Genomic DNA, 144179 nt, shown 5'->3' with positions numbered 1-144179 from the left:
ATATTGAGCTTCCTGGGCCTGTCAAAAAATGATATTCTTGACTTACCACAAGGCCGAGAACCCTGTAATCATGTAGACAAGGTATCAGGTCAGTCTTTCCAAGGGACTTTTTATTGGCTCCAGAAAAAGTCAATCTCAATTCCTTAAAGTCATCTGATCATATCTGAAACATGACATTCCAATCAAAGCCTTGGTACAATAACCAGTGTATCCAATTTTGTCCTGATACAAAAGAAAACAGATTCTTATTGAACTTATGCACATATGTACATGGCCATAAAATAATAATACTCATGAATAGTTTTAAAATCCTGATGGAATCAAGTGGAGAGAAAAGTAGATGCTTCGTGTTTCAATTTTGCTCACAAAAGTATACTTTACCAAATAGCCCGAAAGAGAGAAAAAAATCCTTAAAATCTGGAAAACAAAACATAAAAGGAATTAGCATTGTTTTAAACTAAAAAGTCAAAAAAATTATTTTAGTCCTTAATCAGTTCAGCCCCAAGTAATTAATTCTTGTTTTGCTTGATATTAGGTTAGCGATTTTATGAGTCCAGTTTTTCCATTGGAGTTCTGGAGTATTTACCCAGTCCAATTGAATGATCTCAAAGTCATCAGCAGAAGTCTGTATTTCACAGTTCCTATCAGAGTCTTTTTATCCTTTTCATGAACTCGTATGAAGAAATAATCACTTTAGGATTTGCAAAGGCCTTTTAAAAACGTTATCAAAATAAAGCAATTCACTGTGGCATGGTTAAAGGCACAATTGACAAAGAAATTTGGTTATTTCAACGGCTACAATAATTTTTCGTCATAGCCCTAACTATTTCTGATAACATACACCAAGACATATCAGAATTTCAAAAATTTTATACAATTTTGGAACACATGTTAATAACACAGTTATATAAATATAAAGTTAAATATTGAGGGAAAAAAACTTAAAATTTTAACTCAGTTTTCCTAGTAATCAAAAGACCAAATAAGGGAACACAGGGAATAATCGCAATTTGTGGTAATGGGCACACTGACAGTATTGATCTGACCATCACGTCTTGGGCACAGGTGGTGACAGACAGCTTTGTACTTCATGAATATGCATAATCAATAAAAAAAGTAAAAAAGATTTTTCAAAAAGGACCTAATAAAAACACAAAATCTGTTTTCACTCTTTTTTTTGCAGTTTACTCAAAAGGTAAACACAAATATTTTCCCATCTTGTATTAATACTACATGAAAACCTTGTTTAAAAGAGAAAAGCAAATTTTACTTTTGTACCAGTGTACTATTAATACTAAAGCTAATCTTTAATAAAACCTTATAAACAAATTTATCCAATTTTAGTTAGTTTTGAGCACATGAGACAAGACTTTCACAAACCCTTTATAACCTCCCATAATTTTTCCTTCTCAGCTGTATCCATTCAGTTCTGTCTATAAAATTTTCTTATTCCTTTAACTCAAAGCAACCTTTAAATACCCTTTAAGACAAATTTCTTTTTCATTAACAAAAATCACATCCTCACATCTTTCTTATAACCTTTTTTACCAAAAAAATACATTCTACTTTTTAAAACACTATGTGTACAGAATTGTTTCTCTCATACCTAGCAGTTTTGGTGTTTATTTTTTTTTTATCTTTTGTTTTTCTTTTTTTTTTTAGTTGAAGCATAATTGATTATACATATTTTGGGGGTACAGTGTTGACCACCATTATTTGTATACAATATGTGATTATCAAATCAATATTATTAGCATATTCATTATTACAAACCGTAATTATTCTTTGTGCCCCTTACCTAATAGTTTTAATTATATATATAACTATAATTTCAACTCTTAGCAACCCTAATTTCCAGTGAAAAACCTAGGAATCAAACAATTTGGAACTGTTTTATCTCAATATTTGTAGATGAAAACCATTTTCTAATTTCCAAAGAGACATGTTTTTAATGTTTTTTCTTTGAAAAAGCAGAACCAAGCTATCCCTGTATTAACAAGTCTTAACTAAGATCTTTGAGATATTGGACATAGGTACTCTTTTCAAAGTCCCCTCCAATCATCCTGAGTCTGCGCGGCACCCAGGGCAGCCATGAAGAGCAGGGACCCATCTGGATTTATATCAGGAGCAGAGCCCAAGACACAGAACAGAGCTGCAATGATAATGTCTGAAAGATATGACCCCTTTCAGCATGGCCAGGAGGCAGGGCTGGGACAGGGAGGATGAGACCATTGGGGACGTGGCTTTGTCCTGTAGCTGGTGACCCACATGCTACGGACACATATGCCTCCAGGCTTCACCGTGGCTACTTGCCTAGACCCCAGAATTCAAAGGCTTAGTACCAGAGACATGAGCTCACAGCATGATGTGTGCAAGGCACTGGGTAAGTGGGGAGCCCAACAGCCAGTCCTCACAGCTTTTAACCCACAGACATATTAAGCAATTATCAGAAATATCATAGAAGCAACCATTTTACAACCTTGTAACATCTGTCAGAGACATTATAAACATGTTGGACCTAGGTTAAAAGTTTAAATTAAATTTTGAAAACATTTCTATTTTACCTGCAATTTTAAAAATTAGCTTTATTTGCCAAAGATTATTAAAGTCATGTGAACTTGAAAAGCATTGAGGCTTATTTTCTTAACTTACATTATTTATAAGCCAATTTGGTACCATGTAGACAAATACAAACACATGCATAGACATAAACATACGTGTTGACACAACATACAGCTTACATGTGTATACATGCATACATAAAAAACACAGAAACAAATAAAAAACCTTATAGCTTTCATTTCAAATTTTCACCATGAGACAGATACAATATAAAGCTCACTAGTTTAAAAAGGACGGTTGGATTTAAATCTTGCATCTGTAAATAAAACAAGTTAAAGCTTATCTGCCACACGTGGCTGAAACCTCCACTGAGTTTCAGAGAAACCAAGGTAGCAAATTTACATCTCAAAGCACAGCGAAAGAATGAAAGGTTTTTCCAAGAAGTTTGGGCGTGTCAGAGGAGACACAGAAAGATTTTTTTAAAACATGCCAAGACAAAATAAAATCATAGAATGTCACCATGGGATTTTACAAGAAGATATATAAGATGAACTAGAAGAAAATATACTCAAACAAATCCAAAGAGTTGCAAAGAAGCCTGATGGATCTTGGACGTGGCCAGTGCCATTGTGCACACAATAAGCACAAAATAGCCGCGGGGCCTTGTCTTCCACTCCAGCACCAACCCCCCCCCCCCCCTTCCCTTTAGGAGAAGCCTCGTGACTTAAACAGAAACCCTTTTACTTCTCCAAGGGCTCAATTCACCATCCTGGTGGCATAGCTTCCACGTTAGCATAATGCCCCTCCTTGATGGTATCAGCCAGCCCTTGGTGCACCATATAAGCTCTCCTACGCCCACACCTGGTGCTGTCCCCCATTTTGAGGGCAGCCCCAGGCTGCCCTCCACTTTGAGCGCAGCCCAGCAGATTCTTTTCCTTTAATAAAGCTTGAATGGTACCCGGAGTCTCTGCTCACTTTCTTTCAAAGGCCTCTCAGGATGCAGAGTTAGTTGGTACGGTATCAAATGTGCCTGTTCATTTAGCTCAGGAGAGGTTAGACAAGCAACAGAAGCTCCTAACACTTTATAAACCAGTGTTTCAAATCAAAAGTAAACCTGAACAAATGACTCAAAATCTGAACAAATAAGCACAATAAGACTAAAGTCTCCAAAGAGGGAGCAAAAATGCATCCCCCCACCAAGGTCCAGACCGTTCCCACTGACAACTCAAAGAAGGAAATCAAAGCCTGTTTACGGGGGTGGAAGAATCACACATGTGTGCTGGAAAAGATCAAGAGCACTCATATGAATAATTTAAAACAAACAATTTAAACTAATTTTTATAAATACTTCTCTGCTGAGTTAAAGGAATTTTGCCATGAGTTTAAACTCTCAAGTCCAATCTTTGCTGGAATGTTGTTAGCTAGTTTTCTGGACATTAACATTTCAAAGGAATTTACACCTTCAAGGGACTGGTTCCCTGACTAGGAATCAAACCCAGGCTGTGGTGGTGAGAGTACCAAATCCCAACCACTACACTACAGGGAGAGGGTTTTTTTTTTTTCACAGCTCAAGCAGCAACTTGAGCTTATAAAGGAATTTAAAACAAACTAATTACCGCTCTTTAATCTTGCCAAGAAAGTTTTTAGGGCTAGTTGTTGTATTAATCTTTTTATAGACACTGATAAGACAGATGTTTAAGACAAGAGCTCTCAAAAAAGTCTTCTTTTGAACATACCCAATTAAAAGGATCCATTGTCTGGCCAGGGAAAATTCAGGATCCCCAGTGATGTTATAGCTGGTGTGCAAATATCTGACAAGTTTCAAGAAACCAAAACTAAAACAGCCTTTCAAGGTTACTTCCAGTTGACCCCAAAATAAGAAAGATCCCTTATACCAAAAAGCAAAAGCTTACAGCAAAAGGATCAGTTCCTTGACATCATCACACGCAAGGCTGTGAGTTACCAAGAATCTCTCCCAACCCAGTGCCAATTTTCCTTACTGCAAATGAAACCAGCACTGCAGGCTCTCAGCACTCAGTTAGTCGTGGAGGTCTCAGATCCATCCCCGAACAGAACGCTTCTGGCAGCTGCCAGGACTAAGTCAAAGAATCTGCTGTGAGCAGAGGGCTGAGGTATACAGGTGAGACACCTGGTGGGGCCTGTATCCCTGTAGGGATCACCAAATTTGTTATGGAACCGAAGGGGGTTCATTGCCTGCTGGACAACCCAGCCAATAAGGCTGCACACTGAGATGTGCAGTGGTATCAGCATTTGTCATTGAGTAGCACTGGTCGAGGAGCATGGGCCAGCTCATGCTGTAAACACCCAATCTCCTAGATGGCTTAAAATCACAAGCATTTATAGAGCAAAATCATGAGTATGGGGGTATCCCAGGAGTCACGTGGGAGTCTGATTGGTTCAGGGTAAAGTCAGCACAATTATTTCTTTTGTCTTGGTTATGTCCTCCTTGCCTCCTACAAGTGCAGAGGGTGCCTGCTTCTAATCAGGCTTGCGGTTGATAGTAGTCTGCAAAACGGTTCAGGATTGTCATCACTGATACTATTTTAAGCCATTTATTGAGGAACAAACATCTGGTGGCTCTGAGATCAAGTTTAGCCTTAGAGAGGAATATGTTTAACTAACTCTTGTTCTTATCTTGTTATCTTATTATTAACCAAGCTTTACAGTTACTCCCAGGAATTCAGCCCATCATGTTTGGTCAAGCAGGTTTTTCTTTAGTTCCTCCCTGCAGTCCAGCTGGGGCCTTCTCTGGCTGGGGTTATAGGGATAGCTACGGAGAGTATTGGGATGTGTCCCATTTCACCTGAGTGGCCTTGGGCAAGTCACTTCCCCTCTCTGGGCCTTGATGCCCTATGTACAAAATGAGGACCTTGAACTGGATGGTGTTGGAAGCACAGGACGCAAGCCTGCTTTTTACACAAAGCAGAGAATCTGCTGAAGCCTTCGTTGGTGTGTGACCCATGAGAACTCAATTTGTGTTCGGTTTTAGTTTTTACTGCTCTAGCAAGTAATTCTTCTCTGCATCACATGGACAAATGGAAAGCATTTTCACTTTCCCCCCAAGAGGGGAGGATGGGCCTTTATGTCTCTAAGAGCTGGGCCTTTCTTTCCCTGGGAATTGGGAAAGCAGGTCTTGTTTAGGGACTAGGGGTCAGGGTCCTTTGGGTTGGACTCACTAATCCTATCATGGGAGAAAAGCTAGAAGCTGCAGGCACTTGTGGGTTGGGCCTAAAGAAAAGTGGGATAGAAACATGATGGGGGACATGGAGGAAGGAACTGAGAGAAGGAGCTCTGGCCTGGGTTTGGACCCCTGAGCCCCATCCCCCAAAGTGCTCCAGAACGGCCTGTGGCCCAGAAAATGCCAGGTCTGGTAGATGCAGACTAGTGGTACTAGAGGAACATCATCCAAGCACCTCAGCTTGGCATGGGGATAGAGAACCTGGCCCAGCCCCAATCTGGGCTCACCTGGGCAGGCAGCCTCACAGTGGCTGGGACCTGTTTTGTGAAGAACCACAGACCTCACCCACCAAGCTTCAGGCTGTTGCTCAAGGATGCTTCTCTGTGACACACAGGGCACTCACAGGTCACCTCTGCATGCGGGCGACTTGGGTTCATGCTGACTTGGGTTCATGCTGGGCCCTAGCCTCGAGCATAAACGCCCCACCATCACCTGAAAGCATCCTTTCTCTACCTCAGCCCTGTTGACATTTTGGACCAGATCATTATTTGTTGTGGAGGGCTGTCCTGTGCACTCTAGGATATTTAGCAGTTTTCCTGGCCTCTACCCACTAGCTGCTGATAGCAATCCTCCAGCTGTGACACCAGAACTGTCTTCAAAAACTGATAAATGTCCCCTGGGAGGAAAAATCTCCCTTAGTTCAGAGCTAGTGCCTTACTGATTCAGAAAGCACAGGGTCCAGAAGAGAAGTAGGTTGTGCTCCTGACCACAAGACAGGTCCAGATATACCTGTTGTTGCAGGTTTTCTGTCCACCAACCTTCCCAGTCCCACCTAATCTGAGAGCAGGCCATCTGATGAATTTTTGAGGGATTATTAAATCATGCTTCTCCCATGAAACACCATCACTCACTGCAGAGAAGCTTGAACCTCATGATAGAATCAGCTGGTAAAACCCAGGAGCAACAGAAGCAAGACCTGCTGTCATCATATCAGTGGGCCAGCAGGGAGGGGGAAATATAGCGTCTCAGGGAAAGGACTACAACATAGAGCTGCCCCCACTCTACTCCTGGGCCCTAATCAAGCTACTATTGATGTCCATGAGTCCGGTGTATATGGTCTCCCAGCAGGAGTCCTTGTTGATTTTGCAGAAGTCTGTCTAGGTCTAAGCCAGTGCCTGGAGGTGCACAAAGCAGCCCTGGCTTCTATAAGAGCTAACAAAAGTTAGCCAGAGAGGCAGAGAGAGCTCCAATCAACAAGGCTAGGATTTGGGAGGGCTTCGCCCCACTGAGGAGCTGAACTGCAAGCCAAGAACTGGACCAGTTATGCCCAGCAGAGCCTGGACAGAGGCCAGAGCTCATGGGCCCCCAGGGACACCAGTACTCACCTAGGACACACATGCTGGCAGTGGAGAAGCTACTGATGTTGTTGGCTGCCCCCGATTCAGCTGCTGGACCCAGTTGGCAGGACAAGGCCTGACTCCTGGCCATCAGTGGTGACACAGCAGCCTGAGAGATTTCCTGGCTGGTAAACTGCCCATCTCCCCAAATGTGGAATTCACAGTGAAGCCTTCCATTGTTGTCTCTGAACCAAATCAAGCTTAACATTGACGGGGCCCAAGGAAAGCTTCCAGTTGGGGGGGCAGCGAGATGCAGCACAGCATGGGCAGCAGGAAGGACCTGGGCTTTGGGCTTAGCTGAGCCTGCATTCGGGTTCCAGTCAGCCATGAACAAGTTGCTTGGCCTACAGCAAGTAACATGGCCTCTCTGGACCCCAAGGACTTTGGGATTAAATGGGGAGGTGTACACAAAGCTTTGGCACATGCTCAGCACACAGAGTTCTCAGTGCATACGCTTTGTTCTCATACAACCCCATCTCTCAGACACTGCAGAAGTGGCCTCTGCCATCCCCATGACACAGTTCTCAGAGAGCGTCTGCTGGCACTGACAGCAGGGCCCAGGAGTGCCTGCTCTGAGTGTCTACATCTACGTTCAAAGATGACAACCCAGTCAGGGCACACCAACACTCACCTTTTAGCTTCGGAAGCTAAGAGGGCAGATGCCTCCTGAGCGTGGTCAATTCTAAGAGCACCCACTGCTCAGACCCCATCAGGGAAGCCCAGGCCTACAGGCATAGCCCACACCAGGAGGCATCCCGAGGTCTTTATTTCTCCCTGCAGGGGAGCCATTGGGCAGCTTGCGCAGCATTTCCAGCAGTGTGGCTCCCAAGAGGTCATCAGCTGGGCCCCGGCTCCTCAAGAATCAACAAGCACGCCCTCCCAGGGCACTCCCCACCATGCTTTGGCAAAGGCCAGAGTGCACATTCTGAACTGCAGTGCCCAAGGTGCTTCTGTGGCCGGTAACAACCTCAGACCTGCAGGGTGACCCCCCTCTGGGACAAGCCACACAGGCCCAGCTAAAGCTTCTTAGGAAGGAATCAGAGGCTTAGGTTTGACTTAAAACAGCCCGACCAGAGGACAGCAGATTCCCTCAAATGAACTCAGACAGGTGGATGTTTGGAAGGAAAGTTAGCACCAAAGCTACCCTGCAATAGCACCCATTGTCTGTCTTCCTTTAGTCTCATAAGCCTCATCACCTGTCTCCACCACTCAACCGTGAGCTCCGTGAGGGTGGGGACCGTGTCTGACTTGTTCTGTGCTGTGTCCCCAGAACCTACCTCCAACATCTGATGAATGAATAAATAAATATCTTGAGAACACAGAATGTTAAAGTGGCTTTGAAAAGACTGAGCAGGGAATATCATTAAATCTGGTGATCTGGAAACATTCCATAAACCCAATGAGTTCTGTTGATGCTGATGCCTAGTGGTTTGCTAAGGCTTTGTGGAGACCACAGAGCCCTGTGATTAAGGCATTTAATCTAATATAACGTTATTTATAATGTTTGTGGAGATCCGTGGTCTCCACAAAATCTATCTATCTATAGATAGATAAATAGATGATAGATATAAAGATAGATTGATTTATATCTATAAAGATAGATATAAAGGTAGATTTACGTATAAAGATAGATAGATAATATTGATATATATATCTATATATAGAGATATATATATACATAAAACCAGCAATGAATCAACTCTGCCCTCATGCTGGACCTTGCCCACGGTTATTAAGAGTCAATCTGCAGAAATACTGCTGAGGACCCTCAAATAATTGTCACTTATTGAGGGACATCCAGAGCTGAGCACCTTAAAATGTAGGACATGTGCTGCCCTAGAATTTCCCCATGCATCCAGAACTCCAGGTGGGGAACTAGTTTGATATCGCCCTGATCTTGAAGTCAACAGAAGAGAAATCACAAGAGACCTTCAGGAAATCTAATACCATTTGCACGCATCAGGGGTCCTGAGCAAAGAGGAGAGAAACGTGGGACTGGACCTCATTGCTGCCTCCTTAGACTACCACAGCTTGCTGCTCTAATTAGCCACCCTTTCCCCTTCCACCACAAGACAGGGTCTATACCACCCATGATGAGTTTGTTCTCCAAACAATAGTTGCCAGCCTTGTGAGGCAGCTTAGTTTCTACAATATGTTTCTTCCTCGAAAAGCAACAATGTAAAACCAACTCAACTCCTACTAGGAAAATGTCCCACAGAGTTGGACTCCCATCCTAAGGTCACTTTCAGGAATGTCAAGCCATTATGGACTTCTAAGTCTGCACCAGGATGCTATAAGAAACATAATCCATCTCTGACCAGTGACACTTCACCCTGGGGTTGAGCACAGCCACAAGATGCCAGACAGTTCTGGCAAGCCAATTGCTTTCGACATGAGAGAAACATCATCTGGCCGTAAATTGATAAAGAATCCCTAGAGATGATCACAAAAGTCAAGAAGCCTTAAAACTAATTCTATGTCCATACAACTACAAACCCGTTTTTGCAAATCTTTTCCAAGGACAGGCCTTCCCTCTTAATTATGCCACAATGTATGCATCCCTGAAATTAGAGGCTTCTGCTCGGCCTTTACGACTGTACACTTATCTTCAAGCTTGAACATGCACTTCAACTTGCTGATGTACTGAATCATCTACTATGCCAGATTCCAGAAAACTGCCCCTGCAAGCAGCCTAGAGAAGGGAGAGATGACCACAAAAATAGAGGCATACATTAGACATGGTAAGGAGAGCAGTGATCATCATTTGCCACAGAGAGAAATGATTAAAATAGGAACCTACTCACCTGAAGGAAAAAGACCCCGTTCGCCAACTCAAACAGCAGAATGGACATGGGAAATATTTAGTATGGGGGCAAGTTATACTCTTTGCAAGATAGTGGCAGAGAAGTGTAATGCATGTCCCTATTTTTGAGGCCCTTACAAGCTAATTAGGGAGGCGATGAACACAAGCCCACAAGTTAAATGTCCAAGTAAGCAATGTAGAGGGAATGCTTTAGAAACTCAGGGGAGAGTTGACTATAAGCCAGGGGGGCCAAGAGGGGGCTTGTGTAGCGTAGGATTTGGACGGGAGGAGACTTGACTCTCTGAAAGTAGTTCTCCCATGGAGAGAGGTGATGTTAAGGCACTGGGGTGGCTGTAAAGGGGCCCCAAAGCCCTCCAGGGCAGTAGAAAGAAGGGGAGCACAGAGGTGGGGTGGAGACTGGCAGAAACCAGCAGAGGGGGACTGATCATAAGGGCTAGGGATGCCAACTCCAGAAGCAGGATGTCCTCATGTCTGGTCTGCCCGAGACAGTCCCAGTTTACTTCTGTTGTCCCAATATAATTATTAATAGTTTCCCCTTGCACTCTCAAAAGTGTCCCAGTTTGGATGAAAAATGATATGGTCACTCTAGTCAGCAGGACTTTTGAGCAGCCACCAGCTCTACCCACAGGCCTCTAACAGACCCAAAGGGTCTGAGATCACGCAATTCCCCAGATCTACCCACGTCCTCATTCCTGCCAGATGCTTCCCTTTCTCCAGGCACCAGCTCCTTTCTCTCTCCCATCATCATCTCTTAGAAGTCCTTGACTTTTCTAGAAAAACAAAAATGGTTCATTGAAATTTTAAGAAAAAAGATTTATGCGGATCAAGAGATACCATGAACACATGCAAAGATAAGCCACAGACTGGGAAAAGGCAGCTGCAACAGAAAATGGATTTGTAGTCAGAACATATAAGAAATCCCTACATACCTATAAGAAAAAGACAGCCCAAAGGGGAAATGGGTGAAGAACAGGGATAGACTATTCACAGAAGAAGAAGCACAAATATCAGTAATCATGAAAAGGTGTTCAACTTCACTAATAACGTTGAAATGCAAACTAAAACAAGGTGCTGTTTTATGCTCATCAGATCAAGACAATTTCTAAGTCTGACAATGTCAAGTGATGACGGAAAAACAGAAGAAATCTAAATGTCTATTAAGCAGAAGAATGGACAAATGAGTTGAGTATAGTCATACAATGAATATCATGCAGCAGTTGAAATGAATGAACTAGAATTACAAGAATCACATGGATGTCTCAATAACGTTGAGGGGGGAGAGCGAGTTGCAGATTTACATAGCATAATACTGTCTATACGTGCTTTAAAATATGCAAAACTTTAAATGTACATGCACATGTATGTGTGTACATGTGTGTGTATGTGTGTGTGCATGTGTGTGTGTGTCTATATATAGCTTTTGGAAACATGTAGGTAGCAGAAGTATAAAATTATGAGTGGGAATATAAACTCCAAAGTCAGAAGAGTGGTTACCTCAGGGGAAGAAAGCAAGACTATGGGTTTGGAGAAGGGTACTCAGGGGCCTTCTATTGAATCTACAATATTTTATTTTTAAAAAATCTGAAGCAAATATAGTGAAATGTTAAAATCTGACAAAACCAACTAATAGGTAAATAGATGTTTCTTATATTATTGGCCCTTCCATTTTTTGTATTCTTGAAATATTTCACTATAACAACAAAATAAGAGGGTGCATGCATGAGCGTGGGGTAGCATAGAAGTCTTCAGGAACAGAGGTTAAGGAGCTGAGGCCACAGTCTGGGACAAGATTGGTTGCAACTCCCAAGCCCTGCACATGGGAACACCTCTCCTACAAGCCTGATGGGGTAGGGGTGGGGTCTGGAGGTGCTCAAGCATCTGGCTGAATGAGGACAGGACTGGCAGGTGGGGAGTGTGATTCCCCTCAGTTCTCCTTTTCATGTTCTGTCTTTGGCAAGCCCTTTTGGAACCTTTTTCCAGTTGGCTTTTGTCACCTCAAAATATCTACTTGGACAAATTTCCCATCCCCTTGGTTGTCTCAGGAAAAAACGCAGTTTTACCTACCAGACTGAAAAAGATTGAAATGCTTGATATAGCCCAATATAACAGGTATATAAATTTGTTCTGCAACACTCCGGTGCAAGAAATGTCACATTATCATTTGTCTAAATCAAACTAAATTTGGTACAAGCCCCACTCTCCAGGATCGGCAAGAAATTCAATCTTAGTCATGATTTGGAGGGTTCCAGTCCCCCTTAAAGACCACACTAAAGTGCTGGGAGGATTATACATTCTGAATTCAGTCCAATATGGGCATCATTGGGATGCCCATGGTCCCAGTTGCCATGGTCAAAGGCACTGGCTCCTCTCCCTCCATGCCAGACTTAGAGAGGGCTCTCAAGATCTCATTGCTTAGCACTCTGTCTCCTGGAATCTAGAAGCCACCCTATCAGAGGTCCAGCCACCTTCCAAGGGTGTAGGTAAGTTGAGTGGTGTCCCTGGACTCACAGCAACCTGGCATCCCAACCTTACTGTAGGAAGCCACCTCCAAGGTTGAGTCCTTCACCCATGTCGAATGTTAAAGCAACATGAGAGACTAGGGCTAGCAGCCCCTGGGGACATTGTCAAGCTTTGGGTAAAACAGCTAAGGTTGTGTTCACACTAACAGAGATGCAATCCCAGAATCCAGTCCAAGGACATCCTGCAGCCTGTGCAGTGGCTTTCAAGTTTTCTGTCTGCTTGACTTTTGGACCAGGTTGATCTCTTCAGTCTGAGTAAGTCCCCAGGATGAAAGGAGGGAGAGGCTCAAGGTGCAGATACTAGATTTACTAATATAAGAGGGAGGTTAATGTGATGACATTTTGACCCCAAATTCAAAAATGTTATCAATGATTATGAGTGGGCAGTGCATGATGACCTCACTGGTCCCCAGGAAGCAGCCCTGCCTGCCCAGCCTGCCTGACTGATAGCACCAGTGTGTCTGTGACCTCACCAGCAGCAGCACTCTCTGCTGCTGCTGTAGACACCAATGCTGAGTGAGTGACCCACAACAGCCACTGCCACACCAACTGCAGCCACAAGGGCAGCTCACTGCCACACCAGCAGCCACCACAGCCTTACAGGTGGTCCACTGTCCACTCCTTGGCATAGACAGAAGGAGAATCACCAGCAGAGCCCAGGGAAAGCGGTGAGAGAGCAGAGACCCATGTCCCAGTTGCCTGAACCACAGGGAGAATCACGCTGCCCCCAGTGGTAGCACACCTGCAGATGGGAGGTACTTGTGCAGCCTTTGCAACTGCCTTGATCCAGGGAAAGACACACATGGAACCCCTGCAGAGTGCAGAAACCCAGGGTGGCCAAATAGAACAAGGAAGAAAATTCCCAGCCACCACAAACTCATCCCCAACTGGGGGAAGCAAGGACCCAGGAGGAGCCTCTGACTGCAGAAAAGAGGAAAGAAAAACCCTGCTCAGGGTCACCCACTCAGACTGAGGAGCTCCAATATACCCCAGTGCACTCATCAGGGTCATAGGATGCTAGCCAGGGTGCCAACAAACCCACCCAGGGTCACCCACCCCAGCCACAGGGCAACACAGCACCCAAACACTTCTCCCAAGAACTTGAGAGCATGCTCATGTCCTTGATAACTTAACACAGTGTTACTAACTTCAGCAAGGAATTGCTAAGTTCCCCAGTGCCCAAGCCACAGAGGAACTCACACACAAGTCCAACATTGAACACAGCCAAAACACCCACAAGGAGACTACACTAAGGTGTCTACCTGGAACTAATACTAAAACACTCTACTCAGTGGTCAATATAAAACACATCCACAGGAGGAAGTCTCTCTTCTCAAAGCCCCCTCCAGAGTAATAGAAGAAACAACTATTCTATCAAATGACCAGACATCAATGTAGAGATACCAGAAATATGAAAAAACAAGAGAATATGACACCACCAAAGGAATACAATAATTTTCAAGTACCAGACCCCTCAGATCAGGAAACCCTTGAAATAACTGAAAAGGAATTCCAAGCAACAATCTTAAGGAGACTCAACGAGATACAAGAAGACTCAGTTAGATGACACAATGAAATGAGAAAAACTATCTGGGATATGAAGGAGGAAATTTACAAAGAGATGAATACCATAAAAAAGAATATAGCAGAACTCCTGGAACTGAAGGATTTTCAACAAAATAAAAAACACAACTGAGAGCCTAAGCAGAAGAAAGAATTTCTGATCTTGAAGACAGTCTTTTCAAAACAACCCAGACCGACAAAAAGAAGAAAAGAGAATTTTTAAAAATGAGGAAAATCTAAGAGAGCTAGCAGACAACTGTAAGTGCACAAACATTTGAATCATGGGTGTTCTGGAAGGGGAGGAGAAAGGAAAAGGCATTGAAAACATATTCAGAGAAATAATAGCAAAAAACTTCCAGATAAAGGGAGAGACATGGACCTTCAGATCCAGGTGACTCAAAGATCCCCAAACACATTCAATTCAAAAAGGTCCTCTCCAAGACACATTATAGTCAAACTGGCAAAGCTCAAAGACAAAGAGAGAATCCTAAAAACAGCAAGAGAAAAGCAATAAGTCACCTATAAGAGAGCCCCTATCAGACTAACAGTAGACTTCTCAACAGAAACTCTACAGGCCAGAAGAGAATGAGAAGATATATTCAAAATACTAAAAGAAAAAAACAGCTAGCCAAGAATACTATACCCAGCAAGGCTATTCTTCAGAAATGAGAGAGAAATAGTATATTTCCCAGACAAAGAGAAACTGCAGGAGTTCATCACCACACAACCCACACTACAAGAAATGTTCAAGGTTGTCCTGCATCTGGAACCCACAAACTGATAATCACTACCATGAATACACAAGAAAGAATAAAACCCACATAGAACAAAAATGCAAATGAGAAAGAGAAAGAAACTACATCTTACCATCTCAAAAAACCAACAAACACTGAACACAGACAATAAAAGGGGAAGAAAGAAACAAAAGATATTTAAAACATCCAAACAAAAGTCAATAAAATGCCAGGAGTAAGTCAATACCTTTCAATAACAACCCCCAGTGTAAATGGATTAAACTCCCTTCTCAAAAGACAGACAGCCTGATTGGATTAAAAATCTAGACCCAACTACAAAAAGCTATTAACTTCAAATTTTGCTAAACATTTTTAAAATAATCATTCTTCTGCGCCCAAATTGGAAGCCACTTTCTCCAGGTGCCACTCTCCCCCCAGCTGAGCATGTGAGCTCCTTCTACTCCACACCCCTATAGGAGTCAGATGTTCCCCTCTGCCCCTCTGTCTGGACTGCAGTTGTGCACGCACATGGTTTTGCTCTATGACTGAACACCACCTCCTTGCAGCCCTAAGGTAGCACTTGCCCACCTTTGTTGTCACCACAGAGCTCAGGTGCACCTACCCCATACTATTAGGCACTTTCCTGCTGTGATTCCTTTGACTTCTACGACAAAACCGGACAGTATCTATTACTTTCCCTATTTTGTAGATTAGGAAAGTGAAGCTCAGAGGTGGACTCGCCATGAGCAGGAGGAGGATCCGAGGCCAGGGAATGACTCCAGGTGTTCACAGCAGAACCACACACGTCACACGGGGGCAGACTCAGGCAGGAGAGACCCCCAGCCAGCATCTTTAGGTGGGGCTTCAATTTTACCTCACCCGAGTCCACTGACATTTGTGGTGAAGAAGCATTTATCAGAGTGGGGACAGAAAGTGGTGTCCATGGCTCACAGTGGGGAACGTCTGTTCTTCTCTCTCCCCAAACAGAAGCCTGTGTTTTCAAGGGAGATGAATCGATTCAATTCAGGGGTGTAGAATTAGCCATCTCCCTCAGATAAGAGACTAAAGCTCTGTTCTCCAATAGTTTTCTCAGAAATAAAGGAGGTCTTTTGATCTCCTTCTGCCTGATTCATGATTCAGAACCTGCGCAGGAAGACAGGATGCCATATAAGAAACCCCTCAAACCCCGGCAAGAATTCAACTTGCCACAGGAACCCCAGCGTCTCTCCTTCTATTAAATGTGTCAGGTTAACTCCAGGGCACTATTGATACCTCGGACTTGATAATTTTTTGTTGTAAGGGACTGTCCTGTGCATTGCAGAATGTTTAGCAGCACCCCTGACCTGCCAGTGGACTCCAGTAGTCTCCCCTCAGTCGTGACAACAAAAGATGTCTCCAGACATTGCCAAAAGTCCCCTGGGAGTCCCCCAGTTGAAAACCCCTGCTATAGAGGTTTGTGCTCCCAGACTTCTCGCCCAGCACAGTGTCAGGATGTGAGCAGAAGTATCAGTCTGGACCCATGAGAACCAGACACAAGGGGAGTGCAGACAATGTAACAGCCATAGGAGATTTGTCACCAGGTCAAAACTCATTCCTGAGCAGTCACAGACACACAGATTCCTAGTAGAGAATGGTTCAAAGCGATAAAGAGGAATTCACTCAATCAATCAACAAACATTCATCTATTTATTGACCAATTATTATGCATTGGGGGCTGTGCTAGAAGTTGGAGACACAATGATCAAGCAGAGTGTTCGCTCTCACATAGCTTTTCCCCCAGCAGAAAAGCAGATATTACACAATGATCACAATAAAATATGGTAAGGGTGAGGATGGAGAAGTGCAGGGACTCTAAATGAATTTACACAAAAAGAACTCAGGGGCTAGAAAAGAATCCTTTGTATCATCTTGCACCATAAAATATTGGCCTACCCAACAAGTTGCCCTTTTCCTACCCCAGCCCCCTCCTCACCAGCCTCATAAGTCCCCCTTCAGACTGGAAGTGTGGTTCTGACAGCAGTCACCTGGTGCCAGGTAGGCACTGAAGGACTGAGGGTGTGTCAGGATTCAGTTGACTTTTCTTCCAGTCGTAACCTGTGATTCCATTTTGAGCCAGCTGAGGCCGTGCAGTAATCGAATTAAGCAAATATTATGGGGAAGAAAATGGGCCTGTAAGTAGCTTAAAGTGATGGAAATGACCTGAAGGTGGCAATGCAAATGGTCTGTATAATATCCTGTAATATCCCTGTCCAGGCAGCCTGAGGAGGCAGCTTCCAATAATGAGGTGTCTGATTAGAATAATGTTCAGTGGGAGAATGCACGAGTGTCCGCATAAATCAGGCCCAGAGAGCTTCCCCAATTAGGCGGGAAGGAGACAGGCAAGGTGGACGCCAACTCTGCACCAGGAAGCTTTGGGCAAGCTGCAGAACTAGGGGAGGAAAACTAATCATTCTCATTGCAATCCCTGACATTTTATAGCACTTTACAGTTTATAAACCCTTTTCCTGTGCAATATTTCATTTGGCCCTCACACCATTGTTTTAAGAACTAAATGAGATAACTTCTCTTGGGAGATAATGTTCAGTTTGGGTCGTGATTTTAGCCCAGCACCCAGCATGGTGCCTGGCACATAGTAGTTGTTCAATAAACGGAAGCTATTAAGGACCACGTAGCAGAGAGGTGACTTTTCTGATCATCTGATTTTCTTCCCTATCAGCACTGGGGACCCTAGGCGGCTCACATGCACCCTTGGAGAGCTTACTTTTCTGTCCTCTGCTCCCCAAAGAATGGGGAAGAGATTAGCTTTGTTCTCAGCAGGCACCTGTTCGAGAAATGTTTATTTCCTTCTTTATCCTCCCATCTTTGCTCCAGCTAATAAGAACAGGGCCTAGGTAGAACGCATCAATGGGCATGCAGTGATTCAGTAATTGGCTATTGAATGTGTATAATGTGCCATTCATACATTTATGTATTCAAAAATAACTATTGAACACCCAGTATGGGCCAGGGTCAGGCACATGGGGGAAGAGGAGGAAAACAACACTCACGGGAACCCAAGCCTGGCAGAGGACACCCACTAGTGGTCACGCCTCCCCTCTGGGAACTAGAATGAACAAGCCACAGGGCAGAGGATTATCAGTGGGCAGGACCAAACCACACAGCCTCAGGGGGGGAAGAGCGTCTGGAATCCTCACATCTGTGGGCAGCTGTATCATCTACAAGGGTTTCCAGCTGATTCTCATGTAATCCTCAAAGCTCACCTATGAGAAACATTTCCATCCTCACTGTTTCACTGATAGAAAGAAACCAAGGCCCAAAGAAATTAAGTATCTTGCCTAAGATAACATAGCCGAAAAGCAAACCATGAGTTTCGACCCAGGGTTTCAGATTCCAAATCTAGTCTTTTGGTCTTTTGTATGTAAACAAATGCATGTGGGAATCACACTCGTGGGCACACCCACAGCCTCACTTTGTTGATTCCTATGTGACTGTTTCCTTACATGAACACTTAGTGTCAGTGTATACCAACCCACACACAGATGGGGCTTCACATCCACGTGTGCCCCCAAGCAGCTTCCCAGAATGGCACCTGACCTCCTGGGCTTTTTCACTTTTGATGCCAAGAATAGTAATTTGGGGGAACAGTTAAAGTGCCAAAATAGGGAAGGAAGGACTGTCTCCTGAAATTCTGATCTAGATACAAGACTTCTGGGGAAGTGTGGACCAAGATGGGAAAAACTTGACCCACAACGACTTTGATGTGATCACCCAAAGTCCAGACAGCTTTAAAGACTACTTACAGGTAATTCATATGTATAAATGTTCTACCTGCTTGAGTGAATGAATGAATTAGTATTCTCTCCTGTCTTATTTAGCTCAGGCTGACATTTATTTTCTTATAGTTCTGGAGACAAGTCTGTGATCAAGGTTCCGGTTTCTAGAGAGGACTCTCTTCCTGACTTGTAGACAGCTGCCTTCTCACTGTGCTGTTCATGGTCCTTCCTCAGTGTTTGTGCACAGAGAGAAACTCCTCTGCTGTCTCTCTCTTCTTATATGGACACTAATCCTATCAGATTAAGGCCCCACTCATGACCTCATCTAATCTTAATTACCTCCCTAAAAGCCCTGTCTCCAAATACAGTCACATTGGGGGTTAAAGCTTCAACATATGAATTGGGGAAGGGGGGTCATAATTTAGTCTATAACACCTCCATACTGTGAGCTGGAGGCAAGCTGTGGGGCACAGGAACATAGAAACACATAGAAAGATGCGTCACGTTCACCCCTTGAGCAGCCCCCACAGGATCTTGGTTGATGCATATCTGGGACACAGCTTCCTTCTGCACCAGAGCCTGTGGCACATGCCCCTGGAGGAGAAGGGCTGTCAGAATGCAGGAAGGCTAAGACACAGACTCTTTCCTGTGCACTCAGAAGCCTTCCCTTTTTGCCCTTTCCTAGCTTCAGAAGACAGGGCTGGAATTAATCTCCTGAGCCCCTGGGTGAGAGCTACAGCCTCAACTGAGGAGTGAACTTGAGAGGAGGAGAAATGAATAACCCTAACAGGGGACCAATTTAACCACAGGTGGAGCTATTGAACTTTAGCTCTCAGAGATGAGCCTATCCAAATCCCTCCTTTTACAGATGAGGAAACTGAGGAAAGGGATTTGCCCAAGCTGCAGCTAGTCTCCATGCTATGTGCTACTCATACTCAAAACTTCCTTCAGCAGCCTCCAAAGTTGTGTTTCTCAAAGGGCAAGCTAAGGACCCCTGTGTCAGAAGTACCTATGGGCTGCTTGTTTGAAAGGCAGAGTCCTAAGCTCCACACCCGGAGGGTGTGTTTCATTATGCTTGGGATGGACCCCAGAAATCTGCATGTTAATAAGCTCCCTAGGTGGAACTGGCACACTTCAAAACATGAGAATGATGCCCCAGAGGGCTCTGATCTGCTGTAGCAACTCAGAAACTTCCAAGTGACACAAAGACAGGGAAAGGAAGAGGACTCAGAAGCAGCCTCTAACAATGACATGGGTAGGAAGAGGCACCTCCCTACCTCCACCTGAAACCAGCACAGAGTCTCATCTGGAACAGTGAGCATGGAGGGAGACCCCCATCTGTTCATCAAGGTAAGCCAGATCCACCCTAGTGATCAAGGGGTCACCAGTACCACAGCCAAATTGCCTTATATCAGAAATATAGGAACACCCTTTTGAGGGGAACCCCAGATTTTGGTTCAGAGAATAGCAATAACCAGCCTAGCAAGGAAATCCTGACTCTTAACTTGGAAACTTCATGTGCATAGAAGTCCTGAACATTTGCATACTGCCTCTCCCAGCCACCTAGAAAGCACTCCAAGCAGCAACCAAGCTGTGCTGGGGCTGTGAGGCCACCTGATGGCCATGAGGGGAACTGTCTGACCTGACCTTCCTGATTTTCTGTGATAATGCCCATCTCACCTCTCTTTTCTCTTTCTATCTATTATTTCTTTTGGCTGACTCCCTTTCAGATCATTTCTTTCATGCAATCACTCTTTCAGATCATTTCTTTCATGCATTCACATTCTTTTTCATTGCTTTTTCTTATTAAATGGTGTCACTTGGGGTTTTCAAACTCAAATGCCTACAGGGGCAGAAGAGGAAATATTTTCATTAAATAAAGTAGGCCTGGTCAGATAAGCAGCTTCAAGGGAAACTTTGTTCAGCACCAGTCTGTCGTTGACAACAACAGGGGGTTAACTTTGGTTAATTTTTAATCAAAATCAACATGTGCCATCAGCCTGAGTCTAAATCCCTTGGGAGGGCTGGCCTGTGGCTTACTTGGAGAGTGTGGTGCTGATAACACCGAGTCAAGGGTTAAGATCCCCTTACTAGTCATCTTTTTAAAATAAATAAATAAATAAATCCCTTGAGAGAGCCCAGAAGAAACATGGCAGACTCTCACCTCTTACTATTATTTCCATAGACCTCTTTCTCTTCTAAATTAACCTGCTTCTGTCAAGCACCAGGATTCTAGAAAAGTGAAAAATGAGTTCTTATTCAGTGGAATTGTTTTTCTGTTTTGTTTAATTACCAGTATTGTCACAGTGTTATTTCCTACCACTTCCAATGCAAATGTGCAGCATTTCTGCTTCATTGTGGATTAAGAGGGGGATTCTATGAGCTAGCCCTGGAAAGCTAATGACCACTTAGAAGATTACTCCTATGGGGATATATATGCCAAATTCCAAAGATCCAGCCTTAACAGATCAGCTCTGGGGAGACAGTCTATTATACACTGAGGTCTGCCTGGAAAAATGCTGTTTTGAGGGGTACATTCTGCTTTTCACACCACTCTTACTAGAATCAAGACTATGCAGGTGAGAAGTATCCTTTGAAATCAATTAGTCCACCCCTTCCTTTTACAGATGAGGATGTCTACATGTGAGAAAAGAGCAAGATGAAGTGGCATGCCTCAATTTGCACAGCCAGACAGTGACCCAGGTCCCCAGACATCCCATGCAGAGACTGCAGCCTTTTTCAGTTGAAGGGAAACGTGATGACCATGGGGCAGCTAAAGAAGAAAAGAAATAAAACTGTAGCAGCCAACATTTACTGAATACTTGGCATATGTCAGGCACTGCGCTAGGCACTTAAGCTAATGTAATCTTCCAAAAGCTCCATCAGGTTGTGCAGTATTACCTCCACTATACAGATGAGGCTTCGGAGGGTAAGCTTTCAGCCCAAAGTCACACAGTAAGTGTCAGACAGGATGGGACTTCAGGCCGCCACACTCATGATCAAGGTGTTGCTAACAGATTGCCCAATTTACTCCCCTGCCCCACAAAACCCCCAGAGGAAGACCTTTGCCACCCAGTTATCCAGCGGAACTAGTGCATCTTTCTTTCCCTGTTGTAGGAGAGATGGCCTCCAGGGCATAGGATTTCTCTGTTGAGAAGAACCAGTAGGACTTTTCATATTCAGGTCATAGGATAGTGTAGGTATCCAGAAAATCCTCTCAGTAAAGAACTCCAAATATACGATGGATAAAAATAAATTAATTTCATAAATGCACAGCTGAGCTTGTGAAAAAGTAATAAAAATCCTCAAAGTTCAAACATCATCAGAAAGCCCAATCCCAAGAATTAAGTGCCCACTGAAGCCTGGGGCAGGGTAAGAAGAGAAAGGATGATCCCTGTTACCCTGGAGCTTGGGTTTGAATGGATCAATATGAAGGGAAGGGGTTCAGGAAATAAAAACTGGGGAGACAGATGAAAGACAGGTGAGAGAGTTTTTGATGTCACAATCAAAAATTACAGGACACAGCAAGAAATGAGAAGTACCTGTAGGGAAAGCCAAAGGGGAAGAAATAAAGTGGGCTCCAAGCTGCAGGAGCCAATCCCAGGTATGAGAGTAAAAGTAACAATTAATAGTCACAGGACACTTAGTATGAGCTGGACCCTGTGCTGAGGGCTTTACATGGACATATCCCTGTAACCTTTAATTGTGCATTAAACCAATCAACCGATAATTAGCTTAGTAATCAGCCTAAAATATCAGAATTGGAAAGAGTGTTATCAACCATCTAAACTCATATTTTTCAAACTGCAAGTCTTGCAATTTTTGATTTGGATAGATATAGAGGAATAGAGATACGTAAATGATAGATGGATGATACGCACACAAATATATATACATAAATGTATGTGTGTATATGTATATATACACATACATACACATACAAATATGCATACGTGTACTGGGTCTCCATATAAAATGTTCTTACTGCAGATCAAGGCAGAAAACAAAGTCTAGAAAACACCAATAAATCCCCAAGGTATCAATTGCTTTTGTGGGAAACTGAGGCCCAGAGAGGGTGCAACCACAGGTGCTTGCCTGGCTAGGCAAATCCAGATGAATGCCGGGTCATTCTGCTGCTCCCCATGTCAGCAAGGGTAGCACTGGGGGCCTTCACCATGCACAGCCCTGGGCCCTCTTGTGCCCCTTGGCAAGGGAACCACAGAGCAAGTCTGGCTCTGCACAAAACTGAGCATTAGGTGGTTTGTCCTCAGTGCCACCAATTTGTTGGTGAAGCCTCCTCCTTCCCCACCCCTTTGCAAACACACCCACAGCCCTCTGCGGTCTCTACTCTCCCACTATCAAAAGCTGGCCTCAGGAAAGGATTTAGTAACCTTCTGCACACAAAGCTGTAAATTACTCCCATGCTATCTTCTCCCTGATTATTTGCTCTTGTCCTGAAGGATTGAAAGTTTACGTCAAAGACAAAAATTTCTCATTGCAGTGTTTTTCCCTGGCATCAGCATTTCAGCAGAGAAGGCATCGCGGGTGGCCGTTGGGGAGGGGAGAACACATTCGGCCTCTTTGGTACCTGGTAACCCACCATGTCTAGTGTGGGGTTACTAGGTGCCACCCGCATATATGGGTGGCCCTAAGGGGTGACTTAGGGGCTGGCATTATTCTTCTCCCCACGATCTCCTTCCACTGCTCTTTGACAGGGAATCCTCTAGTCCTCCTACTTGCAAGGTTGATAAAGAGAATAACTGATAAGATAATAAAGTTATGAATCTGCTTTTTTTAAACACACTTAGCAAAATTTCTAATTCTAGAAAGTCTGTCCCTTTAAAGCTATCACCTTGGGAGACATGTCACTTATTTCAATAATGTTTCCATTCATTTCCACATCCCTGTTTTAGGAATATTGATAATCACCAGTGATGACACGCCTGCTTTGGATCAAAAATGATGCCAGGCACTTTACACACTACACCTTATAAAATCCTATGAAAGAGCTACTGTCCTCTTTTAAACAAGACAAAGCTAGTCTCATTCTGTCTGTATCAAACCTCATCAGTGGCCGTGAAAACTCTAATTTTTAATTTTAGTCATCACATTTGGCTCTAAATGACTTTAGGCTGTTTCTGGAAATCAAAGCTACCCTAGAAATGCAGAGAGTGACCCCCACAGAGAACAGTCAAGAGAGTATGTCACATGCTCTGTTGGATTTCCCAAAAAGGAGTTCCAGGAATATTTTATTCCATGGCAACATCTTTGCAAAAAGTTCATGGCCTCCCAAGGTGACTACTTTGATATGTGAACTTGAACTCGTGTGTGCGTGTGTGCGTGTGCGTGTGCGCATGTGTGTGCATGTGTGTGTTTAATCAGCCAAAGTACTTTAGAGACACAGGCTATACCCTTAGATCTGCCTAATGTCTGCCCTGGTACTTTGAGAGGGGAGGGGGCAGGAAGAAGGAGTCACAGATGTTTCTTTCCTGATGGGTGAGGGTCACAGCTGCCATGTCCCCTGGTGCCCTCCCACCTGGTTCTGCACTTTCCTGCATCCCTCCAGCTGCAGTTCTGGTGACTGTGCACAGCTATGGACAGAGGGGATGCTTGGTTCTCACTGGAGGGTCACCCCACTTGGAAGGCCCTCGATGCCCTGCTCCCTACTTATGTAAGACCTACCCTGTTGGGGTCCTAAGAGGCAACTTCAGGGTTGGTTATTCTACTCCCACTTGAGCTCCACAACTGAAGTGTTCTTGACCTTATGCCTGTGTTGTGCAAGTTCATTGTCAAGCTCCCCTTCCATCCCCCCCAGTCCCTCAATTATAGAAATTCTGGAGTTGTCACTGATCAAATGAGCCCTTAGCACTGCTCAACAGTCACCACATTTCCTGAAACCGCTTCCTCTCCTCTCTCTTCAAATTCCCAGCACCTCCGCACTACCCCTCACCCTCAGCCTATGATTCTTATTTCAAGGAGAAAAGAGAAGTTTCCACCACTGTTTCCATCGTCTCACCTGCCTCTGGGCCCCACCTCTGCCTTCCCTCCTGTTGCGATGACCTAGCGGCAACGTTCAATCAGCAGGGGATCACACCTCCTCCTCAGACACCTTCTTCTCAGGACAGCACACCCTGGTGGCTCTTCTCCCACATCCCCAGCCACCTCCCCTCTGCTGTCCTCATAGCCCTGCTGGTTGGAGTGCCCCAGGGATCAGACCTTTGGCTTTTTACATTTTCCATAAGCACTCACTTTCAAAGTGAGTTCATTCTGTCTCATGGCTTTCAAATGCCATCTAAACACTACTAACTCACTCATAAATGTATATTTCTGCCCAGACTCACACACGCAACTGTCCACCCCCTGTATTCCCTCGGAAGTCACCTCTTCACCTTAAGCAACCCCACTGGGACCTTGATCTTCCCTCAGAGCTCACCAATGAAAGAGACTTCAGGGATGACATCTGAGGTTTTTGGCCTGAGTCAAAAGAGGAATGGAACAGTCATTTACTGAGCTGAGGCAGGTGCAGGAGGAGCAGGTCTGGAGGGAAGATCAAGGCTTCTGAGACCAGACACTCCAGAGGGCAGACATGGGGTCTCAGTAAATGTTGGCTGCTTGTAAAGTCCCTGCAGTGCTGATTTTGTGGTCCAAAGTGGGGCTGTGTGCTTTTGGGGGAGTGCGTCCACCCTCACCCCAAGCATCCACTGACCCCAGAGCTGACTTGTGAATGGCCCGTTCAGGCCTCACAAACAACACCTCTGGGAAGTAAGCGGATACCAGGAGGGACCTCATAGCCTTCTCACACCCCCTTAATGCAATATTTACCCAAGAGATTTCATGGCATTGTCCACACAATGAAAAGATCTCCCTTTTCAATTCTCTTTCAAAGATATTGTCTTGGGTTGACTTGTGTCTCCCCCAAAAGACAGGTTGAAGTCTTAACCCCCAGTACCTCAGAACATGGCCTTATTTGGAAATAGGGTTATTGCAGATGTAATTGGTTAAGATGAGGTCATATTGGAGTAGGTGAGCCTCTAACCCAATATGACTGATGTCCTTACAAGATGACAGCCACGTGAAAACAGACATATGGGGAGAGTGTCATGTGTCGAGGAAGGGAGAGACTGGACTGCTGCAGCGTAAGCCAAGGAACACTAATGACAGCCAACCAACCACTGCAGTTACAAGAGCCAAGGAAGGATTCTCCCCTACAGTTTTCAGAGAGATGGCCTTGCTGACACCTTGATTTTGGACTTCTGGTCTCCAGAACTGTGCAACAAATTTCTGTTGTTTTAAGCCACAGAGTTTATAGCTGCCCCAGGAAACTAACACAGACCATTATGAACTCAAGGAGAAAGGCCTATTTGTGGGCTAGCAGGGTTTTAGTGCCTTTCCAACATCTGCTGATTTTCCTCTTTACAAAGAGAAAACAGTCCTCAGGCTAAGAGCTTTCCACAGGAAAGGCACCTAACTAAATTTTAATAACATTGTTCTGATTTCATTATATTTATTTTTATGATTACCATCTATTTCTGGCAAGTGATAACCAGCTTTTCTTGCACAACAGTAAAACAAAATTTCCTTTTCAGATAAATTAAGTTAAAAAATGAGTTAACTTAAAGAAAAATATTAAGTCACATTAATAGAAGTGGTATAAAAATATGGCAAAAATAGGAAAGGTGGGGATGGTAACCAAGGTTTGGCATACACCATCTTAAGGAAAACTGATACGAGAGAGCCACTATTTATCTTCCTTTGATGTCTCAAATCATAAATGCAGAATAGATAAAGAGGAAAATGACAACATGTTATGATTAGAAAAATTATGACGTAGCAAAGTCGTCTTCACATTGGTCCTTTTCACACCTCGTCCCCCAGTCTGCCTTCCCTCACTTGGGGGCCCAGGCCCTACAAATGGCCAGGCTCCCTCTTGTCACTGAAGAAAACCTATCTGATAAATTAGATGCCACTGAGCTTGGAGTCAGAGGACCTGAGTGACAGCCACATCACTGTCACTAACGTGATGAGTGACTTTGGGCAAATCCCTTAGTCTCCGTAGACTTCAGTTTCCTCTCTGTGAGAGAAGACAATCATCAGGGTCTCTTCTCGCTCTGAATTCTATGCTTCAGGGATGTTAGTGATTTAATGTTTTCCCCTCTTAGGGACTCACATTTCACCTCAGGAAAGGGATGAATACATTCATAGGAATGAGTCCCCAGCAGTGGGATTCCAGGTGTGGTAGCATATGGTGGGGGGAGGGGAACCTTCTAAAATCACACAGTGGGCAACCTCTGTCTCTCCATGGAGCTGGCTTCACCCCCAGATTATAGGCTACCATGATCTCAGACCCCCGTCTCCCTTGCAGGGCCTGCCCTGCCCCCTGGTCACTGCCTTCCACTCTACCAGGAGTCAGGCATCCAGATCTCTGAAAGGGCTGAAGACTGAATTTTTAATTTCTGAAAAGCAAAATATAGGTATTTATTTACATGCATGTGCGTGCACACACATACACACACACACACAGTTAGGGGCAGGAAAGGGCCAGGAAGAAAAATCAGTTTTGACAACCTAATAAATGTCAATTTCTGAGAGGGGCTGAGTTAGAAGATGAATCCTCAGAACTTTAATTGGAGACATGATGCTCTCACTTTGCCAGGCAGCCCCGCCTTTCACGCAGATCCCTCCACAGATAGCAAGGCCCCTGCCTTGCTCTAATTGACAAGAGGCCTCTGTCTGCTGCGATTTGTTTCTGAGATGTCAAGATGCAAGGGGGTGGGTTGGGTTGGGGGGTGGGCTAGTGCCCCTCAGAGAGGAGAGAAGAAGCAGCAGGACTTGGGCCCCAAAGACAGAAAGCCCAATGGAGCTGAGCATCACCCAGTGGTACCCACACTGCACCTGCCCTATGTGAGACCCAGCAGAGACAAAGGGGTCCCACCTGACCAGTGATGTTTACTTCCCACCTGCCAGCAAGTCAGATGGCTCCTTTCTGATCTAGTGATGGTATCCTTATCCAGACACAATGGGAGAAGGGAGAGAGGGGGCTGGAGGGAGGGATAACACACAAGAAGAGACAGGTAACCAAGTATCACAGTGTCACATGGTGGTTTCCCAACCTGGGTCACTCTGGAGCCAGGCTGCCTGGAATCATAGCCCAGTGCCACCACTGCTGGACCTTGGATCAAGTGCTGTGCCTCCATGTCATCATCTGTAAAATGGAGATGATCATAGTACCTGCCTCCATGCATCGTGAGAGGATTAGATGGTCTGGCACAGGTGGAGTGCTCACCCTCATGCCCAGCACATGGTAAGCCTCAACAGTGAGAATCCTTCTTCAGCCCTGCACACCTCTCTCTGCCAGATCCCTGCAGCTGGCACTCCTGAGCATACTGTGGAGTCCTGGCACCATCACCCAGACAAACTTCATGTCATGCATGAGATAGCTCAGCTATGCTGGACAACTACCACAGGGTCAAGCTGGGCAGGAAAAGCGGTCATTGCAGCCAAGGCCTGGCTGCTGTGGTGCACTGACCAACCACTTTTTAATAAAACAACCAGGAAAACTTTTCCTTCAAGACCCCCTCTTCGACTTCTCCTGCCCCCTCCAGAATCCCCAAGCATTCTCTTTTTGGCTTCCTACAGACCCTGGTCCTAGCCATCCCATTTAGTTCATTTTTGCACTAGTAGTAATCCAGGTAAACAGCATCGTCACGGTGCTTTACAGTTTACAAAGCAATTTTTAATTTATATTTTTGAATTGTCAATATACTCACATGATCCAAAATTTTTAAAAATCTATATTAAAAGGAAAACCGGGAAAAATCTTCCTGTTATCCCTGTTCTTCTTCCCTTCCAGATCCCAGCCTTGTCCCCCACAGGTAGCCACTGTTGTGAGGTCCTCAGAAATCCTTCCAGAGCTTCATTCCGTATGCACTGGCAAGTGTTCCTATTCCCCCTTTTTCAAACACAAAATGTAGCACGCTTCTGTACCTTGCTTTTCTTCACTTGATTTGTCTTATATCTCACTACAAAGCTCTCTTTCCTTTTTACAGTTGCATAATACTCCACCATACAGGTGAAACAAAGTCTCTCAAAGAGAATCCTTTTGATGGACATCCACATTGTTTCAAATATTTTCCCATCACAAACATCACTGTAACAAGTAGCTATAAACAGATCCTTTGCACTTATCCTTGCAAATGTATTCATATGATAAATTCCCGGAAGTGAGACTGCTACATCAGAAGAAATGTGTATTTAAAATGTTGACGGATATTGCCAAATTACCCTTGCTAGAGGCTAGACACGCTCATCTTCCCATGAGAAACATGAGAGTATCGGTTTCCTTACAACTTCACTATCACAGTGTGTTATCAACTTTCTGGACTTTTGCCAATCTGAGAGGTAAAAAAATTGTTGACCAGTGTGATGTTAATTGACATTTCTCTTATTTTGAATGAGGTTGAGCATCGTTGTATGTATGTAAGAGACATTTGTATTTCCCTACCTTAGATGTACACTCCTACCCATTTTCTCCTCTGGGCTTCCCAATCCCCCTGTGAGAGAGGGAGGCAAGTATTAAAATCTGCATTTTTAAATGACAAAGCTAAGATTCAGCACATTTAAGACACTGGCTCAAAGCCCTAAGCTGTTGCAGCAGAGCCAAAACACCATGTTCTGGTTTTTTCTGCTTGTTATGTGTTTTACTCTTATCTTCCCAGCTGAGTGGTGCCCTTCTTATCTGCTTTTTAGTCACCACCATGAACCTAGGATGGTGCTGAGATGTGGCCACCAGGAGTCCCCAGCCCTGCTTTCTGGCTGTGGCTTCGTGAGTTACTGGCTATGAGCCTCTGGGCAAGTCCCCTGACTCTCAGGGTGGATTTTCCAAATCTGTAAAACCAAGATTTGAACTAAATCACCAAGGTCCCTTCCAGGAAATGATTACAGTGGGAAGCACTCCATGAATCTTTTATTATTTCTTTTTGAGCAGAGGAAATAAAACAGTTTTCTGACCTCCCAAGATGAGAACTTTCAAATACCCATTTATGTGAAGCTAGTTACATCAGAAGCGGTTAGTGAGGTGGCAGGGAAAGGGATTGGGGGGTTTCAGTCAGTGTTGGGGGATAGGGGTCTTTGCAGTGGTATGCAGGGGTCAGCCCACACTGAGAGCCGATTGTGAGATTTTTCAGGAGTTATGCAAGCCGATTGATGTCCAGTTGATAGCTTTTATGGACTGTGATGGGAATATTTACATCATGGAAATCTGCAAATGCTACAAATGATATTGTGCCCATCTCCCATGACCAGAGCCGGTTACTCACTGGTATTCATCTGCCACCGCGTCTCTCTCTGAGGGTCTGCAAAAAATCAGAAGCAACGAGGACACTCAGCAAGACTTTCAGGGAATGTGAAGGGTTTTAGGACTGAGGAGCTTTCACCCATGCCAGAGCTCTGAGCAGACAGGGGATGCCGGGCCACGCCCCCCCCAACCAGCCAGGAAATCGATTGATCCCAACCCTCCACACCACCTCCCCGCTAAGAACACGGACCCTAGAGCAAACTGCAGGGTTCAGATAGTATGTGCTCCCCCATACTAGCTGTGTGATCTTGAACGAGTTGCTGAACTGCTATGCCTCAGGCTTCATATCTGAAAAATGGGGAAGTAATAACCATTGTACCTACCTCAAGGTCAGGAGGGTTGTGAAGATTAATGGGTTAACATATAGAAAGCATCTGGAAGAAAGAGTCTGGAATGATTAAATGCTCGGTAATTGCTATTGTTATTCTTTTACCATCACTGCAGGGCACGAACGCTGGACTGAGAGTCCTGGGGGGCAAGGTTTTAGGTCCTCGTTCTCAGTGCCCCTCTAGGCCTGTTTCTGTAGCTGTAAAGAAAGGGATTGGAGCGGATAATCACCAGGATCCTTTCAGCCCTTCCCTTCTCTAGTGCCAGAGTCCCTCAATCCTATTGGGTTCTCCCTGTGATGAAAAATGTCTTCTCCTGGCCACCTCTCTGTGCCCGTGCACTGTAACCTGCTGTGCCCTCTTCTTGTTTCCTTCTCGATGGAGATGTCCTTTAGGCTCCGAGCCCATCCTTTACTCCCACACTCACAATACATTCTCAAATGACCAAACCCTCCTGGCTCTTGGCCATTTTCTCCTCCCCAGTGCAAGGCCACTACTGTGTCCAGCCGGGGGAAGCTCTGCCTCTGGGCTCCTGCACCCCAGCGCTATGTCTGTAGGTCCCATGGCACTTAACACCAACCTTCCCCCTAGACCCCCTGTGGCAGGGACATACCACTTCTTTCTCTTACCTGGCCAGAGAAGACCCTCAAGGGTGGAATGACGGAGGGAGATCAGGCACCTTCCAAAAGGTGTCATCTAGCCTTTCTCCTCCTCACTGTGGAATCCCTCTACTCCCCTCACACCACCATCCCAAGCTTTGACTTTCTGCTGCAGAGACGCCGGCCACGCCATGAGGTCTTACTGTGCCCTCCAAGTCTCAGTGTGAAAAAGAGAGAAACCACCCACATTAGGGCTGGTGATGGGCCTCCTATGCAGAGCCAGACCTATCCCCCACTGGTCCGGGCTGGTCCAGAGCTGGCCAGCTCCACCCACCCCCTCCTTCTGCCAGCCCAGGGAACATTTCCAGCTGGTGGTCTGTCAGGGGCTGGCTTCCTACGTCCCTTCCACTGTGACCCGAGAGATCTCTGGCTCTTAAAGCACTGTGTGGAGGAAGGGGATGGCTGAAGGCAGAGGGCAGGCCCCCTGAGAGTGAGCACGGTATGGTGTCCCAGGCTTCTGGCTTGCCTCACCCTCGGCCCAGGCTTCCCCCACAGCCCAGCCCCGGCCAAGAGGTTTGTCTCCCCTCCAGCCACAATCCTGTCCCTCTCCTGCTGTATTTTTCTCCATAGCACTATTGCCATCTGACATATCATAAATTTTGTTTGGGGGGGGGGTTTGTCTTTTTTTGTGTGACCAGCCACACCGCGCTCAGCCAGTGAGTGCACCGGCCATCCCTATATAGGATCCGAACCTGCGGCGGGCTGCACTCTCCTAAGTGTGCCACGGGGTCGGCCCATAAGTTTTGTTTTTTGTTTATCGCCCTCCTCCCACAAAAGAAGGTGAACTCCGCGAGGGTAAAGGCTCTTGTCTTTTTTGCTTTCTCTTCCTGGGACCAAGAACACTGTTCACCATATCATTAGTGATTGATCAGTATTTGATGAATGAATAAAAAAATACGCGCGCGCGCACACACACACACACACACACACACACACACACACACACACACACACACACACACACACACACACACACACACACTGATACTTCTATCCAGATCCAATTTCTAGCTGTCATCTATTTCCTGCTAAAATGGTAATAACTGAGGTGTTGGCTGATAATGAACTTAAGGCATGAACACTTTATAGAGGTATTTGCATTTTATAAGAGAGGCTTTAGAAATGATAAAATTTTTCATGAGCCAATGGAGTGAAGCTATCGTGGGTGAGTTATACCGGGGGGGGGGTATTTGGGGGCCTCCCGCAACCTATTCAAGTTTCTCAAAGTACATCAGCATATAGGAGCCAAGCCCCCGAATCATACAGCCACCAGCCTCAGCCCCTCAGAAGCCCAGTTCAGCTCTGCCTGATTCCTAAGGAAGAAATATCAGCTGTCTTGACTGCTGAAATCCCTGCCCACTCCCCTTCCCCAGCCCAGCCCCTCCACGTAGGGGCTTTGTCCAGAAAGTCACATGGAGCTGCCAGGCCTGGAGTTTGAGTGCAGGGAAGCATAGCTTTCTAAAGCCGGAGTTTTTAACCAGGGCCAGGGGTGGCCCAGTCCTCAGTTCCCAGAGGCCTCCTGGCATTTCAGTGAGGTGTCACAGGCCAGGAACCTCAGGTGCCCAGAAGAGCCGGCAGGCTGGCATTCTGTCATCAGACCCCATGATAAAGGCCAGTATGAGTTTGGATGAACCAGGAGACCCTACAGAGTGAAAGCGGTCAGTGAGTCGATCAATGAAGCCATCCATACTGAGCATACATATGTGGTTGGGCTCCAGGCAGAGGTATACTCGTGCCCCAGGTCACTGTCTCCTACTCCCCAGCCCTCGTCACTCTGATGTGGCCAGGGCATGGGCTGCTTCAAGAGAGCCAATCAAGAGGGGAATCCTCCAGGGCATCCATCCACTTAGGAAGAGCACAGTGCAGGTGGTGTCTGAGCTATCCCATCAGGGGACCCCAGGCTGCTGAACCAATCCTATTCCCCTTCTTGGGGGCATTCTGAACACAGCTTGGCCCTGAGTCCAGACCTCCTGGAGGAGGAGTCGATGGCATAGCAGGGCTGTGCGTCCTGCAGCCCCACCTCCTACAGGGACAGGAGAGGCCCTGGAAGCCCAGGCCAGCAGTGACGTAAGGGTGCCCACAGACACCAGCAATGACCCACCAGGGGACATGCAGAATGTGGCCACATCCAGACACTGCAGCAGGAGTGTCAACACCACCTGCTCAGTGTTATCAGGGCACACTTTGAAATGCCAGCACACTCACTCACTCAGATCACAACACCCCCAAGGTCTTGGACAGAGCCTAGCCTGAGCTAGGGTCAGCAGGAGGGCTTCTGCATTCCCACCAAACTGCTCTCTTCTGTGGGGGCAGAGCGGCACATAACAGACTTCAGGGAACCCAGGCACTCACTGCCTGGCCCCTAACGGCAGCCCCACCATCCAGATGGTCTCCATTGATCTGCTGGAGATTTTGCCAGCTGGTCAGTTCTCCATCCCATTCCTCTTCTGGCCCCAACCTGCTCCTCCCCAGGCCATCCATCATCTGTCTGCCTGCCTGGATCAGCAGGAAGAAACAGCCTCTTAAAGGAGCCGGGCTCAACCCTCAGGTGCCTCGTCAGCGTCCACAGGTACCAAAGCCTCCCTCTACCCTGGGACTTTTACACTGGGTCTGGCTGTTTGTGCAGCCTCTGGCAACCCCCAGAGGGAGCTGGCCAAGCTAAGAACAGGTGGATCTATGGGTTCTCTATTTCCTGTCTCCTCCATGAGCCCATCCTGTGTTGCTCTCAGTCTGATGCCTCCTGGAAGCTCAGATGATGCCTGAAATATGAGCTGAGAAAAATGTAGGCATGTGCTTGCTGGAGGAAACTCTGGAAGATGGCAATGACTTGTGATCAAATAGAGGTACACAATTTCCACTCACCTTCCCATGATCTTACTAAAGCTACTGACAACCCCATGAAGTCAACTAACCCTGTCTTACAGATGAGGAAACCAAGTCTCAGAGAAATGAAGGAACTTGCCTGAGGTTGCACAGTTGTCAGGGGCATAGTCTCTGGAGCTCTCTTTCTGCTCTGCTACACTGCCTGATGGAAGTCTTCAAGTCACAGGGGAATGAATCGCCTATAGAGACTATAACAAGCAGCATTGGCAGGCATGCTGTCTGGTGTGCTGGAAAGAGCTTGGCTGAGTCCCAGAATGGCCACTTATGAGCCTGGGTGGCCAGAGGCAAGTCATCCAGTCTCTTTGAACTTCAGTTTTCTCATCTGTAAAATACAAATAACATGCACTGTCTTGAAAAGAACAAAGGAGAATGTGGGATGCTCTGAACCCAAGGAGCCCCATGCCCTGGAAGGGGCCACAACCACCACTCTCCCAGATGGCCCCAATGTCCCAAGTGTTTGAGATGACATGATATGCTGTGACAAAGCAGCCTCTGCAGCTAATTGTAACTTTCATAAACAAAGGCTCCTGTCTCACTCTTTCCTGGAAGAGAGACCTCTGTCCACAACTCCCTTTGTAAAGGAACAGAGAGAACCAGGCTAAGAAGAGAAACAGTAGAAAAGCTACATGCGGCAGGATAAGGTTCAAGTCAGGGGGATTTGCACTTGGGAGACAGGTGTTCCTGGTAGCTGAAGAAAGATAAGCCCAGCTGGCATCAGTCAGCTGGCCTGAGGGACGGCTCTAAGACCAGCTTCCAAGGAAGGGTGAAGCAGATTTTACAGCCACTTGCAGGCACCTGCTAATGAAGAACCTAGTTCATGAAAAGGGCCTCCCAGGTATGTGTAACTGTCTCCAGGGGCTGGCTCTCTGTCTTCTGGCTCTGGTGCCACCTCCACCAAGACCACTGCTTCTGCACTTCTGTGTCCACTGGGCACCACAAACTCCCAAACTCTGGAGGCTGACAGTGCTTGGCACCCTGTAGCAAAGTGAGGAAACAATCCCTTGCCATTGCCTGTCTCAGCCTCAACTAGAGGAATGCACAAATGTGCAGAGGGTGCCCAGAGGCCTGAAGAGCTCTAAGTGAGAGAGGGGTGCTGAGAGACAAATCCTGCTGAGAGATACCCAGACGTGGCTCCACTGTGGTGTAATGGTGCCCCTGGACTTGTGCAGTGCACAGCCTCTGCAGCTGGACATGGCCCTGTGGATACTACATCGTTCTCAAAGCACCTCATTTCCCTGACAACTTGCTCTTTATTCTTCAATCAATTTTGTCATGCTTGCCTGAGCCCTCATTGCAAACGGCATCACCTAAGGTTGTTCATTGCTCAACCTGCACAGCTGTGCACAGAGATCAATGCTGTCTCCTTGCTCTAGGATGAGTTCTCTCCCAGGGAGCTCCTCTGTCCCTAACACTATTAGACCCACCCTATCATTTCTCCAGACATGTCTGAATCCCAGCAGTGGGCCCCACTATATGTTTAAATTAAAACTTTCAACCTATATTTTCCATATTCCCTCTTGGTAAAGTCATTTCTGCTGCCTTGCTATCCTGGAAACTTCCCCCAAACAAAGGACCATAGTTAGTGTGGACTTTGAAGGTTTTCTGATCCAGGACTGCCATTTTGCAGATGGAAGAAAATGAGGCCTAGGGAGGGGGAGAGACTTACCCAACATCCCACATCCAGTTTGTGGCAGAGGGGGATTAGAGCTCCTACACTAGTCCCCTGTCTAGCATCCCCTATCGTCCCTCCTCACAGACACGCAGAGATAGAGGCACAGGACTATGCTGGTCTCGCCTGCCTTCACCATCAAAGGAATCAAAGGGGCCTGTTTTTTCAAGAGGCAGCTCTGTTTTGTGTCCTTGTGCTGGGCCAGCCACGCCAGAAGTCAGGACCCTGGAGAGCACAGGTTAGCTGTCAGGAAGGTCTGACAAAAAGGCTGGGAGTCTGAATGTCCCACCGGGAACTGGCCCAGTCTCTGTTGTAGGTACAGACTGGGTTTGCTGAGCTTGGCAGGTCGGTTTGACTCGAGTGTCCAAGAGAGCCCAGACCCTGGACGTCTGGCTCTGAGTGCGTTCTTACTTCCCACGGGGCTCATCTCCAGCCTGCCTGGCCTTAGCCGCTAAAGCCCCTGAGTACCCTGGCTGGCCATGCTCCCCTGAGCCATTCAACCTATGCTCCTGCCCCACCTCCTCCCCAGAGTGGGCCAGGTTCCCACTCCCTCTCAGCTAATACTTTTCAGGCAAAACCCCCAGGTTTGGACAAACTAACCTCCCAGGCAGCTTGGCAGCCCTGGACACTGGCTACAGTAACCACTCTGCTTCTCACAAGCAGCCACCTCTTGAGGTTTCCCCTCCCATTCCCTCTCCATCAGCCCGAGCCTGCATTCCCCATTACACACTCATAGACCAAGTCGTCCCTGTCTGTAGGTGGAAGCAGGAATCAAGCCAGGATCTGGCCGCTGCAACCCGCCCCTCAGGGATTAGGATCAAAGACCACATGGGGAGTAGTTATCAGAGGAAAAGGGATAGGGAATAGGTCCACACAGCTTTTCTTCCAGGATGGATCGAGAGGTGACCAGCAGGAAATGCACAGCCTCGGCATCAGCTGCCCTTAATTTACCTGAGCCTCGCTCTCCCCCAGGCATCTGCTCAGGGACTCGCAGTGCTGGGGTTCAAGAGGGGGAGAAGCCCTTGCTCAGGACAACAGCCCTTGCAGGAAGGGAGAGTAGGGGGACCAGGAATCCCCTTTCCTTTTGCCCCTCCCCATCTGCACAAAAGGTCAGAATGATCTCCCTGTGAATGTAGAAAGCCTCAACATGAGTGATTTTTGTCCTTTTCATCAAGCACAACTGAAAACAAATTCTCATAAAATGTAAACACTTCTGGGAGGGATAAAAACATTAATTTGGCCTCAGTTTCCTTAAGTGGAAAATAAGGACTTAGGCTGGAATGTAGCTAAGTCCTCTTCTGGTTCAGACATCTTGTTCCTTGAAAGCTCAGTGGTAAGGTGGGCCCTGGCCTGTGCAGGAGTGGGGCTGAGGGGAGGAGGTGGGCACAGAGAGATGGGCATCAACAGGGGGAAACGTGCCTGTGCCCATGGTCCTGTACGTGCCCTTCCATCTGCAGGCCTGGCTGCCAGGTGTTTAGGGTACATTGGAGGCACAGCACCCACAGCCCCTAACTCCAGGCTCTGGTCAGGGACATTCTCACCTTCAGCCCCTCCCTAGGGGCCCTGAGGACCCCATTTACTCCAAGGATTAGCCCCTCCAGTGACCCCACCCCAGGGCTTTTGTATTTAGGAAGAGGCCTGCAAGGAGAGGGCAGAGTGGGCCACAAATGCAAATAGTGGGATTATCAGCATCAGTGGGGGAGAAGTTTCTGAATGGGGGGTCCTCCAGAGACCCAAAACTCATTACACATTGGAAAACACCTATGTCCTCCCCAAGCAAATTGAGTTTTGCTTATTCTTTCAGTCAAGAAATCGTCATTTGTGACTACCTTGTGCCAGGCATTGGGTTATATGTCGGGAATATAATGATGAATTAGGCAAAGAATGAATCCTACCCTTTGAACAGTTGAAGTCTGGTGGGAGAGATGGAAGACCTCCTTCAGACTGTTCTCTTGGCTCCTTTTGCCCACTTCCTCCCCAGCTTCCTCCTCTCAGAACTGCTGATATTCCCAGAGCTCCTCTTGCTGGCTGCAGGACAGTGGCCCCAGGAGTCTGCATCGATCACACCCCTTGGCAAGCAGGCACTCCTACCCAGCAAGGAGCCCGCCTCTGTGCCCCAATGTGCCAGCCGCCAGGCTGTGAGTGCACGCAGCAGCTCAGATGAAAGGAGAAAATCTCCCCTGTGGCTGCCTGTTCTCCAGCCTTGGCTCAAGCCAAAGGTCTTCTAGTTTATGAAGCAGCTTCTTTTCCAAGCTCTCCCATTCCTGGGCATAACAGCCCACGCGAGCTCTGCTCTGTACAAGTGTGCAAATTTGCTCCAGCTATGTACCCGTCTCCCCGCCAGCTGCTGAAAGGCCAATGGTTTCTCTCTTTGCCTCTCCTAGATTACTCTTCTGCTTTTCTTTCTTCCTATCAAAATTCTACCTCTCCTTCCCACCAAGTCCTTCCACCTCTGCAAAGCCTATGTTCACTCTCCATATAAGAAGGGACTCTGCTTCTCTACGCCTCCATTGCCTGGTTGGTAAATGGGATGTCTTGCCCCGCCTGCCTCATGGAGCTATTGGGAGGTAAAATGAGGTCATGGATAATACTGGAGCTCTGTGCGTGCCAGGCACCTTCTAGGAGCTTCTCTTTATTCACTCAATGCATCTTCACCACAAGCCTCTGAGAAGCACATTATCATCATCTTCGTTTTGAACATGTGGAAACAGACGCACATGCCCAAAGACACACAGCTAGCAAGGAGCAGTATCCGGATTTGAACCCAGATAGTCAAGCGACAGCCAGCATGCCTGAGGACACTCGCCTGCCCCCAAAGCAGTTTATAGACAGTGAAATGCTGTACAAATCCAGGGACATTCTTATTGTCCTAATCGCTGCTGCCCCCTCAGGCACACTTCTCACTCCACCTCCTCTCACCCCTGTCTCATCAGATAGCTGGAAGCACACCTAATCAGACCCTGGCGTGTAGGTCCCAGATTACTTAGCCCAGCGCTGACTCCAGCTTCACCACAAATCCATCAGAGCCCGGTGCCCCCCACGTCCACTCCCTCTCCTGCCTCTACCAGGATCTAGGACCTAGTGTCAAGAAGAGGGCTTCAAGGGTGGTAGGGAGTCAGAGGAGAGAGGCAGTCCTGGCCAGAGCCTGGAGATTGATGAGCTCTGCTCTGTGCTGACCAGCATCAGACCCACCTGGGAGTTGAGGATTGGAGGCAGGTGGTGATGTACAGCGCCTGCTGTGGGAAGCCAGCCTGATTCCTAATTGGACCAGATACCCCCTCCCAGATCTCTCATTCTTCTACCTCCTCCTCCCAGCTCCCTGACCAACCCCCTTGCTTCCCAGCCCCGCCCTGCCTTGAGGTCGCCAGCTGCCTCCATTGATGTTATAAATGGCCCTTGCAGGAGGTGGGCACCTTAGCTAATTGAATCAGCGCCCAGGAGGCAGGAGGCTGGTTAGCATCGTGGATGAAAGGTGGTGGCAGCAACAGCTTGAGTGGAGTCATCAGGGAGGAGCCTGAGCCAGCAGAGAGGCCCAAGCAGTCTGGGTCTTTATATGTTCTGAAGCTCCATGCTGGGAATTCACTGGGGGCCCTGGCCAGCCCCAACGTAAGCCCGTGAGCAAGCATATGTGGTGGACCACAGGTGTGCATACACACACACACACACACACACACACACACACACACACACACACACACACACACACCACTTATACGCTCTGGGAAAAGAAAATACAAAGGGAGGCAAGAGAGACAGAGAAGAAAAGAAACAGGAAGAATGATAAAGTATGTTTGTGTGTGCACATCCGCAGTCTATGAATCTGTGTGCACATCTCTATGCTGCGTGCCCATCATGATGCCGTAATTACCTGCCCTGATGTCCTCTCTGCATAATAATTAGCACATAAAACCGGTCGATACATGTCCTAGTCACACCAAAGCTTCTCATGGTATCAACCACTACCAAGAAGCAGACCCTGGAGACAAGAGAAACTGTCTCCATGGAACTGTCACTTGGTCTTACATTGCCCTGTATCTTTCGAGGCTGGTCTGTTTCCTTAACTATGAATTTGCTGCTTGACAGCCTGAGTGGTACAGAAACACTTCAGGAAGGGCTTCACTTCTGTTTCTGTTTGAGGAGGTCAATCCTTCAAGCTAACCCCTTCATTAATCCATTCAGTAAACCTCCCCTGCACACCCACTCTGCACTGTGGGCTCCATGGAGGGGTAGGGTGTCTGCATTGCTCCCTGTGGCACCCCAGCTCCTGGGTGGGACTGGGGCATGGGAGATGCTCTGCAGCATTTATTGGACAAAGGAATGATGAGCCTATTGTAGGAGATAGTATGCAGTCGAGGCTGGCTGTGGTGACACAGACACAGCTCTCTGCAGGATGACCCCCTATCCCCGCTGGATCACGTGTTCTGAGAGGGACCCTGATGGTATGGTCAGTGTTTACTCAACAATGGTGTCAAGGATTTTCGTTACCCCTGCCAACTTCCCCAAATGCTCTACTTCCCCTGCCTACCAGCCCTCACCCCACCTTTCCCGAGGGCCCCAATTGACCACTTCCCCTTATGAGGCAAAGCCGGGGCTGGGTTGGAAGACTCAGAAGTCCCTGGATCTGGAAGGGGATGGACGGGAGGAAAGGGGCAATTTTCAGCTCAGGACCCCACACCTCTTGAAGGCAGGGTCCATGCATCTCCAAGTAGGATTCTGAGAGTCCAAAGGGACAGGATCTGAAAGGCAGGTTCTTCACATCATCCCCAAGCCCTTCAGGTAGTAAATTCCTTCCTTTAGGGCCAAGCCCCCAAGCCTGGCAACTGCTAAGCCCCCAGTGGCCTTTTCCACAAGCTAATACTGCCCCCTGCTGGGATGATCCAGAATGGTCACCTCAAGTGCCATTCCAGGAAATTTGAAACGAGGCTCCTCTTTCCAGTGCAAGGACTCCTCTAGGTGCAAATGCTACAGCCCTTGACACCTCAGCTTGTCAGAAACCAACTTCATCTTGTTCTCAAAACCCAAGGCTCTCTAGAAACCCTCTTTCTCTGTGTTGCACATTCCATATGACTCCAAGTGCTGCAAATGCTAGCTCTGTGACATCTCTTGAGTTCAGTCTTTATGAATTTCCTTTCAATTCATCCCCTAATCTAGTCCATCCCCCCTCAAGTTCACAATAGAGCAATAACCCTTCACAGGGCTGTCAGAGTTATTGCCCCTAAGCTCAGCTCCTGTGGGTTTCCTTGTTCAAAGCCTTAAGTCATTCTTCCTTCCCCTCTAATTAGGTACAAATTCCCCCATTACACAGCCGGAATCTGCCTTCCCAACTAGACTGCTGCATGTCCCCTTGGCCCTGAGCGTACACGCCTTCCTGAACACATGTGCGTGTCCCCCCAGAGTTCCACTTGCCCTCTTATTTCTTCTCAGGATGCTCTCTTCACACTCTCTTTACCTTCCCCCAAATACCTTCCCACTCTTAAAGGTCCACCTAACCCGCCACCTTTGTTATGAAGACTTTCTTGGTTCCCTCTGAAGCCCAGCGCCCCGTGTCACCTCTTGTGGCACCTGTATCCCCTCTCATGACAGACATCTGTGCCTCAGCTCATCCTCTTCTGGGCCAGGCACACGCTGAGGCCAGGGCAGGAGTCAGCCTCCATGATGTGGACTGACTGGGCTGATATCAGAAATGTGGGGACACCCCTTTCCATGGACACAGACTTTGATGGGAGGAGAGAGAACAAGGACATGGAGTCTGACCTTGGGCAAATGGGGTATGGGGGCACCAGGTCCCCAAGGGCCTATGGAGAATCGCAGAGCCAGAAAGGTTCCCAGCATCCACATGAGGCAGCCCCTCATTGTACAGACAAGGGGGCAAGTCTCAGGGAAGGGAAAGGAGTGGCCCAGGGCCATGCAGCTAGTCAGTCCCATTCCCAGTGTGTAAGAGGATCAATTCATTCCAGTTCTTTCCTTTCTTGCAGCCCAGCTTTCTCACCACTCCCCCGTGCTCCCCCAGTGATTTTTCTGGTGTTGACACTATGCTGGCAAAGGGCAGACATGCTCGAACAGCTTTCCCAGGGAGCGCTGATTTCCATGGGCCTCCAATTCTGTGGACAGATGCTTAGGATCCAGCCCAGGCCCAGGGAGGACCTGCAGCAGGGGGAGGAGGTGTTCAACATTGGTCACTGGAGGGTTGTGGTTGTCCCATCCCCACCCCCACAGCACTCGTGCAACACAAAAATATTTCAGAAATGTTTTAATGCCACAGAGAAATCCAAAACCTGTGGAAAGCAGCAGTCGTCCCAGGTGTCTGGAACCAGGGCTGTCCCCTGGAGGGGACATCAGCAGGCAGGAGGCCTGCACTAGCCTAGGGACCTGGGCAATTTTCTGACATCCTTTGTCCTCTGTCCTAAATGCCCCAGGTTCCCTCTAGGACCAGGGAAGAAAGAGGAGGAAGTAGAAAAAGAGTAGGAGGAGGGCGGGTCTCCCCAGGGCTCTTCCTGCTTTGGGACAGTGACTCACCCAGCAGGCCCTGGCAGGGACGAGCCCTAGACCAGTCTAAGGCAGGTGAAGCCCAGGGCTCCGGAAGGAGCAGAGGGAGGTTCTTTAGATGCAGTGGCCAAGAGTAGTCACCCGCAGAAGCTCGAAGGCAAGGCGAGCCTGCTCCCTACCCCCTCTGCCCCAGCCTCTAACCCCTCCCTGGTGTGCACTTCAACATAGCCTGCATCTCCTGTCACTTGGGGCCTTTCTTAAGTATGACATTGTCGTACTCGGTTCCCTGCGGCCAGCCAGAGGCAGAGAAGTCCTGCCCAGCTGGGTGGATATGCTGGAGGCTGCTGGAGTCCCCGTCAGCTGTGGCCTGCCTTCTCCACGCCTCATGCTGGGGCTCCTGTGGGCTGTCATACAGGGACAGGGAAGCCACCCCCTCAGGCTCATCATATATATGGTCAGGCCGAGGGGGCAGGGGCTCCTGGATGCTGTCATACAGAGGGTCAGCCGGGAGCTGGGGAGGGACTGCCAGGATGCCCCTGAAGCTCTTCTCCAAGGAGCGGGCCACTGCATCAAAGGGCACTGCGTAGTCCCCCTCTAGACCCCGAGGGCATGGGGTGGGTGCCATTGTGGTGGGTGAAGGTGGTGGCAGTGAGTCATGGGGCCGGGAGTAGGGGCTCTCCGGCCGGGGCAGCACCACAGGGGCTGTGGCTGGCTTGGGCTGGAGCCCACGAGGGACAGCATTCTTCTGGGCAGAGATAGCCTCTTCCAGGGCCAAGAAGATCTCATTGGCCTGCCGGGTTTCGAACTCAAAGCTGCCCTCTCCAGAAACACAGCGCCGGCCTGCCTCAAACGAAAAGGTCACCTGGGCCAAAGTGAAAAGGGAGGCTGTTGGCCTGGCCACAAGGCAGAGCTGCTTTTCCCAGACACCACCCCAGCCATAAACCCTCTACCTCCAGCTTTCCTCCACCAGAAACTGTCTCTTCTCATCCCTCCCTGCCTCCAAGTTTTTTCCTTTCCAGAAAAGACTTCCCTCTCCTCTCCCTTCCTCCCCCTCCTTCCTCCCATCACCGAGCACGGAGCTTGGAATCTGCAGCAGCTCGTCCTTGTGAAACATCGGCTGCTCCTCAGCCCTCTGGCTTCTACCTCCTTTCCTTCCTCCTCCTCCTCCTCACACCGATTCTCTCTTCCTTTGACGGTCCCCTCTGCCTCTCCTTGACCATCTCTCTCCTTTCATAGCTCATCCTTTCTCCCCACCTGTCCCGCTTCAGCTCCTGACTCACTTTGTCCCGCCCAAAGCGCCGGAGGAATCTGTAGGGCCAGTTGTATAGCTGGGTGCCTGGCTCAGGCCCACCCCACAGCTCCAGGGTGCTCTCCCCAGCGCGGAGGGTATAGGATCCTTGGAGCTGGCACCTCTCACTGGCTTCTGTGGGTCTTATGATCACAGTAAATTCCTTGCAGGGGACCACTGTGGAGGAGAGGAGAGAAAAGGAGAAGGCTGTTAGTGGGAAACAGCTGGCCCACCTCAACCCTGCCCTGTTCCAGAAAAGTACTACCCATGTAGCCTTGACCCCTGCCTGGATGTTGAAGGCTCAGCTGCTCTGTACCAGGTCACACTCCCCAGGACACCGGGTATCTCCAACTCCTCCCCTAGGAGACATCATGCCCTAGCCACATCCACCCCAACCCAGTGCCCACATCCTTCCTGCTGCTGTTGCCAGATCCACAGCCTGTCTTCTCCACCCCATCTCTCACCCCTAGCCAGCTGCTTCCCCAGTCCCTACTATTGCAGCTACAGGTGAAGCCCAGCCCTGCCCTCCCACTGCAGACGCCAACCAGTGCCCTCCGTGGGTGGCGTTTACATGGAAGGCAGATGAACAGCTTCTCCTGTGTCCACCAGCTCCCCACACATCCCCAACGCAGAGGTCAGAGACAGCAAGAATAGGGACTGCCTTGCCAGCAAAAAGCTCCCTCACCACAGGACACTGTGCACAGCTACGCCCAGAAAGAAAGCAATTCTTTCCCCAGACAATGGCTCGGGCCCCAGCGAGAGAGGATTCGAAAGTGACAGCCTTACCTGGGCCCCTCAGCCTTGCCCTCTCCTACCAGCAGGGACCAAGTGAGATGGGGTGAGCCAAAAGTGACACTGAGGTGGACTCCCCCACCTTGGGCCACAGCGGAAGCAAGCGAGGGGCAGAGAGAGGCAATAAGGGAGCTGGCTGGGGCTGGGGGCAACCACAAAGCAGGAAGACGCAGCTGCCGGCCCACACCTCCTCCCACCATGCCCCAGGAGGGTACCCCAAGAGCAGAGGGCAGCCCCTCACCTGCAGCCGCGCTGCTGTATAGCTCGTTTTCCTCCATGCAGGGCTGGCTGCTCTTCCCTGCCAGACCCGAGAGCTCTTTCCTCTGCCCCTGGGGAGGAGGACACAGTTCTCACACCATCACCAATCCCAAGGCCCACCTCTGGCCTGGGCACACCCAGCCTGCTGGCCCTGTGTGCACCCTGAATTGGGGTTCCCCAGGAAGTGCCCCAGCACCCTGACTTTGACTCTAACACCCACCCACAGGAACTATCTGGGCCCCATCCCCAACTCACGGGGAAGGCCAGGAGGCAGATGGCCTGCATCCAGTCCCCATGCTCTGCAGTGGGGGCCGCCAGAAGGTAGAGGCGCTCCTTCGTCTCCAGGAAGAAGGCACTGGTGTCCCGGGGGCTGCTGGCCTCTGTGCTGGCCTCAGCCACACGCAGGCAGTCACTGAGGCGGATGATCCTCCGGGCAGCCTCTCCCCGCCGTGACTTCTCCAGGCCCTCCTGGAGCTCCAGCCGGGCCAAGGTGCAGCCTGACCCTGCATACAGCATGGCCCCAAACCGGCGCCATTTCTGAGCCCAGAGGCACAGGAGGTGAGAGATGGAGAGATGGTGATCAAAGGGGAGAAGAAGGACCATGGGAGAGGGACTAGAACAGCCCCGCAGAGACGGGGAGAGAGGGGTAAAGATCACAGAAGATCCAGGGAGGCTAAGAAGACAACAGGGACCACAGGAATTAGAAAATTGGCAACCAGCCACAAGCAACCAAGAAAGAGGCCTGCGAGGATGAACAGAGATTTGCTAGAGGCAGAAAGCAGTACAGCAATGAGCCACACCGATGCAGACCACAGGAAGGTCAGCAGGCCCAGCCCCAGCAGAGACCAGACTAGAGAAGAAAGGCCTGTCCATGGCCGAAGCCCAGAGGACAGTGAGGAGGGTGACATGAGGGCCAGGCTAGAGACTCATTGTTCTCATTCTGGCTGAGGTCCTGAAGAAGGCCCTCTCTCCAGGAACCTCTCTCCACACCCCTGACCCCTTCTGTCTCACTACTTGACAGCTTGGGCTGAGGGAGGGAGAGGGGGAGAGAGAGAGAGAGGGGTGACCTGCTGTGGATCAGCTGAGGGAAGAGAACTTCCTCATTCCAGAAGGCCAGGGAAGGAGGAGGTTGGACACACTGGGGCCCCAAGGAAGTTGGACACACTGGGGCTCCAGCTCCCAGAGGCCCTAGCCGAAGCTTAACACCAGCCAAACACCCACTGGGGTAGGAAAGAGGGAAGAAACCTCCGCTGTCATCCCAAACGGTGCCCCAGCTGTCCCTTCTGTTTCCTTCCAAATTGTCTCCATGAGAAGTCAACACGGAGCAGGAGGGCAAGAGATTAAGTCAGCACCCTTCTTCCTTCACCCCCTCCCCCCACCGAGGGCAAACGGCCCTCAGTGAACACACTTTGGGGACTGGTTTGGGGCCTGGTTTGGAAGGCAGGCGTCTGGTAGGGAAAGAGCCCTTCCTGGGTTGAGCTCTTAGTCTAACTTGGTGGACCACATAGTCCTAGATGATCCTGGAACATTGAACTCCCTTTCCACCCTAGGAATTTCTAGCAGCTTCCCCCCAACCCCAGCCCTAATGGCCAGCCCCTGCCCAGCCTCACTCCTACCTTTCCGAAAGTCTGCTGCTGCTGAAGATACAGGAAGCCCTGCTTCACAGACACTTCTTCCATCCTCCAACCATCTCGGGCTCCTGGGCTGCGGCTCTCCCCTTCCACTCCTGCCCTTTTTCTCTCCTCTCTCTTCTCAGCTGTCTGTTCCCCCTTCTCTCTAGTTCATTTCCTCTCTGCCTAGAGTTTTCTGCACTATTCTAGTCTGCTTGATGACGACAAGCCGATAGGCCCTGTGGTTTTTTGCATGTGTGTGTGTGTTTTTTTCAGGTTTTTTTTTTTTTTTTTTATGAGTGAGTTTCATGCTCAAGCTTCCTGCATTTCCAGTGAGTGAGAGACAATTCCAAAAAGCCAAATTCCAGCTCTGTGTGGGCAACCACTCAGGTACAGAAGCTCGTGTAGGGAGTCAACAGAAAAGAGTGGTTGACACACAGGAACCAAGAGACCCAGAAACCAAATTAGACAGTAAAACCAGTAGTAGAAGCCTCCCACACTCAAGCTGGGTGCTGAGCATGACAGCTGGAAAAGACCCTAGAAATCGACCACCCCACCCACTATTTAAAAAATTAGGAAACCGAGGCTCAGAAAGGTCTGAGGTACTTGTTCAAGACCACCAAACTGGATCCCAGGTCTCTCAACTCAGTAAGAGCTGAATCACAAACCTGATACTGCACACAGAGACCCATGAGACAGCCTACATGGGCACACTGACCAGACACCACTTTCTCTGTCTCTCTCTTTCTCTGTCTCTCATACACACAACTGTTTCATAACATGACAGCACTCCCTGTCTGTCGATAACAACACACACGCCAACCATGTGAAGATTCTAGAAACATGAACATCCCCTCTCGAACAGCGTCTTACCCAAGTACATGTCAAATGTTGGATGTCACCTTGTTTCCATCCTTCGTGAGCATAAGAAAGACACTTGAGTTTCATCTGGAGATTACCTTAAATTACAATAGTAATCCCTTATATATGTATTTTAAAATGCTTCATAGTTACCAAAACAAGATCACTTCATAGTTACCAAAGCTTCCAGGCATGCACTTTCACCAGCCACAATATCCCTTCACAAGGCAGGGCAGGTATGAACACACCTGAGATCACAGAGTTCTGGGGGCAGAGGAGGAAGCAGAGCCCAGGGCTGCTGGTCTTTCATTCAAAGATCTTTTCTTGGCCCCTAAGTGGAATCCAGACTTCATGCAAGATGATACATTGCTTTGGGGAATGCAAGCTTCATAGAGAAATTCAACTTAGAGCCTGATGGATTAGAGAGGCTTTCTGATGTAGGCACAGTGCAGAAATGTTAGGGAAACCAAGAATTAGACCCACACTATGGGCACTTAGATAAAAGGGCCCATTTTCTCCATCACAGGGGTTCAGCTGCCCCAGTAAAAAGGGCACAGACAGGCACAGCTCAGGCACACATTCTGTGTGCTGGACCCAAACAGCTAGAATTTATGAATGTTCTGAGCTCTGGCGGGAAAGGGCTGAGCCACTCAACCCTGCTGCCTGGGTCTGAACAGGTTGATCCAAAGCCCAAGGGACAGCCAAGGTTGTTATGGGAACAACCTTGTGAAGCAGCTAAGAGTATGGAAATGGGACGTGGCCTGCTCCATCTCTCCAGTCCCTAAGGAGACTCAACTCTGCCTGGGAGCTACGTGGTCTTTGCCCGATGGAGCGAGAAGAGAGAGAGGGCTTTGAGGGCCATCCTGGGGACTGCCAGAGCAGTGTTCTTCAAACTTTAACGTGCAGACCTCATTAAAAGTGCAGATTCTGAAACAGAAGGTCTGGAGTGAGTTCTGAGATGTTGATGCTTCTGGTGGCTGGGCAACAGAATGTTCCCCCACCACTCTGATGGCCTTCCAAGGTAACTGGATACATTCTGCTCAGAACCACAGGGGGGCACCCGAGTTTACCAGATTACTGGAAAACGGTTTAAACCTGGAGGCCTGAACCCCAGGCAATGCAGACACCCTCATTCCACCCCTTGCCTGTGGAACCTTAGAGATGTTCTCGTCGGGTAGCCATGTCTGCTGAAGATAGGGGTAGCAAAAATGTGCTGAGAGCAACATCTCTGTAGTCCTTCAAGGCCCCTTCAACTTTCCCTAGCACAATTTGTGCAGACCCTGAAGTGAAAACACTAATTCTAGTACCTCCTGCCTAGCTTCAGGGAAACCTGTGAACAGGGAGGGGCCCAGAGACACAGCAGAGGTGCAGGGAATCAGAGGCCCTTAGGATTCCCAGGCACCAATGATGGAAGAGAAAACATCGTAAAGGCAAGGATCCCAGTGGTTTATATTGAGGCGCAGGTGGAGTTTGAGGTGCCCCTTGTTTCTCTTTGCTTATACTGGAAAGGAAGGGGCACCCCAAATCCCACCTGTGACTCCATGTAAACCAGTGGGGCCCTTTTCTTTACAATAGCTTCTCTCAGCAGGAATTAGGAGTCACACAGATCAGAGACTACAGCTCCAAGAGCTTTGCAACTTTTTGTTACCATTCTCCTGCAGTGATTAGCAACCAAAAGGGCATGTGAGCTTGTCTTCGCCAACAAAGGAAGGAGCAGAGAGGATACTGGGACTGCTCCTTGGGCAAGCTTGGAGATCAGGTAACTCCCAAGGTGGATTGGATGTGAGCGACTAATGAAGCTTGAGGAATCAAGATAACTGCTGGGTTATTTGGAGCAACTTGGTGAACAGCAGTACCATTTACAAAGAAGGGTAAGACAAAGAGAGAAAAAAGTGGGGGTGGGTGAGTTGGGGGTGAAGAGAGATTTGGGCCTGGCAGGCCAGACAGTTGTACCTCTTCCTCAGTCAAGTAGGGAATCCAAAGAGTATCACTGCAATCACGACTACAAGAATACTGTATACCACTGCACAATGCAAGGACAGGAAGCCCCTGACCCCAGTACCCCTGCCTCTTTACACTCAAGGAGCTAATGACTGTTGCAAAACAAAAACAAACAAAAGATCCCCAACATCTCAAAGGCCAGGCTTGACAGAATCGACAGTCAAAAGCTCTACTTCACTTCTGCCTCCTAAATCTTCTCTGAGTCAATCTAATTGGCAGAGCCCATCTTGCATAGAGAGCCCTAACTGCAAGGAAGTCTGGGTAATGTAGTTTTTAGGTGCCCCACCTCTTCAAACCAGAAAGACATGCTATGAGGAGGACGGAGGTTGAAATGAATGCTGGGCACCAGTCCACAATATCCACAACAGAAAGGATGTGTGATTCACTACCACCATCATTTGTATCACACGTAGTAGCCCACAGTAAACACAAACTTCAAACAACCAATGCGCTGGGGGCCCTGAATGGAAGCCAGAGTGGAATCCAATGGAAAACAGGAACCAGCATTATCTAACAGATAATTTCTAGTGGGAAAGACTGGAATCGGCCTCTGCATGCAGGAAGGGATGGCTTTCCCACTCAGACTGAGTCCAGGGGTCTTAACCATCACCACCAGAAGCAACTGACCCCTCTCAGGAGGTAGCCTAGAGTAATAGGTAAGATAACAATCTCCTTGGGAAGATGAGACCTGTGCCGTCTGTATGTTTCGATCATCACCACTATTTGACGGCTATTTCCATGAATGTTTATCAAGGAGAAAAGGATAGAAATGAAAACAAGATCGCTGCCGGGGTTGCTGGTGAAACCCAGATCAGAGAGCAATGGCCCTGGTGCACTGGAGCAGAAAGCTAGAAAGACACAGACACACACTCGGCCTCCGCTGAGGCCAGCGCCTTGTAAAAACTATGCAGTTGCCCTCGGTGGGGGCTGTCGGCGGTGGCCGCGTCTCAACGCCACTCCCGGGTGTGGTGTGACCGTTAGTGCTCGGCAGGGTGGGGGCTGCGGGGGGCCGGGGGCATGTCAAGGGGAAGACACTTGGGAAGGGAGGTTGCCACCGGGTGCAGGGGGTCCGGGCGGGGACAGACCCCGGCAGACAAGCAAAAGGCAGCGCCAACTCCCACTCCAGCGCCCGTCTGCCGGAGCGAGCACGGCCCCTTTAAAAACCATGTAAACAAAGCTTTGTTCCCCCAGCTGCCCCTCCTTCGAGCCCCCCCGCCCCAGCTCCTTCCTCCCACCCGCCGTCTCCCGGCCGCTGACGTTGCCCGCGCCTTTACGCCGTCCCAGCGGCGCTGCGCATTCTCCAACCGCCGCCCGGGCCGCCGGGGCCTGCGCAGCCGGGCGGCGCTACGCCACGAGCGTAGCGCGCTGAGCCCCCAGCGCGCAGGCGCAGCGGCGACGGCGGCGGCGGCGGCGGCAGCGGCCCCGGCCGAGGTGCGCGCTGGGGGGGAGGGGGGGCCGGAGAGGAGCATGAATGGAGCAAAATGGCGGATCATGTGCAGGTGAGAGGAGCCGCGGGGGGGAGGGGGCGGCCGCGGAGAGTGGGGAGTGGAGTGGGGGGCGCACGCGGCCCTCAGGGCTCGAGTCGGCCCGGGGCTCCGCCAGGCCTGCGCCGCCGCCTCCTCTCGGGGCTCCGGAGCCGCCGCCCGTCCCGGAGCTCTGGGGCCTTTCCCGCCTCCCGGGCCGGGGGCCTCCTCCATCCCCTCCCACCCGGTCCCACTCGTCGCGCGGGGGACTTGAGGGGCAGGAATCGGCGGCCCGGCGCGCACAGCCCACGTCGCTCATCAGTCACTGCCTTCCCGCTGGAGAGAGGCCTCCGCCAAGTCCTCAGCGTCCCCCCCCCAACACCTCGGGGAAGGGAGGGAGACCCCCTGGCTGACTCGGTCCTGAGGGGGACCCCCCCCCATGACACCCGCCATCCCTCCAGCAGTAACAAAAAGAAAACCTCGCACGGATAAACCTCGCTCTCCGGAGTCTTTCCCGCCGCCTTCTTCTTCTCGCCCCGGAACACGAGACCCCCCACCTCGGCCTCCTTCCCCCTCGATGGATGCGCCCTTCTCTCCCACGCTCCAAGTCGCACAGGCCGAAGAGCCAAGCTCCCCAGTCCTCCAAAACGGGGGCTCAGGCTTCGGCCCGCCGCCTCTCCCGGGTCCCTGTGCACAGTGAGGAGTTGAGCGCCCACACCTCCTGTGAAACGCGGGGTGGAGGGGGGTGTGTCTGAAATGAGGGATGCAGGGCTGGGTGCAGGCGTCGCTAGGGAGGGTCTTGATCTGGCTGAGAGCTGCCCCGGGCGTGCTTTGGGGCCAGGCCACTTTCCCCCAAAATACTGCACAGGCCCTGGGAAGGGACAGCCCATACCAAACCCACTAGTAGCTGGAGAAGTGTAGGGTTATTTCTTGCAAAGTAGATAAAGTTTTTACTCTCTGTGCCTTAGGTCTGATATTTTTATGACAGTTTATTGATTCAAATTTATAGTTGGGAACCTTCCGATTTTCTAGGTGACCAACTGCAACACCAACTGGGTTTTGTGGTGTGGGAGGTAAAGATTAGCGAACGAGAAGTGTCGCCTTTATTCTGCAAACTGTGTAGCATCATTTATCAAAAAAAAAAAAAAAATGATCTTACTCCTCATACTCTGCAAGAAACTGGAGTGTTGTGACTTCTACCCGTTTCTTTCATCGGGAGAGAAGAGACTGAACAAATAAATCAGTTTTCAGGACAGAGATCATTATAGATCTTTGGAGTGTGAGGGACAAGTTATCGGGACAGAATTATATCAAGAAACATAACCACAGGTGGAAGACCACAAGATTTGTATTTTAAAGGCAGTATCATGGTCTACTTCAGAAGTAGCAGTAAAACTTGAATCAGGGTGATAATAATAATAATAGTGTAGCACCTTGAGTTTTATAACAGCCATTTCTAAGAAGTGTGAAGGATTTTATGGGATTTTTAAAAAATTCTTGCATCTTGAAAGAGTAAGTAGGCAGGAATTACTTCTGCCACCTTAAGGAACTGATAAAGCACAGAACTGATAAGAAATTTGCTTAAGGCAAGGCCAAGTGGACCAAAGTGTTTTTGACTTTGGGTCCAGGGCTCTTATTTACTGGGGGCGGGTGGTATGGTTTCCATGAGCATTCCAGAACATGGTTTGAAATAGGCAGCCTTTCTGAACAATGCTTTGGAATGCAGAGGAAGCCAGTACTTTTATGAACATACATGTTCTTTTTTCATGAAGAAGTATCTCTTAATGTGATCTCACAGATTTTTGAAGCAGAAAACATTGTCCTTCCTAACTATTGGAAAGGAAATATTGTGAATTCAAGAATCGTAAAAGCAATCTTCGTGGCACTTTTTGTTCAAAGGAAGGTCTATCTTATTTTTAGTAAGGAGAAGTTTTCCTCCCACCCACCGCAAAATAAATCTACCAAAATAAGAATCAACTTTTCAAAACAAAGGGGAGCATGTTGGCCAGTGTTTTATTTTTATTCTTTGTTACTTTTAAGAACTGTAATATGTTACTTTAAATTTTAGCGATCTTTTTGTCAACAGGATAAGTTTGTGAGTGGATTTTTTCCTCTTTAAAGAGAATTGGACATACTGCGTTTCTTTGTTAGACCACTAAGTTTTACTACTGAATAGTAACAGACTTTAAAGTGGTACTTTATTGTAGCAGAAAGCCTTCTCATCAAAAAGATACACCTTTCCCCAGGTGGAATGAGTAAATAAAAGATTCATTAAAGACCAGTCTGCAGTACCTTGTAGGGGGAATACTTTTCTCATAACACTGTTCAGTTCTGAAGTTTATAAAGGAGCCTTTACAGATTCAAGAAAGTGATTATTTGAAAGTTGCATATGTAGAACTAAATAGTTGAGTCATGTATCTTGTACTTTTCTGAACCACCAGGGTGAGCTGTTTTTGTTTTTTTTTCTTTTAATTGATGCTAAGCGTCATGATTCTCAGGTTCTCTCAAGCTGAAATCTTGGGCATCTCTTTTCTAAGAGTATGTGTTTTATGGAAGATTTTAAGTGCTATAAAACTTTAATAATGGAAAAATTATAATATTTGGGTTGTCTTTTAGCTCAGTTGATTCATAGTCAAGCATCTTTAGAAGCGTGGCCTTAAGGAATTCTTTGATATGATGGATTTCTTACTCTTGGTCTTAGGTGACCTTATCTAATTCCAACCTTAGAGGTGGTGATTACAAACATTGTCTTGGGGGGGGGGGAACAATCAAACTTGTTTGTATTTAATTATCTTCAGTTGCCCCTCCTTCCTTTTTTTTTTTTTTTTTTTTTTTTTTAAATATCTAAAGTTCAGTGAAGATAATGAGGACTCAGTACCTTCACTTGCTGGCTAGTTATTGCAAAGAGATGAAGACAACTCTAAGTGAACAGTGGTAGTGAAAAAGATTAAGGATCGGATGTTAGCTTTAATAGTGCTAGCCTGTGTAAAGAGGCTTGAGAGGAAAAGGAAAGAATATAATAATATATTAAACATGTTACTTAATTTGTAACTATATTAAATATATAATTATATAATATACATGAAGACTAATTCTGGGGTTTTGTGAGATTTATGTTGCTATGCTGGGTCTTACACGGAATCTTTGTGTTATTTACTGGTCTCTGCATTATGACTATGTACTAACAGAAAATACTGTTTTCACAGTAGTCATAGTTTGCTTTAAATTTCAGGTTCAGAAATTAAATATTGACCACCAGTGTAAACTCTAGGGAGTTGTGAAGAATCGTTGCAACTGGCAGGTTAAAATTTAACAGGGTGTAAAAATTCAGCCTGATTATAGCAAAAGTGATGGTTGTCTTCTCAGCTTTTAAAAATATGCAAAGAAACGGTAGGCACTATGGGTAGTCCAATTTGAGAAGGCAGTTCTGTACAACTTTTGAGAATTTTAAACAGAAAAAACAGTAACTTTTTAAACTTTTTTTCACTTAAACGAATGTATGCAAAGCCCTTTGCTGTGCAGAGCACTGCAGGGGATTCAGAATGAGAGAGACACTGGAGTCAGACTGCTGAAGTGTTAAATTCCGATGCTGTCTTTGAGCAGTGCTTCAGAAGCACAGACATAGATACAAGAATGAATACATTGATTTCAAAACATGCTACATTTGTGTTGGATGATACTGGAGTAGCTATATCCCCTCACCCACCCCCACCCTGATTACCTGTTTTGTGGATTTATACAAATAGTATGTTTGTATTTTTAAAAGAATATATTTGTATTTACTTGATAACTCTGACCCTAGTGTATTTCCTCTTGTGAGAAAAGCCTTGAGAAAAATTAAGGGATGTATATATGCATGTAGTGTCATTCAAACACTTAGGTAGTAAGACAAAAAATATATCACTGTGATGGGATAATCTCTAATTTAGATGGAGGTAGTAGAAAAAGCATCAATAAGATCCCTGTTCTGTATCATACAGGGAATTGGCTTCCATTTGATCTGGAAATTGATGTTCATTATCACCAGCTGTATTTTCTTTTTTCTTGGTTTCTGAGAGCAATATTGTGCCAGCCTTTTGAAGGGGGGGAGTCGCCAGTTTAAACCAGTAAGCTGTGTGTCTGGAGGTCCTACTGCTGAGGCTACATGTACTCACTTAAGTATGTGTAAGGGAGATAGTGTTTCGAAATTGCGTCACCCTTTAAAAAACAAAAACAAAAAACGCCAAACATTTATTATCTCAGATATTCTCAGGGTCAGGAATCTGGGGTGGCTTAACTAGATGGTTCTGAATTCAGGATCTCATTTGCAGTTAAACTGTCAGCTGGGGCCGTGGTCAGTATCAAGGCTTGACTGAGAGTGGAGAATTTGCCTTCAAGTTCATTGGTATGGCCCTTGGCAGGCCTCAGTTACTTGCAGGTGGTTGGACTGAAGGCCTCAGTTCTTCACCACATGGGCCTCTCCTACTGCATCATTTTAAATTCTGTAATGATGTCAGCTGTGGATAAGCCACCCACCATTGTTATCTTTTTAACTTCTTATTAAGGAATACATACCTACAAACAGGTACAAAAAATGTAAATGTTCAGCTTTATGAATTTTCACAAAGTGAACACTCCTTTATAACCAGCACTCACATCAAATCAATATTATTAGTACCCCAAAAGTCTCCATAATGCTGCCCTCAGTAACTACCCATACGGAGCTCTCCCCCCCACCCCCCTCCCAATCCTGTTGATTTTTAAATATGCTTTTAGAATTCAAGCTGAGTAACTTGAGAGTTTTAATGTCAAAGCCAGTGGGGGATAAGCAATATAAAGCTGTCGTTATTCAACTTTTGGGGATTTTTAATTTATTTTCTTGAGAATATGATGGAAGCTGTGTTAACTGCTCTCCAGGGGGGCTGGGCGGAGTGTACCTACATAAAATTTTGCCTACAATTTCAGGCCATTCATGAACTTTAAAACTTAAATTTAAAGATATGTTCCTTTTTAGATGAAAATGCTCACACCATTTTATTGAGAAGCTGATTTACAGTTGAAGGGCTAGTTCAGGGTCACAATGTGTGTTCCTGGAGAGTTATATACAAACTGAATTTTTAAATATTGAATTATATTGGGTTGGCCCGGGAGAGTGCGGTGCTGATAACACCAAGGCCATGGGTAGGCCATGGGTTCGGATCCTATATAGGGATGGCCAGTTCGCTCACTGGCTGAGCGTGGTGCTGACAACACCAAACCAAGGGTTAAGATCCCCTTACCGGTCATCTTTATATAGGATTTTAAAAATAAATAAATATTGAATTATATTCTTGAGGATTCTTGAGGATGATTAATAGCAACCATAAAGCATTTACTATATCCTATTTTTATTGCTATGTGGACACACGGAAGGAAGTATAAGATGTGATATCCTACTTTCAGGGGCCTTACATTTGAATTGGGAAGATAATAACAAGCCTGAGTTACTGACTTGTGAATTTGTAATGAGACTGTGGTTTTGTCAACATGTCCCTGATTAAGGGGGCTGTTACTACCCCATTACCTTTTCCTCCCATTCCAGTACGTCTGAGGAATACATTCACTCTTCATATTTGTAGTGACTCACTGGCAGGGAATTCTCAATAGAATGAGGTTGGTACCCAGGGGACATATCAAAATACTGGGGGTAGGAGGTGAATTATAAAAAACTAGATCCTGAGTATTGTGGATATTTGTATCTTTGGCTGTTCAGCCCTTTGTGTGTGTGTGCACATTCACAAGGACACACACACACACTCCTACTGCCATAAAATGAAAAGGATATGTTTGAGATGAGAGAAGGCAGAATTGGAAACTTCACGCTAGTGTTAATTGGACTTTTAGCTGCTTGCTACTTTACATGATCTCGTTTAATGCTCACAGCTACTCTAACGTAGGTACATTTTAGAAAGATAATAGTAATGGAATTTTCCTTGAAATACGCTAATTAAAAGACCTGTCATCCCTGGAATACTGGAAAACTAACTGTTAGAAGAGTTAGGTAATGGTTGTGGTGATGGTTATTGTAAATCTTAAGTGATAAGACCTGAAACTGTAAAATTACTAAGAAAAAATACAGGTGAAACACTTAGGGAACTAGGTTTGGGCACAGACTTTATGAACATGAGCCCTAAAGCACAAACAGTAAAAGAAAAAATAAACAAATGGGAGTATATCAAACTAAAAAGCTTCTGCACAGCAAAGGAAACAATCAACAGAGTGAAACAACAACCTACAGAGTGGGAAAAAATTTTTGCTGATTATGCAGCTGATAAGTGATTAATATCCATAATATACAAGGAACTTAGCAATTGCACAGTAAAGAAACAACCCAATTTAAAAATGGGCAAAGGAGCTGCATAGACATTTTTCAAAGGAAGACATACAAATGGCCAACAGGTACATGAAAAAATGCTCAACATCACTAGTCATCAGGGAAATGCAAATTAAACTATGCTGAGATACCACCTCACCCTGGTTAGACTGGCTATTATCAAAAAGATGGTGAATAACAAATGCTGGCAAGGGTGTAGAGAGAAGGGAACACTCCTGCACTGTTGGTGGGACTGTAAATTAGTACAACCACTATGGAAAACAGTTTGGAGGTTTCTCAGACAACTACAGATAGATCTTCCATACGATCCAGCAATCCCACTTCTGGGTATATACCTAGAGGAATGGAAATCATGTCGAAGGGATACCTGCATTCACATGTTCATTGCAGCTCTGTGTACAGTAGTCAGGACATGGAACCAACTTAAATGTCCATCGATGGATGATTGGATAAGGAAACTGTGGTATATATACACAATGGAATACTACTCTGCCATAAAAAAGAATGAAATTCTCTCATTGGCAACAACATGGATGAGCTTGGAGAAACTTATGTTGAGTGAAATAAGCAAAGCACAGAGGGATAAATACCGCATGTACTCACTCATAAATGGGAGCTAAGAGAGAAAGAAGGAAGGAAAGAAAGACCAGAGTAGTGTGTTAGACTCGCAGAGGGAGAGAACATACTTTAGGATACATAGTGGAGTGGGAGGGGGGAAAGGGGAGGGCAAGGGGGTGGGAGACACGGTACAAATGCAATTTATGGTAATGGGCAAGCTGCCAGTGTGAATCTGGCCTTCACATCTTGGACATGAGGGATGGATGACAACCAGCTCTGTATCTCATGAATATTCATAATCAGTTTTTTAAAAACTGGAGACTGGTTGGGCACGAGGGAAAGGAGATACTAACATTTACTGAGAATTTATTATGTGCCAAGCACTATGCTAAGCCTTTTTATATGTGTTATGCTATTTAATTAGGCAACTCATATGGTCTCTTTGAGCCTGGATTAGGTGATCTGTTATTCCTTTTTACTTCCAGCATTCTGGATGGCATTTCCAATTGTCATCCTTACCATTCTCTCCCAAATATATTTCTGTGTTCTCAATTCATATGTATGTATTTGTAAAATTTCTTTTTTTATTTTATTTTATTTTTTTAAAAAGATGACCGGTAAGGGGATCTTAACCCTTGATTTGGTGTTGTCAGCGCCATGCTCACCCAATGAGCAAACCGGCCATCCCTATATGGGATCCGAACCAGGGGCCTTGGTGTTATCAGCACCGCACTCTCCCGAGTGAGCCACAGGCCGGCCCAAAATTTCTTGGAATATTTATACTCATACTAATATTTCCATTTTACCTATCTAAATATATCTTCCTCTGTCCCACCACCCAGTTTCTTAAACTCCCAGGGTCTTTTCCTTTAGGATCTAGTAATCTGTAGCACTTCTTACAAATTGAGCTCCGTCATGCCCAAACAATAACAGGTCTCTTAGTTGGTCAGTAAGCAACAAAAGAAATTTCTTGTGGGACAAGAAATTGACATTATAAGTCAGATGTTGATGCTGGTAGACTGATATATGATATTCACATAAAAGCCCATGTGTTTAAACCTCTCTTTGAAAAAGATGAGTTAGATGAAAAACAATCAAAATGTTTTCCTATGGAAACAATTTTCCTCTGAGAAGCAAGTTTTGTCTGAAAACAAACAGATTACTAAAATATCCCTTGTACTACTACACTACAGGAAGTTGTAATCTTGTGGTGGCCTTTTAATTTCTAAGTGTATGAACTTGCACAAATGCTGATCTCATTTGTACTTCGTATGATAAGAAATTATGATATTTGAAGTGTGCTGTCTCAGAGAATTGAAAGTTATAGCAGACATTTGCCCTAAATAAAGTTTGAGTCAATTATATGGTTAATAGGGGGTATATTTAAGGTTAGAAAGGGAAAAGAAGGATTTTCGTAGGATTTTTTCAATTCTATTTATAATCTGTTTGCAAAGTTTTGAAAGCATGTGTCGTGAGTTTGGCAAAAATAATTTTAAAGCTCTATATTTTAACTTCATTCACTTCCAATGACTCCTGAATTTTGGTGCTTTATTTCTGTCTTCCAAAAAGATGTTGTCTTAAGTCAGTCCTGAAATTTAATTTGACTTTAGAAACCTGTTTGCTATGAAAAGAATCTGGGAAGTCAGATATGTATTTCACATATCTATACTTAGGTGAAAAAAATTCATCCCAATTTTGCCTACAGTATAGCCACAAGTTATTTAGAATATAATGTTTTTGTTAGTGATACTTTTATCTTCAGTCTATCATTGACATATCTAAGGAATCCCTGTAAGTTCTGGTCAAAAACTAGTCTGAGACATACCTAAGAATTTTAAAGATTAAATAAAACTTACTGGAAAATGGGACCTTGTTTTTCTTACTCTTAATATTTTGAACTGATACTATTGTTCCAGAGCTAAGTAACTTTGAGCCTTCGTAAAATCTAATTATGAACCTAATGTTTTTTAGACAAATTGAACCTGAGTAACAAGGCATATTTAAAATAAGAACATTATCCCAAAGGTGTTACAAATGAAAATTTGTTGTGTGTAAAGGATCATTTACTAATTCTTGGAATTCTGCGTTTTAGTCTGACTGAAAAGCCACATGCCAAACAGGGAGATCTGAATGTTGTTGTGAACAGGAAAGTTTTCAATTTGCAGAATTCCTAAAACGTATCCATTCAAAGCTCTTTGAATTAGGTTAGCATTACTGTGCCCTGGCGATTCCCAAAGGCATATTTCCCATCAACAGTGATAGTGTGAGACTTCAAAAATAACTTATCTGTCCCTCCCATACCCATCACCTCAGATGTGAACAAGCGCTCATAAAAGTGGATATTTGGATTCATAGAGATTGCTATTGGGTAAATCTGATGCCATAAAATCATTGGATTTTTTGGGGGGGGGGGTTTTAAACTGCATCCATTTAAAGTGTACAAATTGACAAATATATACACCTTCACTAGGATCAAAATATAGAACATTTCCTCCTAACTCTTTGCAGTCTTATCTTCCCTCATCTCAGTCCCAGGCAAACCTTATTTGCATTCTGTCACTATAAATTAATTTGTATTTTCTGGAATTTTATATATGGATTTATTCAATTTGTACTTTTTTGTTAACTGACTTCTTTCAGCACAGTGATTTTGAGATTCATTCATGTTGTTGCATAGTATCAGTAGTTGGTTACTTTTCAGTGCTAAGAAGTATTCCATTGTATGAACATACCACGTTTGATGTACCCATTCAGCCTGTGGGAGGTATTTGGGTTGTTTCCCAATTTTTGGTCATTGTGAATAAAGGTGCTGTGAATATTCATAATATACAAGTCTTTGCGTGGATGTTTATTTTCATTTCTCTTAAGTAGCTAGGAGTAGAGTGGCTAAGTCCTATGGTGTATGTTTACCTTTTTAAAGAAACTGTCAGTTTTCCAAAGTGATTGTATGATTTTACTGTCTCACCAGCAGTGTTCTGATTGCTGCACATTTTCACCAGCATTTGATATTGTCATTATTTGCCATTCTAGTGAGGTCTTGTGGTTTTAGTTTTCATTTCCTTGATGATTAATGATGTTGAACATCTATTCATCTGCTTACTGACCTTTCTTATATCTCAGAGGCTGGTAGTTTGGCCTCACAGCTTATGTTTGTATGGCCTGCAAACTAAAAGTAGTTTTAACATTTTAAATGGTTGGGGAAAAAAATCTAAAAGAGAATAATATTCCATGACACATGATAATTATATGAAATTCTAATTTCAATGTTTCTAAATAAAGTTTGTTGGAACACAGCCACGTGTTTATTTATGTATCCTCTATAACTACTTTTGTACTACAGTGGCAGAGTTGAATAGTTTTGACAGACCTTTTGGCCTAATGACCTTCAAAACCTAAAATATTTACTTTTTGGCCCTTTGCAGAGAAAATTGGCAGACTCCTGGTGTGTCTTTGGTGATACATCTCTTCAGATCTATTGCCTGACTTTTGGTTGGGGAAGAGGCTACCCTAGTATGTTTTTAACCCAAGTCCAGGCTGATGGGAACTGCATCAAATTACTTGATATAGTTTGTTGGCTGTGGCATTCTGGATCTCTACTGCACTGTCCAAATAGCGTCTCTATTTAAGTAAATTAAATTTTAATTTAACTTAAAATTAAGTTATTCAGTCATGCTAATTATATTTCAAGTGCTCACTACGTACATGTGGATAGTGGCTACCGTATTGCCCAGTGCAGATATACAGTATTTCCATTATCACTGAAATTTCTATTGGACAGTGCTACTCTAGAATAAGAACTTGCCACTGAACCAAAGAAGCAGAAGTGGAACATAGGTTATATAAAATTGCTTTCCTGGATGCCAGTAAAAATAAGCTAGATCCCCATCCTCACAGTGTGGATGAATGCAAATAGATAAACCAGGGTACTTCAAAAAGTTCATGGAAAGATTTATATTATCTTTAATTCTATTTCTCCACAAACTTTTTGAAGTACTCTTGTATTAGATGCCTTACTTAAGATTACTACTGTTCACACTATAAGCCCATGATATGTTCTGTTCTCTTGGCCAAGTGATGAGAGGAAGCAGTTAACTAACAAAAGAAATTCAGAATTTTACTGATAGGAATTAGTGCTTTAAAAAAAAAAAAATCAAACTTTAATGTATTCTTCCCCAAAGCACTTCGCAAAAACTTCTAAAATTTCCATATATTTGTAACCATTTTACAGATAAGACAGAATATTGAGGAACATCTTAAACCATGAAATCACTTATTCACAGTGCTAAGTTCTGATGTACTAGTAATCCTAGTTCCTTTCAGCTTTTAGCTTTAAAATTTTATTAACCCTGAAGTTTTTCATAATGATAGCATTAGCTTTGAAAATAATCCGGAAATACTTTGCCATTTCTAACCATACTTAAAATGGTTAAGATGGCCTGTTTTAAGATTGAATTTAAAGGCTTTTCTCCCTTGAGAACTGTTTCATGTGTTTCTGCTGCTAGCGGCAGGCATATAGTGAAGTGGAAGTCAATAAATATATTATTACATAGTCATTCTCTTCTTTGGCAAAAAAATGTGTAATTATGAATTATTTTGTTCTTAATATAGAGACGTTTTTAACATAAATAGAGATGTTTGTAAGTTTTTAGTGATTCATTACTCATGTCAGTATCTTCCTAATCCATCCTAGAAATAAATGTTTTACTGAAGTAAGAATCTAAATGCAGCAGCTAACACTGAGAAAGTGGTGTATAGGTATTCTGTTGATGATGTATATAGGTATAAGGAAGCATGTAATGAAATGAGTATTTTAGAGGCTTCCAAAAGGTATGTTTTAAAACAACTTCTGCCATTTCTGGTTTCAAACATAGTTCTTGTCACATTCTCTGATTGACCTGATATCTCTAAAATGCACCCTAAATGTGTCACCTGTTTGCTCTTCAACAGAGTAATATTGTTTAGAGTAGTATTATCCTCTTGTTTATTTGGTGAGAGGGAGAAATAACAAACATACACATAGTAAACATTCCTTCATCTGGCTGGTATTTTTTGATCATGTGCTATGTGCCAAAATAGCTAAGGAGTGGGAATATAAATGTGAATAAGGTACAGCATCTGTGCTTGAGGACCTTAATAGCTAGAAGTGTATGTGATAGGGCTATAGAGTTTTGTCAGTGATACGACACATGTATGCATAGAATATAATGAGACTCAAGTGTCTGTCTTCCCTTGGAGAGAGAGCCGGGAGAGGCTTCTTAAAGTGGTGCGTGACTAAGCCAGATCCAAAGAGACCTGATGTTCTCCAGGTTGATAAGAATACACCAGGCAAAACTATATATATTCACAGAACATTCCAGGAAAACAAAAGCAAATATGGCTTCTATATAGGAAATAAAGGAGCAAAGTGAGAAATGAGACTACTGGTAGGAAGGGACCAGAATGTGAAGATCCTGTTATAATAAGGAATTTGTATTGTAGATGTGTAGTTGAAGGTTTTTAAGTATAAGTGACAATAATAACTGTGGCATGTTATAGAAAATTGATTGGATGCAGAGAGAGTTGGAGATGAAACAGAAGTCTGCGTTAAAAATAATTGGGACTTGAACTACGGTAATAGCTGTAAGGATAGAGAATAGGAGCTTACACTAGGTGGCACTTGGTTGACAGTTGAATGTGTAAAGTAATAAGGCAGGCTCCCACATTTCTGGGCAGCTAAGTGGAGAGTGAACAAACAGGATTTTGAGAAAGATAGGTCAGTCTTGAATATACAGAGTTTGAGATACTTGTATATATTTGAGTGCAGATGTCCAGTGGGCAATTATCTTTTATCAAGTTGGATTAGAACCCACGTTTTCATAGTGAAAAAAAGCCCATTTCAGTAGCCTTCAGATGTTGTAAATATGTAAAAATGTTAGCTGCTCACAATATGTACCTGTCTTATTTCTTGTTATAGCAACTGCAAGATTTGAGTGAAACCCTAATATGTTATTCTAGTTTGTTTGCTGGAACAGCCTCAGATTATTTTACCAGTGACCAGAGTGAAATGCTTTTGACAATCAGCAGTGAAATGCTTTTGACAATCAGCATGTATGGTCAGTCCTCCCTTGGTATCTGGGAGGTATTGGTTTCAGGACCCCCCACAGGTACCAAAATCCACAGATGCTCAAGTCCCTGGTATAAAATGGCATGGTTTTTTGCATATAACCTATTCCCATTCTCCTGTATACTTTAAATTATCTAGATTATTTTTAATACCTGATACAATGTAACTGCTATGTAAATGGTTGTTATACTTTATTCTTTAGGAGAGAAAGTCTGTACGTTTTCAGTACAGACACAATTTTTTCTTTATCAAATATTTTCAGTCCATGATGGTTGAATCTACAGATCCAGATCCAGAACCCCCAGATATGGAAGGCCCATTGTATTTAGTTTATTGGCATGCATTTAATGCAAAAAGAAAGGTCATGTTTTCAGGAGTTTGAATAAACTATATAATGTTGACTACTCTGGCCACCAGTATCTCTTAAAGGTTTCTTCGTTATTATGGCAATTAAAACTAATGATGTTTTATCTGTCCTTGGTCTGTTTTGTTTCTCCATCCCATTTTTAACTTTTGGAAAACGAAATTTGTTTTTCTTTATCCCCTATCATCTATTTATCCCCCATCAACTATCATTTCAGGGATATCCAGAAAAGACTTCTTTTTTTAAAATTTTCTGTTCTGGGGCCGAGCCCAGGGCGCACTCGGGAGAGTGCGGCGCTGGGAGCGCAGCAACACTCCCGCCGCGGGTTCGGATCCTATATAGGAATGGCCGGTGCACGCACTGGCTGAGTACTGGTCACGAAAAAGACAAAAATAAATAAATAAATAAATTTTCTATTCTGTTAGAAGATCCTCCTAAATTATCTATGTCACAGCTTTCCTGGTGTTCCTTATTTGCTGACTTGTTGAATTCCTGGAAAGTTTTTTTGTGTGTGTGTGTGTGTGGAAAGCTTTTTTCATAAATCATGTAAAAGTGCAATCTTGAAAAGCAAATTGACATTTTACAAAAACTGTTAAGGGATAAATGATTTGGAATTCCAGAGAATGAGAAAACCACCAATGTGTGGGGCATGTATGTCAAAATTTCTTAAGGAACATTTCTTAATACTCTCTTTTACTTTTTTTCTCAGAGGGTAAATATGGAACTCTAAATTCTTTGCTTCTCTGAATCAAAGTTCAGGGTTCTAAGATTAAGTATTTGTGATTGCTTTTATCTTTGTTCCCTTTAATGTTCTGTTTTGATTTCTTATGCCTCTTTCTCGTTGAGTCTTCTGAAGGAATACATACAGTGTTTGGGGTTTTCTCATGGGAAAAGAAATAAGGAGCGCTGAGAAGCTTTCTTCTGAATTTTCATGCCAGTAAAAACTCTGTCCTCTTCCTTTATACTTGTATTTCTTATCTTTTATTCTTCCTAACTTTTAAATGTTTATATCAAAAGTTAAACTAACTCAGTAGGCCAGAAGAGATGCTAAGTCTTAATATACTAGAAGCTAGTCTAAGAAACCATAGGCTGTTCATTGTTTATACCCGTATATACAGGTATGAAGAAACAACATACAAAATGGGAGTGTTTAAGGAAAATTGGCTGTAATGTATATTTAATATTCATATTGACCTCTGTTAGAGAATCAAGGATGTGCTTCTATAGGGCAAGAAAGTTAATTAGCATGTAGTATACTATAGCATTTTACTGCCAGGATTATAGGTGTACATCACTTTCTAAGGTTATAGAAAATAATTGAAATTCCCTTCTCCTTTTGCTGGGTTTTATGATATTATCATTGTTACTGTACTTTAATATATATTGTGCCACAATCTGAAAATTACTCTAATTTGAAGCTTCAGGGATATATAAATCATTAGTTCCCCAATCGAATATACAAGTTGGTTTAACATTGGAATATTGCCCTAACCCTTGTTTTTAAACAGACACAGAGCTGTTCCAATAATGTATACCAGTAGCTTGCTTCATGTTTAATATTATATTTTATTTATGTGGGTGTATTAAGAAAGCATTTTTAAGCCAGTTAATATTTCTCTACCAAATCTCCTGTTTTTGTTTACCCACAGCTGAATATTTGTAATGTTTCATTTATGAATACAATCAGAACAATACTGTTATCAGGTTAATGAAATAGGATTAGAATCACATAATTTTTAAGCTAAAAAGAATCTTGCAGTGTGATAATACAATAAAAAGAATTTATATGCCCTTTTTTTGGAGAGTAGCTAACTGTTTATTTTTAGAGGTAATGTAAGAATTTTAACTTTTCCACCATTAAAATCTTAATTTAGTTATGTTAGTCAATGCAATGAAAGAAAACGTACAAGTACACATATTTAAGGTTTGAACAGGAAAATGGGTTTTTTAGTAGTATATTTCACTTCTATGGAACAAACACCATGCTATGTACTAGAGATAAAGCAGAGAACAGAATAGGTATGGTCTTTGCTTCCATTTGTAGTATTTACAGATATTCAACAAATTATACCAATAAATGTATATTTACAAATTGCGACGTGCTATGAAGAAAAAGGGTGTAGTGAAATATTTTAAGAGAGAGAACTGATTTCTTTTTATTTTTCGGTGGGGGTATTAAGGAAACAGTGTACCAGACAAAAAGAAATGGCATGTCCAAAGGCCCTGAGTTAGAAAGACCTCCCCTCTGGAGGAACTGGAAGAAGACCATCCTGGCTGAAGCTCAGTGAGACAAGGGAAGAGATGAGGCTAAAAAGATTAGCAAAAACTTGTGTATGAATGATTGCTGTGCAGGCATCCAAACCAGAATTTCAAAGATTTGAATGATTTATTAAAATGCTCATTCCATAAATTAAATAGAAAAGGCAAGGCAGGGGCTGGGGTAGCAGGAAATTATAATACCAAAAAGATGATTATCTGTGAGATTAATGAAGAAAAACTTCATGTATTTTTAGTTTGGCTATTTGTTGGAATTAGGTCATGAGAAATGATATAACTAAGGACATTAATAAATGGAGACTATCTTTTGAATAAAATACCCCTTTCCCTAAAGATAATTTTTTGTCTCTAAGGACTATATTAGTTATATTCGTTTGTTCATTCAGTCATTTATTCATTCATTTTGTGGCTGGCTGGTCTGAATACTTAGTAGTATTAACAACACCACACTAACCAACCGAGCTAACCAGCCAGTCCCTGTATATACATTTAAAGTTGTGTTTTGGTATATCTCGTGTGTGTGTGTGTGTGTGTGTGTGTGTGTGTGTATACCTATTTATGTTGTACATATCTAACCCGGTTATTTTAGTTCCAACTAGCTGGAACATTTATTCTAGTATTCACAGTAAACCTAACTATTTTGTCAAAGAATGATTAAATCATGCTATTCTGAATATATTGCTCTTTAAATGAAAAAGAAACATTTTATTATACTTTCAGTTTTATCTGCTGAAATTCGTTTTTCAAATTAGAGATCTAATTTTACTCTTTCCCACAGGAATTTTCTCAACACTGTTTATTGTGTAGTCCACTCACCCTTTCTCCACTGATTTATATTGCTGTATCTGTGATATAACAAGTTTCTTTATATGTGTGAGTCAGTTTCTCAGTGCTCTGTTTATTCCTTTGGTCTATTTCTGTATCACTATACCTTAATTGCTGTAACTTTATAAGTTTTGATGTCTTATAACGCAAGTGCTTCTAAACTTCTTTTTCAAATGGTCTTCATTACTCGTGGCCCTTTTTCTCATCTATATGAATTTTAGAATTAGCTTGTCAAGTTTATTGTATTAGTTTTTGGTTGCTAATATTTTATTTAGAATTTTTATAAGTGCAAATGAAAATTGGCATATATATATTTTTTGGTCATACTATGCTCTCCACTTTTATGATTTTGGTATCAAGATTATACCAGCCTCAGACTCAAATGAGGACATTTACTTTTTTCTTCTTTTTTCTTTCTTTTGTTCCTTTCTGGAGCAGTTTTAATAAGATTGGTATTAGTACTTAAATATATAGTATCATTCACTATAAAACCATATGGCCCAATTTCTATTTTATTTTATTTATTTATTTATTTTGAAGTGAGGTGGTAGATCTATTCAGGTTTTCTCTTTCTTGAATCATTTATGGTAAGTTGTAATTTTCTAAACGTGTTTTTACTTTATCAGAGTTTTCTAATTAATTGTCATGCTCATAAAATTGTGTTTTAAATATCTGTACTAGCTTTCTGGAATGAATTTCCTTTCTGATACATGCATCCTTTAGTAATTGTTTCAGCAAGGGTCTTTGAATGAGTAACTCAATCTGCTTTTTTCTGAAAATGTTTTTATTTAGCTTTCACTTTTGAAAGATAGTGTAGGTGGATATAGAAATGTAGAAAAACAATGCTATCGTTCTCTCTTATTCATTAAATAGGTCATTCCATTGTCTTCAGTCTTTTGTCTTCAGCAAGTCTGCTGTCACTGTCCATATCAATTCTTCAGTAGAATGACTACGTGTCTTGACTGGTACACAGTCCAAAACAGTTCCAATTTACTCCTTTTGTCTTGGATTCCCACCTGGTTTAGCATTTGTCTCAGACAAAAGTGTCCCAGTTTGGAAAGTAAGTTATGTGGTCACCCTATTTACGATTTTCTCTTTGTTTTACATGTTTTACTACAAAGTGTCTGGGTTAGTTTGATATTTATTGATCCTGTTTGATATATGAGGGCATTGGAAAAGTTCATGGAAAGATTTGTATTATCTTTTAATTCTATTTTTCCACAAACTTTTTGCAGTACCCTTGTATGTTACATTTACTAAAATTGAGGATTTGTGTTTTCATCAGTTCTGAAGAATTCTCTAAATATTGCCTTTTCTGTTCTCTATCTTTCCATCTTCTGGAAGCCTTTTTTGGACTATATTGGATCTTCTTGATGTCTCCTGTATGTCTTAACCTTTCTCTCATGTTTCATGTTTTTATTTCTCTTTTCTGTTGTTGATAATTTCCACAGATTTCTCTTTTTAGTTCACTAACTCCTTCTTACGCTTGATAATTTAGCTGTTTAACATATCAATGCTTTTAATTTCATTGGCTTATTTTTCCATTTTTCAAAATTTTATTTCATCTTTATTCAAATTAGCCTGTTCTTTTTCATAGTGTCTTGTTCTCTTAAGGTTTTGATTACTTAAACATTTATATTCTGTCCTCTTATTCAGTTTCTCAAAGTCTTAGATTATGAGCTAAATGGAATAGAGATTTATCTGTGGGACCCTTGTGTGGCCTGGATTGGAAGTGACTCTTCCACAGAAGTTTTGCATTTAATTCAGCCCAGCACAGAAGTGTCATTGGCCCAAAGGCAAAGGTTTTTGACCTGCAGTTTCCTGAATGAGAGTATGACACCAGTCCTTAGTTACAGATTCTCAGGAAATTTTTATTTTTACTTTACCCAGAATTTAGATCAAGACAGACAAGCTTTCTTGTTATCTCTCTGTATTGATGGACAGATTTTAAAACATGTAGTATCATTCTATATTTAGTCCACCTTTTTATTAATATTAATCAAAATTCCCTAGGGATTTGGTTCCAATTCCCTACCTAATTCATGCCCGAAGCATCTCTTGTCCTTGCAAAGATGTCAAAACGTAAGCCCCTAAGTTATCAAGACCAAAAACCAACACTCCCCATCTGCATCGGGACAGTCACAGAGTAGTTTTCATGCTTACTATTGTGGTTTTTAGTTCCCTCTTGGTTTTTGGCCCTAGTTGATTTCCCCTGTACTTTAGTTAACACAGCCATGCATCTAGATGTTCGTGGCAGGAAGGTTTGAATCTAAACTAGTTTGCATATTGCTGGACCAAAAGTCTCAACCTGGTTTATAGAGTATTTTCAAATGCATTATTCTTTTGATTTTTGTATCAAGGTGTACAAGCTTCTTCCAGGTGAACAAACTAGAAATTAAGCTTTTTGCCTAAAGTCACACAACCAGTGACAATCAGGATTAAATCTCTAATTTTAAACTCTAAATTCAAGTATCTTTCCAATACTCTGGTCTTTCCATTAAATACAAATAGCCTTAGCTCGTATATTTTGTATGTACATTTGTTTTCACTGAGTAGCTTGGCTTTTTGCTTCTTTCCCATAGCTAGGACTTCAAGAGGAATTGGGGGGGGGGACAGTATGGTTGAGTGAATGGAGCATTAGACTTGAAGCAAGATCTAAATTTTAATCCCTTTAATAATGGCATGACCTTGGGCAAATAACTAACCTTCAGAGCTTTAGTTTTCTTATGTAAAATGGTGTTGAGGCCTTCTACTAGTTAAATCCATGGCCCCTCTTAATGCCGTTGCGGAGTCCAAATGAGGGGTATGTGTGTGGGACAGGATATCTCTGTCTCTGTGTCTCTCTCTCTGTCTCTCTCTCTCATTTCTGTGAGTCCCAGGGACTCAGTCTCCTTTTCTCATTTTTGATAGTTGGCACTATCTATTCTGTTCCTTATGGCTTTTTTTTTTTCTCCAAAACATTTTTGTGGAATGTTTCTTCCCAAAACAACCTCATGGGACCTTTTTTTCTCCTAACAGTCTTATTCCTAATCAAAAGACAAACTACTGGAAAGACAAGCTGGGAATAACAGTAACGAGTATTATTGAGCTCTTATCACATATCAAACATTTTACTAAGTGCTTTATATACATCTTTTAATTTAAACTTTATGACAACACAGTCAGGTGTATACTGTTATTTTTATTTTATAGATGAGGAAGCAAGAGGCACCCACTTTTCACACAGCTAGTAAGTTATGGAGCAGGTCAAACCCAAATCTGAACTATTCCAATGATACAATCCTCCTATATACACAAAAGATATCAAATTCTTAGAGTCATGGTCCATGACTTACTGTTTCTTGACTCCCATCTGAGATGGCAGCTGGAGGCATCTGCCCTTCTGTTTTAATCCTCTTGAAAGCCAGCCTCTCCAGTCTCTTCCCTTACCTTCTAACTCCTACCTCCATTAGAATCACCTGGGACCCCACCTCAACATACTGAATCAGAATTTTAATTGTGGAAATTTGATTTTTTTTTTTTTTTTTTTAAGATCAGCATGCCCAAGTGGATTCTGATTAGCGGACGTTTAGAGATCACTGATAATTCTTCCTTCCACCATGGCCTCTCTTTATGTCTGGAAGATGTAATCATTAGAACAGTTTTTTCCCTTTTGTTTCACAGGGCAATTCGGATCCCGGAATCTGCAATCCTGCATAATCATCCAGGTCTCTAGATCCCCTCCCTGTAAATAATGATTATGTGTGATTCCTGTCCTCACCAATGTTAATATAAGGATTAAATAATACATATTCTAAGATAGTCTCCAAAGATTAATCCCCAAACTTTCATGAATCTTCAAATTTTGTCAGACCACAAAAGCAGCAATTTCTAAGTATTTCATAGCTCATTGGTCCATCACCTGTTCCACACAGAAAAGGATTATTAGGTCTTGGAAGTCACATATTGTACATCTTACTTAGAAATTAATGGTGTGCATTAGCATACTGAAGATTTAGAAGTTCTTCACTTTAAAAATGCCTTTGACTTTGTTTAACTTGGCAGTTCCCAAAGTGGAATTTCTTTTATTCAATGTAATTCTATTATTACTTACTGCTCTGTAGGTAGAATTTTCTTTCTTTCTTTTTTTTTTTTTTTAATTTGAAAGAGAAGAATAATACCTACTTCATTTTAGGGTGATTTTGAGGGTGAAATGAGAATTGAGAGGTAAACACTATTCAGTGATAGCTACTTACTACCTATGCACGTGCCTTGCTACATACTAGCCTCACAAAATAAAAACCTACTCTCTCATTAACCTTTGGGTGACTCTTGAGAGACTCTGACATTAACTAATTAGATCAGTGAGTTCCAAAATTGTACTTTATTTTTTATTGTCTGGCACAGTAATGGCTCAAAAAAATTTCAAACCTGCGTATCTCTTTGATTTCAACATGGCTAGAAACTTTTTGGAGCAACATCTACAATTTATATAATTGTTGGTAGATTATAAATTACCACCACATACCATACACAAATTCATATTATTTAAATGAATGAATCAATCTGGGTTTATTAAATGTATTTCCAAAGCACACTTGAGTTCAGTAATTGAACTATTTGCTTTTTAAAACTGCTTGATCTGTTATGTTTCAGGCTGAAGCACTTTTGAGCTCTCCACTACCAAGATTAAACCTCTTAGTACTCAAATGATGGAAAGACTTTTAATTGATGTTTTGCTGGCAGACTCCATAGGAGCTGTGTTTAGTGTACTTTTCAAACTGCGCTTGTTTCCTTCCTTAGGATTCTGAAGTAGCTCATAGCTTTTTCCTTCTTCCCATCACTGTTCTGTCACTGTACTGTCCCCATCTGTGACAGCCTACCAGTTGTCAGCACAGGGAAGGTATTTCTTTTTTGAGTTTATTAATTAATCAAAGTCTAGCTAAAATCACTAGAAGTTGCTGACTAGCAACTTTGTTTAATTGTAGAGGAGCAAGCAGAAACTGAAAAGGAAATCAGTGCCGGATTCTTGTTATCTTTGTTCCCTTTTACAAAAGCAATGTGTATTTGTTAAGCAGATGTTATGTTCAAATTGATATTCTATATTTGCAAGTGGAAATGTTATATGGGTAACTGAGAATCTTCAAAGGTCTTGGAGTAATTTATAAAGAAGATATAAATTTTACTTTAAGTTTCCACTTTTACTGTTTTATTACTAAAGCTTTAGAAAAATAAGATAGGGATAATGTTTGTGAGTCTTTCATATCAGTTTTTCTCAAACTTTATTTATATATATCTCCTTCTTAAAGGGCAGATGGTGTCTTTCTATCCCTGGTATTGATTTAAATTATTTTGCTTTTAATGTAACAGATATTAACAAACAAAACTAGGTGTAAATTCCTCAGGTACAACTGTAAGCTGATTTATAGGTTTAAAACAAACTACCAAATCAGTTACATTCAAATTAGCAACATACATTTCATATGTTATGATGATGTCTGTAGTACTGACTGCTATGCCGTATGTTCTTTTTTTCTTTTCTATTGAGGTAAAATATAAAAATCACCATTTGAAAGTATACAATACGGTGGTTTCCAGTATATTCACAATGCTGTGTAACCATCACTGTCTAATTCCATCACTCTGAAGAGAAACCCCATACCCATTAAGCAGTCCCTGTAAGTTCTTTTTGAGTTCAGCTTCCCAGTACTGCTGTGTGCCAGGTGATGACCTGATTCTCCCAACATTTTTCTGCAAAAGCATGGAGATCCTCTCACTGATTGTGTAATTTTGGTCTTTACTTGGTTGAATGCACCATTTACTTCTACTCTTTTTTTATTAGCCCTTGATTATTAAAGTGTAACTACATGGCACTAGTACACCCCTAAACAGGAATGTAAGCACCAAAATCATGATATTAAGGTGATCAGCCAGATGATCCAGAATGTGCTTATATTATTTTTTTTTAACAATCATAATGATAAAAATATATCATTTAGAAATTCTCATAGACAACTCAAGGAACACTGAAACTATATCTTAGGATCCCAAATTGAGAAACACTGTTAAAATAATTCTTGGTGTTTTGTGTGTGCTTCTTAATGAGAATGAGTAGCATGGGCATTTTAAATCTCTTATAGGTTTAAATGTTTAGGGTGATTGCTCTGCTCTCTGGAAATTATCTTTCTGGGAAAGTCTTATTCATATCTCATTTTGGTAAAAATAAGATTTTATTTTATTTGCATCATTTTTTTCACTGGGAACATGCAAAATACTCCCTTTTGGAAACTTCAAACTGATAATAAAATGAAATAATTTCATTTTTAGCCCTTGTGTTCTTATTTTGTTTCTTATATGTTCTTTGTAGCTTAAAAATAGATAGATGTAGGCTTTGCCTGTAGAATGTACCACTGTTTTCAAACAATAACTTATTTTTGATTTTTAAAGTTACTTTAGAGTAATTACTTTCAAAGACTGGGTCATGATTTTGTGTGTGTGTATGCCAAAGTTAATTGAGTCAGATTCTTGTTAAAAAAAAAAAAATTGTAATGTGAGCTATTTCTAGATTTTTATGGATAGTTTTTTTAAACATTGTATCAGGAAAATAGTATCTCCAAAACAGACAACTTTTTAAAAATTTATACTACCCTTAAAAGATGAGAGGGTAAGTGACAGAGTGGCAAGATATGAGGCTGAAGAGACCAAACTATAAAGTCTTATTAGCTAAGCTAATGAGATTTAATTTTATTCTGAAAACTGAGGGGAACTCATTGAAGAATTTTCAAAAATATAGTTAGCAAACATGTACTAAACAAGTAGTAAACTACTCTTTTTAATTTTATCTAAATTTATTATCTCAATATATGGGTTAAGAAAATCAAATTTTTAAATCTACCTTGAATTCTCTTGTGTATTTAAGAACTAATTATTAGCTTCTTCATAACTGAAAAAGCTTTGCTTATGGAGATGTCCATGTTCAGATGTGAAGTTGACCTTTATACCACTGAATCTAATGTAGTTAAATCTAGCCTTTAGTAGCCAGAACGTGTTTGGAAATTTAACAGGGTGGTTAATCAAATGTGTTTAAACCCATGAGTTCTTAATAATGTTTAAAAAGTAATAATAAAAATAATTGGTCAGCTTTAGAGGACAGTAGGAAACCAATTCATTATCTTGAAAATTAGTAAAGGAAAAGAATCAAGTATTTACCCTGCCTTTTCTATGTGAACTGAACCAATAGATAATCAAATTATAGATGAGGTTGCAAAATGCTTTCAACTAATAAATGAAAACGAAATGGTAGAATTAATGTATCACTTTTTACAGTCCTCATTGACTGAATAGATATAGATAGTAAGCATCAGAGGTTCCTAAGATCACAAAAAGAGAGCCAGGCATTTCAAGCCTCCCATAGTCTTACTAAACAATACCTAAATGTAGTTTTGCCAAAGAGGGATAGAACCTGAGTCTGATCCAATCTCTGGCGCCATCCGTCAGTTTTCAGGAAATACCCAAACACAGCAACATGTTCAACTGTACCAAGAATAAGCAATCAGCAAAACCCAAACATGGGGATCTCTGTAGATCAAACAGCCTGGGTTCTTTAATAAATAAATTATAAGGAAATGAAAGGGATGATAGAGAAACCTATGGATTAAAAGAGACCTAAAAGACACAAAACTTTTTTTTTAATGGGCAAAACTGAGCTGTGGTGTCTAGGGAAGCACTGATAGGTGCCAAAACCATAAAAAGAAGATGGCAAGGAAGTGATGACTATAAAACTCAGATAATGTTTACTTCCTTCAGGAGGAAGAGGGTATTCTGTTCAGGATGGAGTACTTGGAAAGGGCTTCTGTGGTGGTTGGCAGAGGTCTATTTCTGGATCTGAATGATGTTCATTTTATAATAATTCAGTTGGTCATACATTGCAATATATATATATATATATATATATATATATATATTTTTTTTTTTTTTTTTTTTTAAGATGACCGGTAAGGGGATCTTAACCCTTGACTTGGTGTTGTCAGCACCATGCTCACGCAGTGAGCTAACCAGCCATCCCTATATGGGATCCGAACCCATGGCCTTGGTATTATCAGCACCACACTCTCCCAAGTGAGCCACGGGCCGGCCCCATACATTGCAATATTGAAGAAGATGTACAGGGAACAAGTAGTATTCTTAAAGTATTACTTGCTAAATAAGATAAATTAGATAATTTATAAGTCCTGCTGTGTGTAAAATGGGGCAGGGCTCCGCAGGGTGAAGCTTTTCATCAACTATAGTAGCAATTCTCAAACTTTTTGGTCTCAGGACCCCTTTGTACTCTTTAATATTATTGAGGACCCCAACGGGCTTTTATTTATGTGGGTTATAGCTAAAATATTTACTGTATTAAAAATTAAAACAAAATTTTTAGAATGTGTTTAATTCTTTTAAAATAACCATCATAAACCCATTATAAACATTTTTATGAAAAAAAAATTTCAAGACAACAAAAATTTAGTGAATAAAGTAGCATTGTTACATTTTTTGTAAATTTCTTTAATAGTATACAGTCGGATTCTCATATTTACTTCTGCATTCAATCCATTACAATACATTGTTTTGTAAGTATTGGTTGAAGTGTGTGAACAAAATCCGACCTTACACAGATATGTAGTTGGAAAGGGGAGGAGTATTTAATAGCCTTTTCAGATAATTATGGGTATTCATTACTTCGACAAGTGGTAGTTTTGTAAAAGTTAGTTGCAAAGTGGAATCTGAAACTGTATCTGAATTTTCTTTACTGTGTTACATGAAAACCCACTGGTATGCAGCAGAAGTATTTAATGCATACTTCCCATTTGTCACATGGAGTATTAAGATGTGTCCTCAAGGTTGAGGTTTAATAAAAACGATAATTTTTCTGCTTCCTTCATCAAGGATATTCTTAAGTAAGACTGGCTGGGTTTTGTATTTGTTTTAAATGAGTGTGTGGTCGTGAAGAATGCAGTGACTGCCAATATACTTTGATGCCACTGTCTTGTTGGTGCTGAGGCACTAGCAGTTTTATCAGTCATTACCCTCGCACCCTCGGTGCACCATTTGTGCATATGTCAATACCACGAACAAGATATAATGTTTTTGTATTATGAAAATAGCTTGGATCTTACAGACTTCCTGGAAGAGCCTCAGTAACCCCCAGGGGTCCACAGATCACATGTTGAGAACCACTGAACTAGAGAACTTCGTATGTTCTCACTGGCTGTTCTATTTAGCACTCATCTTAATTATTTTTTGAGAAAGATATGAAAATAACTTCTTGTACTTTTAAGGAATTGGCACACAATATGGCTTTCCCTGGCTTGTCAGATATTAGGAACTTGATATTTTATGGCAGTTCCTTTTGGGTGTCATCACTTTAATAAAATATTTAGGACTGTATTGTTAGGATGCTATGGTGATTGACAGTATTTTTCAAAATACTCTATTTCACATCGTTTGAGAAATGTATAGACCCTTTTATTCTTTGGATTTCTGTAACCAAATACATTTCTCTCACAGGTGTTTGTTGCCAGAATTTGAAGAAATAGGATTTAAAGATATGAGAGCAGGATTTGATAGTACTAAAGGATGAGTAATTTTATTAAACATACAACTTTTTTTATTTTCATCCCCCCATTTTCCTGCTAGTGAGAGTGGGGTGAAGAGGAGAGTTCTCATTTTCTCCTCAAATATCTCACACATTTAGAGGACATTCTGCTATTAGAGCACGGTGTTATAACACTAAGGTCAAGAGTTAAGATCCCTATACCAGCCAGCTGTCAAAAAAAAAATTTTTTTTTAACATTCTGCTATAATAAAACAGTTATTTATTGACTGCTTGCTGTATATTCAACACTGTTGAATAGCATGGGAAGATAAGTTATAAACTCATTAAACAGTCAAAGAGAATAAAGCAGCATGTGGTTAAAAATGTAAAACTATGTATTGCTGAGTTCAAAGTTTTGCTAGAGAAATTAGTGTGGTCTGATATCAGACCTCTTATCCAAGGTTTCGCTTTCCATGGTTTCAGTTACCCATGGTCAACCATGGTCTGAAAATATTAAATGGAAAATTCCAGAAATAATTCAAAAGTTTTAAATTGCATGCCATTCTGAGTAGCATGATGAAATCTCGTACTGTCCTGCCCTGACATGAATCCTTCCTTTGTCCCCCATGCCCATGTGCTATGTGCTACCTCCCCGTTCGTCACTTAATAGTTGTCTGGGTTATCAGATCGACTATCACAGTTGCAGTATTTGTGTTCAAATAACCTTTCTTTTACTTATTAATGGCCCCAAATCATAAGAGTAGTGATGCTGTAGTATATAGTTATAATTGTTCTATTTTATTATTTGTTATTTTTAATCTTACTGTGCCTAATTTATAAATTTAACTTTACTGTAGGTATGTATGTACAGTAAAAACATGCTATATACAGGGTTTGGTACTATCTGCTGTTTCAGGCATCCACTTGGGGGTCTTGGAATGTATTCGCTACAAGTAAGAGGCGATTATTCAGAAAGGCTTCGTTAAGGATTTAAGACAAGCCAATAACATTAGTAAAAAAGGGAAATGCTATAGACAAAATGTATCTGGAGTTTAGCAAAGTATTTGTTAAATCTGTCAGAATACCCTCATAGACATTTGGTAATTGGTTGAAATGTAAAATTTAATTCAGTCTGAAGTGTTTGTTGAATCGTTGAAAAACTTAGCTGAATGGCCATACCGAGGAGTGCTAATGAACAGATCATTGGACAGCTAGGAACAAGGTCTCTTTTATCACCCAGGCCTCTGACCATGGTCTTGTTCTATTTTTGTTAGTTGATAAAAATATTTTTATCAGTGACTTAGATAGGAAATTCATTCAGGATGCATTTATTAAATACCTCCTGTAAGTTATATTCCAGCATGCCCTCACAAATTAAATAAATAAATAAATAAATATACCCTTTCCTTTAATTTCAAAGGGTTTAATCTCAAAGGAATTACTCTTTAATCTTTAATCTCGAAGGAAACTGTCATATAAACAGCTACTGATAGAAGTTTAATATGCTGGTCATGTACGGGGTAAGGGGTAGATTGTTTGATAAGTGTTAGATCTCATTAGACTAGAACAGTTCTCCAAACCTGGCAAGGTAAAATTGTATACAGATAAATGCATGATCCTACCTGTAGGTGTGGAAAAACTAAATAGGTATAAAATGGGAAAGAACTAGTTTAACAACATGTTTGGAGGGAAAAAAAGAGGACTTCTGAGATTTCTAGCAGGATGGCATGGTACATTACCTGAAAATCCTTCTACCGTACCATGCCCAGAAATGCTTAGTAAAATATTAAAATAAATCCTTTTAAGTACATAGTTGGCCTTACACAAAAATAGTAAGGAAAATCCCTTGGGAGCAAGAGTAGGAAGAGTTTCATTTCCTATTGTATGGCAAACTAATTTTTCTGAAGTACCCTGTCACTATAATATAAGTAGATCCTGTTTAAATTTGAATAAGCCTACTTTTTAATGCATTGACAGGCTTGCAAGAAATCAGGAAAATCTCTAAATCCTCCCACCCCCATTAATTAATTTAAATGAATATCCTCAGACTGGAGTGTGGGTAATAGTAAAGTCAAAGTCGCTGTGCGGTTAAGTGCCAAAATGAAACACATGCCTGCTGCAGGGTGAGGAGGCTAAAGCTGAGAGAGACCCCACGTTAATCTAGGACCCCAGAAAGCAACCGCAGTTGCTGGCACTCTGGCCACTAACAGAAACAGGAAAATGTAGGTACTCAGTATTTCCGCAGATTTATATCAACCAGTCATGAGCTTATGAACAAAAATTACCACCTACTCACATGTACACTCACGCTCAGGCAAGGAAAAAGCCACCATAAATGAGATTTAACACAAACTGTAAACAGCAGATTTAGATTACTCCACCCTCCCATGCACACACATCAGATACTGGAAAATCATCAGATACCAAATAGTAAATTATGTATGAAATGCTCACCAAAATAACAAATCTTTAAAAGAAAAAATGATCAAGCAAAAAGTGACCAACAAAAACGATGAGGCACATCTGAAAAAAGAATCAAATAGAATGTTTATAAGTCAAAAACATAATTGTTGAAATTTTAAATTCAGTGAATAGATTAGCATCTTAGAAGGTCAAGGGTTCATATCCCGTTCTGGCCAGCCACCCAGAAAAAAAAAAATGTACTGCTTGACAAACAGATTAACATCTTAGACACAGAGTAGAAGAGAATTGGAGAACTAGAAGATCTGAAAATTGTTCAGAATACAGCACAGGGAGACAAAGGATATGATAAATGTGAAAGGTTAAGAGACATGGAGGATAGAGAATGGAGGAGAGGCAAATATTTGAAGAATTCTTGGCTGAGAATTTTCTAGAGCTGAAAAAACGTGAATCATAAGTTAAAGGAACTCCACATTATTTAAAACAGGATAAATTTTAAAAAATCATACCTGGACACATTGCAGTAAAGCCACAAATGCTAAAGACAAAGAGAAGGTCTTTAAATCAGAAAGAAAATGTCACCTACAGAGATAAGATAGGCTGATAGAGACATCTCAATGGCAACCTGAAACCAAAAGAGAAAAATAAATGTCAGCCTAGCTTTGTGTACCCAGCAGAATTATCTTTCAAGAATAAAGGCATTTTAAGTCATTTTTAGATAAACAAAAACTGAGTTTACCAGCAGCACGTCTTTACTTAAGGAACTTCCATAAAGGATATACTTAAAGAAGGAGGAAAAAACCATAGAAGGATCTGATTATGTGAGAAGTAAAAGTGAGCAAAGAAATTGGTAAACATAGGTATATCTACACAAACATTGTAAGAAATAATAATAATAGCGTCTAATTTTTAGGGCTAAAAAGAGAAGACCAAAATAATGGACAATAACTGAATGTAACACAGGAGAGAACTGATCATAGTTCATATTCCAAGGCTATTGTGTTATTCAAGAGGGAGGGATAAGGTATTGCTTAACTTTCAACTTTAGAATGTGTGGTAGCTAGTATTGGGGAGAAAAGTGGAATTCAAAAACAAGCAATCAAAATTTAAAAATCAAAAAAAGTTAGAGAAAAAACAGAAAAGTAGGACAAATATTGCATAAATGAAGGAAGAAATGAGTCCAAGGTATATTAGTAATCACAAATGTTGCATAACTTCAAACGTAGAAGCCACTTTGAGTAAATTGAAAACAATACTGTTCTTGTTAGAGAAGTAAAACTTCACCACCATCACCACTATCCCCTGCAACACACACAGACCATATACAATAGTTCCAGTTGGCTTTTAGATCTAAAAGTAAAAGTAAAAGAAACAAGCTTTTAAAGATAATATAGGAGAATATGTTTATGGCTTTAGGATAGGAAAAGCTTTCTTAAACAGGACAAGCAAAGCACTAATCATAAAGAAAAATATGATAAATCGGGCTGTATTAAAATTAAGAACTTATGTTCATTGAAAGACCCCATACGAGTAAAGAAGCAAAACGCAAAGTGGGAACAGAGATTTATAGCATAAAAGACTCAGCTCCTAGACTTGTGTGTACCTCATGAAATAGCTTCAGAATATATATATTTATTTTTTTAATATGTGTATTATTTTATATAGTTTTTACTTTATTATATGTTTTTACTTTGTATATATAAAGTACTTTATATTATATGAGTTTTTACTTTATATATATGAAGAAACTATAAGGCAAAACTACAAATCCATCATAGTAAGAAATTTCACTCAGTCATTGATAGGGCAAGGAGCTAAAAAAAATAAAGATACAGAAGATTTGGAAACAAGCTAACAGGTAGGATTTGGTGGACATTCTCAAGCACACATGGAACATTTAGAGAAATGAACAAGAAGCAGAAAACTGGAGTGGTAAGCAGGCCCTGAAAACCTGGAAGAATGAACATGATGAATTTAAAAGCCAGAGAGACTGGCAGATTGTTATTGAAGAGTAATGGAGAATGGATTTAGAACAGGTAGATTTGAAGTGGGCTTATTTAACAAATTTGTAATAGGTTTTACCCTCATATATTGACCTAAAATTGAAGTGCAACCCTTAATTAGAAGCAGAGCACAGGCTTCAAAGTACTTTAAAGAAGTTCTAAAATGTTATATGCTAGGTTGAACCACATAAAATAGCCATTTTTTGCAGGTCAAGAATGATTAGATATTTGGCATTTTCATATGGTTCAACCTAACACAAGATAGGGAATTGAGCTTTTCTGGTTTTGTTGTTTCACCCTCCTTTAGAAAAACAAGTAGGCCAGAAATCAACACCCTATCAAAAGCATCTGTGCCAGAATTTTCCTGAATTCATTTCATATTTTACACACCAGAAGGCATCACAGGCTTTAGTAATGACACATTCTCAGACTAGAGACTTGAGATTTCAAAGAAACAATTTGGCTCCTCCAAGGACCCTTTAAAAAGCCAGTTAGTACTCTAAAGAGTATGAGTATGTGTGGACTCATCATTAGCTATTTGAGTCATCACCAGAAAATACTTCCCTTGGCCCATGGGCTTCTGGCAGCAATAGCAAAATAATTTTCTAAAGGTTTGCTAATCTCTGTTCAGAACTCTGGATATCCTGCTTCTACTTTTCTATTTTACTGTTGAGTTACATTTTTCAGAAAATCTCATGAACTGACAGAGTAGATCCAGAAAGTAACATTATAGCCAAAATTGGTTTATTCTTACCCTGTGAAGTTTAATTAACTGACTTTTCTTCCTAGTGTAGCGCGTCTTCCTGGTTTTACCAGCTGTTGTTTACTGCCTTTCTCAGAAGCCTATATACTGCACTGAATAGCATGTCACTGACAAGTAACTCAGATTCTTACTATGTGCGATACTTCTGCCATTATTGCCAAACGAAAGTTGTTTTTATGCATTAATTGTGCCAAATGGATTTCAGAAAGGTTTAATATTTGAGAATTACTTGGTTAAATGCAATGTGATGGGGTAAAAAATTTAAAAGAGTAATGTGGTGGAAAAGATAGTGCTAGCTAGCATTAAAGGCCAAATGCTTCATGACATTACTTTCCCCATGTAATACTAAGTATTGCAGCCACTGCTCTGACTGCTAGGAGTCAGGGAAAGCTCAGTCATGCCTAGGGCAGTGCTTTTAAAAAGCACTCAACCTCAGGGTCTTCAAATCTCTTACTGTCATTTATTGTTCAGTTCTGAACTTCACTGAATTTTTGGTAGGGAATTGCAGATAGACATTTAGTTTATTGCTGTTTGAGAAGTCTTACATTTTTGAAGAAAATGTAGTTAGTTATGAGCACTTTGCTTTATACCTAATTTAAAAATTAGGAGCAGAGGTTTAAGTTCCAGAATATATTTTGAAGGCCACTCTAATTGGGAACTAGGTTTTGTTTTGTTTTGTTTGAGGTTTTTAAAAATTAGCATACTCATTAAGTGGATTTGTTTTTACTTAACTCACAGCCATACCCTAAAATACTTCAGTATCCAGTTGGGCTGAATGGATATAAACATATCTTGTCTTTAGATGTAGTTTCTTTAATTTCACTTGTTTCATAGGCTGTTAAGGACATTTTCAAAGAAACACTTGCCAGAAGATTTAATTAGCATTAGTACCATTCATTGAAGGAATATTTCCTTTTCGTAAACTGAAGGAGCTAGTTTTTGTTCCCCTAAAGAGAGGAATAAATAGTTCTCCTTGTCAAACGGGTAAGATTTGTTGGAGAGTTTATGTTGAGATGTTTAAGTTGCATCATGTCCATTTCTGGGAACATTACTCTTGTCAAGTTAGTTTCAAGTTATCTTAGTCTGCAAATGTTACGTGGACTTTCCTTGATGAATTCATATTGCGGTATTTTGCAATAGATGACTTTTAATTTAATTAAAAACAGTGTTCTATGAATTAAATATACATGGATATGTATTTATAGTACATATACATATATTCCTGTTTGTTTTTCAGTAGCCTTTTCTAAAGTTAATTCATGTAAAATTTATATTTGCCTTTTCCTTTTTATAAAATGAGAATAACAATCAATGAGGTTTTAATATTTTACCTTAAAGTTGTACAGAAAATGAGACACGTATAAACTACCTAGCATAGGGATCAGCACATAGTTGGTATCCAGCAGAGTGATAGTCTTTCCTTTTTGAGCACTTGATATGTATTGGCTTATCCATAAAGAATCCTTGTTAGGAGACATAAGTAGATATGCTTACCTCTTTGGTTAACTCCTTCATCTTCTAAAAGTTTGGGCTCATTTTTTTACCCGTCTTGAGGCCCACCTTAAATACCCTATTAAATATTCATACTGCAACCAGCACCTCTCCTTATCCCTTGTATGCCCACATATGCCTTTAATCCTCCTCATTCTGCTCTATTTTTTCTGTAATATTTGTCACCTTCTAACATACCTGTAATTTATTTATTATGTTTGTTATTATTTGCCTTTCCTCACTAGAATGTCAGCTCCAAGAGGGCAGGGATCTTTGTTTTATTCACTGATAACATATCAAGCATTTAGAATGGTGCTTGGCACATAGTAGGCCCTCAGATATTTATTGTTGAATGAATCCTCTTTCCCATGTGATAGAATAAAGACATTCAAGAGTTAGGGGACATCAGTGTCACATAAGTAGTCTAGAGCAGAGCTGGACATAAAACCACCAATTAAAGCCCTCCTTTTCTGACTTCCAAATTATTCCAAAGTATTTTCATCAGCCTGCCTTTCTTCCCATTTGGTTTAAATATTGATGCAGCCTGTCAGCATTTGTTCATATTTGGAGAATCCAGTAGCCATTATAACTGTGTTGTCAACTGTTTGGTTATAGAGTAGTGCCAGCTACTGCTAGTGTTTTTCAGAGCCTCATGTTCTAAGCCAGCATTTTGGAAAATTCCTTTTGAAGAGTGTTTATGGTACTGGAACATACATTAAGGTCTTATGTTAGTTATGAGTATATGTAGTGTATATATAGTTCATTATGAGTCATATGGTTTTGTTGATCTTGATGCTATCTGAACAATAGGAATCCCTAGAAGTGATGGAGATAACAGCAGTTAATCAAGACAGGAGTGATTGGTGATAACCCAGCCCAGTCTTCACAAATTTAAGTAGAAATTGCCCAGTACCATCTCCACATTGTGGGAAAGTGCCTCCTTGGTGTTAGTGTGACCTGTTCAGCAGGTGTCACTTCTCTCCTTTTCTAGTATATCAAATGCATCTGGCCCATCCAGTTTTTTAGCTCAAAAAACATATGCCATTTAGGATGTGAGAGATGGCAAAATAACTGTAGTCATTTCCTACACCAAGTTTGTGAATGAAAATTATTAAGGATGTTCAAAAATAAGTTTATTGATAGGTTGCACGCCTACTTTTTTTGTTGTTACACATTTTGTTAGTTACATGGGTGTTAACAAATCTGCTAACGTGTACTATCAACTCTGTTCTTCAGGTGGAGTGAGTGTTGTGCTTTTTTTTTAATGGAAACAAATAATTATTAAGCTGCAGGAACTTATAGAGAAAATGTTTTCAATTGTTGGAATATGTTGGAATTGTATTTAGAATTTTGAAAGGGGGGGCAGAACACCAGAGATGCTATAGAAAATAGAAGACCCGTAAGGCAAACCAAGGTATGCTTTGCCAACCTGTCCCATATGGACATATATATTTGGATGGATGGTAAGGAATAATTTAGAAAAGTAACAGTAAGTTATTTAAATATGAGCATTACTTAAAATGACCTTATAAATCTAACTATTGAAGAACTTTCCTATATAGATCCTCTAGCAGAATAGTATTTTATACCATATAGGTACAGTATGGATTCTAATTTAGATCTGCAGGGAACCACTGTCAGTTACATCATCTTTGACTATGAATAACTGTTATAATGCCTGTGTATTAAACTAGAGAATTTTAACCATTCTATTGCTGTGTCAAGTGGACCCCAGGGGTGCGGGTGGAGTGTGAAAGCTAAGATATAAAATGTCATATTTTATTATAGAACATTGGTTAGGAAACCAGACAATATTAAGATAAAATTGGGGGAGGAAGAATAGGACTTTTTAAACTGGCAATTAGATTTGTTTTTATAGACTTTATTTTTTAGATCAATTTTAGGTTTACAGAAAAATTGAGCAGAAAGTAGAGTTCCCACACATCCCCTTCTCCCCCGGACAGTTTCCCCTATCGTTAACATCTTGCATTAGTATGGTATATTAACAATTGATGAGCCAATATTGATACATTATTATTAACCAAAGTGTGTTGTACATTCTGTGGGTTTTGACAAAAGTATAATGAAATTATTCAACATTACAGTATCATGCAAAATAGTTTCACTGCTCTAAACGTCCCGTGTCCCACTTATTCATCTCTCCCTCCCCCACTCCCCACCCCCCAAACTCTTGGCAACCATTGCTCTTTGTACCGTCTCTATGGTTTTGCCTTTTCCAGGATGTCATATAGTTGGAATCATACAGTATATAAGCCTTTTCAGATTGGCTTCTTTCACTTAGCAATATGCATTTAAGTTCCTCTATGTCTTTTTGCAGCCAAGTTTTGGCAATTATGAATAAAGCTGCTATAAACATTTGTGTACAGGTTTTTGTGTAGCCATAAGTTTTCAAGTCATTTGAGTAAATACCAAGGAGCGCTATTGCTGGATCATATGGTAAGAGTAGTTTACTGTTGAGAAACTGCCAAACTGTCTTCCAAATAGCTTTTCTGTTTTTGCATTCTCCCCACCAGGTCCTGTTGTTCCATGTCTTTGTCAGCATCTGGTGTTGTCAGTGTTCTAGGTTTTAGCCATTCTAATAGGTGTGCAGTGGTATTTCACTGCTGTTTTAATTTATAATGTCCTGATGATATATGATGTTAAGCATCTTTTCATATGTTTATTTGCCATCTGTATATCTTCTTTGAGGTGTCTGTTCAGATCTTTTGCCCAATTTTTAGTTGGGTTTTCTTATTGAGTTTTAAGAGTTCTTTGTATATTTTAGATACCAGGACTGTATCAGATTTTTGCAAAGATTTCCTCCCATTCTGGAGTTGGTCTTTTCATTCTCTTAAACAAATTAGATTCTGTTTGCAAATGCAATTTCTGTTAATCCTGGAAATTGTAAGAACTAGTAACATTTATAAAAGGTGGGAAACCCTAAGATTCCTGAAGTTTCTTGAACATTCTCCAGGCTAGTTTGTATTTATTTGGCTAGCCTATTAATGATGGAGCTGGGTGATTTGTGGCCTCAGAGAATTGGTGATTGTGTGTTTGATCACTTCCTTTGCTCTGTTATATATAACTCAGCGTTTAAATAGAGGTTTTAATGTTTTAGTAGGATTCTGCCCAAAATATCCCCAGTACTCTGAAGTTCGAATGTTGTACCAAATTGATGTTAAGAACATAAATTTAAAATGATTAATGAGGGCTGGCCCTGTGGCTCGCTCAGGAGAGTGTGGCGCTGGTAGCGCTGAGGCTGCGGGTTCGGATCCCATATAGGGATGGCCGGTGCACTCACTGGCTGAGCGTGGTGCAGACAACACTGTGCCGAGGGTTGCGATCCCCTTACCGGTCAGAAAAAAAATGATAAATGAGCAGTGGCTCAACAGTATCTCTCTACAATGTAACTTACATAATAAAGAACTCAGAAACAAATAGCTCTTGGAAACTAGGACTAAATGAAGTGAAAGTTTATATAACTCTTTCTCACATTTTGATTCCTTTAATACCTAACCAATGGCTATCGCTTTCTGAACTTTAGAAGTCAGTTGTTTGACCATGCTTGCTATATGATAAAAACTACTATCAAATTTGTAAGGAAAAACTCTGATAATATCAAGACAGTCCACACCAACTTAAACTGTTAGAGATGTGGGTTAACACTCTTAGCCAAGAGTATTGAACTATTATAGAATTGTTCTCCCTGTATAGACCTGCTTATAGAATGCAGTTTTTAGGGAAATGGTAGTATAGCAGAAAAGTTTACTTATATATGTGATTGTTTGAAATTGCAAATTTGGGTCTCCAGATAGCTGGGTGTTGGCTTCCTTTCCTCAGGTGATCTGCTTGGGCTGCGTAATCTCCTTTCTTGCTTAGCCGTTTTCATAGCGAAGTACATTGTTTTGGTCTTTTAAGACTGTCAATGTGGCCAAATTAAGTTTCATAAAAGGCGTTTGAGAGACAAACAGCCTTCTTTTTTATAAAGAGGGAAATGAAGGTGGCAAAAGCCAAATATGTTTTTGTTGCTGTTATTTTCTTACTGGAATTCCATTTGTAAATCACAAGGTGCAAATTTTTTATGCCTAAATCTTATTGTGGCTTTTAAATGCTATAAGTAACCATACCATGCAGTATCAGTTTCAAAATCATCCTTTAAGCTTGCACAACTGCCTTTGTCTTTGGAATGTTAGTTAAAAAATGATTAAGCAACTCTATAGAAAAATTTTCCCCAAATTTAAATGGAGTGGTTACTTTGTCAGTTGAGGGTTTTTCTGTGAACTAAACTTCAACATGGATTAAGGTGAAATCTTAAAGGGAAAATTCTCACCCAGGTATTCTGTCCTCAGGTTAAAGAGGGCAATGGTGGCAGGGATCCTGGTGAAGACTCCATGAACACTGGAGCCATTCTGTTTGAACGGTTGCTTTTGAGGGCCAGCTCGCAGTTGTTGTCCTGGGTTCTCCCTTCACCATCCTCCCAGAGATTCCCTTGATATCCCTCTCCTGTGTCGGATTTCTCATGTCCTGCATTCCATGCTTACCTTGTTATGGGATTACCTTTATCTTGGTATGAAACACATTCTTTAGTAGCTCCTTGCAAAAGGGAGCATGGATGAGAGATTTTTGTTGCCTTACATATCCCAAAATGGCTTTGTTCTATTTGATTACTTCTTTGAGTATATATAGCCTTCTACGTTGAAGATCATTTCCCTTCAGAATTTTGCAGGCATTGTTCTGTTGGCTTCTTATTTCCAGTGTTGCTTTTGTGATAGCCAGAACCAGCTGATTCCTGTTGCTTTATGTTAATTGTTTTGTTTTGTATCTCTCTGGCAGCTTATAGAATCTTCTTTTTGTCCTCTGTTCTCTGTGGATTCCCAGTGATGTGCCTTGGGTGTGGGTTGACTTCCGTCTATTAAACTGGGCATTTGGTGGACCCTTTCATTCTGCCAACTGATGATCTTCAGTTCTTGGAAATTTTCTTGAGGTATTTTGTTGATAATGTCCTCTCCTTCGCCATGTTCTGTTCTCTCTTTCTGCAACTCCTGTTAATTGGTTTTAGACCTCTTGAACTGGGCCTCTGATTTTCTTAACTTTGTTCTCATATTTTCTACCTCAGTCTTTTGCTCTGCTGTATGCAAGATTTTAACTTTATTTTCCACCCTTCTAATAGAATATATTGTCTCTGTTATCATATTTTTATTTTCTAAGATACCTTCTATGTTCTTTAAGTGTCTCTTTAGAGCATCCTGTTAATTCTACAGCTGCCATATACTTATTTGTCTCTCTAGTAAGCTGATACTTTTTCTTTTCTTTTCTTTTCTTTTTTCCTTTATCTTTTTTTTCTTTTTGTCAAGTTTTCCTTCTCCTTGCACAGTTTCTATTTGTTCCAGATTGCTTTTTGTGTGCTTGATAACCTCTCTATCTTCCACGTTAAAGGCTTTCTTCAGATTTCTGGTAATCCTTTATTTTTGCTCATGATCAAGATTAAGAGAATACAAAGCTGATCGGGAGCTCTAAGCATGTGGGTGAGGCTTGTCTGAGGCATCACAGCAGAGTAATTGGGTGTGCCTTTTGTTGGGTAACCCACATATCAGTTATCTTCAACTATTGCCTTTGTAATGAGATTCTCAGGGGAAAATCTTCCAAACTCCTGCCTAAAGAATACAGTCTGTTTGCTGACATTGCCAGGTAGAACCCCGTGAGTGAAGGAAGACTCAGTGGCATTCACTGTCATGTAGCCACTTAATTGACCTATTTGCTGTATGGTGCTCATATCCTCAAGTGTGCTGTTGACTGGCTTGGTGTTTCCCAGCCCAGAGAAAGAGAGACATTTATTCAGAGGCATAGAGTAAGGAAAGATATCTGGAAATCTAACTTCTCAAAAATACTTTCACCCTGTTCTTCCTTGTTTGGGCCACCTCGCTTCACCTTAACATCTCAGCATGTAGCGTAAAAATGTTTAGCTTTTCTCACTGTTGGCAAGAGATTTGGCTTTCTTGGATCATTTGTCAGTTACCATTGATTTTTCTGGATTCCAAAATTGTGTTGCTATCGTCCCCTCTCCTGTTTTCCCTATCTCTGTGGGGTTATTAGTTGTTTGGTTTTTGGTTTTTTTGTTTTTATCTCTTTAGTGTTTTTAGTTGGGTTTTGGGAGGGAACAAAATTAGATGTGTGGTCAATCTGCCATTTTAACCCAAAGTCCCTTTAGAAGCTTTTTTTAAGAGTTACACTTACCCATTTATGCAAGACATTTTTATGAATCTTCTTCTCTATGCCAGACACACTCTTGTCCTTTCCATCCAGTGTGTGCATTAGTGCTCATTAACTAAAGTTACAATACATACATAATTAATATAAATGGCAATTTAAGCAAACATTTGAGACAATGGTACAAACATTAATGTGGAAGTTATATAGATACCTCTGAACAAATGCCTTTAAACACTGGCAATAAATATAGTTCTGTTTCTATAGGGAAATATGTACTGAATACCACTCTGTTGATACTGGAAATAACAACTGATCCTCATTATTTGTTGTAGTTATGTTCTATAAAGTTGCCAAGAACACTGAATTAGCAAATACTGAGCCATTGCTCCTAGGGGAAATGCAGAGTTAGGTTCCTGCCAACTTCTGGTCACTGTATTTTCATCGACCAATTAGTACATAATCTTGTTTTGTTTGTGTTTCTTTAATACATACTTTTTTTTCATTAACATTGAACTCACGGCCAAAAGCACTGTAACTCATGCGTGCCTGAACAAAACTAATCTAACATACGAATTCTCCATAAGGCACATCACAGCCTTCTTGCTCTTAGGAACACTAGACAACCCTTCAGCATTATGCTTGGGGACCATTTGAATCAGTGGAATCACCCACAAAAAGCACAGACCTTCAAAAAACAATATGGCAGTAAATAAAACACAAAAAGGACCTCACACTTGTTTACAGTGTGTGAGCACTGAAACAAGAAGGCAAAACATCACAGTATTCAGCCTCAGCTGTGACTGTGTGAGTCACACAACTTAAATTTTTTGCCACCGTGTGCATGTCTGTGAATGACTACAAAAGCACCATGAGCAAATATTGATTTAGGGGTTACAAATATATTTTAACAGTAAGTGAATTCGCAAAAATGGAATCTGCTAATGGGTATGGATTGTATATACTATCCCCAGTGCCGCTAGCCAAGCTGCTGATCGCCAGAGTTTTTAGTTGCCAGGGTAATCAATAATAGCCAGCAATAAACTCAGTAACTAGCAATTTATGTACATTACCTCATTGACTTTTTCAGCTTTGTGAAGTAGGTGTTTCTATTTAAAAGAAGAGAAAACTAGTTTGAATGATTTGAGTGACTCCCACAGTAGATAGAGGAGTAGGACTTTGTCATCTAAAATCTTAACCATTACTCTGTGTTGAACCTCAGCTCCAAAAGAACCCTTTAGGTCATGAAAGGTGTTTGTGGGTAAAGGTCCTGTGCTACAGTGGCAGGGATGTGTGTGAGTGTGACCTCACATTTATTTTTTTAAGTGTAATTCTCTCATTATTTTCATGATCATTTAATTTTGATATTTGCTTACTTTTAATTCTATCTTACTTAAATAATTAAGATAGGAAGAACTATCTTAATTCTATACTACAATTATAGAATTTTAGAACTGGAAGTGTCTTTTAAAATCATACAATGAAATACACTTACTTTACACTTGAGAAAACTGAAGCCCTGGAAATTAGCTTGCCCAGTTACACAATTAGTTACTAAGACCAGTATCCAAATTGCTTAACTCTGTCCATTTTATCTGCCTAAGATTTATGTAGCCCCTTGTGCTGAAAAGATTGTTTTAACCAAATTCGGCAAACTGTTAGTACCCAAAGTAAAATATCTATTGTATTATCATGCTCGCTACTTTTAAAGATTGACGTCCTGGAGTGAGCATCTGATATGAGACAAAGCTGCAGTAGAGCACGGAGAGAAAACTTAGACGTCTGTGGAGAAACTGCTGTAAAAGAAAGCCTGCCCCAGGGTGTACTTCCCTCTTAGTGTAATCTGCTCAGTGACACTTCAAAATGCAGGTCCAGTGTAATGCAGATTTCCTTCTAATTGATAGGAAACTAACTGGAAAGCCACATATTATTATGAAATATTGGGAACTGTGTCAAACTTTAAAACCACACTGCAAGACAAAAAAAACAAAAATGTGGGGCAGTTTCAGGCTGCCAGTTTCTACGTCAGTAAACCTTTGAGAGACCAGGAACAGTTAGTGTGGCTATTTACTTCATGAAATAATTTGGTTACATGTGTTTTGGCTGCCTGTTACCCTCAATGCAAAAACCATATGTGTTTATTATAAATTTGAATTGATCGATATTTTGAAGTTAAATGTAGAATTTTGCAGTCTCATATATTAGCAGACTTGCCATCCTTATCTACTGCATGCAAGAGTCTGGCATAGCATTATCACTTGCTGAAAATATGTATTTTATCTTGTTTTACAGCAGGAGACATTACACAGCATCTGCAACCAAAAAGTGTCACTCACCCTCTTAGTACTCTTAGAAATAGAATATCCCCAAATACATAAAAAGTCTTACCTGTTTCCTAGGAAAATAATGGGAGTCATGGTTGTAAAAGCGTGAATTGATGTAAAACTAAAGCATTCTATATCTAAAGTACAGTTGTAGGTTACTGATGAACTTCTTTTCCATTCCAGAAAGTAATAAATGAGAATAAATACCTGGAGAATTTGGGGAGAACTGTGGCATTCATCCATACATACAGAAAAATACACAAATTATAAATGTATAACTCAGTGAATTTTCACGAAGTGGACTTGCCTGGGTAACCAGCACAGAGAGTAAGAAATCAAACATTTATTCATACTATTATTGATGAGCACTTGACTTTCCATTTGGGAACTATTACATTTAGTGCTGCCTTAAACATTGTGGAACATTTGTTTTTGGTGAACTTAGTTCACATCTCCACTGGGTGTATAGAGTAGAATAGCTAGGTCATAGGGTATCCATATGTGTTTGCTTTAATAGATACTGCTAGTTTTCCAATGTGTTTGAATCAGTTCCGACTCCACTAACAGCATATGAATTCCATTTATTCTACATCGTAACCAACACTTCGTTTTAATCATTCTAATGGGTATCTCATCACAGTTTGAATTTACATTTCCCCATGATTGTTGACATTGCACACCTTTTCATTTGCTTATTGACTATTTGTATATCCTCTTGTAAGGAACATATTCAAGTCTTTTGCAATGGCTTTGTAAACTTTTTTCTTAAATTGATTTTTTGAAATAAATAGTTTGCATATATAAACATTCTTGTTCAAAGAGCTAGCTGTTCCCCGCCCACCCCCTCACCCCCATTGACTCCACTGCAGTAAATAACTTCTGAGAGATCTGTTCATATATGTATGAAACCAAGATGACTTTGGCTCACTAAGATTGCCTTGTAGATAACTTGTAGACAAGAGGAAAACTTGAGTGGAGTGTTCTTTCCAGTCCATTTAAAATACCAACATTGGTAAGAAAGAACAAAATAGAAGTAGTAATAAACACAGACATAGTTTTGTTTTGTTTTTAATTAGCCTTTGGAATAGCCTTTTGCCTCTTTGGTTTTATGAATGTGTTTTATGAATTCGGATTGGTGACAGAATCAGTTGTTAATTAGTAAAACATTACTAGTTAAAAGAGTTAATTTAGAAAAATAATGTAGCTTTAATTGCTCTTTTAAAAAATATCTGTACAATTGTTGGGACTTTTTTTTTTTCTGCTTACAGAGTAGTATCTGGTTGTGGTCAAAAACAAAAGTTACAGAAATATGTAACATAGAAATTGAAAGTCTCCCATAATTTTACCTCCCAGAGATTAAGTTTGGTTTGTGTTCATCCAGATTTTCTTCTGTAAAAAATGATAGCATACTCTACATACTGTTTTACCACTCGCTTTTTTAACCTAACAGTAATTGTTGTTACTGAATTTTAAAGTTTTTAAATTATTATGTATGGAATTGGATATTCTTATTGACAATAAGAATACCTTATTCAATAGATAAAAAATAAAATGTAATTAGTATATAAATTTTATTAACCTTCTGGGTCCTTAAAATGTTTCATTTTCTGGAAGGGTTTAGTATGCATCTTTCATTTATTTAACGAAATGTTTCCTAGTACACAAAACAGTTCCAACTAAGGGGAATCTAAATGAATGGGGTTCATGAATAGCAGGTTGAAAGTGCCTTGAATTTTCAGCAATTCTTTTATATTTGAGGCATCCTAATTATGAAAATTCAGCTGCTAAATTGGTCAATCTACTCTCTGTTCTTCATTAGACCTCTCTGTATTGCTGCTACACTTTGTAGCACAACAGTAGCTTCTGCTCATTTTAGTTGGTCCCTTGGCAGGCAGGTTAAGGCTGTGTTCTGCAGAAGACCTGCAGATCTGACTGGTCGTCCAAGGGCTAAGCCTGTTTCTAGGTCAGTGCTCGGCATTATTGGGAATGTCATCTAGTCGTTCCTAAAGACAAGTATCCTAGTCTCTGGTTGGAAATCTACAAGTGGATTTTATTTTAAAAGCACTGAGGCTAATTTGAGAGTATATACTGTTAGACTATTTAAATTTTCTTCATTTTCCTCTAATCTAGCAGCAACCCTTGAGATAATTATATTGTAAGGTCTGTAGTCTCAACAAACCATACCCTATATTCAAATGAGAATAGATGAGCTCATTTTCTCTATCCCAGTTGAATAGACTGTATAAAATAATGTTGCTAAATATTAAAGAAGATACTTTCCTTTAATACTTTAATGTGATTATTGTTGGTGAAATCAGTCTGGTTCTAAGTTTGGGGATTAATCATCTTGAGTTTCTTGTACTAAAGCAGTACTTTGCTAGTTGAAGATTGCTTTCCAGTTTTATAAAGTATTTCATCAAATGTGCTTTTCTGTTCCAGTGGGACAAGATGCAAGTTTCTCTGTGGATTATAGGTTTGGCAATCTCAGGAACAGAAAATAGGCATTCTTCTCTGGAGGCTTTTCTGTGTCCGAAGTGGCATCACATGATAGATGTCCTCAATAAGAACTGGAGAATAGGAAAAGGTGAACATCAGTGTTGTCATGCAGAGGGGGAGAGTGCTGTGGCATATTCTTGCCATCCTAAGTGTGAAGTACTAGTTTTAATAGCTTATCAAATACAGGATAAATTGTTTTATGCTGGGTACAGAAAAAAAATGGTTATTATAACTATTAGATTTGCCTTGGAAGCTCTAGGAACCAAAAGAGCATAAATGTGAACCGTCTCATTCCTCTCTCCTTCCATGGGCAGTATGAGCAACCCAAATAAAATGACCCTGTGTTTTTTAGATGTTTTCGCTAGTTGTTTGGGAAAATAAAATTGTTTCCCATTTGTTCTTCTGGAAACAGAGAAACAGCTGTAGTTCTTTAAAGTAGAACTCCTTACCAGACTTACCCTGCAGTATGTTTTGTCTGCTAAATTAAAGCAAATTCAAACAAAACAACAACAGAAAGCCCTCTATAACCTGCTTGTAGGTTTTTAGCAGTAAGGAACTACTGGTGACAGATGCTTTACTGTTGTCATGTGAACAGCTTTGTTGTAATAAACATAAACAAGAGTTGCAGTGGGGAAGCTACTGGAACTGATCGATCAGACAAGGAGAGTCATTATACCTTAAGCAGCAGGACTGTTTAGGGAGTGTCTGTTCAAGATGCTGGAAAGCTCAAAGTGTGTGATGGCTGTGGGGGTTATGAGGCTGCTGCTGCTCCCTGATGCCTAATACCAAATTTTATTTATTTATTTTTTTTGTTTTTGTTTTTTTGTTTTTTTTGTTGTTGTTGTTGTTTTTGTCGTTTTTTCAGCCAGTGAGTGCACCGGTCAGTCCGAACCCACGGCCCCCAATACCAAATTTTATAGCTAGCTTTCGTTTTTAGGTAAGGTGTCCTTCTGTTGATGTCTCTTCTGTGTTGCCTATTTTTAAAATAATTTGTTTCTTTTAAGTGAATCATTTTATAGGAAGACAAAAAACCAGACATCCACGTTGAAACAAAACCTCTTGACAGATGTAATCACTTGCTTAGGAATGTGGGGATTTACAATTAAACTGATTCCATTTTCAATAGGGTCTTGAGCCAGTACAGGCAAGTGAAAAATGACTTTTACATTTATTTTATGGAATATATGTAATTAACCTTATCTTCTATTCCTCATGTTTATAAGCCATGTGAAAAAATCAGGTACTGCTTACAGGCTTCATTGCTTGAGATCTGTCTTTGCAACTGCAGTTTTCTCTGTGCTTTTGAATTGAAGAAGATATTAAGTGGGACCCTTGGAAGTTAGAGAAATAAGTTAAACATAAGCTAATCAAAGTCCCAAGATGTTTTAGAGAGTGGTTTATTTTGTTTTGAGAGCGGCAATGTTTTTATTCTTTTGAGGGCTCTCTGAAGTGAGACTGATGATCTTAGAGTGTCAGTATTTGTCTTTCTTGTTTCTTTTAGGTTAATGTTGGAAATTGATTAATCAGGTTGAATAAGATAGACTCCTGCCCTAAGGGCTTTCCTGCTTGGTGGAAAAGTTGTGATTTATAAAGTCACAGCATAATGAAGTAACGTGATAATGAAAAGCCTTGGGCAGACTGGCTGTGTGGTATATTTTAGGCAATTTACACAGGTGAATTTAATTATTATTGTCATTATTTTTGTTTTTGTCAGAATTACTGTTGCAAGTAGTAAGGTCCCTCAAACTATTTAAACCAAATCTTGCTTGCTACTGTTGAAAACAGGCTCAGATTTCTTAAAGTCCAAACCATTCCTTTAAAGGCTAACAGATATTCACTCTCCTCTTCAGTCAATGAAAGATGATAGTTAAGTATAGTCTTAACTAGTTCCCTTCCCCTTTGTCTTTAAATACCACATTAAGTGAAAGTAGACTTGCATCCCTTCGGGTTTTTGAACAAAGCACACACCCATACCGTTCCTGAACTGGTTCAAGATTTGGAGAGAAGGATTTGTTTGGGGGTGTTTCCCTTCTCTTATCTCTGGGTGAGCATATGCTAGGGTTGAATTTATTTTGATCCTTCCATTTTAAATTTGGAACCAAAGCAAGAGTTTAAAATACAACAGGAGAAGAGAGTCTGCTGAACTTTAAACATGAGGGACCCAAGGAGGAAGGTGTGTACGGCATTCTGAAGCTTTCTCTTAGGGGTTTTCTCATAGAGGTGACCATCTTTATGCATATACGTGATGTGAGCTAGTAACTACTACTCAAAGGGAAAATATTTAAAACTGTATAAAGATATATGTGACACTTACATTGTGTGTTTATGTGCTTAATTTTAACAGCAATGCCTCTAGTATTCATACTTTTTAAATTGTTGGCAGAATAAGTAAATTCTGAATTTTTATTTGAAAGCCTTTTGGAAAAGCTTGGGAGGATGGGTATCTGGAAGGAAAAAAATGTATCATTTGTAATTGATCTTCAAGGGAATGACTGAAAAAGTGTATAGATATTTTAAGCATTCTATCATTTTGTCTTCTAAAGCATCAAATAAAGAGAGCTACAAATGGTATTATTAGATAAAGGTTACCCAGGTCTTGCTCAGAGTTGACAAGCAATTCTCTCTTCATTCGTTATTACTTATCTTTGTCCAGTAATTTCGAGCACAGTTCCTGGCATGTGTAGAAGGCTGGACTGATTTCTTTCTTGACCAATCTTTTCCAGAGCCTGGCCCAGCTAGAGAATCTGTGCAAACAGCTGTATGAAACCACAGATACAACCACTCGACTCCAGGCAGAGAAAGCCTTGGTTGAATTCACCAACAGCCCCGATTGCCTGAGCAAGTGCCAGTTACTCCTCGAAAGAGGAAGTGTACGTAAGACTTGAAAAATCCTAAAGGGTAACAGAGGCTTAGGAAAATGTATTTTGGTTCTGAGTTTAGGGATGGATTGGGGTGGCTTCTGTTCCTTGATTCTTTTAGGTGTTTCTGCTTTCTTAATTTCATTTTTAAAAAGCACCATATCTGCCAGATTGCCAAGAAAGGCCCCATCAGGAAAATTTCTTTGAACATATATTTCTGCCCTGTCATTTTTTATCTTGAATCATATTTCTGGGACTCGTTTCTTGTTGTTATACTTAAGTGCCACCTCTTATGCTTTACAGAAGACAAGGCTGTAATAAATGACTTTTCTTATCCAAAATCCTTGTCACTACACAAATTCTCAGTCTTCTCTATGTTTTTTCTCTTCTATTCCACACCTACTGCTTATTGTCTTACAAGTCTAGAAAAAATGGCCTACAATAAAAATTACAGGAAGTTGTAGGTTTTAAAATGGAATTAAGGCTTCTTCCAGCTTAACAATGGCATCGCAGTGATCAAAATAATGCTTCTAATGAGACATAACTTGATAAAATTATTTTTGGTGAGATGGAGGTCTTAGGAAGGGTAAGATCCCACTAGGGTACTATGAAAGGGCATGGAGAGAGACAGAATTCCAATTAGACTTTAGCAGCTAGCACTAGCCTTCTTTCAACAAAGTAGCAACATAATCAAGTGCTAGGCCTCTTATTTTTCCTAATACTTGGATGACCTTCCAGGCATGTTTACCTGTATTATCATGTTTCACATATGAAAGGGAGGAAACCAAGAAAAGTTACAAATATTAGCCATAAATATCAGTGTGGTAAAGGTGAAGATAAAAAAAAACAATGCAGTGTTGCATCCTGAACAACAGTGTATGCCTAAAGAATTGGTTAATAAAAATTTGCTTTCCAAAAAGTATACTTAAGACTGAAACAAAATGTGAAAAAATGAAAGCATTTAATTTGTTGAATTTTCAATATTGTTAAAATATTATTTATGCATTAATTAGAACAAGTTATAGTTGGTTTAAATTATCCTTTAGTAGCTGAGGATCTAACTCTTTTTCCAAATATCTGAAGTTTGCAAAGTCATGCTCAGTGATTGTGTAGTGGTCTGTTGTAAGTTGTAAAATGTATGATATTTTGTATATTTCTTTTAAATCACTCAGTCTTAAGATTGATCCACTTACATTTGTCCTATGGGAAATGTACAAGCTCTTCCGTTGACTCCTGCTAGAATCCCCACAGTACAATCTCTGACACTGTTAACTCCAGCTCCTTATTATTGACAGTCAACAAGGTGGCAGAAAATAGGAATGGTGCAATACTAAAAATAATTATGGTGGATTCTTCCTTTTAATCTCTTAATGACTTGGTAGATTTATTGGAATCATGTATAAAGACCATTTACACATAGTATATAGTTATAATTACACATTATGTACTGTTGTTACAGTAGCTTCTCTTGCGTGATTAGTAGTTTGCACACCTGCTTTAATCATTTTAGACCATGTTCAGGTGTGCTGAATAAAAATAACGACAAAGTCACTTTCATGGATTTTTTCTTAATCTTAAATTTTTCTTATACCTGGTGATATTATATAACACTAACATAAATGGATAGCCTCCTGTCTTAAGGACACTTAGTTTCGTGGAAAAGTGTCCTTGGCTCTTGGTTAAATTATTTTAATGGTTCTGAGTCTGTTCTTGTTTTATATAATGCAGCGACAAGGAAGAATTCTTACATGATTCCTCCTTATACATTATGATCAGATGAAATGTTTTGATTCTCTGTAAGGTTAAAATTAGTTGAAAGCCATATTTGAGAATGTGATAATGCTGTTCCATTGCTTGGGGCATAATTTTCCTTTCTCAAAAAAATGTTTATGAAGTTTACTTTAATACTATTATATACATTCCCCACAAGGCTATAACTGATTGATACCTGTACTGATGGAAAGACATAATTTGGGGATTAATTATACAGCATACTGTGTCATTCTCTCTGATATTTCTGGGGTTTTTTTCTTTCTAATACCATACTATAGGAATATTTTGACATGAAACTTTTTGAAACATCACTGTAACAGAGATATTGAGGGGAAGAGACTTCTTGGTCTAAATGAAAGAAGAGATTTTTCTTCTAAAGATCTTACGATATCGTTCTGAAAAGATGCCCTCTAGTGTCTGTCCCTCAGAGTGAAGCAGGTATCCGTACCGGATTCACTGTGATAGGCTATTCACTTTATCTTGCCCTTTGCTCATGATAGAAGTCTGCTAAATAAGCACTTGTGCTATGTGGGACTCATTTTTTCCTCAGAGACCCTCTAAAATTCGGAACATCAAATATAGCAAAACCAATTACCTTTTCTTGAATCTGAGCACAAATCATTTCCAAGTAAAAAACCTTGTGACTGACTTTCCCAATACAATCTTAAGTCCTTTTTCCCCCTCTCTTCACAGTCATCTTACTCCCAGTTACTGGCAGCTACATGCCTTACCAAGCTTGTATCACGCACAAACAACCCATTACCATTGGAACAACGAATAGACATTCGTAAGTAGAGAATTTTCTGTTCTGTCTTGAAGAGTATGTTTGTTTAGTGGTGTGCTAGTAATAATTAAATTTATGTGCGTGTTTGATGATGTGCTGAAATTGCTAAGCATATCTAGAGTAGAATATGGGTACAGAATATCTAGAATCCAGGTTTTTTCCAGAGTTTTAGACTTATGAAAGTGAAGAGGGCCTAATACAGTTACTTCTAGATAAAGCCTAAGTCATCCCTTTTGTTGTCAAATTTCTTTCATTCAGTCTTTACTGCCTCTAATAACTAAAAATACCATTAAGGATTTTGAATTCTGTGTAGACCACAGTACTTAGCCATCTAGGGGTAGGTTCAAGGCTGCCATGCTTCTAATCCTTTATTGTGACAGTATAAAATTCTGAATTAGAATTCCTGCTAACAATCTTAAATTTGCGGTCCCATTTCTCAAGAATAATTAGGGTAAATAGTCTAAATTTACCATTTCTTGGCCATTTAGCACGTTTAAAGATACACACCTTTCTCTGGCAGAGCTTCCTATTACATGAATTGTTTTTGTTTTATAGGAAACTATGTGCTCAACTACCTTGCCACTCGGCCAAAGTTGGCTACTTTTGTGACACAAGCACTTATTCAGTTATATGCCAGAATCACAAAACTGGGCTGGTTTGACTGTCAGAAGGATGACTATGTCTTCAGAAATGCAATCACAGACGTCACGAGGTTTTTACAGGTAATAGGAATGGGAGAAGCAACATATGTATACTTGCTTATATGCTTATCTACTTTTTAAAAATTACACAAATTGGAATTATTTCATATATTCTCTTCTGCGTCTTTTTTACCCTCAATATGTCTTGGCAGCATTTACAGGTCACCCAGACTCAGGAGTCAAGCCCTGACTCATTCTTTCAAATGCCTACACACTACTCCAAGCCAAAATACCATAATTTAATTAACTAATCTCTAATAGATGGACATTTAGTTTGTTTCCATTTTTTGACTGGTAAATAAATACTTCACTGAATCTCCCAGTACATATATGTTGTCATGCTTTGCATAAGTGTGTTTGTAGGGTGAATTTCTAGCCTTGGAATTATTCAAAGGGATGTATATATTTTTGACTGTCAAAGGTATTTCCAAATTACTCTCAAAAAAGTTACACCTAATTTTATCCTTCTACCAACAACAGTTTGTAAGATTGCCTGCTTCCCTGTACCTCAGCCCTGGAAGCTAAACTCTTTTATTTTTCCAATTTAATAGGTGAAAAGAATTGGTATCTCATTGTTTGGGGTATGAGTGAAACTAGACAAATTTTCATATGTTAATTCACTGCTTATATTTGTTTTTCTGGGAACTTCCTGTTTATATTTTATATACATTTTTTTCTCAGGTTCTTTGCCTTTTTCTCATTGTTCTATAAAGTCTCTTTGTCAATTGGGTTACTCGTTTGTCGTTTACCTTACAAATGTGTTTTGCAGTTTATCTTTTTATGATGTGTACGCCATAATGCTTATGGGAATTTTTAAAATACCTAAGTTTTAAGTTTTGATGAAGTCACATTTATCAGTCTTCCTTTATGGCAGTTAGATTTTATGTCCTGCAAAGCAACAGTTTTAAACTATGATTCCTTGCTGCCTTTTCTAGGCAGTTTTATTAGTGAAACAGGAATCCGTCGTTCTTAGCTCTTAACTCAAAAGCATGAGTGTATTCCAAATGCCAAAACCAAGCACACATGCCAACTCTTTCTGCCTTACATTTTTTAACTAGGATAGTGTTGAATACTGCATCATTGGCGTCACAATTTTATCTCAGCTAACCAATGAAATTAATCAAGTAAGTGCTACAGCCTTCCTCATTGAAGTAAGTGCCATATTTTTTCTTAGTATTGGTGTTTTCTGCTGTGTGTGGGATGATCTTTTTTGGCAGTTGTGTGCTTTTGCGGTAAGTGATTAATGCCCTTTTGAAACACAATAGTTCCAGTGGGTTTTCCTCTGTAGGTGCAACCTACCTCACTCTTTTTGTCCTGGTCTCCTTCTGTCTCCAGCATATTTTACCCTCTCATCTCAGCTTTCCTTATTCATAGTAATGTTCATTTTAGAAATGAGAGTGGTGGTCCTAAGTCAAAACCGTAATGAAATACTGCCTTGCCAATGAGAGAGAATGAGTCCAAAAAGGGGCTCATAAAAGTGGAACCAGCATCATTTGTGTGCCCCTTCTGCTCCAATATATGTTAATATGTGTTATAATCATTTAAAAATCAGTCCTCATATGCTACTATTAAAGATGTTGATGGTGATCTTTTCACAGTGCACGAAACATTCTGCTAAATACCAATTAATTTTTTAAAGAGTCACTGATATCACAGAATACTACAGAGGAAACACCAGTGGCTTTCTTTTGCTCTGGCTATTATTTTCTCAGTCATTTACTTTCATAATTATTGAGTTAATTATTGAACTGGTCTATATTAATATTAATTGCAACATCTCACCCTTAAGTTGCCAGTATATTAATTACATCAGCATTATTGTTGCTATTGCTTATAATTATGCAGAAATTTTTATTAACCCTGAGAAATTTTAACTGAGTTCATGCTATTTTAAATACACGAGCATATAGCCTTTGAAAATCTGAGGTCTGTATTATGTTCTCTGTCACGTGCAATCCCCACTGTGATCAGTAATTACCAAATTAACAATAGCTTATATTTTTGAGTGATTACTATGTGCCAGCCACTATTCTAAGCACTTTGCTTACATTAATTAATTTTATTCTCACAACAGTCCTGTGAGGTAGGTACTGTGGTTATCCCTCTTTCTGGGTAAGGAAACTGAGACACATAAAGCTAAATAATTTGCCTGACGTCTCAAGATTAGTAAGCAGGAGTATCTAAATTCAACCCATATAGTCTTATTCCAGAGCCTTTGCTCTTAACTTAGTGTTTAACTGCTGTTACACTTCATAGTAGGAGAGCACATGTATTATTAGCTAAGTACAGAGATTGTGGGCTTAATGTTCTCCTCACTGAAGCTTGGCCCCACAAAATACATCAATGTTGGTATTAAAAATCTTTTCAAGATCTTGTCTTTCTTAAGAAAGTGATGAAAATGTGTATAACATAACATGTAATTATTCTCTGTATTATGATTAGTATAACAGATTACATATGGTATATGATATATAATCTATCGATATCTTTATCATCCAAGACATACATAATAACTCAGTGACACTGAAGCTAGAATTGGGGAATATTTTGAACTTCTAAATAACTTTAATTGTTCATTGTTTTTTCATTGTCAGGTTCAAATCAAAAATATATTTCTGTCATCATTCCTATTTGAACTTAGAAATAAAATCAACATAGACTTGATTGTGGTCAGAAATCTTGCTGCATTCCTCTTGAATGTGACAGAAACAAAGTGAACCACCTCTGGGATGAACTGATCAGTAAATAGAAGAGATTTAAGCTTTCAATAAGCGGTTAGACTAAAAATACCCTTAGCAACCTTAAAATTCCTTTATTACACTTATTGAGTGCCTACTGTGTGTTAGGAATAGATGGCATACTGAAGACATAAAAGATTTAGTCCTTAGCCATAAAACCATTTATACTTTAGTCGAAAAGACAAGAACAGAGAAATAAGTGAGAGACAGCACAGCCGTTTCAATTAAGTTCTCACTTCTGCAGTATAGACTATGTGTTGGAATAAGTTAGAGAAGGAAGAGAGCATTACCAGGCTGTTGTCATTCAGCTTAAGTTTGTGGCTATTAATGACTATTTTGGAAGTTCTGCAATAACTTCGGTCCTGAGTGGTTTGTTTACCAAAATTCAAGCCTCGCTACTCTGTTTTTGAGACTAAGCCACAATATGACATGATAGTAATTGTTAGCAATATCTGCCAACAGTTTGTTAAATTTTCCCTCCCTGAGTGGAGAAGAAAATAAGAATTTGCAGTAGAGACACTTCCCTCCTTTTGTTTTCCCTCTGTAAGTAGAGGCTAGCTGTTAGCAGCTTACCGTCCTCCACATCCTCTCATTAGGTATGGTTTAACAATAATTTAAACATTAAAAATGTATTTTGTATTTATGTTGCTTTTATTGAAAATCCTTCTAGCTTATTAGGAAGCCTGCGTGAAAAATTTTTTTGCAGTTAATTCTAAAATTTGCATTATTGGTTCATTCTTTTTCTGCACAGGCAGACACCACCCATCCTTTAACTAAGCACAGAAAAATAGCCTCTTCTTTCCGAGATTCATCATTATTTGATATCTTCACACTTTCCTGCAATTTACTAAAACAGGTGAGATTGTAGTTTGGGTCATGCTTCCCAGTTTCTTTTGAAAGAATGAAAATGGGTGGGAACTAAGATGTCAGCCCCTAACTGACCCCACGAGAGCTTCTGCATCTCTTTGATCATCATCATCTCTCCCATAATACACAACTCAGAGGTGTTAAAGAAGCTTGCCAGAATGACCACTGAAGTTAGAGAAAGGGTTGTGATTTCCCTATTTCAAATCTCTTCCCATAGGTAAAGAGCACTAAGTGAACGCTCATCCCATGCTCCTATCCTAATGGAATCTAGTTCACCACAAAGTTTGAAGTTTTATTTATTTATTTTTATAACCACATAAAATCTTCCTACACTGAACGAAAGTGTGTTAGCTTTATGGTGTTTGGATTCTCAGTGCTCTGAAAGCAGGCTCAGACTGCATTGTTAGTATGCAGAAACTAGGCTGGCTCCCCTGTCCCCTGCTGAGTTACAAGCAGCAAATAAACAAACGACATCTGTAAGGAAGAGTAGATTTTGAGTTTTTAACATCCATTTAGATTTAATAACCTGAAGAGGTAGACAGTATCACATAAGGAAATTACCTGTTTTAAAATAGAAAGTTGGTGTTTCAATTTATTTATTGACAGAGTTGAACTAAAAAAGCAATGTTAACTATGAGTCCTACATATTTATAACAATGTTTGGACACTCTGTCCCTGTGGAAAGCTAAATGGGATTAGCCTCTGGCTCTTTGTTCATTTTTGTGTTTTTCTCATTTTCCAGTATTTTCCAATTTTAGTTTGAGAAGCAAGTTTGGATTCTTTCTGTTGTCTAAGTTAATGATATCCATCTTTTTCCTCAATTGCTTAGTTTTACCTCAGAATTCCCACACAATCCTCAGGTTATGCAGGCTGCCGGACAAGAGCTGTTGTAACCCCTGGAGGGGAAAAGCTTTCAAGAAAACTAGGAATTGAATCCTCTGCAGTGATACTATCAGAAACAAATGATTAGCAAGCCAGTTGCTGAGGCAAGGCTGGTATAACCTTGGAATCTGACAGTCACATTAACTATGGACCAGTATTCAACTGTAGTATGCAGCTAGGCTGCAGATAAATAAAGAAAATTCAGTGGTGATTTTGTTTTAATTCTGGTTTGAAAGATTTTTGTTGATGGTGATGATGATGATGGTGGTGGTGGTAAAAAGAAGGAAGATAGGGCAGGCTGTAAAACTATTCAGAACTCCCGCCAGAGTTTAATCCTAAAGATAACTAGGATCTCACATGCACACGAAATAACCATGCATGCCATCTTGCTTCAGAATACCCAGTGGCCATTACGTCTATACCATGTAAAGAAGTTTTAAAAGCCGGCTTTCTTTAAATACCAGCTTCATGTTTTTATAGTAAATATGTTTTAATAGTAAATAAGGAGGTGGGTATTTTCATAGTAACATTAATGTGATAGAAGTACAGCATTTTTTGGGCGGGGGGACATTTCACTATGCTGAGGTATAGTCCTCCATTTCTGGCTAACAGCCTTGTCATGAGTCTGGAAGCAAGCTGGGAAGAGAGGAGTGATTGTGTGGGGCTCATTATGTGGTAATTTTTACAGGCTTCAGGAAAGAATCTAAACTTGAATGATGAAAGTCAGCATGGCTTGCTCATGCAGCTGCTCAAACTCACTCATAACTGCCTGAACTTTGATTTCATTGGCACTTCTACTGATGAGTCCTCAGACGACCTGTGTACAGTACAGATTCCCACCAGCTGGAGATCAGGTAACAGAGAACTCACACACCGTGAAACAGTCCGTCACACAGCTCTGCAGAGTGTCTATAGGATGAGCTAAAGAAGCCCTGGCAATCCGTTGTTACTTTGAGAGAAAATTGAGAATTTTAGCATCTGTTTTTATAATGTGTGGGTGAGGTTGTTGGAGGAATCTTATAGATCTCTAGCATGGGAAACTCTTTAAATTACAGATTAATTATGGTTGTACATTTCACATTCTTGCATTAATTGCCTAGAGACTTCTGTTATATATTTATTTAGGGTAATATCTGTCTTTGAAAACAAGGGCTGGCTGATTAGCATGGTGCTGATAACACCATAGTCCAGGGTTTGATCCCTGTACCTGGCCAGCTGTCAAAAACAAAACAAAATAAAACAAAAACAAAACAAAGTCAAACAAAAGAACTTGTGCTTATATTTGTCTTTCTGTTCCTAAGGGTAAAAATTTTAAGTTTTTGCTTTGGATAAAGGTGTTTTCAATTGTCTTAAGTTCCCTGAGAAGCAAAAAAATGAATCTATTTCTTAGAGAAGCTAACATTAGTACTTTTTTAAAAAAAAAAAAAGAAAAAGAAAAAGCCCCTATTAGCTTATCACTTTCTAAGGAAATAAACGTTCTGTAAGATAAGTAATCAGAGGGATATGCTTCTAACATATAGTGCCAGCAGTGTGCCAACAGCAATGTGCAGACACACTTCATACAGTGATGACTTTTGTCTTTTTTTTCCAGCATTCTTAGATTCTTCAACTCTGCAGCTGTTTTTTGACCTGTATCATTCCATCCCTCCTTCATTTTCACCTCTGGTGAGTCAGGACCACAGTTTCTAAAGCAAACCTATTTCTAGAAAGTAGCCATGGTGATGAGCCTTATGTTCATTTTGTTTTATAAAATCATAGAAGTAAAGCATAGAAATGCCAGGGTTAGTTATCTCACCTTTTGAGATTAAGCTTGTAGCCTAAAGGTCCTGGCAATAAAGTCTTAATTATTTTTAAATGATTCCTGTCTAATGGCCAATTCATGCAGATGGTCAAGCTCTTCTGGTCTTGTCTTATATCTGACCTTAGTATACTATACCTCAAATTTCTACAGGCTAGAGTGTGGGGACTCATCTGATACTATCTAGTTGAACCATTGAGATTGTCCTCACTGAGAAAATTTTTTTAAATTCCCTCAGGCATATATTACATACTGATAAATGAAAACTGTAATAGGAAGGCTAATTTGCATACTTATCGCAAATAACATTTAAAAGCCATCAGGAATGGTGTATTTCTCCTTTAATGCAATAATTACCTCAAATCTCAAAATTTATTCAGGTTCTAAAATACTACTGGTCTGGTATTTCAGATTGTTGGTCTAAAATACTGTTGCACACTCTCCTCTTTTGGCAGGGACTGGGTATGCATTCCCACTCCCTGCTGTGTGTGTGGAGGCAAAGGGAGAGGGCTCTGGCACCAAAGACATGACACCTTCGGTGCTGGCAGCTTGCCATCCTCCAGTTCTATCCTCACGTGCCAGAAGACAGGATAGATAAATCATACATATATGTACACATACATCCACGCAATTGTACACAAAATATACAAAGAAAACAGTAATGTAATGGATTTTTTGCATAGTGTTTCTGCAGTAGACTACTTTCCTGGTCATTGTAGTACTTTTCCAAATTAATATAGAACTTTGCTTTAGCAGAAACATGAACTCAGTGTTGTATGTGTCATTAGGGTTAATACAGGAAAAGGTAGCTCAGACAAGAGGAGTAGATAATGAAAGCACTCTTTGCAAAAATGTGGGGAAATTAAGGGAATCCAACAAGGGCTGGTAACACATGCCTCCTGAGGCTGGCAGTAGTGGGGAGCCTCTGGAGCAAAGGGAGGAAGCCTGGAGAGAACAGAAGCAGTAGCTCAGGGGAAGTCTGTGTGACAAGAGCTGTGGCCAGCAGTACAGAAACTCTGCCTAGCCATAACCCAGCTGGAGGGTGGGAAGAAGGTCTCCTTCTGCTCTTTCATCTCCTGCTGGTACTTTCCGTTGGTTGAAGCCAGAGGGCAAGGGAGCTTGGCTATTGTCTCAACAGAGATCAGCCTCCCAGGGAACCCAGCAGAATGGAGAAGGATAGAAGGGTCTGGAGGAACAAACAGAATACAGTAGTTCCCCCTTATCTGCAGGGGATACATTCTAAGACCTCCAGTGGATGCCTGAAACCTGGGATAGTACCGAACCCATGGTAATATGGTAAATATGTATAATACCCACGAATTTTCTTTTTCATTGTTCACCATTTCATCATGGATGGAAGATTCCTTCTTACCACAGATGTTAGCAGTCTTAGCATATGTTTTTTTTCATTCCTTATTAAGTTAAGAACTTTCTCCTTTTCACTTAAAGGAAGCACTTTACCACTCTTCTTTGGTCTGTCTACATTGCCAGCATCACTACCCTTGTGCTTTGGCCATTATTAAGTAAAATAAGGATGACTTGAATATAAGTACTGTAATATAGCAACAGTCAGTCTGATAACCAGGGAGAGTGCAGTGACTAATGGCTGGTAGTGTAGACAGCATGGATACACTGGACGAAGGGATGATTCACATCCCAGGGAAGAGGAAGCAGGACAGTGCAAGATTTCATCATGCTAGTCAGTGCATAATTTAAAACCTATGAATTGTTTATTTCTGGAATTTTCCTTTTAATAAACTGAATTAACTGGTATTTTCAAGCCTTAAATGTTATCTTAGCAAGAATCAAAGAAGCCATTGGGGTTGTCAAAGAAGAATACAAAGGGAATTTTCCAAACTGAATTTGAGTTGCTCTGATGCACTTGGATCTAATGCCCTTTTTATTCGTTCTTCCTTTTTTATTTTTTTTAATAAACCTGTTTTAGATATCTTAAAGAAGAATATTATAAGAGGGAAAAGGTCTGGTGAAAATAGTTATATCGTCTTTTTAATCAGGTGTGTTTGTGTTATTCCCTGCTTCTAGGTGTTATCCTGCTTAGTACAGATTGCCTCAGTCAGAAGATCCCTGTTTAACAATGCAGAGAGGGCCAAGTTTCTCTCTCATCTTGTCGATGGTGTTAAACGAATACTGGAAAATCCACAGGTAAGATTGTTGTGCATTATATATGTAAAGGATTAGCATATGCCAAGCTGTGATGAGTCAGAAGGAAATCCATCTAGAGGCCACACTTAGCAGAAATCTCAGAAAACAGTCTGTTACTGTTCCGAAGATTATGTGAATCTATATTTGTAGGCAAATTCAGAGAGTAATTGCCCAAAAGAAGAGCTTGTCTCCTCCAGCTTCAGAAATGCACAAGTCATGGGAAGGGATCACTTTGATACAGGAAAATAAGAATGGAGCTAGTCATTTTTCCCCAAGAAATGAAGAATGTTTTTTGGTTTTATTTACTTTTTAAAATGTACATTAGTAACCTAAGTGTATAGGGCTACTTTTAGGTAGGAAGGGAGATATTCCTTCTATGATTCAATTGCCTTTTTTGTCTTTTAAGTCCCAAAGATTCAGCCAACACTTACTTTTTTCAAAGTATCACTTTTCTACACTAGAAAAAATTATAAAAGCAATTCATTTTTAAATATACTCAGTTCTGTCTCTTTAAAAATTCATTTATTCATTTAACAGATTGTTTCCAACACCTGCTATGTGCTAAAGATACAGTTGTGAACAAAACAGTCTCTGCCCTCATATGCTAACAGAGGAAGACATATATAAGGAAACATAATTAAATATACTAGTATAAATATGTAAACAAATCAATAATATTTGTTATAAGTATGTAATAAGATATGTAAACATACTAATATATGAACAAATGCATTACAGTAATAATGATATAATATAAATATATAAAACATTTTGTTACTTTGCCACTGTGATTTAGTTATACTTAATGACCAGTTTGACAGATGTGAAAATGAAAATTTCATCAGATTTCCTTTGATTGGTGAGAAGCAAACAGGCCAGTCATGTCTTAGATCATGTCTGTTTCCACCATGTAATCAGCTTTACAACCTTAATTAAGCAAGTAGAGTGATCCTTTTGTGCTTCCATTTCAGAGGCTAATAATCCCATCTCACAGTATGATTATTATGAACAGATGAGATAATAATCTTTTAGAAATGACTTTTGGAAAAAATAATTTCTAAACATTACACAGATGGATCGTTCTGAATCGTGACCTACATGCAGCCCAGAAGTTAAAAAGTAGATTCTTCGTCTTCCCCCATGCCATCCCAAATATATGTCAGTCTTGAAGTTTGGCGAATCACATTTTACATTTTATTTTCCTTCTGTGCTGTTTGAACAGAGTTTATCAGACCCAAACAATTACCATGAGTTTTGCAGACTACTGGCACGATTGAAGAGTAACTATCAACTGGGAGAACTGGTAAAGGTGGAAAACTACCCCGAGGTCATTCGATTGATAGCTAACTTCACAGTGACCAGCCTACAGGTTTGTCTTTGATTGCTTGTTTCTTCCTAAACATTGGAATCTCTTCTCTTGCTCATTGGTTTTAACCTTATAAGAATATTCTTTTTTTTTTTTTCTTGTCAAAGGTGAGTGTATGTATAGGATAACCCTGCAGAGTAGTTACTATTATAGTCTATTCATTTATATTTACAAAAGTTCAAAGAGTATGGTTAGGGGAACGTGGGAATTAGAAGGATAATATTTAGATTAAAGGCAGGAAGAATCCCCTCATAATCACCTTGAAAAAGGCAAGGTTGGAACAGAGAACTAGACAGAAGAGTAAAAAGAGAGTTAGTGCCCTGTCTTCATTAGTCGTATAATACAGGACAATGGTTTTCAAATTTTATGGCTTGAGGGCTGGCCAGTTAGCTCATTTGGTTCATGTGGTGTTATAACCCCAAGGTCAAGCGTTCAGATCCTATACTAGCCAGCTGCCAAAAAAAAAAAAAAAGAAATTATGGCTTGCATCTCAGTCATCTGGGAGCTTGATGAAAAATACAGGTGCTTGGGTCTTACCCCCATAAGTTCTGGTTCACTAGGTCCAAGGTGGAACCTTGGCGTCACTATTTCTAACAAGTTCTCCAGGTGATTCTCATGCATGCTAATATTTGAGAACCATTTACATAAGGCTTAATCTCTGAAGTACTAATGAACACATTAAACTAGTTGCTATACACAGAACAAAGCTCATAAAATTTTATGGTCTTTTTTAAAAAAATTTTATCATTTGTGTCGGGTGGCATGGGACTAATGTGTACCGAAATGAAGAATATGCCTTCTATTCTTGTCTTTCTTAGCACTGGGAATTTGCCCCAAATAGTGTGCACTATCTCCTAAGCCTATGGCAGCGGCTGGCAGCCTCTGTGCCATACGTTAAAGCCACAGAGCCCCACATGCTGGAAACTTATACTCCAGAGGTTACCAAAGCCTACATCACATCCCGTTTGGAATCTGTGCACATCATACTGAGGTAAGGAAACTTGGACAGCCTTCCTTATTCCCCCACTGGTAGCCTAGTGTCAGGCTTACTAGAGATCAGATGCCCAATTGGCAAAAGTCATTGGAACTAATGCTGTTAATGGTTATTTTTCCTTGTCAGCAGAGTAGCATATGAGAGAATAAAGTCTGAAAGAACGTTCTTCTTTTTAACATCCTCTTCATGTCCTCCTTTTCTACCATCCACAGCAGTATCTTTGAATACATAGTATATATGGGTAACATTTTTCCTTGCTACTGATTTTCTTTAAACGTGAGAAACATTGATAGGATATAGACAATAATTATGTGTAAGTTATAGGTGCTTAATGTGAACTCCTAAAGAAATAAGTGGGTAAATAAGATTATTCAATCTAGTTATCAGCTCTAACTCAAGAGTTCACTAGAAGACTTAAGATTCTAGGCAGCTGGTCACTGTTGGCATTACATTAACACATGGCTTCCATCTACCTTGACCATTAACTGGACCAGAAACCTATAGCTAAAGAAATGTCAGGCCTTTTCAAAACAACTTGCATTAAATGAAGTTATCCTTGCTTAGGGACCTTTCTTGTACATTTTTTCTTTGGCTATTTCTCAAGGGTATTTACTTGGACTCTGAGGGTCTGAGGTTTTTTTAAAGTTGGATTCCTAATTTGCTCAGAGTCAAGAGCATTTAATTGTCATGAGTCATAGTCTTAACTGTTTATGATTTGAATCATTTCAAAATCTGAGTATTCATGAAGTTCATTTGAAAGTATTGTCTTATCAGCTTCATAGCTTCTGTTCCTGAGGATTCAGCTGGTTTCAGTGAGGCAGTGTTGGGGAGTGGTTTTGTGTGTATAAGGTCTGGGCCCAGATAACCAGTATAGCTATATACTCTTGAGCAAGTTTCTTAGTTTCCTTATTGTAAAATACAAATAATAATAGGCCTACCTCATAAGGTTCTGTAAGGATTAAACTAATATGACCTGGCACAACGTGTAGCACATGGTAAACACACACAGCTAATAGTTGTAGTGCTGATGACCTGCATTGTCTTACTATGATGTAACATTGGAGAGAGCTCATCATAGGACAAGATGTGAAAATCTAGGAATTAGGGCTGGCCCATGGCTCACTTGGGAGAGCATGGTGCTGACAACACCAAGTCAAGGGTTAAGATCCCCTTACCAGTCATCTTTAAAAAAAAAAAAAATCTAGGAATTAGCAGATAAAGCAAGACCTGGTACAGATCCACAGTGCCTCATGTGCAATTTTGAAATCCAAAAAGATGCGAAAACTAAATTTCTTATCAGTTTTGCACCAAAACCTGACATGAGCTGACACGAGACCATTTATGGACTTTTTAAAAAATCCTGCTTAGTATGACTATTCACAATATCCATACATTTTGCTAAAAGAATATTGAATTTGACATGGCACAGCGCCCATTGAGGGTTTCACATTACAGATAGAAGCACCATACTGCCTTCCTCAAATCTTGAAATCTCTGAATTCCAAAACACATCTGGCTACAAAGGACTGTGTACTTGTAGTCCCAAAGTTTACTATAGTGAAGAACAGGCAAAAGACTAAGAGCCAAGAGTTCAGAGAGGTAAGAAGCACAGGACTGCCAGGTTCAAGGCAGACAGATGTTAAGGGATGGGAATTCAGATGGGAGGATTTGATGCCAACAAGCAGAGTATACCTGCAGGAGACTGGTGCTAGGGTGAAGATATCTGCCTTCCAATGTAAAAAGTAGCGTTGGGATATGGTCCTCCACCATTGGAAATGGTGGCTACATGAAAAGAGTGAGCATCTGCATTGGGGAAATCAGTAGGCATATGTTAAGAGAGCCACTTCTTCCCTTGGGAGCAGAGATGGCCTGGAAGATCCCCTGGAGGATACGGGTCTGGTCCAGCAGCAGTTGGACCAGCTGTCCACCATCGGGCGTTGCGAGTACGAGAAGACGTGTGCGCTCCTTGTGCAGTTGTTTGACCAGTCCGCCCAGTCCTACCAGGAGCTGCTACAGAGCGCCAGTGCCAGCCCAATGGACATGGCGGTGCAGGAGGGTGAGTGTGCAGTGCGCAGGAACTCCAGACCTGCAGGGAGAGGCAGTCGGTACCCCTTCACTCATTGCCACCCCTCTTTCCTCCCTCCTCCCGCAAAAGCGGTGCTCATCATAATCCCAAAAGACACAATCCCACATGCTGTAATCCCTAATGTTCAGATCCCAAAAGATCAAAATCCCTAATGTCTACAATCCTGAAAGATTAAAATCCCATAAATTGTGTATAAATTTGTGTAAAGGCTTTTAGAGACTTCTAATTTATTTTATGCATTTTTTTTGCAAATTTGACTCCACAAAAGTACATTAGCACAATGTTGACTATGTGTGTAAGCATTGTGTATGTAGGTAAAAACATTCCTCAGTAAATGAAGAGATGTCTTTTACATACATGTACATTTGTCAAAGATAAAATCTTTCGAGATCTCAGCTGTTTGAGCGACTGCATATGCTGCAGTGCCCTATTGAGGTATTTGATCGATCTCATCAAAAGACTTGGGTTGTCCATCATAGTATTTCAGATTACCACAGTTACAAAGCTGGGTGCACACAGTTACCAACAATAGTGATATGCATTTATATGTTTTGCTTTTCGACCTATTTCTTCATGAGTACGGTTTGCTCATAATTGTTATACCAGTGCCATTGTTTTTATGCTTACAAAAAATGTATGTTGTTGTTATTGCCTGTATTATTGGTGGAAAGTGGTCTACAAAGTGTTCTGTCGTGTTTTTATATGTTTATCAAATACCCTTTTAAAAATGTAAATAAATATCTTTTAAAGAATTTTTAAATTATATTTTCCAGAATTATACTTTTGGGATTTTGATCTTTTGAGATTATGAATTTCAGTATTTTAGAGTAGGGATTTTGATCTTTCAGGATTTGAACATTTGCGATTATGGCGTTCAGGATTATGGCCCAAACATTCCCAAAAGGATTCTTTCATCATAAGTTACCCCCTTGTACACAAAATAATATTTTTGAATGAATAAATGCCTCAGGGGACTAGGGAAGAGTAATCAAAGTCATATCAGCAATGGGTGTTTTTAACTTTAAAGAAGTACTGTATTCTAAAAAAAAATGACCTTGTCTGATATAGGAACACTGATTATCTAATGAATTTCCCCCATGGCATCACCCTTACCAGAGCAGAGTAGCAGCTATCCTCTGTGAGAAAAGTAAGGCTTCATGGCTTTCCCATAGTGTTCTTAAGATTAGGGAAGCTCATGGGAATGTCTTCATGAGATCATCACTGAAGGTGATGCCGATGGGTACTCCTCTGCAGGAAGGCTGACATGGCTAGTGTACATTATTGGAGCAGTGATTGGTGGCCGGGTGTCTTTTGCCAGCACTGATGAGCAAGATGCCATGGATGGCGAGCTCGTCTGTCGGTAAGTGCTCCCCACAGAAGCTATCCCTTCTGCTTCTCTGACCACTCTCCCACCTCCTGTTTGGGTCTTATTAATGCTTTCTTCCCTATCTATAGGACATAATCTTATGAAGCTGATTGCCCATGGAAACAAAGGACAGTTACAGGTCCAACTTCAAGCCTTTTAAAATTGCCAAACTCTACCTATGACCTATGTTATTTTAGCAATAATTCAGCAAGGAAATGATGGATACAAAATTAGGAAAACTAAAGTGGGGAGTAACTGATTTCTTTTTTAAGGACAACATCTCAGAGTTAGTGAAACACGGACTGCTTTTGCCATACCAAAATAAGTCTAATAGGAAACTGGTTCTTCAAATATCGCCAAAGATGAACTTAACAGAGTTTCTACAGCCTTTCAAATCTCTTGGCCATACACTTGTCCACCTTCAGGATTTCAAGTTATTTTTTATCTGTGTAATTCTCATTTTATTTAAAACCTTTAAATGAACATTAAAGCTTATTGAAAACTTGTATTTCTAAGTTGAAGAGGAAAAGTAGAACATAATTAGTGATATCTAATAATTTATCTAACAGAAATAAAAGGCAGGATTTTTTAATACTCTAAAGCGGAGGTTCTTTCAAACCTTTTGATCTTAGGACTACTTAACACTCTTAAAAGGTATTGAGGACTTCAAACAGCATTTGTTTTTTTAAAGAATATTTATTTATTAATTCTTTTAAAAATAATCCTGTTACATGTTAAAATATTTTTATGAAAAATAACTAAAAAATAAATAATATATAAAAATATAAGTAAAATAACCCAAAAAATTAATGAGTGGCATTGTTTTACATTTTTGCAAATCTTTCTAATGTCTGATATAGTAGAAGTTAGTTGAATTCTCACGCCTGCTTCTGCATCCAGTCTGTTGTGATAGCACACGTCTTGTAGCCTCTGGGAGGCCCCACTGTACCCTCATGTGAAAATGCAAGAGAAAAGGACAAAAAATGTTTTAGTATTATTAAGAAAATAGTATTGTGACCTTGCAGAGAGACACCACCATAAAGTGTTCTAAACTTTGAGATGCTCTCCTTAGAGATGAACATATTTTAACATGATGCCTTAGACTTTATTGGTATCCAGACACCTCATTCTATAATTCTTGTTATTCTTCTGAAAATCCCCATTTGTCTTCCATCCCCATTTTGTTTATCAGATGCCTGTTTGCCCTTAGGTGCTTTAATTCTGATAAAAGTCTCCATGCCAATGTCCCACTGGCATTTTTTGAAGAGTTGAGCAAAGATTTAACAAGAATGAAATCTAATACCTTTCTGATTCTTCAGCCTGGTGTGATACCGTGTGTCATGATATAAATTTAAGTGTTGCAGACTGGTTCTCATTGCAACACAATGATTGAGTCTAATTCACTCATGATATGTCACAAATAGTTTGTTACCTATTTTCACACTATCAAAATGTCAGATGACTCACTTATAACCACCTCATTCTTATTCATTCAACGTTCGCTCACCTGCATTCCATTATGCTTTCTTTTGGGGAGAAGGGTGCAGGGAAAAGGTATGAAGTCATAGGTAGTATATCTGCTATTTGTCCCTGGAAGTGTTACCTGCCTATGAACATCATCCTTTGCTGGTGTCCATTCCTGTCATGGCTCTTTGAGAAAAAAAAATTAAGATCCACTGATCTAGTCCAGTCTTCCTCATTTATATAGATGAACTAGGACGCTCTACACAAGGTCTCATAGAAATTTCAGGGAAGACCATTACCCCTAATACCAGTGTTTTTCCACTGTTTTTAAGCCAGTTATGAGTTCTGTCCCATTCTACAGTCCCAGTAGAGGAACATCTGACCATTCGTTCTTCGGCTATAGTTCCAATGGGGCAGAAATGGAGAATTTTGTTCCCTCACTGAGCTAAAAGCCTGCAGAGAATGCCTTTCCGATAGGATGGGTAAGGAAGGTGGCACATGTGACTATTTCAGCGTAGCTTGGAATGTCTAGAGTGACCAGGATACCCTGCTGTTGAGAGAATCATTGCTCTTCTTCCTCTAGGGTGCTCCAGCTGATGAACCTGACAGATTCCCGCTTGGCTCAGGCGGGTAACGAGAAGCTAGAATTGGCCATGCTGAGCTTTTTTGAACAGTTTCGTAAGATCTACATTGGGGACCAGGTGCAGAAATCCTCTAAGGTAACAAACACTCAGTTGGCTCCATTTAGTTCTCACTTCTCACTTATGGAATTGCTGATTGAGGGAAACGGTTGATAACAATTCAGATACAACCTCCAGATTTTAGGTATTGGGACAGTCCAAATGTTTTCTCTTAGTCTGTAGAATTCTGGGAGACTCATCAAAGAATTGGGACCATTTCTATGGTGTTCCATATGCTTAACAAATGGCCAGTCAAAACATCTGTTGTTCTCCCCAGAATTGACAATTCTTAGTCTTTATACATGAATTAATGTTCAGAACAGTAGAAGGTTTTGGCAGTCTTTTTGTAATTTCAGGATTGCAGGGGACCAGTAAGATGGCTTAACCTCTATCTAGTACTTAGTAATGCTTAGAACATAGCTCATCCCTTAGGTAAGTCTTCCGCAGGATTGTCGTCCATTTCTTCCCCTGAGTGGGGACAAAAATAGTAAGGATGTACAGTTGTTCTAATCCATGTTTTCTGGTTACTTTCTCTTCCCTTAACACAACACCAGCTGTACCGCCGACTCTCAGAAGTTCTGGGCCTGAATGATGAGACCATGGTCCTAAGCGTCTTCATAGGAAAAATGTAAGTGTTTCAGCTTGCCATCAGCAAGAGTCCCTTGCAATCCTGTTGCAACTGTAAAATGTGATCTTGGCATTTTGCTGCCAGTGCCTTGGTATTTCAGCATTGATCGTTTGCGTCAGAAAATTGTGCATTTGAGTGTGTGACAAGCTGTGCTTAGAGATATGGCCCGGCCCCAGAGCATTCCAGGCTTGTACAGGCAAGGATTTAATTTTGTTCTTGCAGAATCTCCTCTTTAGCCTCTGGAATCACAGGTGAAACCTTGTCATGGCATTAGCAAAATGGTCCCTCCCCAGTGATTGGTGCTCAGCCTCTCACCCAATCACCGTGCTTCCAGGGATGCCCGGAGTAGGCATTCACTTTCTGGTGCTGATTTCCACTAGTTTACCCCCCAGGCAGAGAGCCCTTCTTTAAAATGGGCTTATTCTTCTCAGGAAGCATCTCACCCTTGAGAGTCTTGAGTCTCCAAAATCTAGTGCTATTGTTTGAACTGTCTTGAAAGTTGGGTCTCCTAATTGGCCCTTTTTTGTTTTTTTAAGTTATGCCCCTTTGGTTACATTTTCCCCTTTTTAGGAGCTCAATTTATCAAAGCACACATTAGAAGCCAAATATATTACCCAGGGCTATGTGCAAAGTGATATTTTGCTGCCTTCCAGCGATCCCAGCCCTAAACACTAATATCCATGAGCTGGTTGATAACTTAAGATCGAAAAAGCAAAGGGGGTCTAAAGGACTCTGCCAGCCAAGAATCCAGAAGCAAGGGCTACTAGAATTCTGCAGCTGACAGTGGATGGTGCAGGTGCAGAATTGCATACGTCTGCATGTTATCACTGCCGCAGAAATCTCTTACCCTTGCTGCAGAAATCAGCCCTGGAGTGCCCCAGAATTCCAAGGGCCTGGGTATGGGCCAGTGTAGCTTTGGAACCAAGTAGTGAAGATTATCTGAAGGATAATTTTTCTAGTCAACCAAATGTAAGTACGAAGATTTCCTACCAATTTTTTTGTGGTCGTGATGTCTGTGAATTGGTGGTGCAGATGTGTGGTGACTTGATGGGTGATTTTCTTCTTCTCCCAGCCCTCAAGGAAACCAGACAAATCAAAAGTGTTTCTTGCTTTTTCTTTCTTTTTGTTCTCCAGCATCACAAACTTGAAGTACTGGGGCCGTTGTGAACCAATCACCTCCAAGACACTACAGCTTCTCAATGACCTCTCCATTGGATATCCTTTTCTGAGCTAGCTTCTGTGCACAATAGAAGTAGTGGCATGCTGCCAGACTTAGAATCATGGCCACAGGATTTTTCCACTTTAATTTAGCTTTAGTGTGTACTCAGGTGTCTTCCATGTTCCTAGGGGTCAAAGGCAGTACCCCAAAAATGAGCCAGCACACAACCTAATAGTTTCCTACAGATTTATCCTGGCTTTTCCTAAGGTCTAGAAATATAATAGATCTATCTCATAGATACACACTGTGTGTGGCCAAGTTTTTAGCATCCTTAGTGGAGGCAAATCCCCTCTTGGGTTGTCTTATCAGGTGATTGGTAGAAACCTTCTGATTCTAAGCTCTGCCATAGTAGTGGCTCTCCTTCCTCTTGACTTGGACTAGGTCTGCTGTGACATTTAAATTGCTCTAGGACAGCTTTTTACAACCAGGGATGTGCAAGAGAAATAAACCCTGTAAAATTAAAGTGACTTTTTTCTCAGTTGTCTGAAAGATTGTACATAGCTAGTGCCCTTCTAAATAGGAGAGAAGTTCATTCATTATGCACAATGGATGCCTGAGGCAGGGCTTCAGGTAAAAAATAAAAGAGCTACTCTAAGATATTCATGATTCTTAGGGGAAATTGCTGGGTTTTCTCTATTTTCTTACAGATAGGAGTTTGGTATGGGTATTCTCTTATTGATCAGTTAAATATTGCTTAGAAGAGGTTTAGAAAATTAAGATATTTAGGTAGACTGCACTTTATCCTGGAAAGTTTCCATCTGCCTTAAAGATTCTTAGTTTACTTCATATACTTTCCTTGACATTGTCCCTTTGTCTTTACGTACAGTAGCGTAAGGAAGCTAGTGAAGCTTAGTGCGGTACAGTTTATGCTGAACAATCACACGGTGAGTGTTTTTAGCTCCTTTTCCTGGTACTCTCTCTAGCCACCCGACACAAACTTTCTCAACACAAAAAGGAAATGTTTAAATTGAGGTCCTGGGTGCTGCTACAGCATAGACTGTGGTCCCTCACTCTCATTACACTGCCAGATTACACTTACTGTCAGCATAGCTGCTCTCTGGGATCCAGATGATCTGAGTTATGGTGAAGTCACCTACTACTGTTCGTACTTCAGATAAATTAGTAGTAGGTAACAACAATAATTTAAAAAAAAAAAAAAATGCCGTCAGATCCTTAAGGAATGACCATGTAGCCTTTAGCTTGAAAGGGCTCAGTAATTCTCAGATTACTGGCTTGCATTCTGCTCTAAATGCATGTTTTTACCTTTTTAACTTGTTTTCTTTTTTTCAATAGAGCGAGCACTTTTCATTTTTGGGTATTAACAATCAGTCCAACCTGACAGACATGCGGTGTCGGACTACCTTCTACACAGCACTTGGGCGTCTCCTCATGGTGGATTTAGGTACTGCAATAAATCCTAGAGGCTCATGAAGTAATCTGGCACTGTTCTAAATTTTTATGAAGACAAAAAATTAGAAATGGGGGAAGGCTTTTCTGCTATTTCAACAGTAACAAAACTGTTTGAAATAACAGTTTGATTTCACCAAGAACAGATCATGCCATCATGATCCCTGTAACTGGAAGAGAATAACTGTATGCTCCTGAAGTTTTCATCTGATATGCAGCAGCTTTAAGATTTTCTTCATAATCCTCATCTGTGAAATAAGGGAACTGAGAATCGAAACTCCCAAATGCATCTTGTTGGCCAGATAACTCCTTCACCCCACACTGAGGTGCTTACCCACTTGAGACAGTCAGCAAAACTTTTTTATTACGCAGTTCTCCAGCACATCTGAACCAGGAGGACATAATCAACTTTGTAGCACTAGTGGTGATATTAGTAGTTTGGTGTCAAGTCATAACTGATGTTCAGTGGTATTCTAATTTCAAACTGTTTAAATTTAATCCTACTAATATGACATTATAAACTCTTCTAGGTTTATGAAAGATTACTTTAGAAAAGAAAGTAAATGTGAACAAAGCCTCCATAGGCACGTTTTTCAAGTTTGAGCCTCATATAGTTCTCATACACCAGCTCTTGTCCTTTCTTGACTGACTGTAGTTTTCACTTACAGCAAAATTGATAAATAACATAGTTCCTTATACATGTACACATCTCTATGGCTCAGCATCAGAAAACAGGACATCCTTGTACTGGATGATTTCTGTCATATTCTAGTTTTAAAATGTTTATTATACATTTTATTTTTAAATTATTACTAATACCTGTTGGGATAATAAAGGAACCCCTTTGAATTATCCTTGGGTCTGCTCATCTTCCATCCCATCTTATTTCCCATGCATACACAGCTTTGAATTCTTGCTGTTGGGGTCACACCCTGGGTTGCTTCCCTTACAGGAGAGGACGAAGATCAGTACGAGCAGTTCATGCTGCCACTCACAGCAGCGTTTGAGGCTGTGGCTCAGATGTTTAGCACTAATAGTTTCAACGAGCAAGAGGCAAAGGTGAGTCCTGGACCCGGTGATTGATCAGCTTCCGCTTAAGGGCAATCCATGATGGAGACTAGATTAGCTGGCATGGCCTAAAATAGTGCCTGTCCATAAACTCCACTGTTTTAACTTTTTTTTTTTTTTTTTTGTCTTTTTCGTGACCGGCACTCAGCCAGTGAGTGCACCGGCCAGTCCTATACAGGATCCGAACCCGCGGCCACGGCTCTCCCAGTGCTGCTGCGCTCCCAGGGCTGCACTCAGCCGAGTGCGCCACGGGGTCGGCCCTTAACTTTTTATTTAATGTTTTGGATTCCTGGGATTTGAAATAGAAGAACTGGAATTGATTTATAAACTTTTGTAAAAAGAGTAGTAAAGAGTATTCTTAAGCAGCTCTTAAGGATTTTTTTGGTCTAAGTTTTCCACTGTGTTAGCATAAAGTTATCTAAAGCTTTTTTATTGCCTTTTTAACCTCTTGTATCTTTCATTATATCCCCTTTTCATTTTGAATACTGCTTATTAGTGCCTTCACTCTTTTTCTAGAACAGTCCTGCTGGAGATTTGTCAATTTTATTAATATTGCAGAAAACAAAACACTTTTTGGCTTTGTTTTATCTACTTTATCTGTGTTTTCTATTTTATTCATTTCTTCTCTTATCTTTGTTTTCATATATTTTCCTTAGAGTTACTCTGTTCTAACTTCTTAACTTCTCAGCCCTTCTTTTTTCCTAATATAATTATTTTATTTATTTATTTATTTTGTGACTGGTAAGGGGATCGTAACCCTTGGCTTGGTGTCATCCGCACTGCGCTCAGCCAGTGAGCGCACCGGCCATCCCTATATAGGATCCGAATCCACGGCCTCGGCGCTCCCAGCGCTGCTGCACTCCCAGGGCCGCACTCAGCCGAGTGAGCCACGGGGTCGGCCCCTAATATAATTTTTTAAACTATAAAAGTTCTTCTAGGTAATTACACAAGTTTGTTGGTTTTTTTTTTAATTGTAGTAACACAAAATTCACCATCCTAACCATTTTTGTGTGTATTCGGTAGTGTTAAGTATTCCTGCATTATTGTGAAATCCACAAGTTGTAATATGTAATATTTACATTATTGTTCAGTTCTTTTTCATTCCTGATTTCTATTAAGATTTTTTTGATACATGCATCATTTAGAAGAGTTTTTGGATTTCCACATATGTGGAATTTTAGGTTCCATTTAGTTCTTGATTTCCTGTTCTCAGAATTATCACTTCTTGACTGTTGCTTCCTCATATTTTTACTTCACACACACCAGCTCTCCTGGCCTCTGTGCCAAAATCAGAAGACAGCAAGATGTTAATATTGGTAGGGTTTTTTGCAGTGTTTCTAAGCGCACTGAGGCTGAATGGTAGAGCCACCAAATAGCCAGGGGTATTGCCAGAAAAAGAGCCAGGCTTTACCTGACATTCTAAAGTTCTCCTTTGTGTCTTTAGAAAGCCTCTTAGTTTTTCATCTCCAAATCAGCAGGGTAGTCAGAGAGCAATACCACTTCGTCCAACTCTCTCTCTCTCCTTTACACTTGTGTTTTGGGGTCTGAGATGGATACCATTCAAAGCAGTGGTTAGTATGGAACATATCAGTAACTTAGGCTAGAGTTTCAATCAATATCAAGGACTTCATTGAGGGATATCCCTGAATATCAGCCATTTTCCATTGTATTATTTCCATAAAAAGCAAGTAAAATTAACCAAAAGAACCATCCTGGCCATGGACTACAACTGTCACCTACATCTGTCATGTCCCATGTAACAAGTCTTTTAGATTGTCCATGTCTTAGACTAGAAAATAGAGCTTATGGTATCAGCTTAGGAATAGAACAGTTTGCTTAAAGCAGACTATTAACAGAAGTACAGTAGTTTTTACCAAATGAGTCAAGAACCCCAAATGTGCTACCTTCCTGAGCATATTAATGACTACTAAATTTTAAAAGCAGTCTTATTGCTGTCCAGGGCCCCCAAGTAAAAGTTCTGTTGAGAAAGAGAGTATTGGATGTGAAATCTTGGTGCTGTGAGACCTATTTTTGGGCCCTCCTGCCACCTATCAGTATGACTGTGGGCAAGTTATTTGGTCTCTTTAGGCCTCAGTCTCTTCTGTAAGAGGAGAATATAATACTTTACAGCTCTCAGATTCGATATGGCAGCCTTATTTCCAGATTCCCCAACCAAAGGGGCAGTTACCATGTAGACTCCCCTGTATCTTCCACCTGGCAGGGTATGCATTTGACACCCCTTAGGATACAGATCTTGAGATATATGGCTCTTCTGCCTCTTCCTGTATGGGCCTTTTTGCTTTTCCACTTTCTACCTGTGATCACTTTAATATCTTAAAGCCTTATCAGCCCCTATTTGTGCCATAATTAGCCATGAACTATCCTATGTTCCTAGTATAACAAGCTTCCAAAATTAATTTTCTAAGTGGAAAGATTCCATGCTAGCATGGAAGAGATTGATTCAGAATATTTGGTAAGCAGTGTTGTTGAACTGTGGAAGGAAGAATTTGATTATAGATGTGCAAAATCTCCACCAGACAGTTATAGCTTTGGTTTTACTTCTATTTTAACATATTTTTGCCTTCCACTACAGCGTACTCTAGTTGGCCTAGTGAGAGACCTGAGGGGGATAGCTTTCGCCTTCAATGCCAAGACCAGCTTCATGATGCTGTTTGAATGGATGTATCCTAACTGAAAGTAGGAGCGTAATGGAACCTTACAAGCCTTAACTGGAGAAGATGAAGACTTAACCAAAAATCCTGCCATATATGTCCTGCAAGCTGCCATTCCAGTGGCCTGAGATTAGAACATGAATGAGATAGTTTTCTAGTTTCTCTTCTGGGTCCCAGATATAAAGGCCTATGGAACTGTATACCACTGTGGAATTTTGATACACTTAGAAAAGAGAGACATTTTAATCTACTAAAAAAAAAAGACAGCTTTTAGGAATTAGGAAGTCTGACTTTACTGACTTCATAACCTTGAGCAGATCATTTCAAATTCAAGTGCCTCGGTTTCTCCCATAATTGCATAAAGGAAATAGGTGATCCTGTCATATCATAGAAGTGGTAAAAGGATAAATAACAATATGAAATACATCATGCTCTTCAGAAGAAAGGCACTGTGTAAATTAAAACATTATTAGATGCCTATTACAAGTTAAAGGACACACAATCACTTTAACATCTTCTGGTTAGGAAGACTCCAAGATTAGCAAGCCAGACAAGAAACTAGAGAACTGTAATTTGACAGTTTGTGCTTGGCTAGTGCTGGGAAATTATTTTAAATTCTGAACCTTTCTGGATTCAGAAATCCTTAGCTTCTCATTTACAGATATCCATCTTACATGCCAATTCTCCAGCGGGCAATTGAGCTCTGGTACCATGATCCAGCCTGTACCACACCTGTGCTTAAGCTGATGGCTGAATTAGTTCATAATAGGTAAGCAAGAGGAAGACTTTCAAAGGGTACGTCTGCCTGTTTATCTGAGAAAGTCCTGAGAAAATTAGCTTTATCTGGTGCTTTGGGCATTTGTGGGAGATAATAAGATTCACTGCTATCAAAATTTGAAAACCTCTAAAAGTTTGTGTGTTTTTGTTGATTTGAAAGGAGGCTATCTCCAACCATGTGAAGCCATAACTATCTGCAGGAAATAAGTCCCTTGAAAAAGAGTCTCAAGATAGCCAATCTTATGAGAAGTAAATTTGGCAACCAAGATTCTGATTTTTCTGCCCTCTCATGTAAAAGTTAACATTTGGTAATGGTGTCCCATTCATCACGTTTCATAATTAGAGACAATTGAGAAGGATATGATACATATTAGAATAACCTTTCTTAAGAAAGGTATTTATTTAGTAGGCAAATTGCAGCTGGATCAATAAAGATTTAATTTTTTTAAAAAGTGGAAAGATTTCCAAAACACCAAATTTTAGATTTGCCCAACAATTTAGGGATGGTGACAAAAACCCAGCACCTTAACTTTGCTAGAACTTAGGGTATTTGCATTTATTTCTCATGACACTCCTGAGAGAATAATTTTTAAAACTACCTTAGTGAAGGAGCAGGTAATACTCAGAGGTTGTAACCTCCTTTGAGGCTTATATTCAAGTTATTGATTTATAAAATATGAAGGTACTTCCAAAAGTTCATGGAAAGATTTGTATTATCTTTTAATTCTATTTTTCCATGAACTTTTTGAAGTACTCTCAAAGGTATTTGAGAGTATCTTCTCTTTGCCAAGCACCTTCCTGGCTATCGTGCTGGCCAAAATCTGCCCTCTTCAATGTTACATACAGTGGGGAAGGCAGGCAGATAATAAAAACAAGTACGGAAGATAATTTCAGACAATCACTAAGTGCTATGAAAAATATAAAATAAGGTGATAAAATAGAGGGGAATTGAAGCATAGGAGGGTCGAGGAAAGCCTCTCAGAGATGGTGATACTTAAGCTGGGATCTAAATGACAAAGAAGATTCTGGTAGCCCTGCAAAAATAAGGGATGTTCTAAACAGAGAAGACAGCTGCAAGAGTCCTATGATAAGATAAGCTTGCTGGGACTTGATACGAAAAAGTGCCACTGGGGCTGGAGCCCGGTGAATAAGAGGGGAGTCGGACCCATGGACAGATGCCAGATTGTCTAGCACCTTGGTTGGTTTAGCAGTGGTGAGGAATGGGCATTTACTCTCATTATAGTGAGAACCTGCTAGATTGTTTTAAGCAAGGGATTGAGAGATGATCTTGTTTACATTATTTGAAAGTATCATTCTAGCTACCTACCCTGTAAAGAATGGAACTGCAGAGACAAGAGTGAAAGCAGGAGACCGTACAGAAAGTGGATGGGTCAGGTTTAGAGCTAGATCTTGACAGACTGGTGCAGGGATCAAGGACTCCTGGGCTGAGGCCTTACCAACCTGAGTCAAATGAAGCTCATTAAAAGGTAGGGCAGACAAGAAGAGGTATTCTGTCCTGATGAACAGAGGCAGGAACTCAGAACTAAGATTGTTAAAGTTTTCCTTCCCTGCCAGCAATCTCTTGTGGAATTCCAAGTCCCTTTGTATCTTATAAAGTGATATCAATGCTTATACCCCTCCCTTAGTTGCCACTGAAGCTGTAAAGGTAGATGTAAATTAATGTCTGAAGGACTGCAAGTTGGTAGTAAGAAGTGACTGGCAGAAGTTATACTTTAATCAAATAAAATTGAGAATTTTGAAAAAGTAATTTTACCTCCTGCCTTTTCAATTTGTTTCTTTCAAATGTTTTCAATTTGAGCAGCAGAACTTGAATCTAGCATGTTGGTCTTCAAGATATAAACTACATCAATTGTTAAATATCTTTAACTAACTTGGCTATTTCTTACATTAGGATAGGCAGTCTGCATTTTTAGTGCAAAATGACCCAGGGTACTCAGATGAGAGCCTGAAGTACTCTGTTCTTCCAAGAAAATGCCTCAGACTTTTTCTCCCTCTGTGTTCTCTGGTCAGATCCCAGCGACTCCAGTTTGATGTCTCTTCTCCCAATGGCATCTTACTCTTCCGAGAAACCAGCAAGATGATAACAATGTATGGTAAGTGCTTTTGAAGAGCACGCCTCTGGAAGTGGATTCCAGCTTAGTCACTGTACTGTAAGCAGTGTGTGTGGGTCTCAAGCTAGCCTGGCAGTAGCCAGGACCGCATTCCTATGGCATGCTGTGTTCCTCATACATGTGTGTTAGAGTGCCAGCTGTCACCAAGGGTCTGCTGGAATTTGTGTGCCTGTGGAATAGGAAGGTTTAGTTGGTATAAAAACTACCAATTATAATGTGGTTGATAAATAAATACTTATTACATGTCTACTCAGGCAATCGCATCCTAACACTGGGAGAGGTCCCAAAGGATCAGGTCTATGCCCTGAAGCTCAAGGGCATCTCCATCTGCTTCTCCATGCTAAAGGCTGCTCTTAGTGGGAGTTACGTCAATTTTGGAGTCTTCCGTCTCTATGGAGATGATGCCCTGGACAATGCTCTACAGACTTTCATCAAGCTGCTTCTCTCTATTCCCCACAGTGACCTCCTGGTAAGCCTTAAGTTACGTTGACAGGATCATGTCCCTCATCATGTTCAGTTTTTGTTGTGGTGGTTGTTGTTTTTTACCTGAAACCATGAATGTTTCTCTTGAGAAACTGTAAGCTAGCTCCTTTCTGCTAAAACAAAATCTTTTGTTTTCCCAACTGAAAGGAACTAAGCTATTTTATTTAAGATCTTCTCCTTTCATGCTAAAGTACACAATGCCTAAGCTGATTTTCTTCCTTCTCCTCTCCCACAGGATTACCCCAAGCTCAGCCAGTCTTATTACTCACTACTGGAAGTCCTGACCCAGGACCATATGAACTTTATTGCAAGCTTGGAACCTCATGTCATCATGTATATTCTCTCTTCCATTTCTGAAGGACTTACTGCACTTGGTAAGACCCTGGGTGGGTGGATTGTTTGGTTTTTACCACTTAACAGAGGGGAGAATCTTGTCCCAGTGTCCAAAAGGATTACTTGTTTGGGTATATTCGTGGGTACATTCTCATCCAGCAAATGTTTGCTGATCCCTTCCTACGTACCAAATACAGATCCCCTCCCAAGCACTGTGTAAGGCACTAAGGATATGGTAACTAACAACAGTCTCTGTCTTTAAGGAGTTATTTTATCTGGTGCATGAAATAGACACATAAATAGACAACTGCCTGTTTATCATACTTACCACTTACACACTACAGGAGGGCAAGTACAAAGTGCTACACGAGGAAAGAATACCTCAACTTCTGGTTTTAAGGAGGTGAGGTCAAGGAAGGCTGGCTGGAAGACTTGACATCAAAGCACAAATCTAAAAGCTGGACAGGCATTAGCCAGATTAGTGGGGAAGGGTTCCTAGCAGCAGGAACAAAAAGCACTAGCACCCGTAAGCAAGAAAGAACCAGGAAATCCAGATGGCTGATGTGCTAACAGAGAAGAGTTAGAGAGGAATGAAATGAAGCTGTAGGGACAGATTTGCAGGACCAAATCTAAAGATCATGAAGGGGTCCCTTGAGCCATGTCAGGGTGCTTAGACTCTGTCTTGAGGGCTGTGGAAATTGTGGAAAGGTACTATCTAGCTCACTCCATACATTTTTTTCATCCTAGTCCACATGGTTCCTGTCAACCATTTTGCTTCTAGGCTACCTTCCAGCAATAATAGGTGTATATCAGAGAATAAAACATATTTTTACATTAAGCTGAGCAAAACATAAATAAGATTAAGTCCACTGCAGAATAATCATGCTATATTACAAACGCACATAGACTTTTGGATTTTCTACTGTGGAGAGTCATCCATGCCTCTGTTGCCATGTTGATACACATTTATTTCCATCAGGGTGCACACCCATGTCTAGTGTACAGTCCAGTCAAGGTATCAGACCTTGCTTTGGGACGCTGTTTTATATCTTCTTGAAAATAAGGGGACCTCTGCATAAACTGTGTCTCATAGAACTCAAAGAATTGTCTACTCTTTTAAGGGTTCATCTCTTAGTCCTTTTGCCTCACTTAGTCCGTTTTGTCTGCAGGTTGTGCTGCAGTGTTCCGTTTGTAAAAAGTATAGACAAGTGTGTGGCTCCCCCCAGAGATGCTCTGGAAATAAATAGTACAGTACACCCCATTCTAACTAACTGTAGATATATTAAGGTGGGTTTATTGACATCCCCCAGGTAATTCACATCTCAGACTTCTTGGTTTCTAATCACAGCTCTTCCAATTACTAGCAGTGTGATCTTTAGGCAAATTACATAACCTCTCCAAACTCTTGTTTCTGTATGTGCAAACTGGAACTCCTACCTCCTGGAGTTCTTGAGAGGATAAACTAGAGATGATACCTATAAAGTACTTAGCACAATATCCAGTACAAAAGAAGCACTTGCTGAACAGAAACTATTTGTTATTTTGTGTGAAGCAGAAGACACATCCACAACACACTGAGCCAATAATTTCAGTATTATTTATATCATCTATTACCACACACTCACTTTTCAAACTTAGAAATTGGGCCTTGCTGTATGATGAGGGTAAGAGGTTAACAGGAAGCATCCAGCGTAGTTGCATTGGCTGCAATGGCCACAGTTCCAGTGTGACTGGAACTCCTGTGAAAGCCCAGCCAAAGGTAATCCATGTTTGCCCAGATCACCATCAGCAGCTCAGTATCCCTGCTTTATTCCATATCTGCTGCTCTTTTTTTCAGACACCATGGTATGCACCGGCTGCTGCTCCTGCTTGGACCACATCGTGACATACCTCTTCAAGCAGCTGTCACGTAGCACCAAGAAGAGGACGACACCCCTGAACCAGGAGAGTGATCGCTTTCTGCATATCATGCAGCAGCATCCAGAGATGATCCAACAGGTAAGGAAGCTGAGGGGTAGGAGGCAGTGATGCCTCTAACTTCTGCAAGAGAAGGGAGGCCAAGCAAGATGACAAGTGTTCCTGACATCTCATCAGGTTCATGCTGCTGAGGTGAAGTTCTTGTCTTTCAATTGCAGTGGACTTTGAGTTTGCTGAGTAGTCATTGGATACAGACAGTCTGGGGGGGGGGGGAAGGGTTCTGAATTGTTCTTCTGAGTATCACACGAACTCCTGTACCTCTCATGAGCACTGTCCTCCTTCCATGTAAATTACTTTTCTCACTCATTGCTATAAATGGAGCGTGAGTTAGCAGTATCCAGCCTTCTTATAGCTTGTGTTCCCATTTGCAAAACAGGAATAACAGTACAGAACAGAAGGAAATAATTGACCACACAGAGATCAAACCATATGCTTGCCCTTATTCTATTTGTATGCAACAAAAATAAGATTTGAAGCAACTTGCAAAAATACAATACTAAATAAAAAATAGGTAAGGAAATGGGATCAGTAGAACTTTTTAGATTTTAGCCAATAGTATTTTAGCCAATCTCACCTTTGTGAAGCTTCACAAAATATTTGTCTGGTTAACCCTACACGAAAAGGCCTTCAACCTAATACACTCCTCTGTTTGGAATCCATCATTTTATCTTGGGTAGTCTCTGACTAAGTCACTGCCTCCAATTCTCCATTTTCAGATGCTGTCCACGGTGCTGAACATCATCATCTTTGAAGACTGTAGGAACCAGTGGTCTATGTCCCGACCCCTGCTTGGCTTGATACTACTTAATGAAAAGGTAGGAGGGCCTGGGGCCAAGCCAAAAGAGGTGGTAGCTGCACACTTGGCTGTCACTTTCCAGGCACTGTGAGAAATGCTTCACCCCAGGATGGTGAAATAGGGAAAATGGGCCACTTACCCAGCATGTCCTACTCATGCTTTGAACCTCACATGATCACTTAATTGTTAAAAGTCAGCATGAAAAAGAAGAAAAAGCAAAAAAGGCAGCATGTGTGGCAGTTCAAACAAAGGGTAAAGGCTATGGAAGTGTTTTCCTCTAGGGAGTAAGACAAATCCTTTACAAGGAGAGAATGTACCTGGATATCAGAGCACTTGAGACTTAAGTTCTAGTTCCAGCTTGGCCATAAACAAACAAGTCTTGATATTCCTATCAAAGAATGGTCTAGATCAGACAGCCCTTAAAATGCTTTACAAATTAAAAATTCTTGAGTCTTACGTAGGATGAAAACATATTATTCTGCAAGTGCTTGCCTGAATTTTAAAAAGTATCCAACTCCAGTAGGTATTCCATTTCTTCTTGGGGAAGAACATTCCTCAACCCTGCAGATGACAGAGAGCTAATCTGCCTTTCCCCCACCATCTCTTACCCTCTTTTTCACTCCTTGCCCCACAGTATTTTTCTGACCTAAGGAACAGTATCGTGAACAGCCAGCCACCAGAGAAGCAGCAGGCTATGCATCTGTGTTTCGAAAATCTGATGGAAGGCATCGAGCGAAACCTTCTTACAAAAAACAGAGACAGGTGAGTGTAGAGGACTCTGCCAAGAAATCATGGACAATTGTTATTTTTCAAAGTCTTTGTGCACCCCATATCTGGAGGCCATCTAAAGCAGTGCTGTCCAATAGAAAAGCAAGGCACATATGTATTTTTAAATTTCCTAGTAGCTACATTTTTTAAAAGAAATAGGAAATTCATTTTAATAATAATTTTTGTTTAAGCCAATGTTCTAAAATATATCAATGTATAATCAATATTTAAAAGTTGAGAATTTTAGCATTCTTTTTAACTGTACTAAGTTTTCAAAATCCTGTGTATTTTACACTTACCAGCACATCTCAATTGAGATGCTAAATTTTCATTGGAAATTCTTGATCTGCATTAAGATTTCATAAATTTACAGTTGACAAAGTAGATTTTCATACCCAGGTTGTCCCAAACATATGTAGTGTTCCAATAACTGAATTGAGCATCTGGGTTTTTTAATTAATTTTTAAATCTTATTTAATTTTAATTAATTTAAAATAAGGTATTTTGATTCAAAATTAATTAAGGTACGATTGGGAAACTGATTTTTTTAAAAATTTGATTCAGTTCAATTGTGGCACTGGCCACAGTTCACAATAGCCATATGTGGTTAGTGGCTACCATACTGGACAGCACAGATCTATACCACTGGTCTCTTGATATTAAGAAATGAGACAGCTTCATTCTCTTACTGCCTCACTTCATGAGGGTTACATCCTACCTTTGTCAGTGACATTCCTTTTGTGTTGCCATGAGCCCAATGTGGGCCTCTGGGTCCCAGATCTGACCAGATCTCTAGGCCTGCCATGCAGTTGCCAGGTAGAAAGGGGGACAAAATTAGGCCAACTTTCCCTTAACAGTCTTAAGACTGAGAGCAGGTGACCTTAGAAGCAGGACCTGTCAATTATTATATTCTGCTTCTCAGTAGCCACTTCTCTGCTGAAAAACATTTTAGGCAAAGACCTTTCCCTTCCACCCTCCTCCCCCAACCCACATGCATCCTCTCTGCAGGTTCACCCAGAACCTGTCAGCATTCCGTCGAGAAGTCAACGACTCGATGAAGAATTCCACTTACGGCGTGAATAGCAATGACATGATGAGCTGACACGTCCTTGGACTCTACCTGTACAAAGCAGCGTCCCTTTGGTGTGGCCCAGAGGGGCAAACAATTGCAAGGGAGAGGGCCTAGCTGATCCTGGCTCCTTCCTCCAGGGCTGTGGGGAAAATGGCAAAGGTCAACTAGCTACTTCCCCGGGGAATAGGGGTGTGAGTGCACTCACTAGGGGGCAGGGCGCTGCTGGTTCCTGGGGGACTGGGTGGGAAGGGTGGTGGGAGGAGATAGAGACACCAACGTCTGGGACTCCAGACCCCTCCTCCTGGGGCCACCCAAGGCGGGAGAACCCCCAGTATCCTGCCACAACCTGCCTTGTATAAACATGTACATTTTTTCATAACATTTTGAACAAGGTTTATATTGACTCAAGTTTAAAAACAAAAAGTGTGACTGAAAAATTTTTACAGAGTCTAGTGCACCAATGCTGATGTGAGGGGTTGTGTATGCGAGTGAAGAAAATGTGCATTCTGGTGGCCTAAAGCTTTACTGGACAAGGATGTGTGAAAGTACAGAGATATATTTAGTGACACAGTGTAGAGAGGCAAAAAAAAAAAAAAGTAAAAATTCCAAATGTATATTTTTTCTTATTGCCCTTTCCTCACCCCCAAAATGATCACTTCCTGTTACTGTATTAACTAACCCTTGTTATTAGGAACTCTAAGCCATGCCAGAGCACCATCCTCCCCCCTTCAACTCTAGATGCTGCCCTAGGTTCCCTGGCCTCTTGTAGTGACAAATAACTCCAGCTAAAAATGTTTGGTGTTCTTATCTCCATCCTTTTTCCCACTTTGCTCATCATCATCCTCAGACAGATGCCTCTTGCTTTTAAAACTTGGATTTAAATATGTGTTGTCGGGTTCTTGGTCTCTGTACAGGTAGAGACCAGAGAGAAGTAACTGAGCTGGTTGCTCTCCTGCTGAGCAATCTGGATGAGTCCACCAGAGGCCCAGCTACGTGTGGCCAATAACTTTTAGTCTTCCCCAGCCCTTGAGGCAGTGTGTGTGGATGTCTGTGTGTGGATATTTATATACGTACCCTGCACTCGTGAATGTATGAACTGGAAGAAGTTATTACAGTGGAGGGGGTTCTTAATAACAAGGTCTACCTAGCATGAAGTATTTAACATTCTCCCACCCCTTTAAAAATATACATTTTTATAAAATGAAAAACATAAATGTTTTGAATATTAAAAAAAAATTAACCTACAGAGGAAAATTCATGGAGAAAGCTATTTGCCTTGTACTTTTTCCACAATTGTTGCTGCTAGTTGTACACATCTCTAGTTCAGCTCTTGCCCATGGGACACTCACCAATTAGGTTTTATTTTTATCTCTCCTCTGCCCCCAGAAACAAACCTGTTAATTTTTTTTTTTTTCCTTCTCCTCTGGCGACTGTGTGGTGAATCCTTTCTTGCGTGATCAGGTTGCGGATAGACTTGTAAGGGTGTTTGCTGCATACAGTGTAAGCATTGTGACCGCCAATAAACTTCAATGGTTTCTACTGACCTGGTTTCAGCAATCAAGTCTAGTGTGTGTCCAGGGACATGTCTCACTCTAAACACATGAAGATATTTGAAACATGCACTTGTAAAAGCCAGTGGATGACAGGGGCCCCTCAACCTTATAAAATTAACTTGCTCACTGTACTAAGTCTGACTCAGTTTCTTTTAACAGTATGATCAGTTCAGTTGATATATGCTGTTGTCCACAGCTATAAAAGTGAAGCCACTCTACCTCTTTATTAGCTTCCAGGTAATAACACGGCTACCAGCAGATAAATACCAAATGAAGAAAGCCCAATTTTGTTAGTTCGGACATCTGCTCCTCTGATGTGGACTGGGCTTCATTCGTTAGACCCTGACAAGTTCAAGGGCAAATGTTAGCCCCTCAATACTTTGCAGACCTCGCAGGCCAGACTTATCAAATGAAGAACACTAGTAAAAAGAGACTACTACTGATCCCTATACAATGTAGCCTAAGTATAAAGGAGCTTCATTGCCAGGAACATTGAAAAGTCTTAAGATAGAGATAGGTATGTGTACCTTAATGCAGATTTATACCCAGTGACTCACAGGCTCTAGAGTGCCACTCCTGTGTCTCTTACTTAGGTGTCCTACCACCTTTGCTGTTTCAGCCTTCTGGGAACTGGTGTAACCTTCTCAGTCATAAGTTATTTTGAAGGCAAAAAATTGTATTCGAATGGCTAGAAGACAAATAGAATTGATTCACCTTAGCTGAGTTCCATCTCTAAACCTAATAGAAATAAAAAATAGTGAGGTTTCATTAATATGCAAAACATTCCTGGCACATGCTCCAGGGACCAGGAATTCTAATTCTGTAGTAAATGAGAGCTACCTTTCCCTCAAGTATCTTGAAATGCTGATTGATCAGCAAAACCCCAGATGTTCCACCCCCTTTCCCTTCCACAGAAACAATTTCAGAGCAACAAACTCACCAAAGATGGTGGTCAGTCTCCTCACTCACTGCAGCCCTGAGCACAGTCCAATCGTGACAAGGTGTCATGGCTGAAATCTTCCACAACCCTGTCAAACTTTTTAAACAGTGAAGCTGTTCCCTCCTTAATTGACAATTTTAAGAGGAGGAGGCACCAAAAAAAAAAAAAAAAAAAAAAAAACAGCCTTTTTTTGCTGGAGGAGGGAGGGTGTCAAAATGGCCAGTTAGCAATTTCATGTAATTCAACCTAGTAAATGTGAAAGCATTTATAGCTTGTCTTTAAACTTTGGTTTCCCCAGAAATCACGTGGAGGTTTTTTTCAGTTGACACAAGTTTATTTGAGAGCTTCTAGGCTATTTCCTAGGCACTATGTTCGAGTAAAGTGTCTTTAGGTAGTGTTATTTCACACAAACTGTGTACATCGAAAAACACCTAAATTCTTTACTGCAGAATATTAAGTTTTATTATGTGTGTATGTATTTATTGGTTTAGCCCAAGTAAGGGTTATCTATTCCTACTAAAGTGTAAATTAGATAAAGGAAGAAGGGATTTGGCTCAGGGTCACAATTTTAAGTTGTTAAATTTTTAAAAATAATGACTTTAAGCAGCAGTGTCCATTTTCTAATGACAGGTAACAGCCTACCAAGAAATAATTATTTTTCATTCTCCAAAACATGGACTTAATTCTTAAGAATTATTTTTTTTCCACAAGGGGAAAAATGTTTTCGTACTCTATGAAATTTCAACCAAGTACAAAAACAGACCACTTTGCAGAATATCCATGGTCATGGAGTAATGTGAATTAAATCTAGAACATAAATTAAAAGGCCTCCCTACATCCTTTTTGCCAACAGCCAACCCTTTCCTTCACCCAAGATATTTGGCTTGACCTAAGTTGACACCTAATGCTGCCAAAGTATCAAATTCTGAAGCCAAAAGGAAAGATGGTTGCCATAAATCTGATAACTAGGCCTTGAAAAATATAAATGATTAAAACTACTTAAAAGTCCTAGTTCTTTTTAAAGTAAGTTTGAAAGGATAAAAATACTCACCAGCCATAATTAAACAATTACCAGTTAGATGCTAGATAATGTCTAAGAAAATTCTTGCCTCTGTAGTTTGTCTTCTGGGTCCATTACATTTATCTTGGATGTCTTACATACTCTGAGTTTACTGGTCAGTGAATTAAGTTTTATTGTGTGCGTATGTACTTGTGTTGGTTCAGCCCAAATAAGGGTTATCTATTCCTACTAAAGTGTAAATTTAATTCACTGGTCAATGAAACCTACTTTGCTGGGTTTAAGGAACGATGAATCACTGAAGAATCCACTGCCAGACAATGGGACATTCAACTATCAGGGTGGAAGATGCAATCAAGTTTGGAAAATTATTTCCCTTCCTCAAGAAACCCTTATGGTTTTCAAGACAGCCTAACTGCTGCCCTTTGCAGTCTGTTCATTCAGTATTTAATTTTATTCAGTATTTTAATTAAATTCAGCATGTACTATGGGCCAAATATGTTTCTGATAGTCAGCAACATGAAAAGAAACTCAAAAGCAGAAAAGGTCATTTGCAAGGCAAATTAATTTGCACTCTTGTAAGATACCTCAATAGTACAAACAACTCCACAACAGTGAACAGTACTTCCAAAAGCACTGTACACAATTACATTTTTAATTCTGCTTGACAGCCATGAAGACAACTCATAAACGCACTTAAGCATACAGCAGCACCTATATGGCCCAACCATCTCATTATTAGGTTGCAAAGGAAATGAAGGATGACAAGTGGGAACTCTCCTAACCCCTGCTATTGAATCGCAAATTAAACCAGTCAGCATCTGGATTCAAGGTCTGGAGGACAACCAACTCACAGGAAAAAAACAGACAAGGGAGTCAGCCTTATGTAAAGCTCAGAGGGGCCACAATAGAGTTCCTACAGCCAGTAAAAGGGTGGGAGAATGAACGTAAGAGCAGAAGTCTGAAGTCAGAAAACCCAAGCTTTCTCGCCCAGGCTCATAGAGACTGATTACACTACAATGAAGGTAAAGCATCCTTTCAAGGCAGAATGAAGCAACTAGAAACTGGCTGAGAGTACCAAGACAATGGAGATGAAACCACTTTTAAGTATGGCAGGCCATTATCATTTCATCAGAAAACTAATTACCCACTCTTCAATACCATGCACTCTGAGGCATGTGTCATATAGCAGATCAACTTAAAACTTCACCAACCAAGCTACAAACGCTGCAGGGGAAGCCTTCCATTCGACTAGGCAGATGCAACTGCCATCTCTGCCTGCATATCCTAACCTGCCTTTCCCGGCTTGCAGAACCCTCTCTTCTCAGTCTAAACAGACATGCCTTTTGCTCACCTGCCTTTTCAAGATCCCAAATCGACCCTCACTCCTCCATAGTCTCTCCTTACAGCCCCCGTCCCTAAGAGCCTTAGGGCCTACCTCACCCCCCTCCTCATTTGTAGTGTTCCTAACCCCACCACCTCCCTGTCCCAGCAACCAAAATGTGCTCCTTACAAGCCGCTATCAGACGATCATGTCATGATGAGTGACAGGATAGGTAGTTTCTGGGAGCGTGGTAAAGTCTGCAGAAGGTGTACGTGGAGAGAGCAGCTGGAACTGATGTGGGTGAAGCCCCTGCAGAGAGCCCCCGGATTGCCTGGTCTGGGAGGGTTAAACTCATCGTTGCCATAGGCCTCTACCGAAAGCAAAAGAGCAGAAGCCGCTGACACCATTCCGCCCGGACCCTGCGAAGGAAAGGACAGTGTTCGCGCCCGAGCCCGTTGACTTCCTCGATGAGCCGCCGCCGGCTCGCCGCGGCGGTGTCCAGACCAGAAGCGCCCGCCGGCGGCTCCGGAAGTGATACCGCGCGCTCCTCCCGTCGGAAGTAGGCGCAACGCCCGCGACCCCGTCGCGTCTGCGCACACAGGACCGCTCCCGAGTCGCGTCCTCTCCGCCACGCCGCTCGCCCCGCCTCCGCCGCCCCGCGCAAGCGCAGTGAGGACTCGGTCCCGGGTCGACGGGCTAGTATCATTGCGGCTGGAAAGACGAGGCTTTGAGTCCTCCTTGGTTGAAGGCGCTCTCTTGGGAAAGGCCGGAGTTGGGCTACTGCGGCCCTCGGACCCCCATCCCGAGCCGTGTGCCTGGTAGAGGTTCGAGTTCACACGCCCTGCGGTCTCACACGTAGTATCCGCAGGGTTAATCCCGACGCGCTGTGCCAGGGCCCGGGTGCAGGGGTCAAGGACTTGGGCCCTGGCTTGGAGGCACTCAGGGAAGCGGACAGACCGAAAAGGATGGTCATTGCGCAACACAGTATGCTCTCGGAGTAGAAAGAAGTAGCACCCATGTGCTGCCCCAGCAGAACTGGCCGGTCGTAGAAGACAGGGTAGAACACCCAGGCAGCGCAGGAACACTGAGTGAAGCATCTTGTACCTTTCCAGGAGTTGCAAAAGTAGTATGGCTGGAGGGAAAGAGGAGCCCCATATGTGTCTGGATGAGCATGGGTCAAAAGAGGTTGGGATTTGATCCAAAAATTTCTAAGTTTCCAAAGAAACCTAGTGAACAATCTGTTTAACCCACCAGGTAGTGGGTAATACGGATTTGAACCAAGACAAGAGCTGTGGGGAGAAAGTTGAGAGATACTAACAGAGGTGAAATCAATAGGACTTTGTGAGGAGTTGGATTTGAAGAGTAAAGAAAAGAGAATTCTAGTATGATTCTCAGGTTATGCAATGGAGCAGCAGCTGAGTGAGAGAAAAGCAGCATGGGGCAGTATGAGGGTGAGGGTCCTATAGAGAAAATAGAATGCTTGGTGAACGGAACTCTTACTCAGAAAGAATTCCATGCACTTGCAGGCAGGGAACCTGGGAAAAGTCAAAAACTAATTGCTACAGAAGAAATAATACCAATCGCACAAAAACTCAGAAAGCAGAAGAGAAGGGAATACTTTCCAACCCATTTTATGAAAGAAGCATTTTCCTAACACCAAAACCAAAGACCTTAAAAGATAAAAACAAAACAAAAACCTTTTGGCTAATATCCTTCGTGAACATGGATGCAAAAATCCTTAGCAAAGTATAAGCAACTCGAGTCCAACAATATATAAAAAGGATAATACACCATGACTAAATGGGATTGATCCTAGGAATGCAAGGTTGATTTAACATTCAAAAAAATTAATAAATGTAATTTACTATATAACTAAAGTAAAAGATAAATAATGGATCATCTCAGTAAATAAAGAAAAAATATGTGACAAACTTCAATTACTCATTCATGATTTTAAAAATCAAAAAACTCAGCAAACTAGGAATAAAAAGAAACATCCATAACCTGATAAAGGACATCTTTGAAAAGCCTACCACCAACAGCATACTTTAGTTACAAGACTGATGTTTCCCCTAAAATGAGCAAGGCAAGGATGCTCACTCTCACCATTTCTATTCAACATTGTACCAGAAGTTCTAACCAGAGCAATAAGGCATAAAAAAGAAATAAAAGGCATACAGATCAGAAAGGAAGTTAAAACTGTCTAGATTCACAGGTATCATGATTTGAGGTACAAAAGACCTATTGGAACTTAAAAGAGAATTTAACACAATCACAGAATACAAGGTCAATATACAAAAAAACAATTGCGTTTCTGTATGCTAACAATAAATAATTAGAAGATGAAGTTTTAAAATATATACCATTTGGTATAGCACCCAAAAGCCTGAAATACATAGGAATAAAGTTAACAAAATATGTCCTGGATCTATACACTAAAGTCTATAAAACATTACTGAGGAAAATTAAAGATCTAAATAGATTGTTAACATACTCGTGGATTGAATGACTGAAAACTGTGATGCTGATTATTCCCAAACTGATCTCTGCGTTCAACAAAATCCCACTAAAAATCCCAAAATGCCTTTTAGTACAAACTTACAAGCTGATTCTAAAAACTATATGACAGTTCAAAGAATCTAGGATAGCCAAAACATTTTTGAAATAGGAGAACTCATGGTACCTGATTTCAAGATTTACTATAAAGCTATAGTAATCAAGACAGCGTGGTATTGACACTAGGGTAGACCTACAGATGAACAAAACAAAGTCCAGAAATAGACCAACATATATGGTTAATTGATTTTAGACAAGGGTGCTATGATGGTTAATTCCAGGTGTCAATTTGATTAGATTAAGTAAGACCTAGAAACGCAGTAAGGCAATCTCTTTGGGTGTGTCCATGAAGGTGTTTCCAAAAGAGATTAACATGTGGTCCTGAGTGGACTAGGTGGGAAAGATCTGCCCTCAACATGGGCAAGAACCAACCAATCTGTTGGGGGTACACAGAACAAAAATGGAGGAAAAGGGGAATTGCTCTAACTATCCACTGGTGCTGGGATACACTCTGCTCTCCTGTCTGTGGACATCAGAACTCAAACCTCTTTGGTTTCTGGGTTCCAATACTTACACTATTGGCTTCCCTGATTCTGAGGCATTCAGACTTGGACTGAGCCACACTACAGGCATCCAGATTGCAGCTGGCCTATCATGGGACTCCTGAGTCTTCACAATCACATGAGCCAATTCCCCTAATCCCCTCTCATATGTGTGTATACATATCCTATTGATGCTGTCTCTCTGGAGAACCCTGACTAATATAGATGCCAAAGTAATTTAATAGGGAGAGGATAGTCTTTTCTAAAAATGGTGCTAGAAAAGGGGGGAAAAAAATAAACCTCAATCCTTACCTCATTCCATATACAAAAATTAACTCAAAAAGTATCACAGACCTAAAAGTAAAAGCTAAAATTACAAGACTTCTAGAAGGGAATTTAGGAAAAATCTTTCATGACTTGGGGTAAACAAAGAAGTTTTAAGACACCAAAAGCATGAGCCATAAGAAAAGAAATGAAAAAGATTGGACTCTATAACACTTAAATTTTCTGCACTTCAAAAGACTCAATTTTAAAAATGAACCAGCAACCCATAGATGGGGAGTAAAAAGTCTTTGAGATACTGTACGTATATTTGACACAAAACAAGAATCCAGCATATATGAAGAACCTCTACAACTCAAGAAGAATAACCCAAAATAACCCAATTTTAAAATGGGCAAAATACTTGAACAGGCATTTTGCAAAAGAAAATTTACAAATGACCAATAATCACTTGAAAAGATGCTCAACATCACTTGTCATCAAGGAAATACAAATAAAAGCCACAATGAAATGCCATTATATATCTACTAAGACTGACACTGCCAAGTGTTGACAAAGATGTAGAGCAACTAGAATTCTCATACATTGCAAATAGAAATGCAAAATAGTAAAGTAGTTTTGCAGTTTTACATAAAGTTTAACATATGTTTACCATATATTCAGCAATTCCGCTCCTCGGTATTTACCCAAGAAAAATTAAAACATCTGTTCATGCAAAAACTTGTTCTTGGTTCTGTCCCTAAGGCCTTTCAACCAACTGGATCAGGCCCATTCACATTATGGAGTTATTTATTCCCTCGATAAAGTCAACGGATTGTAGATGTTAATCACATCAGCAAACTACCTTGACAGCAACACCTAGATCAGAATTTGAATAACTGGGTACAATAGCCTAGTCAGGTTGACATAAAACTGACCAGCATGTGCCTGGACAAACAAATTGGGGAAACTGCTCAACAATAAACAAAAACAAGTGATTGATACAATTACCAATATGGATAAATAAGTTTCAAACACATGTTGCCAAGCAAAAGAAAGCAGAGAAAAAGACCCTGTATGATTCTGCTTATATGAAATTCTAGAACAGGCAATACTAATCTACATTGTCAGAAAGGAGGTTAGCATTTGCCTAATGTGAATTAGACATTCAGGGGAGAAGATTGATGAAAAGGAAAACAAGGAAGTTTAGGTGATGAAAATTATGTCTTGACTGTGGTGATGCTACACAGGTGTATACATTTGTCAAAATTCATCAAACTGTACACTTAAAATGGGTGCAGTTTTTTGTATATAAATTATTTCTCAATAAAGTTGATTTTTAAAAAGGAAAAAAGCTGATTCATGCACAGCAGAAGCCCTGGTCAGGGTACCAGAGAGAGATATTCAGTTCCTCCAGCACCATTTTTGGAAATGGAAAGATCATCCTTTCCCTATTGAATTATTTTGGTACCTTTGTCAAAAATTAATAAACCTTAAATTGGACCTTTATCATATACCATACAAAAAAAACTCAAAATGGATTAAAGACTTAAACACAAGACCTGAAATCGTAAAATTTCTAGGAAAAACATAGGATAAAAGGTTCTTAATGATCGTGGCAATCATGTTTTGGATATGACCCCAAAAGCACAGGCAACAAAAGCAAAAATAAACAAGTGGGATTACATTGAACTAAAAAGCTTCTGCATAGCAAAAGAAACACATCAACAAAGTGAAAGGCAACACACAGAATGGGAGAAAATACTTTCAAGACATATATCTGATAAGGGGTTAATATGCAAGATATACAAGGAACTCATACAAATCAATAGTAAAAAACCATATAACCTGATTGGAAAATGGGCAAAAGACCTGAATAGATATGTCTCTGAAAAGACATACGAATGGCCAAGTGGAATACAAAAGGGTGCTCAACATCACTAATCATGAGGGAAATGCAAATCAAAACCATTTTCAGATACCGTCTCACTCCAGTTAGGATGGATAACATCCAAAAGACAGAGAATGATAAATGCTGGTGAGGTTGCGGAAAAGAAGGAACCGTCATACACTGTTGGTGGGACTGCAAAATGGTGCAGCCTTTATGGAAAATGGTCGGGAGGTTCCTCAAACAATTACAAATAGATCTACCATATGACCCAGCTATTCTACTGCTGGGAATATACCCAGAGGAATGGAAATCATCATGCCGAAAGGATACCTGTACTTCCATATTTATTGTAGCACTATTTACAACAGCCAAGAGTTGGAACCAGCCCAAATGTCCATCATCAGTTGAGTGGATAAGGAAACTGTGGTATAACTACACAATGGAATACTACTCTGCTATAAAAAGAGTGAAATACTACTGTTTGCAACAACATGGATGGACTTAAAGAAAATTATATTAAGTGAAACAAGTCAGGCACAGAAAGGGAAATACCAGATGTTCTCACTCATTTGTAGGAGCTAAAAATAAATAAATATACAAACAAATAAAGGGGGGAGAAGAAGATACAACAATCACAAGTCCTTGAACTTGTTAAGACAAGTGAACAGATATGATGTAGTTGGGGGAAGAGGGGAGGGGGGAAAGAATAACAGATAAAGGGACACAAAAACCAACTACAATGTATATTGAGAAGTTAAAATTTAAAAAATAGAGGAACAATTTTAAAAATTTAAAAATTTAAAAAATAAAAAAAAAAAGAAACTACAGTGAGATACCATCTTACACCTGTTAGGATGGCTATTATTTTAAAAAGAAAAAGAAAAGAAAGAAAACAAGATAAGTGTTGAGGGTGTGGAGAAAAGAGGACCCTTGTACAATGTTGGTAGGAATGTAAAATGGTGCACCTGCTATCAAAAAATGGTATGGAGGTTCCTCAAAAAAATAAAAATAGAACTACATATGATACAGTAATCCCACTTCTGGGCATATATCCAAAGAAGTTAAAATCAAAATCTCAAAGAAATATCTGTACTCCCATGTTCATTACAGCATTACTCAGAATAGCCAAGATATGGAAGCAACTTAAGTATCTATTGATGGTTGAGTGGATAAAGAAAATGTGTATAAACACACAATGCATATTATTCACCCTTAAAAAAGGAAATTCTGCCATTTGCAACAAAGTGGATGGACCTGGAGGGCATTATGTTTAATGAAATAAGGCAGACACAAGGACAAATATGCATGATCTCACTTATATGTGGAATCAAACATAGTCAAATTCATAGAAGCAAATTGTAGAATGGTGATTGACAGGGGCTGGCAGGAGAGGAAGATAGGGGCATAATGGTGAAAGGGTACATAGTTTCAGTTATGCAAGACAAATCTGGAGATCTACTATTCGGCTTCGTGCCCATAACAATAATGTATTGCATACTTAAAATTTGCTAAGAGGATAGATCTTATATAAAGTGTTGTTACTGTTAAAAAACAACTAAAATATAGGGGCAAGAGGAAACTTTGGGAGGTGATGGATATGTTTATGGCCTTGATGGTGGTGATGGTTTTGGAGGTGTATACGTATCCCCAAACTCCTCAAGATGTATACATTAAATATGTACAGCCTTTTACATGTCAATCATGCTTCATAAAGTGCTTTATTTGTGACTCCCAGACAGAGAGGGGTGTGTCCTGGGCAGGACAGAGAGAGGTGTGTCAGCTGGAACCCCTCCTCCTCTTCACTACCCCCGCCCAAACATTGAAGTGCACTGCTTTGCACAGTACTGCAGTTTGTTCAGTGGTTGGCCCTTGGAAAGTCACTTCCTGCGCTCCATAGTGCATTTGGCACTGGCAGCCATGTTGTGCTGCCCCTGCCCAGCTGCGGTTCTTCCCCCTCGGGAGAACTCATCACTCTGGAAACAGGGCTCTCCCTCTCTGCAGACAACAGCCCAGGGTAGAGGACTTTAGGGACAGGGTAAGGAAAGAAAGAAAGGCAATTCACAAAAAGGAGCCCTTGATGCAGTAGCCGCCTGCCGGCTTGCAGGCATCTCTAAGCCAGCGATGGGGTTCCCTCTCTGCCGGGCTGGCCAGGGAGCGCGGTAGGCCTCAGTAAACCCCCATTCGCCATATCAGTGGCTCTTACAGAATGGTCCAGGATCAGCATCATCAACCTCACCTGGGAACTTGTTAGAAATGCAAATTCGCTCGGCCCCGTGCAGACC

General features: G+C 41.2%; 2 protein-coding genes and 1 non-coding gene across 6 annotated transcripts; 2 read left to right on the top strand and 1 right to left on the bottom strand.

Annotated features, from left to right (window-relative positions):
- Window positions 1-42181: 42181 nt before the first annotated feature.
- On the bottom strand, window positions 42182-45973 carry DOK2 (docking protein 2). 2 transcript variants are annotated; one of them, XM_063088075.1, is made up of 5 exons: window positions 45902-45973; window positions 44541-44822; window positions 44269-44356; window positions 43228-43412; window positions 42182-42809 (listed from the first exon to the last, which is right to left on the bottom strand). In XM_063088075.1, exons 1-5 carry the CDS (start codon window positions 45962-45964, stop codon window positions 42189-42191), a joined length of 1239 nt encoding a protein of 412 aa, XP_062944145.1. In that variant the 5' UTR covers window positions 45965-45973; the 3' UTR covers window positions 42182-42188. The 2 variants fall into 2 exon arrangements, with proteins under 2 accessions (XP_062944145.1, XP_062944146.1); XM_063088076.1 differs by lacking the exon at window positions 44541-44822 and having other exon boundaries at window positions 45902-45964.
- A 4200-nt stretch (window positions 45974-50173) lies between these two features.
- On the top strand, window positions 50174-133355 carry XPO7 (exportin 7). 3 transcript variants are annotated; one of them, XM_063086021.1, is made up of 28 exons: window positions 50174-50256; window positions 96684-96830; window positions 99285-99378; window positions 99931-100097; window positions 101135-101200; window positions 103566-103670; window positions 105252-105417; window positions 106155-106228; window positions 108405-108524; window positions 109747-109893; window positions 110709-110881; window positions 112747-112940; window positions 114225-114330; window positions 116384-116519; window positions 117035-117108; window positions 118243-118323; window positions 119148-119211; window positions 119621-119729; window positions 120687-120793; window positions 123396-123484; window positions 124136-124243; window positions 126283-126365; window positions 126638-126852; window positions 127102-127240; window positions 129037-129197; window positions 129893-129991; window positions 130607-130734; window positions 131749-133355. In XM_063086021.1, the coding sequence occupies exons 1-28, from the start codon at window positions 50239-50241 to the stop codon at window positions 131840-131842; spliced, it is 3264 nt and encodes a 1087-aa protein (XP_062942091.1). In that variant the 5' UTR covers window positions 50174-50238; the 3' UTR covers window positions 131843-133355. The 3 variants fall into 3 exon arrangements, with proteins under 3 accessions (XP_062942091.1, XP_062942092.1, XP_062942090.1); XM_063086022.1 differs by having other exon boundaries at window positions 101135-101227; window positions 133274-133355; XM_063086020.1 differs by having other exon boundaries at window positions 101135-101227.
- Window positions 106801-106950, top strand: LOC134371373 (small nucleolar RNA SNORA57). The gene has a single exon (XR_010022799.1). It is a non-coding gene; the product is annotated as a small nucleolar RNA SNORA57 (small nucleolar RNA).
- Window positions 133356-144179: the final 10824 nt, after the last annotated feature.

Source organism: Cynocephalus volans, chromosome 2, assembly GCF_027409185.1.
Source record: "Cynocephalus volans isolate mCynVol1 chromosome 2, mCynVol1.pri, whole genome shotgun sequence".
NCBI classification, from domain to species: domain Eukaryota; kingdom Metazoa; phylum Chordata; class Mammalia; order Dermoptera; family Cynocephalidae; genus Cynocephalus; species Cynocephalus volans.
Note: the sequence above shows the minus strand (reverse complement) of the source record. Positions and strands in the feature narration are given on the sequence as shown.

Bases quoted from the DNA above. Each gene is read 5' to 3' on its own strand.
- DOK2 (XM_063088075.1), bottom strand. From the start codon at position 45,964: ATGGAAGAAGTGTCTGTGAAGCAGGGCTTCCTGTATCTTCAGCAGCAG. The intron at 44,823-45,901 runs GTAGGAGTGAGG...CTCTGGGCTCAG, and splicing joins AGCAGCAGACTTTCGGAAAG to AAATGGCGCCGGTTTGGGGC. The intron at 43,413-44,268 runs GTGAGGGGCTGC...TCTCCTCCACAG, and splicing joins ATACAGCAGCGCGGCTGCAG to TGGTCCCCTGCAAGGAATTT.
- XPO7 (XM_063086020.1), top strand. The intron at 119,212-119,620 runs GTGAGTGTTTTT...TTTTTTCAATAG, and splicing joins TTATGCTGAACAATCACACG to AGCGAGCACTTTTCATTTTT. The intron at 129,992-130,606 runs GTAGGAGGGCCT...CTTGCCCCACAG, and splicing joins TGATACTACTTAATGAAAAG to TATTTTTCTGACCTAAGGAA.